Source organism: Neophocaena asiaeorientalis, unplaced genomic scaffold (genome assembly GCF_003031525.2).
Source record: "Neophocaena asiaeorientalis asiaeorientalis breed wild unplaced genomic scaffold, Neophocaena_asiaeorientalis_V1.1 scaffold59, whole genome shotgun sequence".
Classification (NCBI taxonomy): Eukaryota; Metazoa; Chordata; class Mammalia; order Artiodactyla; family Phocoenidae; genus Neophocaena; species Neophocaena asiaeorientalis.
Genome location: NW_020174268.1, coordinates 11,019,170 through 11,163,008, shown reverse-complemented (window position 1 = coordinate 11,163,008; position 143,839 = coordinate 11,019,170). Strand labels below are relative to the sequence as shown.

The 143,839-nt window shown below is 37.0% G+C and overlaps 1 protein-coding gene across 6 annotated transcripts; it reads right to left on the bottom strand.

Annotated features, from left to right (window-relative positions):
* Positions 1-22,467: 22,467 nt before the first annotated feature.
* On the bottom strand, positions 22,468-139,965 carry TRPC4 (transient receptor potential cation channel subfamily C member 4). 6 transcript variants are annotated; one of them, XM_024755470.1, is made up of 11 exons: positions 139,558-139,935; positions 110,992-111,510; positions 75,572-75,908; positions 58,165-58,304; positions 46,689-47,002; positions 39,565-39,760; positions 35,725-35,919; positions 25,129-25,170; positions 24,914-25,003; positions 23,294-23,438; positions 22,638-23,041 (listed from the first exon to the last, which is right to left on the bottom strand). In XM_024755470.1, the coding sequence occupies exons 1-11, from the start codon at positions 139,933-139,935 to the stop codon at positions 22,716-22,718; spliced, it is 2,682 nt and encodes an 893-aa protein (XP_024611238.1). In that variant the 3' UTR covers positions 22,638-22,715. The 6 variants fall into 6 exon arrangements, with proteins under 6 accessions (XP_024611236.1, XP_024611238.1, XP_024611237.1 ...); XM_024755468.1 differs by having other exon boundaries at positions 22,468-23,438; positions 139,558-139,965; XM_024755469.1 differs by having other exon boundaries at positions 22,638-23,438; positions 35,710-35,919.
* Between the last annotated feature and the right edge of the window lie 3,874 nt (positions 139,966-143,839).

The following is a 143,839-nucleotide window of genomic DNA, read 5'->3' as shown; positions in this document are numbered from 1 at the left end:
TATATATATATATTTTTTTTTTTTTTTGAAGAGGCTGCTCCTGGGAGGTTAGATGGCCTCAGTTGAACCCTTGATTATCTAGTCTTCAGTAGTGAGATCATTGGGAAAATTGCTTAACATCTCTGTGCCTCAATTCCCTTAGCTGACTAATCAACTAATAATATCTGCCATTTCAACTCCTCAGAGATGTTTCAGGAGTTATTTTTAATGTAGGAGAGAGTTTTAAAGTAAATATCCAAATAGAGTAATTCCTGTGCCTTTTCGAGGTTGACGGAAGTGAATAATACTCAAAATTGCCAATTCTGTTTTTATGTCGAGCGAGACCTTCAAAAGGCAGTGAGAGATACCTATTTTTCAGTCTTGACAGGCATGGTGATTGACCTCAAGGAACTATCCTGCAGTAGCACCAAAAATATCAGTGAAAATGTCCAGAGTTATTTTTCTTGAAGTGGAGGGTGTGTATTGTACAATTTTTATACTGTACAGCAGGTGAAGGAACATTTAGAGTTAGAGGATTAAGACACTTCTGGGGGGGAAGAAAATACACAGAAGCACCTACTCAGCCTACACAGATAATCAACTCTGGGGAGATACAGGGAGAGAGCGAGAGCCCAGCTATGGAGGAGAAAGGGCAGGTCAAATGGACAAAAGGCAAAGTACTTGCTGAATAAGTTCACTGTTGAGGTTGTAGTTAGGTCATGATGACAGTGAAATGCTAAACTGACAAGTTTTCAAAATGCAATGTATCCAAATTAAAAAAAAAATATGTATACACACACAGGAATATTATTCAATAATGTATCAGGATGATATACAATAACTTTACATATTTGTTTGTAAATAAATGTAAATTGGGTTTTAAAAATCCCTTTTTAGTGTTTTGTCTAAAAGGTTACAAGATATTTTGTTGTTGATGCATGATTTGGTTTTTGATGTTTTATTTTTGGCTGCCAGGAGACATACATAGTTGACATTAACTTAAAAGTAAAGAGTACCTGACAGAGTTTCTATTCTGCTGATGTGCCCTGAAAAAGCAACGATCCTTTGTATCCCTTTTAAACATGTAAAATGCACAGTTGAAAAAGGAGTTTCTGAATATTTTGCATGATGACTTTGAGGGTCAAGGTTTATATAACATTAGGACATTGCCTTCCATTGTAGCTGATGTGTTCCGTTTAAGGTCTTTGCAGGACTTATCTATATTCCACAGTGTCATATCAAGAGAAAGCGAATCCTAGGAGTGTGTCAAGATCACTGTTGCTATTTCTGTTGGGGATCATGTTACCATAGTAATATATTCCCTGTGGCTTATAAAAGACTTATTTTCCTTAAGTGCTATTTTTATTTTATTCAAAATGAAATAGAGATAAAATTATAAAAAATGTTTTTCGTTAGCCTTCAGCCTTAATGGTGATTTCAGATAAAAAGGATAAATGTAATCAATGCATATCTCTTTTTAGCAACTTGCTTTTACTGTGTGTTTGCTCCTCAGGCCAGCAGCATCATTAGAAGGATCGTGTGAATGGAAATTAGGGCCCGTGGATATTTTGTTTTCCTCTTTAATTTGTGGTTTCTTGAGAGGGGGCACTACTCTCGATTCCACTACTCAGATTTTGTCTAGAGGTCCAGATTGATGATTCCACACATGTACAAATAGGGTATAAAGACATTTATTACTTACATAATAGAGCTTTCTCTGGAAAGCAGGGCAGGCTCCCAAGAAGGTTCAAAAGGGATTTGAGAGAGTAGGAAGGGGAAAATGACTTTGACTTTTGTTGGAGTTAGAGTATGGGGCCAGGGTAAATGGTCTCACATTCGGCCCTGGGTTTGCTCTTGAGAGAGAGGGAGAGAGAGTGGGAAAGCCCTTGGGAGTACCTGTGGTCTTTCTCATTGGCTTGTCTAGATGCCAGTTAAGAGGGAAAAGGGAGGGGCAGGCTTGAAAGCTCTGTGCAATCAAACATCAAAAATAGAGTCAGACTATTTATAGTCTTTTTATTGTATCTTTATATCTAAGAAGATAGTAAAGACATGAGATAAAATGATGCAGTGTCTGCAAATGCATATATACACAGGAACACAAATATCAGTAAAAGGCAATGACAATTTGCACTCGTTGAAGATTACGTGTATGATTGGGAATGCTTACTGTGAAAACATCACAGGATACTTTTCTGTACCAACAGCGAAGACAGGTGAAGCGTAGCCTGATTTTAAGCAGTACTCTCCACTTTCCTACTCCTATTTTCCTGCTCCTTTCTTTTTCTTCCTGGAATTGGTGGACTGAAGATAATGATATTCATGAAACATTCTCCGCATAGGGAAGGTTGAGACTCCTCCCTTGTTCTGTTTCATTATTGTTTTCTTTTTTTAAAAAACTCACCACATATGACATTCCTCTTTTTCTTATAGAAACTCAGTTAACTGCTAATATGTGTGTGTAGTAGGAAACATGTACAGTGTTTTGTTTTGTTTTGTGTGTGCACATTATGAATTTACACAAGTAGTATTTTGCTATAGATGTATATATTTTTTAACTCAATACCATGCTTTAAAATCGATCCATGTAGCTATATGTAGATTGAGTTTGTTACTTCTGACAGACACGTAACATTCAATCTTATGCTTATAGGACATCATAGGTATCTATTCTCTTTGTGACAGACATCTAGACATCTCTCCTCTAACCTACACACTTTTTATAATGTCCTAGGCTACCATTCTGCCCCCAAACCCACACTTGAAAGTAACCGTGTTTTCTTCTCCAGGGATCTATCAGTGTGTGTGTGTGTGTGTGTGTGTGCGTGTGTGTGAGACAGAGAGAGATTCTGGCATCTTTCAACCTCTCTCTTGCTTCGGTGGCCTCTGTAAGTTGAGTTCAGGCAAAAGATCCACCAGGCTATGATTGTTTACCACATTTTTCACCTCAAAGAACTTTCAAACACTTGACTTCATTTGATTCTCATAATTCAGTAAGTCAAGTGCTATGATTAACTCCACTTTATTGCTAAGGCAACTAGCTCTTGGTGAAGATAAGTTAGAATAAGACCTAAACGATGGATTCTGGAGTAATACTTAAAGTCTTCTGACTTTTCACACTGCTTTAGATTAGCCAGAATAAGCCACTACCGACCAAATTGTGATAAATGGGCCCCAGGTTGCAGTAAACTTTTTATTAGATCTCTGGTGCTTAGTAATACCCAGAACAAATTCTACAAGGAGATGAAATACTTATAAATTATTACAGAATATAAATTCATCTTAAATTTCCTGAATTTGACTTGATATGAGTGTCATACAACATAGTATGATCTAAGCTTGATTTAATTATACCTATGCGGCATTAGCTTACCACAGGATCACATCAGGTTCTGAGCAACCCCAGTCAGATCTCATATGTTTATACAGGAAGCTCTAAAATATAGCTTTTAATCAGCATTAGGTGTCACTCAGTATAATTCCTGAAGGCTAGTCATGTGGATAGGACTTAAGATGCTGGCTTAGGAATCTGGAAACTTGGATTCCAGAGTTGCTTCCATCTCTAACTTGCCGTGTAACCTTGTGAATATAATTTAACTTCACAAAACCTCAGCTGAAATTAGACTGTTGGAGATGATTTGATAGATTCTCTCCACCTTGAAATTCTACAGCTACAGTACATTGTTAATTTAAGTGAGATAACAATTCTTAAATATTCTTCTGAATAAGGAACTCAAAACAATAATTTATATCTTCATACGTGTTGCTACAAGTCAGAAGCGCCAATGCTTCTCTATGTTTTTGACAAATAATTTTTATAAATGTCAGTGTCTTCATAAAAGCTGCAGGTGGAGAAGTATCATCTGCTCCTTTGTACATGTCTGAGATTCCTTTCACTTGTAGCATCCCCAGATTTAAGCCCTGGGTTCCCATCAGCTACCATGGACAAAAGACAGCAGGAATGAGAAGCTCAAAGTGTGTAGGATGTAAAAGAAAGACGGCTGAGAGTTTGTTTCTAACAGTAGAGGATGGGTGATGCCCTTCTGTAACACTCAAGCAGCTATTACATGGATTCTCCTGGCTGTGTGACATTGGCAACTTTTTAACCTTTTAACCCTCAGTTTCATCATCTTTACATATTTACATATATTATTTGGATATATTTAAAGTGAGCATTTTTAAAAGATCTGCAGCATCTGAATCATATTTTGTTGCTTTTGTTATTATATTTAGTATTAATGTCTCTCATAGGGAATTTCATGGTACTGATAAACAGAGAGAGTGGAAAACTCTTTAAAGACCACTACAGTAAACGTATGCATCGCCTCAGTTTGTTGCCATTGCCAAACTTTTCCCCACTGGGAAGAATTACCTTTGATCATTTCCCCTGAGCTGGGAGCCAGGTTGTGGTTACTCCCTGCCTATGACACAGACACGCACGCGCCAGTGTACAAACTCACACTCAAATACACATTCCAAGGTCAAAATCACTTTGCCTGGACCACTCTCTTTTTGATTGGAGTTCCCAGTTTTCCCTCCCCTACTCACAAGCAAAGCATTTAGGACCTGGACACGTCACATTGTGTCTCTTCTGCAAAAATTCCCTCAGAGATGTCCCCTGCTTCTTGACAGCGAGTGAACGTTTGGAAATAGATAGGTCGCTATTGTAATAACCTGTTGTAATAACCAGTATTAGAAGAGTTACAATTGTGACAATTGCCATTATTTCCTACATGAGTCAGGTTAAGAGAGACTTCTTATACAAGGAAAAAGCCATCATTTATCCTGAAAACTAGCAGCCCAAGAAAGTGAGAGGTTGCAGGATGAGAGCAGAGAGGAATAGACAAAGGGCATCTGTGCCTCTATTTGTTCTCTTCCAACCAGCCAATAACCAATTCTCTTCAATAGCTGAAATCACCCTGCACAGAGTATGACAAGAATACAACAATCATTTGATTTTAGAGTCAGGCAAAGGTTGTGTATCAAAAATTTCATAATAGAAATCTTAAAAATATGGCACTTCAAAAAATGCAAACAAAAGCAGCATTTGTTAACTTTGCTCTCAGATCGAATTTATACAATAACACTTTGTAAGACATCATGTTATGACAATAGACTCTCCTTTGACTCTATGTTGAGACACTTATTTCTCTCTCTCTCTCTTTTATTTCTTGCACACAAAGCTAATCTTGGCTTCTGTAGGTTTTGATTTTTCATCTGCTGCTATTATATGAATCACTTACCCAATAATCAGTCTCTACAATTATTATTGTTGGTGATGACATGAATCCATGAAACAGCATGAAAGCTCAGGAAAGACAGAACAAATGTGAAAAGTTAGAGTAGGCATAGCTCATTAAAACTCCTCTGCCTTCATTAATGGAAAATGCAGTAATTCGTATGCATCCTTAATGAAATATGCACTTAACGTCACACCACATTCCATTATTTTATCACATAGATCACTCCTGGGGCTAATTTCTGGGGGCATTTCTCTGGACTCAAATGGTGACTCTACAAGTCTATGTTCTGTGGAGGCAGAAAGCGAAGGAAAAAAATCTTTCCTTTTGTTTGTGTTTATAGAGTGGTGCTCTGACAGGTTCTCCAGTGTGAGAGAAAACAACTACCATGATGGTAGATGCGTAAGGGACACTAGACATAATTTCCTCAGAGTTTTATTTCTAGTAGAGTATTAATATGTAATGCAAACAACGTCACTGCAGCTAATGGAAGCATGGGGACTTGTGAATAAGAAGGAGCACCTTGTCCTTCATTTACCGTGACTATAAGAACCAGCTCAAATCCAGTTTTCTGAAAATCAGTCTGGGTTCTTGATGAAACTAAATCTCTTCTGCCTTTCTTTTCTCTTACTGTCGAAGATGTTGATTGAATTGGAAGAGCATGGGCTTTGGGATTAAAAATAGCCCAGTTCAATCTCAGCTCCACTACCTTTTAGCTAAGAATCACATGGAAAGATCATAAAAACTGTATGATCATCAATTTTGAATAACATGGGAATGGAATTTATCACATCTAATTCTTGTGAAAATTATGAGATAAAGTGTTTATGCCAGGAAGCATTAATTTTTCTTCTATCTTCTTTCTCCTCCCCTCTCTCCCTCCTCCTCTCCCTCCTTCTCCTGCTTCTCTTCCTTCTTCCTTCTCTTGGAAGTGAGTTGCATATGTTAAAATCCACCTTATTCTCCAAACATGGCATTTGACAAAAGGCAGTGCTAATTTTTTTCAGTTTCTTCTTCCTTCACCTACCAAACTTATTTATTAACAACCTTTATGAGTTACATTAAATGAAATATGTGTGAAAGTCTCCTGGTATAAGTAAGTGTTCGAAAATAGATTTCTTTTCTTTCCTTCATTTCTTTGTTAAAATTTCTGTAAAAACTGTGATTTTAGAAAAACATTGAATTTATATGTATTTTACGATTCCTACTTCTTTGACTTATTGACAGAGGAAATTGGGGTGGTTAGTAAACTTGGAAGTGTGAAGGAACATTTCAAACTTTATTATAAAATATTTGTTAGGCATATCCTAGTATCTCAAACACTGTTCCAGGCACTAGAATTAGGAGTGAACCAGCTGGATAAAGCCCCTGCCTTATGGAGTGATATTTTAGAGAGGAAGAGGCAGACAATAAACAGAGAAGGAACAAATAAACAATTTAATGGCTAGGAAAAAGTTTAGATAGTCTAGTGATTTTTGAAGACTATAATAAAAATTGGGAGCTAGAAAATAACCTCATAAAAATTGCACTGGATTGATTAACATCTTTTGAATAAGCTTGTGTCACTGTCTTAACCAATCTCTTTTTTTTTATTTCCTGGTTTTCAGCAACAATTTTTAAGGTACCAAAAAATGCTGATTTCAGTTAATGCTTTCACTCAGCAAATGAATACATCTACTATTATCTAGGACTCCTGGTTAGACTCTTTAAAAAAATTTTTAATTAAAAGAAGTTTTCAATTAAAGTATAATCTAGTTAATACAGTGTTGTGCTAGTTTCAAGTGTACAGCAAAGTAATTCAATTTTACATATAGACTCTTAATCTCTAATAAAACCTATTACCTGCCTGTGCACCTGGGCTAAGCGTCTCTCAGAAACACAATTAATCAAAGATAAGGCTGATTTTTCCCAGAAGGTATAGTAATGTGAGTAATGTTTCCACTCTCTTCCCATATCCACCAGGAACTTGGAAAATCAATTAGTTGAGGAAATCGTGCAACACACCGGAGCTGCCCTATTTTCTTTTATTTTTTTAACATGTTTATTGGAGTATAATTGCTTTACATTGTTGTGTTAGTTTCTGCTGTATAACAAAGGAATCAGCTATACATGTACCTATACCCCCATATCCCCTCTCTCGTGCATCTCCCTCCCACCCTCCCTATCCTACCCCTCTAGGTGGACACAAAGCACCAAGGTGATCTCCCTGTGCTATGTGACTGCTTCCCACTAGCTATCTATTTTACATTTGGTAATGTATATATGTCTATGCCACTCTCTCACTTCGTCCCAGGTTACCCTTCCCCCTCCCTGTGTCCTCAACTCCATTCTCTACGTCTGCGACTTTATTCCTGTCCTGCCCCTAAGTTTCTCAGAAACTATTTTTTTTTATTCCATATATTTGTGTTAGCATACAGCATTTGTTTTTCTCTTTCTGACTTACTTCACTCTGTATGACAGATTCTAGGTCCATCCACCTCACTACAAATAACTCAATTTTGTTTCCTTTTATGGCTGAGTAATTTTCCATTGTATATATGTGCCACATCTTCTTTATCCATTCATCTGTCGATGAACACTTAGGTTGCTTCCATAACCTGTCTATTGTAAATAGGGCTGCAATGAACATTGTGGTACATGACTCTTTGAAATATGGTTTTCTCAGGGTATATGCCCAGTAGAGGGAATGCTGGGTCATATGGTAGTTCTATTTTTAGTTTTTTAAGGAACACCCACACTGTTCTCCACAGTAGCTGTATCAATTTACATTCCCCCCAACAGTGCAAGAGGGTTCCCTTTTCTCCACACCCTCTCCAGCATTTATTGTTTGTAGATTTTTTTGATGATGGCCATTCTGACTGGTGTGAGGTGACACCTCATTGTAGTTTGATTTGCATTTCCCTAATGATTAGTGATGTTGAGCATCCTTTCATGTGTTTGTTGGTAATCTGTATTTCTTCTTTGGAGAAATGTCTATTTAGGTCTTCTGCCCATTTTTGGATTAGGTTGTTTGTTTTTCTGATATTGAGCTGCATGAGCTGCTTGTATATTTTGTAGATTAATCCTTTGTCAGTTGCTTCACTGGCAAATATTTTCTCCCATTCTGAGGGTTGTCTTTTGGTCTTGATTATGGTTTCCTTTGCTGTGCAAAAGCTTTGAAGTTTCATTAGGTCCCATTTGTTTATTTTTTATTTTATTTCCCTTTCTCTGGAGGTGGGTCAAAAAGGATCTTGGTGTGATTTATGTCATAGAGTGTTCTGCCTACGTTTTCCTCCTAGCGTTTTATAGTGTCTGGCCTTACACTTAGGTCTTTAATCCATTTTGAGTTTATTTTTGTATATGGTGTTAGGAAGTGTACTAATTTATTGTTTTACATATAGCTGTGCAGTTTTCCCAGCACCACTTATTGAAGAGGCTGTCTTTTCTCTATTGTATACTCTTGCCTCCTTTATCAAAGATAAGGTGACCATATGTGTGTGGGTTTACCTCTGGGTTTTCTATCCTGTTCCATTGATCTATATTTCTGTTTTTGTGCCAGTACCATGCTGTCTTGATTATTGTAGCTTTGTAGTATAGTCTGAAGTCCAGGAGCCTGATTCCTCCAGCTCTGTTTCTCTTTCTCAAGATTGCTTTGGCTATTCGGGGTCTTTTGTGTTTCCATACAAATTGTGAATTTTTTTGTTCTAGTTTTGTGAAAAATGCCAGTGGTAGTTTGATAGGGATTGCATTGAATCTGTAGATTGCTTTGGGTAGTATAATCATTTTCACAATGTTGATTCTTCCAATCCAAGAACATGGTATATCTCTCCATCTCTTGGTGTCATCTTTAATTTCTTTCATCAGTGTCTTATAGTTTTCTGCGTACAGGTCTTTTGTCTGCTTAGGTAGGTTTATTCCTAGGTAGTTTATTCTTTTTGTTGCAGTGGTAAATAGGGTGTTTCCTTAATTCCTCTTTCAGATTTTTCATTGTTAGTGTATAGGAATGCAAGAGATTTCTGTGCATTAATTTTGTATCCTGCTACTTTACCAAATTCATTGATTAGCTCTAGTAGTTTTCTGGGAGCATCTTTAGGATTCTCAATCTATACTATCATGTCATCTGCAAACAGTCACAGTTTCACTTCTTTTCTGATTTGGATTCCTTTTATTTCTTTTTCATCTCTGATTGCTGTGGCTAAAACTTCCAGAACTATGTTGAATAATAGTGGTGAGAGTGGGCAGCCTTGTCTTGTTCTGACCTTAATGGAAATGGTTTCAATTATTCACCATTTAGAATGATGTTGGCTGTGGGTTTGTCATACATGGCCTTTATTATGTTGAGGGAAGTTCCCTCTATGCCTACTTTCTGGAGAGTTTTTATCATAAATAGGTGTTGAATTTTGTCAAAAGCTTTTTCTGCATCTATTGAGATGACCATATGGTTTTTCTCCTACAATTTGTTAATATGGTGTATCACATTGATTGATTTGAGAATCCTTGCATTCCTGGGATAAACCCCACTTGATCATGGTGTATGATCCTTTAATGTGCTGCTGGATTCTGTTTGCTACTATTTTGTTGAGGATTTTTGCATCTATGTTCATCAGTGATATTGGCCTGTAGTTTTCTTTTTTTTTTTTGACATCTTTTTCTGGTTTTGGTAACAGGGTGATCATGGCCTTGTAGAATGAGTTTGGGAGTGTTCCTCCCTATGCTATATTTTGGAAGAGTTTGAGAAGGATAGGTGTTAGCTCTTCTCTAAATGTTTGATAGAATTCGCCTGTGAAGCCATCTGGCCCTGGTCTTTTGTTTGTTGGAAGATTTTTAATCACAGTTTCAATTTCAGTGCTTGTGATTGGTCTGATTATATTTTCTATTTCTTCCTGGTTCAGTCTTGGAAGGTTGTGTTTTTCTAGAATTTGTCCATTTCTTCCAGGTTTTCCATTTTATTGGCATACAGTTGCTTTTAGTAATCTCTTATGATCCTTTGTATTTCTGCAGTGTCAGTTGTTACTTCTCCTTTTTCATTTCTTATTCTGTTGATTTGAGTCTTCTCTCTTCTTTTCTTGGTGAGTCTGGCTAATGGTTTATCAATTTTGTTTATCTTCTTAAAGAAACATCTTTTAGATTTATTGATCTTTGCTATCGTTGCCTTCATTTCTTTTTCATTTATTTCTGATCTGGTCTTTATGATTTCTTTCCTTCTGTTAACTTTGGGCTTTTTTTGTTCTTCTTTCTCTAATTGCTTTAGTTGCAAGGTTAGGTTGTTTATTTGAGATGTTTCTTGTTTCCTGAGTTAAGATTGTATTGCTATAAACTTCCCTCTTAGAACTTCTTTTGCTGCATCCCACAGGTTTTGGGTGGTCGTGTGTTCATTGTCATTTGTTTCTAGGTAATTTTTGATTTCCTCTTTGATTTCTTCAGTGATCTCTTGGTTATTTGGTAGTGTACTGTTTAGCCTCCATGTGTTTGTATTATTTACACTTTTTTTCCTGTAATTGATATCTAGTCTCGTAACATTGTCATGGAAGCAACCTAAGTGTCCACTGACAGATGAATGGATGAAGAAGATGTGGCACATACAGACAATGGAATATTACTCAGCCATAAAAGGAAACGAAATTGAGTTATTTGTAGTGAGGTGGATGAGCCTAGAGTCTGTCATACAGAGTGAAGTAAATCAGAAAGAGAAAAACAAATACCGTATGCTAACATGTGTATGGAATCTAAAAAAGAAAGAAAAAAAAAAGGTCATGAAGAACCTAGGGGCAAGACAGGAATAAAGATGCAGACCTACTAGAGAATGGACTTGAGGATACAGGACGGGGGAAGGGTAAGCTGGGACAAAGTGAGAGAGTGCATGGACATATATACATTACCAAATGTAAAATAGATAGCTAGTGGGAAGCAGCCACATAGCACAGGGAGATCACCTCAGTGCTTTGTGATCACCTAGAGGGGTGGGATAGGGAGGGTGGGAGGGAGGGAGATGCAACAGGGAAGAGATATGGGGACATATGTATATGTATAACTGATTCACTTTGTTATAAAGCAGAAACTAACATACACATTGTAAAGCAATTATACTCCAAAAATTGTTAATAAAAGAGGGTAGATATCATGTTAAGTGTTCTTACATGAATAAATAAATTAATAAATCAATTTAAAAAAAGAAGAATCAAGTAAGAGATTTCAAAACTACTATAACATAACAATAATCAAAATGGTGTGGTAACAGTACAAGGATAAACATATATCTCAATGAAATAGAGTTGAGAGTCAAGAAATAAGTCCACACATACATGTGTGGTCAACTGATTTTTGACAAGAGTACCATGACATTTTGATGAGGAAAGAATAGTATTTTCAACAAACTATTCAGAGGTACAGAGGTAACTGGTTAACATCTTACTAACCAGAATAAAGTTGGACCCTTATCTCACCGCATATTTAAAAATTAACCCTAGATGGATCAGTGACCTAAACATGAGAGCTAAAACTATAAAAATTTTACAAGAAAACATTTGGCTAAGTATTCATGGCATTTTCACTAGATTCTTAGATATGACACCAAAAGCATAAGCCACAAAAGAAAAATAGATAAATTGGACTTCATCATAATTAAAATTTTTTGTGCTTCACAAGATACCATCAGTAAAGTGAAAATATAACCCATAGAGAGGTTGAAAATATTTGCAAGTCTTACATATGGTAAGGGATTTGTAGGTACAATATATTAAGAACTCTTAATATTCAATAATAAAAGACAAATAACCCAATTAAGAATGGGCAAAGAATCTGAATTGATATTTCTCCAAGAAGTTATATAAATGGCCAAGAAGCACATGAAGAGATGCTCAACACCATAAGTTATCAGGGAAATGCAAATCAAAACCACATAAGATACCACTTCACACCCACCAGGATGGCTAGAATAAAAAACTTTAGAGAAAGACTGTTGATGAGGAAGTGAAGAAATCAGAATTCTCATACACTGTTGGTGGGAATATGAATGGTGCAGCCATTGTTGAAAACCGTCTTGGCAGTTCATCAAACAATTACATGTAAAGTTACCATATGGCCTAGGAATCCCACTCCTAGATACCTACTTAAAAGAAATGAAAACATATGTCTACACAAACCTGAAATTCAAAAGTTTATAGCAGCATTATTTATAATAGCCAAAAGGTGGAAACAACTCAATGCTCATCAGCAAACAAATGGATAAAAACAAAATGTATATATATAGAATGGAATGTTAGCCATACAAAGAAATGAAGTACTGATGCATTTTACAACATGGATGAGCCTTGGAAACATTATACCAACTGAAAGAAGTCAGTCACTAAACATCGAATATGTAATCAAATTCATATGAAATTCCAGACTAGGAAATCTATAGTGACAGAAAGGAAATTAGTGGTAGTTTAGGGTTGGAGAGGAGTGGGGTGGGAAGATAGGTCGGTGATAGATAAAGGGTACAGAGTTTCTTTTTGAGGTGATGAAAATTTTCTAAAATTGACTGTGGTGAAGATTGCACATATCTGTGAATATACTAAAAAACCATTGAATTTTACACTTTAAATGAATGAATTATATGGTACATGGATTATATCTCAATAAAACTATTAAAAGAGATAATTACTCTTCAGATGATTGAGTAACCTGAAAATTTATTATGATTGAATATAAAGCTTTTTGAAAGATAAAATGTAAAACTAATTAGAATTTCATTGACTTGTTTGGCTTCAGAAAACTTGAGGAAAAATGACCCATTTATCTCCTGCAGATTGGAGGTTAGGCTATTAAAACCATTAAGCGAAATTCTAAAAAAAAAAAAAAAAAAAATCCTCTTTTTCAGAATTGAAAGGACTCACTTCTCTTTAATTCTGTAGTGCAAATGTGATGATTTCTGCATCTCTTTCCATCTCTACTTCAAGAGAATTTTGTCATGACAAACTCCTACATGAAATTCTTTAATGACTTTCAATTGCACCCAGGATAAAAACCAACTTCTTCATAGCTATTACTCATCTTTAGGAACTGACGTAGACAACTCTTGTTCTCTTTTCCCATGCTGGGTTGGGTGCTCCCCCAGGTGCTCCCCAGGGGCATCATCATGCTCATCAGACTGAATTATTTCCAGAAGATTAACGTGTTTTTAGTTCAGTGACTCTTTGGTTTATTTTTTCATGCTCAGCATGTATTGCAATGCCTGTCACAAAACGTGTGCTTAATCAATGTTTGTGAGTGAAGGAATAATTTTTGCAAAAGGCAGTTTACTCGGTGACTGGGTAAAAATACGAAGATGCTATTTGATCAGCTTATCACCAATTAAATAATTTTTCCTAGGCATGAAATTAAAAACTGCATCTTTTCTGTATTTCTTATTACATTTCTACCACAAAGAAAACTAAAATACATACCTCATTTAACAAAATAGTGTCTTTTCACATGGCTTGCTGGATGATGAAGAGAAAGAAATCCAGTCTATAAACCCTGACTGCTAAGCACCAGCTGTCTGGAGAACGATACTGTTTCTAATGTCTTACACTGTGAAACATAAGTGAGATTTTCCAGACTTGACTTTGTGAGCTCCTCTAGAAGGTATACTTCATCTTTTTATCTCGGTTGTCTGCCACCAGGCTGAATCTCTAACTGTGTGGGGGCAATAGGAAATGATAGAAAGTAAAAGCAAAATTAAAGATCTACATCACCTTATGAATTGAGTTACAATTTTCAAATTTGTGCTTTGTAAAGTGGCAACTTTGAATTTTATGGGAAAAGAATTCCAACTGTTTCCATTGCTTAAGCAATTCAGTTACTTGCCATATTTCCCTTAGAGAATCAAAATATTGGGGTATTATATAAATCATAATGATTCAGCTAAAATTCTAGCCCCTATTTTTTATTTTAGTTATTATTTTTCTTTCTAATGCAAGCCTGAGAAATGATTTTACATTAACATGGGAATTTTATGCCACACTGTTTATCAGCTGATCATTATTTTTTTGTGTGCACTAAATTTCTTTGTTTAATGTGTCATATGTATTCTCATGTAGTTTTAATTTCATTATTCTAGTTTTACTAAGTTTATATTAATGAATTACATTACATTTTTTATATCCAAATTATTCATTTGTTGTTGGTGTTCACTGTTAAAGCCAAAAAGAAGCCTTTTAAGCAAATGATTGGTTATTTTAATGGTGCATACATACTAGCTTCAAATTTAGTGATTTAATAGAGGGTTAGATCATATTTCAGTAATCCCAGGCTTTTTCAAACAGCAATTGGATTTCATGAATGGGTGCATTTGAAAATTTTTTGTGTTTCTGGTTTTCAGTCTCATCACAGCAGTTTTTCTCATTCTATATTGCTTTTCCATCTGATTCAGGAAGTTGGGAGAAATGCAATGGAATTGAAATAGTTTGAGGTTTTTTTTCAAACTTCAGAAAAGTCTGGCTATAATTTCTGAGTAACTAAGTCAGTTGTTATGTCATAAAAATGATTTACTAAACTTTCTTTTTGTCACCCCAGTTTCACTACTACCTGCATGTTTACCTGTCCACAATCCTTTTCTTCATTACCTCTCTATGTATGTGATCTCACTCCTCAAGATGACTTTTTTCCATAAATCTGCATAAAGTACTTGGAAAAAATAGAAAAAATAATATTGTTAGATATAAAACATAATATAAAATGTAACATTATAAAGATTTTAGAAAAAAAGAACTGGAGAAGATCTTCATGATCTAGGCCTGGACAAGGGCTTCTTAGAATTGCTATAAAACATAAGGCTGAACATTTGGACTTAATCAACATTTTAAAATTTTGCTCTGCAAAAAACCCCATTAAGAAGATAAAAAGATGAGTTACAGATTGGGAGAAAATATTTGCAGAACACATATGTGACAAAAGAATGGCATCTAGAATATAAAAAGAACTCTCAAAAAACTCAGCATTAAAAAAGCACATAAATAATGTAATTAGAAAATCTACAAAAGACATATACATATATTTCACTATGATGACATACAGATGACAAATAAGCACAAGAAAAGTTGTTCAACACATTGCCATCAGGGGAATGAAAATTAAAACCACAATGAGATATCATTGCACAACTATCAGAACACATAAAATAAAAATTGGTGACAGCACCAAATGCTAGCAAAAATGCAGAGAAGCTGACTCACTCATACATTGCTGGTGAGTGCGTAAAATGGTACAGCCATGCTAGGATACTATGGCTGTTTCTTATAAAACTAAGTATGCAACTACCAAACTACCCAGCAATTACAGTTCTGGTCATGCCAAAGCCTGTTCATGAGTGTTCATTGCAGCTTTATTTGTAATAGACAAAAACTGGAAACAGCCCAGATGTCCTTCAATGGGTGAAATGCTAAACAAATTATGGTACATCCACACCATGGAATAAGACTTAGCAGTGAAAAAGGAACAAACTACTAATAGTGTAACACCTTGGATGAATATTCAGAGAATTATGTTGAGTGAAAACCACTAATCCCCAAAGGTTGCATACCATATGATTCCACATGTATAACAATCTTGAAATGACACAATTATAAAAATGGAGAAAAAGTTAGATTGTCAGGGGTTTGGAATTGAGGTGGGGGGGCGTGGTTAAGAAATGGGTGTGGTTAAACAAAAAGCAATACCAGGTATCCTTGTAGCCATGGAAATGTTCTGTATCTTGCTTATGGCTGTGGATACACAAACCCATACATGTGATAAAATTGTACAGAACTAAATACACACACAAGCCCAGCTGCATAAGTACAAGTAAAACTGCAGAAATATGAATAAGATTGGTAGATTATACCTACATCAATATTAAGCAATATTGTACTATAGATTTGAAAGATGTTTCTGTTGAGGGGAAAATGGGTAAATTGTACGTGAAATTTCTCTGTATTATTTCTTACAACTTCATATGAATCTATAAAGATCTGAAAAAATTTTAAGTTTAATTAAAAATAAAACAGAAGAAATAAGCATTCACTGAATATTTTATGGTGTCTATTTTTCCCTACATTTCCACTTCCCTATTTATTTGGTACTTAGAACTTTAGAAAGATGACTTAGCATTGTTCAGTATTTTAGAGATTGATGGGACATTTTCATCCAGAAATTTCAAATATCAGCAGATGAAATCTGAATGAGTGAACTACCCAATTTGTGGTCGCTCCACAGCAGCTACAAAAACATGCCAGCTTCCTGCCTTCTTCCAGGCCACAGGGCATTTTGCATTGTGAATGCTGAAGCAAGGCAGTGAGTTATTTCCTGAGAGTAAATTAAACCTCTCTTAAGTAGTTGATGGTCTGAAAGGAAGTCAATGCAGATAAACTCTTACTCCCAGAGTGGGGAAGCCTAGATCATTATCTTCAGGCTCAGGAAAAGATAATCTTTAAGGAAAAAGACATTTGGTAAAACAATTAGACCTAAAGGCAACCATAAAAACAATAAATTAGAATTAATTAAAATCCTATATTAAGGAAAATTCTTTAAAGTTATAAATTTTTAGTCCAATTATGATCCAAGCCTGGAAGAACAGTATTTGCAAATGTTGGGGAAAGAGAAATATTGTCTTAAATAGCAAAAAGAAGTCCAGCATGGCTGAAGTTCAGCGTGTACGAAAGAATGATGCTGAAAAATGATGCTGGTACCATCAAGTGGGGCCACTTTACGCAGTCCTGCTGTGGAATCTGCACTTAAACACAAGGGCAATAGAGAGCTCTGCAACAGAGAGAGCTGAACAGAGAGAAAAGTGAGCATATTTGCCTTTCAAAATACCTCATCGTCGTCATTTCTCAAGTACTCCTCAGAATCTCGCATTTGACCCAATAAGTAGCTCTTCCAAAGAGCTTTTAGAATAGCCTACGAATGTGTTTCGAAAGGTAAAATAGCTAGTGAAGGACTTTCTTTGAATGAATTAAAATGTCTCTGCTATATTAAATGGCTCTACAAAAGGCTTCCATGATAACTCTGCTTGATGAAAAACAAGTCGCTAAGTTATACATATAGTATAATCCCATTCTTGATAAAAACAACAAAAAAACATAACCTATATGTATTCATATATTAATATATTTGCAAAGGCAAGGAAAAACACATGAAAAACAGAAACGTATTAGTGGTGATTACATAAGGAAATTGGGAATCAATGAGAGACGACAAATTTTAGTTCAGCCACATCAACGTTTTCTGAGCAGTTGAATATATAAGCTTTACCCATGAAATCCAAATGAAGGAAATACATGAATTGAGTGAAACAAATAGCACCACTGTCCAAGAGAAATGTACTGCAAATTACAAATGCAAGCCACAAAGGTATTTTTAAATCTTGTGGTAGCTCCATTAAAAAGTTAAAAGAAATGTGGAACTAATTTCATTAGTATATTTTAACCCAACGCATCCAAAATGTTCTCATTTCAACATGTAACCAATATAAATATTAATATTTTACATTGTTTTCATACTAAGTCTTTGAAATCTGGTGTGTGCTTTACACTTACAACCACATTTCAAGTGCTTAGTAACCATATGCAGATAGTAGCTATGATGTTGGACAGGGCAGCTCTAATGGAAACTGATGGTTTTGCTACTGGTGAATTTCTCTGGCAATGAAGTGACAGCCACACTGTTTGTCAGCTCAGTGACGGCATGGCCATATGTAGCCCTGGTCCCATGGTCTCAATCTTGGTTCTGCTTCAGATTTTCCAGCTCTATCATGTTTCAGTTAAGAAGGTTTAATATTAGTCAGTACATTTTATTATTACCAGTGTGCACATAGAATTGTCACAAAATCAACAGCTTGAAGTGAAAGTACTGAACAGTGTATTTTTAGAAAACAGTAAGAAACCAGCTTAAAAAAAAAATCTGTGAACACAATTTTGTAGGGGAAAAATGGTAATATGATATTAACTCAAAATTTTAGCCATTGAAAATTTGAACGACTATAAATATTTTCTACTGAAGGAGAGGGCAAAGAAGAAATCATTCCACAAAAATAAGAATTCATTAGCCAAGACTTTTATGACCTGGTATCTTATCAGAATATCTAGATGAAGAGTTTTTTCTTTAAGCTCCCACTCAACCACCGAGTAGCTGGGTAAATTTGAAAATTGCCATAAATGCCCTGAGCCTTAGTTTCTCCAGTTATATATGGAGAACTAACATTTAATACGGTTTTCAAACTTTAAAAAAGTCACGTGATAACACTATATAAACAAAATGCCTTGTAATATATTGTGAAATAATTAGAATAAAATTTTTGAAGTTGAATTTATGGAGACTACCACCTATTTTAAATTTCTAAATTCTACAGTTACTGGACAGTCTGAATTTTGGAGACTATAGGACAAGAAAAAAATACAATAAGGCTAAACTAAAGAAATAATTTTCAAAATGGGGAAATATAGTCATAAACTTGGCTTTTAAAAAATTTGAGTCATTGTAAAACCATCCATGTGTCATACTTACAGAGACACATGGATGGTTTTCGCTAGGCTGATTTTTTGGGTTACTACCTAAACTGTTGAAACTGACAGATGTCTAAACTGTAGAAATTCTGCTGCAAACACAATGTGCAAAATAAATGAGAATGAACAGATTTCAGTGCTTGATGTCTGGTCTTCAACAGATAGTCATGGGACTGGACAATCATTCACTCAATCAAATCACAGAATTATGAAGGGTTATTGAACAGTAGAAGAGTGAATTTTTATGCCACTGGTTATCTATATTCCTTCCACGTTGGCTGAAAAATTGACTGCTTCTTTGAGAATAATATAAGTTTACTATCCTTAACTCTTCATCAAATTTTTCTTTATACTCCAACAGTTACCCAAGAAATTTCATTGTTTGGGTTTGTGTGCTGATGACTGAAGTATGTCAAGTTGCTATCCAGGTCAAGGCAAGAAAGTGAGTATGCTTTCACAGTATTTTAATTGCCAGCCCGTAAATAAAAGATCTAATTTAAGAAATTTTGATATACGAACATCCAACTTATGAAACAGTTACATTTTGAGGAGGATTATCACTTTGAAAAAGAATTCATCGTTTTACAAAATAATTCACCACCATTATTTCTTTTTTTTACAGAGCTAGTTCCCTGCTGAAGTTAATATAGACTTATTTACACAGATATTTTCAGGAATACATTCATCACAAACAGTGGAGTGCATCTTTGTAGCATTCTTTCTTGTAAATGGGTTTTCCAAAACATATCTATGGTTAAGTGAAGTGCTATGAACTGAACCTAATTCTACTAAAGTTATACTGAAATTTCTAGATCCTTTTCCACCCAACCCTGGCAATAAATAAGTAAATAAAGGTGAGCAACAAGAAGGTCAAAAGGGCATGAACACAAGATACATTATTTACACAAACCGAAGCATGATGTCAAATCTCTCTCTGGTGTTTAGGAATTTCTGTTGATAGAAATATGAATAGAAATCAGAAGCAGCCTCAAATTATTCACTTAAAAAACTTAAAGACACATCATCCCTTTACTTTGCAATCCTGCTGTGGTTTTATGTTTTCTTATTCTTTCCCTGCTGTTCCCCTTCATTAACGCTACCTAATATCACTACATATTTAGAATAATATCCAATTCTAGGATATCCAGTACAAGCGATATCCAATATTTTGTTTAAACTCATAAATACCTGTCAGTGACATCCGAGGATTGTTAGAAACCATCATTTCTGGAACACTGAAAAGCAGGGTGTTAACCTGCTCCGAAGAAATCCTTCTACTATCACTGTGTTTACCTGTAGAACATCGTCACCCTAACCTGATATAAATAAGCTACTGGGAAAAAATTTTTTGATTGCTTTTATTGTTGGTGGTGTTATTAGAAGGAACAGAGGAAATTTGGAATTAAATTTCTTGTAAAGTATGTATCATGGTGATATATATGATGTTTACCGTTGGGGGAAAAACATACACACACAACAGAGGCAGCAAAAAAGGAATCATTGGAAAATACCGCACGTACTGAGAGTATGACTGCAATTCCCCTACTACTATATGTCTGACTTAGAACAACTCGAGTATTTAAATCACTGTCTCCCAGGGCTTATTCTGAGTCCTAACATATTTGAGATAAAGGTGTTCCTGAAGCAGTCAGAACATTCATTAAGCTTACTGTGTTTCTCTAAACCTCCCTGGCCCATTCCTAAATCCCTAGGACAAAATCCAGATTTAGGAATGAGCAGCATGTCAGTGCCTCTGGCTTTCCTGAAAACTAAAATCTAATATTTCAAGTTGAATTCTGATATCCCATATCAAATCCATTTAAAAAAATCTACTAACTTCTATAATGTAATTGTCTAAAGAGTCAAATACATTGCCTCTTTAATTTTGCATATTCCTTTTGCTTTACAAGAAGGGACACAAATTTATGGAGTTTACCAAACTCATTCTCTCACACTGTAGCATTTCAGAAGTGGCAACAGTAACGTCTGTTGTACACATTGTTTTGCTTGGGCTGCATTCTGAGAGGCAGTACAATAAAGCAGTCAAGGGCACGGCCTTGAAGGACTCATCATAGCTTCATCACTAGCTGGGCACCTCAGCTTAGTCAGTGCTTGCCTCGATTTCCTCATGCAAAGAAGTGGGGATAAGAATAGTAGCTACTTCAGAGGGTTGTCATGAGCAGTACACGTGTGTTAGTACACGCATAGCACATAAGACAGTGGCTGGCATTGCTATCGCTGTTAGTCCTTGTTCTTGATGTACGGCAATCAGAAACTGGGTTTTGTAATACTACGCAGTTTTTGGTCAGTGCTAAATCATATATGATTTGTCTAGTCCATGGAGGTGATTTTTGACGAAACAAACTCAGCATGTTTCTGTTGATTTGAAATAAATGCTATTGCATGTGGTGAGGAAACTTCTATTTCCATGGTGGCTTAAGTAGATACAAGTTACAGAATTTAAATTTTAAGAAGTTGCCAGCACCTTTTTTGATACTAGATGAAAACACTTCCTTTTCCGTGAATGAGTATAATATAAGGTAAATTACCTTATAAACAATAGAAGAAACAAGCAATGAAGATTTGTCCCCATGGGGAAAACTGTATATCTATACCTACTGTTAAAATTAATAATGATTTTTGGGTGATTTTAATTCTAAAGAAATACCAGTCACTGGGGTAAAGAAGAAGAAACTACTAGGTTTTTGTACTTCTTTTGAATTACAAAAATGCACTGATTGAAAATAGGATTTAACTTTGCTTAGATTTAGATTATTAGAATGAATTCATTTTCATCTGGATGTTATGAACATGCAGTCATCTCGCTTTGTTTAAGGTGCTTAAATTGTTCCAATTTATTGTTATTCTTTTCTAGAAATTTTGCCACATTTTTGAAATTCACTTATTCACAAAGCCTCATATTTATACTGATTGGCAGGTGAATCTGAAAAAGGTCATTAAAAAAAACAACATTAAAATAAAAATTATTTTCTGACAAAATGCCATTAAAAATCATCAGTGGGCTTCTCTGGTGGCGCAGTGGTTGAGAATCTGCCTGCCAGTGCAGGGGACACGGGTTCGAGCCCTGGTCCAGGAAGATCCCACATGCCGCGGAGCAACTGGGCCCGTGAGCCGCAGCTACTGAGCCTGTGCGTCTGGAGCCTGTGCTCCGCAACAAGAGAGGCCGTGATAGTGAGAGGCCCGCGCACCGCGATGAAGAGTGGCCCCCACTTGCCGCAACTAGAGAAAGCCCTTGCACAGAAACGAAGACCCAACACAGCCAAAAAAAAAAAAAATGAATAAATTAATTTAAAAAAATCATCAGTCATCAACATTTATTAAGACGAACATTTCCTTTACTTACTGAAAGGAAAAACTGGGTAACATAAAACTCTAGAAATTATACCGGACTTTCATTTTAAAAGTCTGAGCTTGACTCTGAGAAGGAGGCTTGTTTGCTTAAACTGTGTATGATAATGTTTTACATGTCCTTAAAAAAAAATTGGATAATATTTGTGTTTTAAAGCCAAATTGTAGGGCTGAGTGAAAAGTCCTTGCTGAGTAACGATCTCTAGAGACCCTAAAAAACTGTGAAAAGCTCTAATATTTCAGCTACATTGTTTTTTGCATATAAAAATATCTATTATAGGAGTCAACTAGCAGATATATTGAGTCACATTTGTTTTAATTGAAAAAGAGAGCTAAAAATTTCCTGTAAGTTATTGCAACAGTACAAGAATACAAGGTGCATTTATTTATTAACAAGAATACAAGGTGCATTTATTTATTAACAGCAACAACAACAAGTTGTAAAACAAATTGTGAAAGCAAAAGCGGGCTACAAAACCAGGGTGTTTGATAGCCTTTGCCTTATTTAAACATGGCATGTCAATAGGCCCCAGTTGATAAATGCTATAAAGTGTATGTTAGCATTGGCTCATTCACCTTTAAACATCCCCCACCCAGGGCACTATGGAAAATGTGTGTTATGGATGAGAAATGCTTCCTCTGTCAAGTATCACAATCTTGTGGTCACGTAATCTTCGTGGGTGACCATGTCTGTGAGGTTTGCATCATAGTCTACACTGCAGTCCTCTTCCTTTGCGTGTTTCTCCTTTGGTATGATTGGAACCGTGTCCTCCACCACCACCTTCTCCGACTTGAATGAACACACTCTCTTGCCAACCTGTAAACCCAGGGAATCCGTATTTCTTTCTCTATGATCTACTAATATACACTGTTCGCTGAGACCTGGGATGTTCAAGTCACCCCGGGAAGCTAACCCTCGAGATTCCAGTTGGATGTTTGTCTCTAGTGGTGCTTCAGCTTGTTGACGAGCCACCTCTTCCGAAACGGAGAAGATTTGGTTTGCATTTTGCTCGGCAGCGTGTTGTTTTGATCGTCTATGAAATAACCCGAAGTTTTTGATATCGGTCACAAAATTCACTTTTCTCTGCTTCTCCCTCGGTGGCTCCTGCACCACCAGGGCGGAGCCGTTGCTGATGGTGTGTCTTTCGGAGGCGATCGCTGCTGATCGTGGGTGAATCAGGGTGGTTAAGTCGAAGAGGCTAAAGTTCTTTTTCTTGTCCTTGCTACTACCTTCGTTATCACTCTTTTCATCCGAGTCTGCGGAGTTAGAAGAATCCTTCGTGCCCTGAGCAGATTGGACCGTAGAGAGTTTGCTTCCTCTTAGTAACCCCAGGACTTCAAAGCGGAAGCTAGAAATGTCTTGCTTCAGTTCCTAAGTGAAATGGAAAACGACGGAATTAGTCTGTGACCTAAACAAATAAACGTTAAGAATCGTTATCTGCTCGTTTCATATATGGATCTGACACATCTTCATTCATTTTTGAGAGCTAGGCGTCCACTCTGCCGTGGTTCTGTTTAGAATTGTCAGTTCTCTCAGGGGCACTTGTATCTATTTGTTATCTCCTAATTTCCCTATCGGAGTTCTGTAGTAATAGACTTCCTACGGTTGATGTAAAAAGAAACAGGAAGAGTTTTCTTTCCCACCACTCTGGTGGAGTATGTTGGGTTTCTTTGGAACTACAGTTTCAAATTCTTTCTCTGCAAAATATTAATCTGCTTTCAAGGCATCTTACATTCTCTCAGGGACATTTTGCTGTCCAAGGGGATATCTAAAACAAAATAATTAAAGTGGAGTCTACCCTTCCAAGAGTTGGCAGTTAGTTTCAATTGTTTATTACCTTGGAGTTGATTTTATCCCAACCTCTGGGGATAAAAAAATCAGCCACTAAATCCTGGGAATTGATTCAGAGCACACAGCACTTCCTAGATTCATCCCTTTATCTTTGGGGGCAGCTGAATTCTCAGTCCTAACCTGCTGGTTGCCTTGTGGTGGCCTACTGCCACCAGTCCATCTCCCAAAGCATCAGGAATTGTTTAACTCCAAAATTCAGAGGTGTGGCAGCAAAGAACGTTTTGGATCCTAGCCAACTTTCAATCTGTGCTTTAAGTTTTGCAATTTATCTCTCTTCTTACCTAACTGGCTGCTTATATTTATTCTCTGTTAAGCCTGCTGTTTTTCTTTGTCAAAGGTCTCCTGTAGGGTTTTTTATTTGATTGTTTTTGCCTATGAGATCTTATTGACTTTAGTCAGTCTTCCAAAATCTCTAGCAACTCATGCAGGCTAACAAAGGCATTTTATACACATGATTTGAGCAAATATACTTCGTGTATTCTACCTTTCTTCTGTGATAGAATTGAAAAAAACAAAAACAACTCAGGGAGAAAAACTACTTTTATAAGCTACAGTTAAGCTCAGACCTTAAATTTTCTTTTACCAAAGCCGTGCCGAACACAAAGAAGGTTTTTGCTGTCGTTGTTTTCAGAACGTTGGTTACTAAGTGTTTCAGGTTTAAAAATCAGACCGACATTTCTAAAAGTAAAGCTCACTCAGTAGAGTGTGGCTGGGATCAGCAATCAGAATGCCACAAGGCACTAGGATTTTCTCTGGCTTCAAATAAGTCCCCTCGATCTTTCAGATTGTTTGTTTGAAAGCAATGTATTTTGAAAAGAAATTTTACCACTTTTTTTTTAATATATAAATCAATAGGGCTTGAATTTAAAAATCAGAAGACAGACAGGCTTGCTCAGAACACGTGGTCCAGTTTCCAGCTCTGGTGTTAAACGTGCTGCACCTGGTTCCACGCTCTGCGGAATCTGCCTTTTGGCGACAAAGATGAAAGTGGTTACCTTAAAGTTTTCCTCAGTCAGACCTTCTTCAGTTTTGGCGTCTCTAATCATTGCAGCCACGTATCGCTTTACCAGGTTCCTCATAACTTCCTGAGGCATTTGAACACAAGAGAATTGATATTCAGTGCATAAATGTGATTTTTCTCTTGAGTCAGTTCCAAAGAGGAGATTGTGCTTTATTTTAATGTAAGTGTCAAGATATAAGAATAACTTACTTGATATTGGTGATGTCTTCTTAAATTATCAGCAGCTCGCCTCTGAAAAGGGAAGGGACATTTACTTTTTGGTTATAGTGATATTGTACCATTCTGTAAAATAATGCCTGGTTCTTTTAATCAAGAATATTATTTCCCTCATTTCTGCAAAGTGGGAATTTTACTGGACAACAGACAATAAATAGCTAAAGAGAGTGCTTCACATGAATCAAAAGAATGAAAGAACCAAAACAACAAAGGGCAAGGTTATAATTCCTATGGCATTTAACATAGAATAAGTTAATGGTGATGGCAAGATTGTTCATTTAATATAAGTGATGAAGAATTAAGTAATCATACTTAGTATGTATCCCAAATCATTTTAAATGATCCTAAGAGACGCAGATGGGACATATCAAATACAAAATAAATGCCAAATAAAAATAATGATTTGATGGGTAAAAATCTAGCATTATAACCATGTGAACATCTTCATCAATAGCAACATTAAGAATCTAACCATGATATAAAACATGTAATCAGAAACACTGTTAGACAGTGAACTCCCCAACACTTAATTTCAAGCAGATGTACATTAAGAGGAGATTGCTGTTTTAATTAGATGGTTGAATTTAACAAAATAAAATAAAAGGCTCTGATCAAAGATAGGGTTCATTAGATTAAAAAAAAATAAATGTGACTCTGAGCTATCATTTTGAAGAGATCAGAACGGTTTGGGAGCAAGCTGGTGTTAGCAGAGAGCAATGATTATGGAGTGTAAAATGGAGAAAGATGTTTAAGGACTAGAAAATGTCCATTATAAATTGAGTTAAATAATAAATGACGAATGATATATTTGCAGATTTCACTAGTATTCTAAAGATACTAGAAAAAAAGCTATCATAATCCCAATTTTATGCATGTCGAATAAATATCAGTATTGATTCTTAAGGAAGAAAACTAGCCAAAGTAATGTAAAATAAAAATACTTCTGTTACAAGGGAATGAATTTGGTAAATTGTGAGAAAGCAGAAGAGATAACATATCGGGCTTCCCTGGTGGCGCAGTGGTTGAGAGTCCGCCTGCCGGTGCAGGGGACACGGGTTCGTGCCCCGGGTCCGGGAGGATCCCACATGCCGCGGAGCGGCTGGGCCCGTGAGCCATGGGCGCTGAGCCTGCGCGTCCGGAGCCTGTGCTCCACAACGGGAGAGGCCACAACAGTGAGAGGCCCGTGTACAGCAAAAAAAAAAAAAAAAAAAAAAAGAGATAACATATCTTGGGTTTAATTAAGTCTTTTGATCTTGTTCTTTACTAAATAATCATAGGCTGGTAAAATGGAATTTTGAAAAGGGCTGTGCATACATCACTGTGAAATGATATTAGACAAAAAATCAAACAATTCAAAAGAAACTCTTTTTTTCTCTTTAGGGCAATAGGGGAAATTGGCCTTTTCACTGGCCATGAGAATGGATTTGTGTTTCATGACTATTAGTGACTTTTAGAAACAGATGAGACCATGCTTAACTTTCTAAAGGCCACTAATGATTGGAATACCATTCAATATTACATGAATCTTAAGAAACAAAATTTCAAATGATTATGGTATTAATTAAAAGACTGGGAAATTTGAAACTTCATACAAAACTAGAACATCTTGAAAGAAATAGAGCATGGGAATTTTATGACTGGGCCACAAGATGGAGGTATGTGACTCCTGTTTAGACACAGATCAGCTGAAACCCGAGACAAAAGCACTTCTGGAAGGAAACAAGCCTTCCAGGTCTCCTTCACTTTTTTTTAAGTGAACACAAATACAAAAGCAATCTGTACGCTAACTTCTTTAGCACTCTCAGTGTAAGTATTGTACAGGAGATCGTATTCCATGGTTTAAGTAAATAGAAACTCTGAATTTAATATCGAATTTAGTCGACTCAATTTTTATTATCTTGGGGTTCTATAGCATTTTGCTAGTTTAATCTGTAAAAAGCCAATAAAAACTAGTCAGCAGAGAGCAGTTTGAAATCATGAGTTAACTTTAAATTTCCTTAATGCAAAACTAAAACTAGGGATGACAAAATCAGAAAATTATGAGTAATAAGTGAAAATTATCATGATGCATTTTAGTATTAAAATGAGCACAAACTGTTTTCCCTTCAGTAGAACCTTACTCATACATGAACTTTAAAATTGTAATGCAAATATAAAAAGATCAAAGATCACACTTTAAAAACTAATTCCAAGTTTATTTTTCTAGGAAAAAAAATTTTTTAAGCAAAATAGTCTGGCAGAAAGAAAGAACATAGAAAAAGTTTACTATGATAACAGTAAAAATTTATTCAATATCCATAGCCCAGGTTTAAGGCTAAGTTAATATAGTTAATTGTTTTTGACAACCAATTTGTTTCCACAACTAGATGGTCATACTACAAAACAGTTTTCAGTATTGCGAGATTATATCAGCCAACCGAACTTCGCTATCCTAGGAAGAAAATAAGAATGGATGCAGTTAACCATCTTCTGAGTACTGAAAGCAAAAATGAATGCAGTGAATTCACCAATGCTTGTTGACCATTACTATCAGGGCTAACTGTGGCTATTTTCTTACTTTCAGGGAGGTAATGTGGTGTGATGTTAAGAACACCTGGGATTGAAGGTGACTAAGCCTGAATGAGGAATTTATCTCTGAGACCCTCTCCCTTCCACATTTTTTATTTTGCAAGGTAAAGATAAACTCACTGAATGATTTTGAAGATTAAATGAGATAAGAGATTTAAGGCTTCTATTACTAACTAATGTTAGTTCCTGTCCTTTCTCCATTATTTTCCCTTTGTGATTAATATTATGATTTAACATACCTAAAAAATATGTTTTAAGAAAATATTCTTGAATCACAAAACCTGTGGATAGTTTAACACATATTGGGATTGCCTCTGGAAAAGTAAAAGAATGTACTTAGGGGTAATTATCTTTGAGTGATTTGCATGGCATTTCATGCTTGAGAAGAACATTTTCTTTAGCTAGAGAGTTGGACGCTTTAGCCTAGGCAATAGAGATTTGTAAATAAGAAATTCTTATTTAAGTGATAGGGTGAAGGGATGGTCCTGGTAAATATGGATAGATATAACACAAATTCTGTAGGCAGTTATTTTTGTTTTATTAAGACTTTATTATTTTTTAGAGCAATGCAAGATTCACAGCGAATTGTAGGGGATGGTACAGAAATTTCCCTTAAACCCTGTCGCCACACACTCTTAGCTTCTCCCACTATCCACATCCCCAACCAGAGTGGTGCATTTGTTACAACTGATGAACCTACAATGACACATCACTATCACCCAAAGTCCATAGTTACATTATGTTCACTCTTTGTGTTGTACATTCTATGGGTTCTGAATGGAAAGGAGGGGACAGTAAGAGTCCCAGGGGGACAGGGAATGTTGAGGGGAAACAGAGCTGGAGGCCTGCTGCTGGGGTGGGAGCATGACTAAGATTTCTAGCCTGGCTGCTGAGATGTTGGTGCTATTAGAAAAATAATAAAGAATTCAATTTGGGACATGCTGACAAAGGACATTAAGGTGGAGATGCCACTGTCTATTTTATATTTTGGGGGAAGGTTAGGACTAAAGAAAAAGATTTGAGGATTATATGCATAGGTACAAGAGTGGATACAATCACAAATCCACATTTCTTGGCATTGCTAAAGGGAAACCATCATGAACAATAAAATCTTCGATAAATTGTGAATATATCTATTAGGAATGCATAAAATATTCCTTTCATTTTAAATTAGCTTTCTTAGGCTAATACTAAAATTAATTTAATTATCTAAATTCTCAGAATCTACCAAAGGTCAAGGAACACAAGATCGGGTTTCAAATTTCAATACATGACGACTGACGTGTAGGCATTGAGAACAGACATGTTACTTATTAGAACCGAAGAGCTGGTCCAGTCTCATTGTCTCATTTATAAGCAAGGAAACCAAGGTCCACACAGTTGAGTGAGTAATGAAAATACTACAGTGTTCTAAAGGCAGTGCCAGTCCTAGAATCCCAGGCTAGAATTTACTCTTAACTCCTTGCTTTTTTGATCAAGTAGACACTAAGAGACATATAAGAACATCTGTTCTGCATCCCATGACTTTGCCTCTTTCTCCCAACACATCTTAGTTTGTGGGTCAGCATCCTTTCCAGACTGGATCCTCATTTATTTGAATAAAAATTAACCACAAAATGCATGGCATATGTTGTACTAGTTTCCTAGGGCTACCATGCAAAGTACCACAAAGTGGGTGGCTTAAAACAACAGAAATTTATTATCTCACACTTCTGGAGGCAGAAGTCTCGAATCAAGATGTTGGCAATTCCATGTTCCCTCTGAGACTCACAGTAGAATCCTGCCTTTCCTCTTCCTAGCTTCTAGTGGTATCTGTTAATCTCTGGTGCTCCTTGGCTTATGCCTGCACAATTTCAATATCTACTCCATCACCACATGACGTGCTTCCTGTGTTGCCAGGTCTTCAAATGTTCATGTCCTTATGAGGTCTCTCCTCCAATAGGAGCTCATCTTAACACATCACATCTGCAAAGACCCTGTTTCCAAATAAGATCATATTCTGAGGTGCTGGGGATTTTGAGTTCAAAGTATCTTTATGGGGGAGTAACAATTCAATCCATAATATATGCACTCTTTGCCATAAACATAATGATCATTTTTGGCAACCGGTGACATCGTTAAATATTTATAATAGAGCTGCCACTAACAATACCTCGTACGTTTGCAACCTCTTTGTTGGGTAAAGATCAGCTGCACTTCGAAAGGATTTACTCTCATAAGGGAATGCATTACATCTTATAACTCTCACTGGAAGTGACTAAGAACAGAATGGACCAATGTGTGTTTATAAAAGTAATATAATGAAGGACAGTTCATTAAAAAATACCTAAGTGGGTAAGAGGTATTTAATTTTTTCAAGCCATTCACATGTTAAACTTCGATTGATAAGTGATCTGCAATGACTAGGGGTTCTCTGTTTTTACTAAAAAGTAATGAACGAGGTAGAATTATAGCATGATAGACCTGGGTTAGGAATAAAGAATTTTCTGTGGATGAGTTCATGTTTACAGCGTTACTGAGAACTTTGTAGAATTGCATTTGGCAGCTTTTTCTAAAATAACTTGGGTTGATTTTCTGTTATGTTTAAGAAAAATGAGCCACGTGACTGATCAGGGACCTTCCTTCCCTAACTTGATGTCTAGGAAAAATATTTTGGAGGAAGACGTGCACTTTAAGATGGCAGTTTTCTCCACGAATTATATCGGAAGTCTGGCTCGGTTCTTTGGCAGGGTGGCTTTGAACGCAGGTGCCCTGGGCACACCTGCCCACCACATTAGCAGATCTCTCTCTTTGCAGGTTCCTCCTGCTTTGTTAGGACAAGACAATGGCAGTATTTGGATCACAGAACTAATGATAAAGGAAACGACCAACTAGTGAGAAGCCTTGCTGCCCAGAGGTAACCTCTCATTTCAATAGAAGTGTCAGGTTGCTTTAGAGCAGGAAGGGTTTTGCAGCTATGAAAGAAAGGGCTCTGGGGAATCCATGGTGGCATTTTGTCACTCTTTATTTCTCATTTTCCCGGGTCCAATATGTGGAATGTCAGGCTTACTCCATGTAGCTCGTTCCCTGCAGTCAATTGTCAGTGCCGTTTTCTCTCATTTCCACTCTGGTTTTGGTCTATCACTGATTTTAAGCCCATGAATTATGTCTTTTATTCTCTGCTTTGCTCAGTGAATCCCTGAAAGGGGGCAGCTTGCTGTGCTCTTCTTTTAAAAAAAACAAGTAAAAAGGCAAGGGGCCATTTCAGGATGTGATCCCTCTGTAAAGATTGTAGTTTGGCTCATTTATAGATGAATCTATACATATTGTTCTCTATAAACATACTTTCTAAGCATATAAAAATAAATGATATAAGAAGCTGAAGGTTGCCTTGTCAAAGCAAGTATTCAGGATCTCACTCTGGAAATAGCAAGAAGAAATTTGTTCCTCTAGATTCCCACTTAGGAAAGAAAATTTAATTGAAAGTTCCCATCAGCAAATCTTACAGCAATAAATTAAGGATTGAGAGGTACCCATGGATGGACACAGTCATATCTGTAAGATTTGTTGGTAGGCCTATGAAAAATCATGAAGATTAAGGGATGACACGTTTTGATAATTATAAAACATGAAGTCTGAAAGGCAAGTACTATTAGCATTTTTTCTTTAGTAATGATAGGTGATGTTAATCCATTCACTGCTCCTAATTCTCCTGCAGTGACTTAACTGAATGTATTTCTGTGGCAATGGTCAGGCATGAGTATCCCATCTGTGACCCCAGGGTTGAGTGATGCTCAGGGGCCCTAATAGAGATGGTGTTTCGTGTTCCCCTCGCTGTGTGCTCCAGAGAAAACGAGAAAGCGGAAAACATAAAACTAGAGGTTAAAACCATTCTTTTATGATTTTGTTAAAAGACCTGGTAGTTTTTTGGTTCAGTATATTACCCATTAACTTTAGCATTCTATTTGGAAACCTGGTCTATGGCATTAAAAATGACTGATATTAATTAAACACTGGCAGGATCTTATTGCTTTAAATTATCTAGACCTCTTGGACGACAAGTACAAACATTGGCTCTTACTTTAAAGAGCTGAGCTAGATACCAATGCTTTTTTTTAACAGGAATTTCTAATTAAAGTTACAGGCTGGAAGTGCTTGTTAAAATGGAAATTCCTGATGATTGTAAGACACACTAAAGTTTGAGAACCACTGTTTTAATACTGAGAAGAGTATTTGCTGATAAAATGTGTTTAAATTCTACAAGTAATATAAAAAACCAGAAGGCTATAAAATGTTGCTTATTTTATGATTGTACTTTCAATATGCTGCCTCTTTGGTGGGATTTTCATGATTTCGCAGAAACAAGGCATCTCTCCATCATGGGCTTGCTCCCGCAATAAAAGTGTTGTTTCAATAAAGCATTTCTGCTTCATTTCTGCCTTCTCCCATAAAGCGTTCCAAAGGAAAACTTAATTTACCTGGAATTCCCAGTCACCCATAAAAGGAAGTCCAAAGTTTAAAAAAAAAAAAAAGTTAATGAGTTTTCAGAGCTAGTCGTATCAGTTATTATCCATAAATCACAAGATAAGATCACCAATGTTGGGCTCCCAGACTGTGGCCAATCAGTAACCCTGAGAGCACTGGCTTCAGCTTTGCAGGGAGGGATCAACAGGGTAACATTCAGGCAGGTGCTGGTGACAAGAGTATGTGAAGCACAAGTGGGAAGGTTTAGAGAAAATGCCTCCAAGAAGGTATAAACTCTACCTCCAGGTCAGCTTTAATTTTCTTCTTCACAAATGTGAAGCAAGTTGGAATGAGAGCAGAAGGTAGGCCAGCCTGTTAAACAAGGGCTTTGGGATACAGGAATCTAAGAGGCAGCGGAAAACAGTGGTGGAATCTGCAAAAGCTGTTGAGAAAAATCAACAGGTGGACACACTACATGGAGGGTATCTTTGCAAGGTCATCAGAGTTTTCAGGGAAACAAGAGAGGGCAATGAAACGCACATGGGATGGGGAAACAAAAGACCCAAGTTTTTCCCCAGCTCTGTCACCTAAAACACTGCACAAGGTAAACAAGCTCTTTTTTAAAGGAAATAGTTGAGCTAAATGATTTCTAAGGTCCCTTTGAAGTGTCATGGCATCTTCTAAGCCGTGCCTTCGTTATACAAAGTGACTGCCAGTGGTACTTCAAAGTCACCTTTCAGTTAATGGATGTGTGTCTGTCTCCTTGTCTTCATCTGTCTACACGATGAACTATCAGGTCGATTCACCAAATTGAAATGAATTCACAGCACTCACTTTTGGAATTATTTTCTCATTTAACTCCTCCATTAATATTACAAACTTCTTCTTAATTTACTTTTTATTTACCTTACATTTTTCTTTGCAAATAATACATATTATTTATTTCCATCTAAAACCTAAATGTATAAAACTCAAGTAAGGGTATGCATACCACAATATGTCCTTCTCATTCTGGAAATGCAGTCTAGGTAAAAGGTAAATGTACAGCACTGAGTTTGATTAGGTTGGTGCTTTACCCAAGCCTCCACTGGCAGAGAAGAGGCAGGATTGAGAGTAGGAAGAGAATGGAGAAGAGAGAGGTGACTCACGATATTGATTTAGTTTGTCATAAATTCCCAAAGCATAAAAATATCCATTACCAAAGGTTAGTAAAATTTATATGGCTAGGGAAGAAGGAGTGATTTGAGGTCACAATTAATTGTGAATTACCTTTCTGTGCACCAGCTTGTATCAAAATATTCAAATTTAGAGACAGAGACATTAAAAAGAAACTTGTTTTTCTGACCAGGAATGTATAGAAAAGAAAGCTCTTTAAGTTATACCATTTACCCTTTGAATTACTGTTTTCATAGGAAAGCCCAAGTCAATGTTAAGCTCCTCTTTGCATGTAAGAAATGATGGTAATATACTCCTAAAAATATGTCAACAGTGGGAGGATTCTGGGGGACGGGAGAGAGAGTTGGAAGTCAAATTCTTAGAGTGGTCCTCCATTATTTTAGTGGCAGCACAGATGGCGCTCTTAAAATATTAGAGCAGGGCCCTATATTTTTTTTACAAGTTCCATGGCATCTTAAAACCCAAGATTCCTTCTGCTATTGCCTAAAATTAAAATATTAAAGACAAATTTCTTTTGCGTGTGGCTTTTATCTGGGTGCCCAGAAACTCTTTTTCAATTGAAATACTCCTATGAGAGAAAGCATAATAAGATAGTACTAATAATTAATATCTCTTCAAGGATTGATAAAATAAATTTCTTATGAATTTAAGAATAAGATGAGAGAAAGGACGAGTATATTGTGATATGGAAGGGAGTAAGCCAGAGTTCGGCATCTCTGCAATCTTTTCCCATTTATCTCAAGGAAAACATGAATTAATTCTCACACCGTTCTCATGGCCTCTTGCCTATAACTATACGGTAATGTTAAATATGTCATGTAACATGTATTATAGTAAGATGTTGTCATATCTGTGTCCCCCACGTTAAAAACAATACCCTCAAGGATGGAAACCATGCCTTCGTATATCTCCTCCCACCTCTAATTCCTAGCTCAGCTCCTGGCATGTGGAAAATGTACAGTAATTGCTTATTAAACCCAAATCATTATATTTATTTTATGAACATATTTTTTTAATAAATTGAACTTATTTTTTAAGAGGAAAATAAGACACTTGGAGTACAATAATTTTGCTGTAAGGTCAGTGATAAACTCTGTAAATTAATAGGAGGATTGCAAGGTAAGGCTTCACCATAATCTGACTTCCATTTCTAAGATCAGATAGACACCCAGTTTCCAAGTTCATGGAGTGACGGTTTCTAGGAAAGAATATAACTGCCTCTCCTAACTACACTCTGTTTGCTATACTCCCTTGCCAGTCAATTTCTCTTTAGAATTCGAATTGTTACAGAGATGACGGAACAATCAATGCCACTTTCAGGAGAGAAAGCCCCATCTGATAACAGTGCCTGGTGGGCAATGAAATTAATGAAAAAGAAGAATCACTAAGGGCATAACTAACAGTCATAAACTAAGTTAAATAAAATGAAAAATGAATTAATTTGTAATTAAATAACTGATATTACTTGATTCTAATATAAAGGCATATTAGAATACTTCCAAAGCAATTTCTCTGAGAAGGTCCAAGTGACTAATGAATGTTAGGGTATTAATTTCTAAAACATGAGAACTTTGAAAATTAGGAAATTGAGTGAGAAAGAAATGAAGAATGACAGGTCAGTGGTTTGGCTGGAACAAAGCCTTAAATCCATGCCTTTTCTGTTGGAGTTGCTTGAACTCTTGCTTTGCAATATGAAAGAAATGTCCCAGGGAAGTATAATCTTCCAGTATAACAGGGGCATGGCTCTGAACAGTCCTAATAGTTTTTACAAACACAACTTCTTGGCATTTAGTATAACTGGGAGTTAGAAGCAAAATGTTGAACAATTGAACATATTCTGAAATCACTGCACTTGGATATGGCACAGCATTTTCAAGTTATAATATTTGTTCAATCACTGAATTGAGAGATTTTTATCAAGCATTCTCCGCTCTGTGCAGGGGCCTAGGTTAGGCGCTAAGAATGTGAGGTATCTGAAACAGAACCTTTCCCTTACAATCCAGAGACAGAAACAGACAATGAGTCAGTCATGCCACAGGTTATAATTCTGAATAGAGCTAGAAATTAAGGTTCTAAGAGAGAATGTACTAGTTCTCCAAGCCTTGACTAGTGGGTTTGGAGAGGCCTGTGTACAGTGTGGTTCCTATTAAACTAACAGTGACCGCCCTCAGTGGAGGAAATGGGTTTGTGAAACCATAGTTAACCATGGTTAAGCAGGCGGTTTCTTAGACGCAGTAGCTGTGCAATAAGTGTGCACCGAATGCACCCAGTGAGAACAAAAAGAATAAAATGCCAATGTATTCAATAAGGAATACAAACATACCCAAGCACACATTTAAAAAAACCCAAACAAACAGTAATACCAACATGCTCTGTCCTTACCCCTATTGTTCCAAAACTTTCTGGCTTTCTTCTCATCTTTTTCTTGCACAGGTGTGTCCATATCCATTTGATCAGGTACCAGAGAGACTTGGGGCTTGGGATGACATTGAAGGGAGTAGGCAGGGTACCTCCTTCTTCAAAATAACTCATCCAAAGCTTTGTCCGAGCAAATTTCCATTCTATATCTGCATGGTCCTGAACAGGAAAACACGACAAGTGCTGACAGGTTTCTTAATTAATAAGGTGAGATGAACCTCACAGAGAGCCTGTAACCTGACTCTGAGTGGCTCTTGGAACGTTAATTAAATTGCCTGTAAAAACAACACTGACTCCCAGAGATGGTCACCTAAATTCAGACAGTGGCTTAGCCTGGAAAGGAGTCACAACTCTCTTGTCAGTTTTCATCCTTCCCACTTGCAGGAAACAGACATTTACAATAAATCCATGTTAAAGAGACTGCAGAGATTAGTTATGACTTGAAGATGACTCTTCATTTACTGCACTGTAGGCTTACATTAGCTCAGTTTCATTAGATTCTGGCCACAAGCAGGGCTTTAGGTCTTACCAAAGGCCTTGAAACCCTGCCTAGGTAGGTGCCCATGGCTCATACTTCTGGCGTTTCCAGTAAAAGTCTTACTTGGTATGTTTCCATTCGAATAACCTTGTCCACCTTTAGGCAACAGGCATAAACTCAGAGAGAAGTTCCTCTAAGAAATGTACAGTAGGGTATCTGACACAGCACTGAACCCTCACGTAACCTTGGCCAAATGGTACCAGGTGAGAGTATGGCTAGGGGTTGCCCACAAGCCTGAGGCATTCCCCCTAATTATTTATTAATAATTCTGTGTTGTTTGAATCTCCTGGAAAAACTAAGGAACATTTGTGGCAATTAGATATGGGGCAGCCAGTCTCTTCTTAAATTAGCCACAAATCTTATTTAAGCAGAAAATCTGGGAAGTAGGAGGTGGTAGAAACTAGGCATACATACAAATTCAAAATACTTCATTTTAACCCATTAATATTATAAAAAAACTCGAGTTTTAGAGTAGGAGAAATCAGAGTATACTTCATTCTAATCTTCCTAAATTGCTGTGTGCTGATGAATGCATATGTTGTTTATACATTCTCCTCTGAATAATATGGATTTTAGTCTAGACGCTGGACAGCTCGTGCTTTCAACACAAGTCACTGTATCTAGAAAATGCATGGTCTTCATTTTTGCTTAGCAAACGATCGATAGATGGACGTACAGAAGCTACAGCTTCCCCTTGTCTCTCCTCTCCCATTTCTACTTCCTTCCCTATCTTTCTTCCTAAACAGGCTTATAGATTCTGCATTAATGAAGGAAAGCAGATGTTGTTTGCTGCCGCCACGGAGAATGGGACTGAGTAGAATTAGCTTCAAGTAATAAAAAGGCAGCCCCGCAGGTGAAGTGTTGGCCTGTGCGTAGCTTCTGCTCTTTCTCATTCTCAGGGAGTCACAAGTTGAGGATTATCCTGACCTCAGTATGTTCTCTTACTGCTGTCACAAAGCAGACTCTTCCTTTGGGATTCTGAAAGGGTCTATAACAACATCTACAGTGGTTAGAAAAAATGAAGGTGAAAAGTTCCCGGCTGGGGCTTCCCTGGTGGCGCAGTGGTTGAGAGTCCGCCTGCCGATGCAGGGGACACGGGTTCGTGCCCCGGTCCGGGAAGATCCCACATGCCGCGGAGCGGCTGGGCCCGTGAGCCATGGCCGCTGAGCCTGCGCATCCGGAGCCTGTGCTCCGCAACGGGAGAGGCCACAGCAGTGAGAGGGCCGCGTACTGCAAAAAAAAAAAAGTTCCAGGCTGGTGATAACTATAATCACCTCTGCTACCCATCTTCTAACTCTTAGTTAATGTTTAAAGCTTAGCTTAGGTATTTCCTCTCTTAGGAGCCAGCCCTGACTCTCATCTATCTCAGCTGTCTCCTCTCCCCAGCCCATGTTACAGTCCTCTTTTCTGTGCTTTTATCACATTCTCCGATTCCTTTTCTCAATATTGAAATTATTTATTGAATTTTTGTCCATCCTATATTATTTTTTCTCGAGGGCAGGGACTTCGTTATTCTGGGTATCCCTAAAATCAAGCGTATGTCTGGCATATACTAGGTGCGCAATAAACATTTGATCTATGAACAAAAGAGTGAGAAGAAGGCTTTGAACATGGTCTGCATGATCGCTTTTGCCTTTCAACTGTTACATTTTCTTCTTCTTTCATGCTTTATCCTAGAGCTCTGAATGAAGGGTAGCAGGACAAAAAGAGAGAGACCTCAGGGTAAATTTTGCTATTGTGGCACAGGTGAAAATCAAATACTTGGCATGTTCATGCTCCAAGGAGGCATCACATGCAGGATGTTGGGGGTACACCTGTCTCAGGTGCTCAGTGCCTGCTCTCCTCTCAAGTAGCTTTAGAGTTTGGGCTAAACAAGAATAGAAATTTGAAGATCGTTCTCATTTCTACAAGTCACCTAGAAAGACACACCCCACACAGGAGCAAAAAGAAAATATTACACGGTTCCTGAATAACGTTCTCTTCTTGATGAAATTGATACATTTAATGTTTTATAGGATCCAAATTGTATATACAATTTCTCTGTATATAGCTTGATAATTAGAGGCTTTCTAATATTTTTGGAAGGGTGGTCTGGAAAACAGAATCCACATTTAGCAAATGTGTTGACTACAGGAACACAGGACTTCTGAAACAAATATACATATATATTTATGGACTATCTAAAAAGTTGAAGATTTGTGAGATGCTTAAGTGAAGTTCCACAAACTCAGATATTCACCCGCAACTCCTAGGACCTAAGTATATTTAGTGGGAATACTCTAGTCTTGGAATCAGTAAATAAAAATCATTTCTTCTTATGTTTCATGCAGCTTTTCATCTGTGACAGGTGTCTTGCTTCCATAAAGACAGTATAATTAAAATTAGGAGTGCCGCTTCTCAAAATAACAATAATAATACCCCAGAGGATTAGCAATAGATCCAAAGATGCAATATAATTGCAGTTATTTATGGAGTAAATGGGCAGCCTGTAATGATTCTTATAAAAAGCTACTTGTCTAAAGTATACATAAGAAAGACTTAAGAAATATATTTCATTCCAGTATGGGTTTGCTTTGTCACTATTGCTAATGGCCATAGACACAGATCACTAGTAAGCAAGTTGTAGGGGATAAAGGACTTCGCCGTTCTTGTTCATTGCCATATTTCTAGTTCTTAGGACAGTACCTGGCAACAGAGTAAGCATTTAATAAGAATTTATTGAATGAATGAATGAATAAATAAGCTAAGTTGTTTGGATTCTAGAGTCTCAAATAAACACATATGGTACTGTATATTCTGCTACAGCATTCAGGGTTACTCCTCTCTGACTTTTGTCTGGGCTTTAAGAAACTGAAAATCCTGTCCTTTTTCACTGTGACTCCTCTCTGGGCTAGCTCTTGTATTTTGCCAAGCTAGCATGAGTTTGCTTATATCAAGATTGTAGATTAGATGGTCAGAGACAATGTAAAACCCAAAGGGCACTTCATAGAGATGAGTTGCCTGTTCATAATCCATACCTCACCTACTGTTTGACACAGCCAGTGACTGCCTGGTAGGATAGATTTAGTATAATCATCTGTAATATGAAAAAACTAAAATAGTATGTAGCCAAGTAGGGTAATAGTGCTTAGAAATACCAAATTAACCATTTACATTATAATTCTGGTTCGTCTCATCAATAGCAATTATAGATTGTATTTCCTATGGTAATAGGATGGAGTATAGCTAGGAACGACACATTCTAGGGGGCAAGTTACTCAACTTACAGCAATAAGTTGGTAAGAATTATTCATCATAGCTATTAACATGTTAAGTAGGACAACCAGAGAGATGATGTTGTACGTCCCAAACATGGTGGCACCAACAAACTCGGTGAATTCATGCTGTGCTTTGACATTGGTCACATATAAGTTGATGAGCCCAAATATTGACCAAAACAGGGACTGGAGTGTCTCAAATAACCTAGAATAAAGATAAAATGACATTAATGGCTACATTAATAGAACCATTATACAATAAGATAGAATGATAGAACATGATTACTATGAGGTTATAGTTGATTAATTTAAAAGTAAACTTAATTAAAAAATTAAAGAAAATTGTTTCCTTATACTAGCACAAATGTGTACTTAATTTTCTCAAAAGCTTTGAAAACTATTTAGTTTCCTGGCCAGTGACGACAAATCGGACCCACAGCATGTTTTTGTATAGTCATTGAGTTAAGAATGGTTTTTACTTTTTCAAAGGGTCGGAAAGAAAAAAAGAAGAGTGATATTTTGTGACATGTGAAAATTATATAAATTCATATTTCAACGCACATAAAGTTTTATTGAAATACAACCATGCCAGTTCACTTATACACTGTCTATGGTTTCTTTTGTGTTACAATGGCAGCAGTGAGTAGTTGCAACACAGAACATACGGCCCACAAAGCCTAAAATATTTACTACCTGTCCTTTTCATAACAAGTTTGCAAACCTGTGTCCCAGGGCACCGAGTGACAGTTAATAAATAATAAATCTGCAGGCTTAGTCTTTAAAAAATGTAAGTTCTTTTACCTGATTTTCCTTTTTGATTATAGAAGGATTAAAAATAATGTTATCATTATGGATTTCCACATTTACAATTAAAATTGCAGAGTGAATCCTGTATGATGACAAAATGTCTCAGAATGCTCAGATAATAAGATTTGCTATTTTTTATATATCAGGGAACATTTTCTTCATTACTTAACTTACTCCAAAAATGGAATAAGATGAAGAGTGTCTGAACCCAAATGAAGAATTGTTTCAGTAGGACCATTATAACACCTTAATGTAATAAAAAGACAATGGAACTCTTATATTCTTTGAGAAATGGTTTAAAAAATACTATATTTAAATTATGTTGTGAAAACAAAAGCACAAAGTATCTTATACGTGGCATGACGACTAAGGAGGTGGGATTTCAGTGGTCAAGTGCCCCAAGGAGAGCAAATTCATATGAGGCCAGTGGACAGTGGTATGACCTGATGTGAAAAGATGAGCTTAGACTATCAGATTTCCTCTCTGTGAAAGTTTACCTTAGAGAACGAGGTAGTTGTTAAAAAGTACTGAAATGACAGGAGTTATGATGTAGAATTAGGATCACTGGAATTATGAGAAGCCAAAGGTTTGAGACAGCACAAGCTAAGAAACGGAGAATTGAGAATAAATAAGCCAGATAATAAGTAAACCTTGAAGAGAATACACATGGAGTAGCTAAGTCATATTGATATCGGTTCTCAGAGGAAAAAAGTCCCATGGTCCAGCTCTACATCAACTGCTGCTCTTCTCGAAGCCAGGTCTTGCTCTAGGCTCTGTCCTTGCTAAGATCAACCCTTGCTCAGAGAATCAAAGGGCTGGATTCTTATACCAAACTCCTGTTACTTAAAACAATCCATGAATTTCTGATCAGTATGACAAGGAGAATCTAACTAAGGATGCCTTAATTGGTGTTCAGGATTTCTTTTCTTAAATTAATTGGTTTTTTTTTAAGTAAGCCATTTCATATTTTTAATTGTATAATAAAATTTTAGTTATAGAATATGAAATGTAATGGTTTCTTTACTGAATTATTTTGCTAGGGCTGTTCAACTCTCAATGGGGCAAATTATCATAAAGGTTTCAATGTGATCAACCTCAATCAGACCTTGACTTGCCGGCAGGGATGTACTTTGTGAAGAGTTCACCTGCTGTCCTTTCTCCACTGTACATCCCTGCCTCCTTTATCAAAGATAATCACCATATATTCTTAAAGGACAACCAGATGTCAGATTCTAACAATATCAGGGAAAGTTTAATATAATTCATTGGCCTCAGACAAAGGTCACTAGAAGGTATTCTTTGAAAACTTTCTCAGAAAAAAAGTAAATTTGACCCAAGGCCATGAGTTCTTTATTTTCAGTAGCTTTAGGGAGAATTTCTAAGATTAATGACAGTGTCATTGGATTCAATGTGAAATGATTTTGTTCTTCCTTTCTAAATAGTGTATATTCTCACTGTGAATATACAAATATAATTCAACTGGTTTTTCCCTGACCTCAATAGCAGTTCAGAGAGAGAGGAGAAGTTACATGAGTGATATAATAAATTATATAAAATGTTGCCACATAAATCCCATAACAGTTACTTTTCTAAATGTTCAAATAAAAAAGTGATGTAGAGTAAATGGATTGTTATGGTTGAATAATTCTGATTTTCTTCTACCTAAATAAGAAATACCTATCATTAGGATATTAGCAGACCCTTTGGCAAAACATTTATTTGCATATTTAATTAAAATTTGAAAATAAGAAAATTCAAAACAAGATGACATTTTATGATTAACTCTGAATTTCATTCTTATTTTTATTTTCTTTTCATTTTTTCAGCTGAATGAATCAGAAGTAAGATTTTCAGAATAGTTCCACTTAACCAAAATATATTTACTTTTAGATGAATCAAGACCCTGTTATCAAGACACTGGTGTTTCTTTTCTTAGCTAATTATTCTTTTATTACATGGCTTAAAAAATCAATATGTTAATATTTCAAAGCCATTGTTTCTAAAACTGTTTTCATAATTATTGATAACAACATTGCCCACAGATTGAAGGGCTGTTAGCATTAGCTGTATCACATTTTAGATTAACGTTATGTGGCAACTATTTCCCTAATTCTATGGAAAGATAAGGACAGAGAGCTTTCCAGGATAATGGCACCCTTAATTAAATCACACTTTGCATAGAATCTTGGTTAGAGACTAAGACCTGCAACTTCTACAGCGTTGCCATCCTAAAGATGTCTCTTGTTTCTTGAGGCTATTTTTCAATTTCTACTTTTAAAAATGAGCTTATTCCCCAGTTAAATACTTACAACTACAGAAAGAGAACAGGTAAAAAGGTCATGTATTTCACAGTTGTGTTTTCCTCTATCCTTTGAGATGAAATCGATGAGGAAACATAAGTTAATACAAGAGATCTGACTGTTTTATTCTGAGTTTATAAGGAATTAAGAATAGTAAAACAAAGTACGACTTCAGCTGGCCAGTTTCAATTATCAGAAATACAGCTCCAATCAACATAAAAGGCATTTTCTTAATGAGAAAATATCTATCACAAGGTCCATGCCTCTGTATTCATAAGACAGCCCCTTACCCAGAGACTATTGGTTTAAAATTCTATGCAGAATAATTTCAGTGATTAAATATTTGGTTTCTTTTAGTAACATGTAGTTCTTCCCATGTCAAAGAGAAAACAACCTGGAAGCATTAAAGGGGCAGGAAGAAGTGTCCACTTGCTGGTGGGAAAATGCACAGAGAGCCATAGAAGACAGATCACAGTCTGTTCCCACTGGGAGCTCACAGTCAGGAAGGGATCAGGAAGGCATCTTGGAAAAGGTACATCTGAGATAAGTTTTGGGACACAAAATCGAACTTTTCCAAGTGAGAGGGCAGAACAAGAGCATTCTGGGATGAGAGAAGAATAAGACATATTTAGGGATTGATAACCTATTAGAAAATGCTGAAGAATAAAGTGTTATTGGGGAATGGAGAAAGATGAAGCTAAAAAAGCAAGCAAGGGGCAGATCATTGAAGGACCTGGTATGTCAAGCTAAGAAATTTGACTGTATCCAATAAGGAACGAGAAACCATTTAGGTATTTTAAATAGAGGAGTGTCAAGATTTTGGCTTAGAAAGATCATTCAGGCAACAGGATGCAAGACGTATCAAGGAAGGCAGGGACCAGGGGTAGAGGGCCTTAGATTTAGGCAGGGTCAGCGAGCAAGGGAGGATGGCCCCGAGACAATAAAGAGCCGTAGTAGACATTTATTGACTGACTGCACGTGGAGGGGGTGCGGGGAAAGAGGGATCTCGTATAAAACACAAGTTTTTGATTTAAGTATCTGAATGGGTTGTGGCAGCATTGACTAAGAAAGGGATTGGAGGAGGAGGAATTTAAAAAGTTGTGAAAGAGACTCTGATGAGTTTTCTCTGATTGGGTTTAAATGTTTAGGAGATTTGCATGGAGAGGCATTCAAAAGACAGTTGGACTTACAGATCTTGGGGAGAGAGGCCGATGCTAGTGATATAAATTGAATATAGGAGTCATCTCTTAGACATCTTGGATAGGGCCAAATCCATCAGATGAGTTTTCACAGAGATATTGGAACAGGGCCAGAGGATAGTTACTAAGGCAGATCTCTATTTAAAAGCAATCACTGAAATATAATTATTAGAGAACCAGGAGAAAGATTAGAAAAGTAAGAGATAAAGTATTAAAACATAGTAATATTAAAAGTAAAGGAGGGCAAGATTTTAAAAATGAAGGTGTTAAACAGGGTCAAATTATACAGTTTAAATAGGATACAAAGAGATAAACGTCCATTGATAGTAGTGATATGGAGCCTCCAGCTATTTTCTAGAGCAACAACAAGGTATCTTGTTTAGGCTTCTTTTCAGGGTTGCTTGGATGAGAGGAAGGAGAGAGACAGGAGTAGCAGCCAATGAGAAACAGAGCTCAGAGTTTCAGCAGACATTTGTGCCCAGGCTGGAAGGAGTTATAGGGAGGAGCCATGTGAAGACAGGTAAGGAAACACTAGATACTACTACTAATAAAAAGAAGTGCAGTGGATAACATCTTTTATCACATTATATGACAAGCACTGTATTAGGTACTTTACATTAATTTTTTTTTAATTTTCATAGGGAAGACATGAGATGGGGTAATAAAAAGAAAAGGTTGAAATTTGTGCAAGTTACAGAGTTATAAAAAGAAGAAGATATAACTGCAAGCAACAAGTCGTACTAGCAGTTACTCTTTGTGAGTAACTTTGAACAAAAACAATTTGTTGCTTGCAGGTTTACATTCCATTATCTGGAAGAGAATTCAAGTAGAACACCTGGTTTATTTGCACTGAATGATTTGGACCCATAATATTGGAGTGATATGCAGTTATCTGTTGCTTTTCATGGTAATAGAGAAAACCATTGGTAAGGATACACTAAAAGAATACATAATCCAAGCAATTCAACGTGTTTGCTTTTAGAATAAAATTTATATTAAATATTTTGCATCAGATTCTCTAGCCATATTCTTTTGAGACAGATGTTAAAATTAGCTCACAATATGTCAGCATTTACCACAAAACCAGTAACAGGACAAGGGGATTCCTGAGAATCTCACGCATCATAAATTAGGATGGGGTTAGATAGAACCTTGTTAACGACAGATGAATCATATGTCTGAGAAGGGGTTGGGGCTTGGAACCTGAGCTGTTCCCTGAATTAAAGAAGACCTGAGGAGGGAACTCAGTTCTAGGGGCCCTGTGGAAGTTCTCTGGAAGACAAAGCATGATCAGAAGGGTGTGACCACAAATGTCAACAGGGCGGTCTTGGCAAGTAGTTGCACCAGGGCACATAGTACAAAGTAACGAGGGGGTTGTGAAAGATGGAGCATGCCACATGGCTGTCCATCAGAAATCCAGGAGGCCAGTCAGCAGACAGGCACCATCCAGGAACTTTGTTAGAGGCAGAATTTGAGTCTAAGAAGGGGGAGGTTGGTGGGATCTACTACTGTGCATCCCTAGTCCCCGTTGCCAGGAGCAAATTGCCAAGTCAAGGATCACGAGCGAGTGGAGAAAGGCAAGTTCTGATATCAAAACTGAGACACAATCCAAGGCTATTCCTCACCAGGCTATTGCTGCAAGGGATTTCACTGAATCCCTCCTGAACTGGGTGAGAAAAGAGCATGAGGAAGATGACAAGGCTGGGTGAACTGGTCGGGCTGGAGAACTGCTCAAGTCCAGGAGAATAAAGGGGCTGGAGCAAGGGATAGAGTGACAAGGAGAAGCTGAGATGACTTTTTGTTTTCTTTATGATTCATGGTTTGTATCAAATCGATTTCTGAATGGATTTGAGGCAGCTAAGATTCTGATGAAAACTTACGTGCAAATAATCAGATGTTAATGAAGTTAAATGGGTTTTAAATACTGGGATCAAAGGGAAAACAGATACAGAATTGAGTTAACAAGATTATTTTAACCAAAAGTGATTTAGTTTACAGGGCGTTATTGATTTCCTCCCTCTGGAGGAACTACTGTACTCTCTCAGATTTCATAAAGTTCTAGAAGGGCTGATGAACGGCCAGCCGACTTTCAGAGTCATCTACACAATCACTATGTGTTCACACACGTGGTTACTGTGGAGAGGAAAATCACCTCGCTTCTTAATTCAGCTGCCAATTCACTGTTTATCATAGTGGGAAGGAAATGGACACAGGCAAGTAGAGGGGTTTTCTATCAGAACTGTGTGAGCACGAAACACCGTGGCCATGAACCTGGGCTGTCGGCATGCCCGACTGTGAGAATTACCAGAGCTTGACACCGAACAAGACCTGATACTCCTCAGCTGTAAGGGCACAGAGGGTTATATGTACATCATAATCATGGCTTAGGTTAGCCTGAGGTCTCTATTTTGGACTATTTCTCCATGCTCAGATTTTTGCGTAGGGAACCCGAGAATAAAAGAGACATGTGAGGGAACTTTAGTATCTGGAAAACACCTAAGGAAAGATTGAAAAGCATTTGGATTTTCTTCCATGATTGGTTTTCCATATATTCTATCTCTTACTGTGCTTGTAAGCTATCACTAGGCACAAGTTTCTTTCTATTCCACATTTTGAAACAGTATACATAAACTGTCTTTTATAGGAGGTCATTTAAAAAGAAAAGACCATTTTACTAAAACTTAAAATAAATGTACTGGATATTTCTGTTTTCCACACTAAGCACAACTTTTCTTTGCAACCACTTGTCACGGTTCAAATTCGAAATGTAATACCCTCTATATTCTGCCCAACGTTCCCAATAGAAAAAAAAGTCTGCGAGACTTACGTTGAAAATGCATTATTCTGCTTTTCACATCGTATGCCTTTGCAGCTTAACCCTTTCGTTTCTTCGTAATAGAAGTACAATTGATTTAGGCCATTGGCAAATGCTAGCAACACAAGGCAGTAGATGAATAGAAACTTCAAAATGTCCAGGAGCATTCTTCCCAGAGATATTTGCAGAGGCCCCAGGTGAGAATTTGCAGTAAACAGTGAGATCAGTCGCAGGGAACTGAATATATTTGCAATAGCAAATAGAGCTTCAGCCACTAGCGTGGGATGCCACATGTCCCAAGACTCTCGTGGATTGAGAGCACTGTACTGGAGAGAAGAGAGACAAAGGGGAATAAAATGTGAAACAAACACATACATAGAAATATGTCAGTCTCGGGACAGGATGATTTTTCAGACAGCTTCGGCACCACGGCAGCCTACTGGCAGGAAGCTGATGTTCTCCATGATGGTGGCAGCAATTCTAATCTACAGAAAAATAAGAATTTCCTAAAGGAATTTATAATTGTTGAGCTTCAGTCAAAGTGACCTCCCGGATCTGTCCTTGTCATTTGTAGTATTTGCTAATCTGTGAATTACATCTGTCCTTGATCTTTCCAATGGGACTTTTAAAAAAGAAAAGGAAAATGTTACATAGGAAAAGATAGACTGTTTTATCTTGGGAAGAAATGGCAATTTCATAATTATAACAAAGAAAACTACATTTTAAAGGAAAACTGCTACATTTTGAACAAAATCAATGGCTTTGCTTACTATGTTTGACACACTTGCCTATTCTAGAGGAATGCATGCTGGATACAAATTACATATAAATGAATGGAAGTAGTGGTCTGTTGCCTTGGATATAGTAATGACTAACGTGGGTATGACGATTCATATTTTGTATCTGTTATATCCTAACTGTACATAAAACCTAAACTGGAAATCATCCTAGCAGTCAATGAATTGCTAATTTTTAATATTTCATGTGTAGAAAGTGTGATATTTGTCTGAACATTCCCTAATTAGATAAAATATGTGATTTGAGAAAAATATTTGCTACATTAAACTTTGACCAGCAATTATTTTAAAAGTATGATTTAATTAAAATGTCAGCTTTGAACTATCTTGATACTGGGCTATATAAAGAGCACAGTGAAATTTATCCCTTGTAGTCTTGAGGTAAATCTGTACCCCTACAAGAAAAAAGGTCAAATACACTCTTTGAAATATTACATTGTGAACATCTATTATTACACCTGTATAAGAACTGAACAAGTTAAATTCTCTTCTTCATATATATCACTAAAAATACATCTAGACAATTGCACTTTTTTCCTAATGATCATGTAAGGAAAAGAAATTTACTTCTGTATGAGTCTCTCAGAATATTTCCATTCTTTTTATATTGCATTTTATACCAAAGACCTTTACAAATGTTAATTAATTCTCTTGAAGCTAATAGATGGTATTTTTAAAATCTCCTTGGGGAGAAAATACATCACAAGCTCTTGATTTTGTTCAACACTCAGACTCCTGCTTGAGTGACAATTTAAAACAATCAAGTTTGAACTAGAAGGAAATTATTTTCTATTTTTGAATCCTCATAACCGTTCTTGAACATTCCCATGCATAGCTTCAGCATAAAATAGCTAATGATTGAAGATACAGAAAAAATTTTTAATTTAAGATTTTTATTCATTATAATGAGTATCGGAGTGACAGGTTGTGGTATCAAACACCACCTAAATCTCTCCACTCCCCTCCCCCGGTATATTATGCCACCTTTTCCTTCAAAGATTACGATAACATTCACCTTCCTTTTTTCACTTCTCTTGAAAGACACACATATTTTAGTAGAGAGTATTTACCCTTCTGTTGATGGCTAATTACATATTTCTCCTCTCTGTCTGTCTCTTTCTCTCTTTCTTACTTAATATGGCTTAGGACCATATCTCAAAATGTACAAAACACTAAACAGTAAGCATTCTTAAGGATGTAATTGTTTTCTTGGAATTTCTCCCCACATTTAACACAATGTCCTGCATGTAACAGGTGCTCAAGAGACATTTTATCCCATCAAGTATTCATGCATAGTCCAGTGAGGATGACAGGGACAGCTAATTATAATAAAAATGCTCTAAGAGATTAACACAAATTGCTGTGGGAATAGAGAAGAGAAAGTGATACAGTCTGTCTGGGGCTGCTGGGGCTGGCAATGCATAGAGATTACATGTTGCTCAAGCTCTAAGGGTCCCTCTATGTTATTGAATCTGGTGGAGATGCTGTTCCTTGTTCTACTTCTCACAGCCAGTTTGCGGCAGTTGGATGTAGAATCCATCGTCACGTGGTCACTGACCCCAGCTCTACTTTTGGCTTACTAAACTTTAGAACCCTTCTTAGCAACTGCTTTCAGCTGGAACTTGCAAAATCATAAGAGGAACATTTCCCATTTTACAAATCAGAGATGCTAGTTTCTGCCCCAGTATAATTACCCAAGGCCGTTTCAGAGTCCAGCACTTCTGGTAATTGTTGGGAAACAATGCTATGTAAATATGTTCACATCTATGCGTGGCCGGGGCTTGCTGAGAAATATATTGTATTGGGGTTAAAGGATGTTTGAATGGCAAATGAGTCTTGGAAATTAAAGACAGAGACCTCCTGAGAGATTTAGAAATATCTCCCCTGGAGCCATCTGCTTACAGTCTAAGGATAATGATAATTCTAAGGGACCTTTGCCTCCCCAGAGAGAATTTGTTTTCTTTAGAAAGTTAAGGTCTTTCTCTTTTCTTCTCCAGGGGGAAGATGGGCAGCGGGCACAGCTGCACTATATAAGCTCTGAGATGCATCATTTCCCAGTTCCTCTCCTGTGGTACAAACTCATGGATGTGAAGGGCACATCTGGCTCTCATCGGTCGCCCTCTGGAGGCTTAGAGCACAGAGATCCAATGCCAAGATTCTCATGTAAGTAAATAATTTGTCTGTTCTCTGACCCAGAAACCTTGTTTCCTGTTAATCAATGGAGATATGAACCTTTAGAAATTATCTCTTGATTATACTCTTTTAACCTTACTTTTTAATTTTTCTTCTACCATTCACATCTATGTATATTTAGCTTAGGTTTTTAAATATAGGCATTATTTTACAAAAGGAATTCTAAAAATTCTTACATACCATACTGTTCTGTGAATTTGTAGAGAAAAATGGTAATTCTTCAGTGATTAAATGTATTTCCCACATAGAAAGGACAGCCTCTTCAATAAATGGTGCTGGGAAAACTGGACAGGTACATGTAAAAGTATGAGATTAGATCACTCCCTAACACCATACACAAAAATAAGCTCAAAATGGATTAAAGACCTAAATGTAAAGCCAGAAACTATCAAACTCTTAGAAGAAAACATAGGAAGAACACTCTATGACATAAATCACAGCAAGATCCTTTCTGACCCACCTCCTAGAGGAATGGAAATAAAAACAAAAATAAACAAATGGGCCCTAATGAAACTTCAAAGCTTTTGCACAGCAAAGGAAACCATAACCAAGACCAAAAGACAACCCTCAGAATGGGAGAAAACATTTGCAAATGAAGCAACTGACAAAGGATTAATCTCCAAAATTTACAAGCAGCTCATGCAGCTCAATAACAAAAAAACAAACAACCCCATCCAAAAATGGGCAGAAGACCTAAATAGACATTTCTCCAAAGAAGATATACAGAATGCCAACAAACACATGAAAGAATGCTCAACATCATTAATCATTAGAGAAATGCAAATCAAAACTACAATGAGATATCATCTCACACCAGTCAGAATGGCCATCATCAAAAAATCTAGAAACAATAAATGCTGGAGAGGGTGTGGAGAAAAGGGGACACTCTTGCACTGCTGGTGGGAATGTGAATTGGTTCAGCCACTGTGGAGAACAGTATGGAGGTTCCTTAAAAAACTACAAATAGAATTACCATATGACCCAGCAATCCCACTACTTGGCATATACCCTGAGAAAACCAAAATTCAAAAAGAGTCATGTACCAAAATGTTCATTGCAGCTCTATTTACAATAGCCAGGACATGGAAACAACCTAAGCGCCCATCATCGGATGAATGGATAAAGAAGATGTGGCACATATACACAATGGAATATTACTCAGCCTTAAAAAGAAATGAAATTGAGCTATTTGTAATGAGATGGATAGACCTAGAGTCTGTCATACAGAGTGAAGTAAGTCAGAAAGAAAAAGACAAATACCGTATGCTAACACATATATATGGAATTTAAGGGAAAAAAATGTCATGAAGAACCTAGGGGTAAGATAGGAATAAAGACGCAGACCTACTGGAGAACGGACTTGAGGATATGGGGAGGGGGAAGGGTGAGTTTTGACAGGGCGAGAGAGAGTCATGGACATATACACACTAACAAACGTAGTAAGGTAGATAGCTAGGGGGAAGCAGCCGCAAGGCACAGGGATATTAGCTCGGTGCTTTGTGACAGCCTGGAAGGGTGGGATGGGGAGAGTGGGAGGGAGGGAGACGCAAGAGGGAAGACATATGGGAACATATGTATATGTATAGCTGATTCACTTTGTTATAAAGCAGAAACTAACACCCCATTGTAAAGCAATTATACCCCAATAAAGATGTTTAAAAAAATAAAATAAAATACAAAAAAAAAAAATGTATTTCCCACAGCTATCGTTAGAACTGAAAAGATTAACTCTAATTTTAAAGTTTTCTTTGGCTCTATTTTCTAAAAACTATTCGCAAAATCTATATTCATGTTTCATCTTTACATGTTTGCCTCAAGCCATAGTGGTGGTTCTTCTCAGTATCCTTTGCAGGCCCTTCTTCCTCACTTTCCCCTTAAACGTTGACTTTGCTTTTCAAACTCCTCTTCTCATTCTGTCTATTCTCCCTGGATGTTGCCTGTGATTTCAACTGTCATTTACATGCTGGTGACTCCCGATTCCACATCTCCTGCCCAGAAATTGCACCTTTACAATCATAGTTTATATTCTCCTGCCTCTTGACTTCTCCTCTTAGAAATCTCACAGGTGTCTCCAACTCACAGGCCAGAATCGAAACGCATCACGTTTTCATCCTCAAGCTCCTTCTCGGTTTATGCTTTCTCGTCTCAGTGAACGGCAGCCAATCACCCAAGGCAGCATTTGATTTGATCTGATAGTCTTCCAAACTTGCAGCCTCTAAAACTGAAATCTTAGATGTGCTGCTCACTGCTCTACATTGGTATTCTCATTGTTAAAAAAGTTCCTCTATTTCCCACAGAAATTATTATAATAGCCTCCCAACTCTTCTCCCTGCCTTGAACCTTGTCCCTACTTTCCTCTAGAATCATCTTTTAAAAGGGTCAATCAGATCATCTCACATCTTGCTTAATGTTCTCCAATGACTGCAATGTCCTTGGGATGAAATTCCGATTTCCCGACCTGTCACATGAAGCCTCGGGAATCTAGGTCTTGACTTTCTCTTGAGACTGACCTGCCACTTATACCCAATTAGGTACTTACTACTCTGGCTCAAACCTTTAGTGTTGGCAATTCCCCAAATTACCCTCACATTCTCATCAAAATGCCTTTCTATGAATACTGGACCCTTTGTTTAGAATGGATTTAAATTTGAATCATTTTGATTCTTTGGCTATTATTCAGTTATGAAATATGTGTTGAGTGCCTACTCTGTGTCAGGAGCTAACTTCAGGGTTCACAGTGGTAGTCAAACAAGACATCATTCATGCCATGCAGGCTTACAATATAGTGAAGAAGACAGACATTAAATAAGTAATGCCACTCTTTCCCTTGAGAAGTACTCTCAGACCACAGATGTGTAGACACCAGGATCCTGCTGACCAAAGCTGGTAGTTCCATGTTAGACAGAGGTCAAGAGCTATGTACACACCTATAGCCCTTCGAGGACCAGCAGTTCCTGCCCTCTTATTTCTCTCAAAGATCTGCTTTCTAGTATAAACCTACCATAGTTTGGCTTTGTCCTAAGCCTTCATTTCTATTTAGATTCTTTTTAAGAGACTTGGTCCTGTGCAGACCTATGAAATAGAATATTTACCATTGAATCACTTGTCAGATTTCCATGCAGGGAGCTTCGTCTAAAGCATTTTTGGTACTGGACATCTAGTATAGTGTTTTATATATGATAGAAGCTCAAAAAGCATTCTAGGGTGAAGAATCATAGCCACATTCCAAAGCATGGTTGTTAGAAAAGATGGATGATTTGCGGAAATGTGAGTATCTTAATATAGTTGGAATACGGAGGGTTTGGGAATAGTGATAACTCTTAAAGAAAGATGAAACCAGGTCACGAACCCCTTAGCAGGAGTGTTAGGAGAGGAAAATGGATTGCAGCGTAATATTGGATCATAAGCTCCTTGAATATAGGAAAAGTTCATCTTTATATTCTCTGTAGTCCAGTGCATACTTATAAAATCAAGTAATCATCAAAATGGTAATAATTAATTTAATGCGAAATGAAAATATTTGTCATGCAGAATTAAATAGAAAATGTGTGCTGGTTTTAATGTCTGATTTATAAGGTGAAAACCTTTCCCTTTCTATAAGTTGGTTAGATAATTAAGTAGTGAAAGACAATAGGAAGGCATATGATTTTCTCCTGTGGTGGATGACACTAGATTAAATAACTTGGATTTAAATATCTACAGCTGTCTGTCATAAAACTAAAGAATGTTTAGAAAAGTTAAAAAAAAAAAAGAAAAGTTCATAATTTGGAGAGTTCACTACAGTTATAGCATCTGTGAAACGGAAACATTTGCCTTCTTTCTAACTGATAAGAAGAGGGGTCAGTGAGATAAATACTCAGCACTATTTAGACGAATGGTGCTATGAAAAACTCCAGCAAGACTTGAAATAAACGACCTTATTCCTAATCATTGTGATTTTTGAAAATATTATTTATATTACACAGTGGTCGAGGCATAGGAATTTAATCATTTCTGCCAAATGGCTGAAGATAAGTATGAAACAAGTTGTACGTAGGGACAGGGACTGGGTAAATTTAGGAGAAAGCCAGTCCTAATGAAGCTAGAGTAACATTTTCTAAGTGTGCCCAGGCATCAAAAAGCTCTGAATTAACTAACATTTTATACATGGTGAGAAGAGGAAATGATTGACAAACCTTCTCCTTCAAATAAGTCAGAGCAAATTAAAAAAAAAAAAAAGCTACAATCTCTGAGCTGTGAAATGCTAACAAATTGAGGCATTTAAGGCAGCGCCACAAAGCCTTGCACAGAAGGAGGGCAGTACTGAAATCTCATGAACTTCTGTGCTGTCCTTGTACAATATAATGCTGTTGCATTTTAATAAAAATTAAAAACTGAGTGCTTATATTAAACTGTATTCTATGTGTTTATTAATGTAATCTTCACAAACATTCTCTGGGACTTGATTATTCCTGTCATTTTACAGGTAAGGAAGTTGAGGCATTGATTAAGTAACTTACCCCACATCACACTGGTAGGAAGTGGTATAGGCAGCAGTCATATGGATCATAGCCCAGACCATGGTTTTGGCTAGAACGACCCTTTTGTATGTTAAAAAAAAAAAAAAAATCTCCTCCAGGTGGATGAATTGCAAAAGGATAAACCAAATAAGGAAGAATTGCCCTTCTGCCAGACCTATTCTAAGAGTTTTTCCCCCTGAAGACCAATTATGGAAGGGTTTCCCTCTTTGTGGGCTGACAGTTCTTTTGGTCTGGATCCATGGCTTGGCCAAAATCACCGAGGGTTAGATTTTTGCTACCATTTATGCACCTGCAGGCAGAAGATAGAACCTGGGCAATTTCAGTCGAGATCCCAGTTATAACTCCTTGGTCATCTTGCCTGATCCATGAGAAGTGAGCTGTTTGCCGGGGAGAAGCATCGAGATGATTCCATCTACCTCATCCTTCATAATAACAAATCAACTACCTTGTGGATCTTACCTCCTAATTAAAATCTAAAGCTTCTCCTATGTCCACTGCTCTGCTTCAGACATTCATCATCATTTGACTCATCCTCTGCTTTTTAAACCTCATTAATGGTTCCTCTTTATTTCTAGGGTCCAAATTCTGTAGCACGATTTGAAAAGTCCTTCCCATGCTCTTCCCGCCCCCATTTCCCTGGATCATCCCTCTGAGATCTGACCTCCTTTACCCTCTCAGACTTTTGCACGTTTTGTCTCTTCTCCCTAGAATGCTCATGGACACGATAGGTGCCTACTCACTCTGTCCTCTGAATAGTTTCAGGACACTGCCAGCAAAATTTAGTTCCTTCCTTGATGCCAGCGTGGCCCCTGTTGTAGACTTTATCACACTGTAAGGTCTTCATGTGCATTTCTCTTTCCTTACTGAACTGCTTGGAGGCAGGGGCTATATCTCAGGCATCTCTGCATTCTCAGCAAACAGATGGAAAGCTGATTTCTTAGTGTGACCCCATAAATTCTTATTGCTTGATTCACATAATGACTGTTTGCCTTGTTTATAGCAGTCTATTTTTGTACACAAGTAAAGCACCTTTTCCTGAAATAGCAAGTTGTAAGTTATTAAAAATTAGCATAAAAATTGAATGATAAAACAAAAGCAGATGAAGACAGGTGAATCGGCAAATCAGCATATCACAGACTCCCAAAGTAGGTGCTCTTTTGACTATTATCATCATTTAACAGATGATACAGTTGAGGCCCACATTAAATAACTTGCCCCAAATCAGACAGATTGCAAGTGGTAAAGGCAGTCCTAATCCAGAGCTCAGACTCCTTTTCAACTAAAAAAAAAAGCAAATGAAAAGACACAATAAAGACATTACAAAAGGCAAGTCCAGTGGACCAATAATATATGAAGAAGGAGGAAACAGCAGTAGAAGGGAAAGGAGAAAAACTAATCATGCACGCTTACTCTGTAACCAGCACTTTAAATGTATGCACTCATTTACTTCTCATACTAACCACATAAGGCAGACATTGTTATTCTCCTTATTTTATAGGTGAGGCACAGAGAGTTGAAGAAACAGACCCAAGTTCACATAACTAGTAAGTAATAAAAGAAAACTGAGCCCAGGAAACCCAAGTCTAAAGTGCAGCCATTCAGGACTTCCTTGGTGACTCAGTGGTTACGAATCCGCCTGCCAATGCAGGGGACACGGGTTCAAGCCCTGGTCCGGGAAGATCCCACATGCCCCAGAGCAGCTAAGCCCGTGTGCCACAACTACTGAGCCTGTGCTCTAGAGCCTGCGAGCCACAACTACTGAAGTCCATGTGCCTAGAGCCTGTGCTCCGCAACAAGAGAGGCCACCACAACTAGAGAAAGCCCACACACTGCAAGGAAGACCCAACACAGCCAAAAATAATAAATAAATACATAAATAAATAACTTTATGTAAAAAAAAAGTACAGCCATTCAGACACTACCCACGCAACTCAAGTTTTGGTCACACAAACTAATCGTTCAGAAAGAACATTTCATCATCTATATTTACAATCCTAACTGAACTCCTATGGCCAAAGCACATAAACAAACTATGTATTTCCCGAAGAGTCCATGGTATTTACATACTGTCATCAGAGGTAATTTCTGTCTACTTTTCTATCTCCCTTTTTCCCCCCCTCTTTCTTTCCTTCTTCATCACTTGGGGTGGGTGAGTTGAATTTTTAACATAAATTTTCCCTTTGTGTAGTATAAAGAAAAATACAGGTGAAAAACTTACAACATTTTAAGAAAATTCAGTATCTAAAACCATTAGGCCAAAAATCCACAAGTATCCATTAATTCATGTAACTGTACCGAGTATATACCAGAGGTTTTATATATATATATATATATATATATATATATATACACACATATATATATAAAATATATGTTTTATAAGTAAACACCATATAAATAAGACCTGTAAAAATATTATGTTTCTTAGTATAAATATTGTATGAGAGAGGATCCTTTTGGCATCAATCCCATGCTTCTCTGAGCTGCTGAATAGAATTTTACAGTCCAGGGCTATTCAAAGTCTCTTCCTTAGACCAGTTACATCAATATCACCTGATGAATTTGCAAGAAATGCAAATTTAGGCCCCTCCTTAATACTCCTGATTCCTGGGAATGGAGAAAAGGAATCTGTTTTAGCAAGCTTTCCAAGTGATTCTTAGCACCTGAAAGTTTGAGAAGAACTGCTATAGTCATGTAGTATTAGAATTTTATAAGTGCACAGGACCATAAAAAACAGATGTATTACTTTTTAGTAGAGAGATGTCCAAACCAACTTTATAGATATACTTAAAGATCATTACAGAAGAAAGAAGAATTGGAAGGATATGCATTTCAAAACATGCCCATCTCCTACACAGATGCAAAACCTCCTTGGTTAACACAAAACCTTCTGTCATCTTCAGAAGGTCTCAAGGACATTCACCTTAATGCAGATAGGAAAAATTATCAAATCATGTTTCCATTCTTAAAACACAGCTTGCTTTCCATGAAAGTGATAGAAAATGCTTTTTCTTAATGTTTATATGAGCGCTGGAGACATTTTAGTTGAACAATTCAGGAAACAACTTTGGGCAACTTTGACCCTGTTATAGCTGAAAATTGCAGGAGTCGACTTAGGACAAGACTACATGAATAAGAATTCACTTACATGTTAGCATTTCCTAGCTCAGCTCATTAGATGGCATGAATTATTCATGTACAATTCAATTAAACACTGTTTATTTTTTACTAATTCACTCATCATTTTGACACAAATTTTTTTAAAAAGGAAGAGAAAAGGAAAGAAGGGAAAAGAAAGGCAGGAAGGAGGAGGCAATAATATAATACTTTGGTTTGAAAAACATCCCCCAAAGTACAAAATAATCCCAATTGTCATTGCAGAACAAAAACATTTTATGTAAATTATGTGGTTTGGGATAAGATTGATGTTGTAAGAAATGCGGGGGAGTATGGGTGTGTGAGATTTCAGCACTGTCATATTGAATGGGGTGAGAAGAAAAAAATTATATTCTGCTCTAATTATATCAAACTATATTAGTTTAAACTGAAATAATAATTTCAATGCTTCGAAAGAGTAATATTTTGATCTGTCTATGTAATTTTATCGGTTAGTTGTAACTGATAAAAATAGATTTTGGTTGCCGAAATTTGAACAGTGTTTGAGGTGGAATTTCATTAGAAATGGAAAGGATTAGAAACGAGAGCAGCTATTGTGAATCATTTTGAGGCATCATTCAATTTAGATGCAAGAAAATTGGGTGACAACTTCTATTTGGAAATCTATTAAAATTTCTTTTATGACTATAAACTGTGTATTATCTATGTCTTTTATTCCTATCTCTCAATAAAGTCATGAGATGATGAATTTCACATACAGATAATGCTCTAGGTAACATTATTAATAAAAATAATAGCAGTGAAAGGTATATCGATACTTATCAGAACTTATGCTTTCCCAATAACATAAACAATAGTTACCTTTACAAATGCAACGATTTTCAAGGAGATTGTTGCTAGATATAACGAGTTCATCACAAAATCCATTAGATTCCACCAATCGTGGATGTAATCTTGAAGTCCACCATCCCACATTTGTTTAATTTCTCCCCATATAAAACCTGCAATTATAGAAAGATTCACATAAGTGTGATTTTTCAGTCAAATCACTAAAAACAGAGATCTATAATTAGGAATTAGAGAATCCTGGAGCTTCCAGAGACTACATAGTTACTCTAAATGCAACACCTATTTTTATAGGTAGTAATAATTGAGTCCCAGTCAGATTTTAAAACTTTCAGGACATTTAGCTAGTTTGTAGAGAATTCTCTTGGGGCAGCTTCACTTTCTTTTATCCATTTGATAAATTAATAAGGTTGTGCAGTTTTGAATCAAACTATAATTCCTCTATACCTATATATCTTTCTCTGGAAAATATCATAATGTTTATTTGTAAACAGATACTTGAAGATATTTTTCCTCCCAAATCAAAATGACTCAAAGATTTATGAAAGAACAGTGTATCTAGTGAACATAACTGGCTTAATGCCTTTAAGCAGGGTACTTTGTGGTGTTTTTGTAAGCACTTAACACCTTCAGAGATCTGATTTCAGTTCTGGACAGAAGACGATTATAACATTCATACTTCAATAAAAGACCTTATATCTAGCAGTAGCTTTAAAGCAATATCCAGAGAAAATAAAAATCACTTTCCTTTATTATGGTCATGTTTTTAATAGGAAAGATTTTATTTTCAAATATTAGAAAGCACTTAAAAATATCACTGTATATCATTATTCTATTTCCATAATCGTATTAAATTTTTATAAATCTATTTTTACAGCCTAATGATGAGAAAGATATCAAAATATCTAGAATCAGGAAATATTAAAAGGATAAATATGATTTTAAAGCTATATTAAAGCAAGAAAACAACAAGACTTTTAACGTAATGATAGTTTGAAACATCGAATGTGGGTAGCACAGAGTTTCATATCTGTCCTGCACTAAAAGCAAGAAAAAGTCATATAACTATAGAATTATGACTTTTCATGAATCCATCAGAGAGATGAGAAACCAAGGAGCCTATACTTCAAAGAAAAACAGGTTCCTGTAAAGAGAGTGACGAGGTGAGCATTAGCTCCCCTGTGGCAGAGTGCAGGGTAAGAAACACTGGCATCAGGCTTCCCTGGTGGCGCAGTGGTTGAGAGTCTACCTGCCGATGCAGGGGACACTGGTTCATGCCCCAGTCTGGGAAGATCCCACATGCCGCGGAGCGGCTGGGCCCATGAGCCATGGCCACTGAGCCTGCACGTCCAGAGCCTGTGCTCCGCAACGGGAGAGGCCACAACAGTGAGAGACCCGCGTACCGCAAAAAAAAAAAAAAAAGAAACACTGGCATCATACAAGAGAGAAGGACAATTGCAGAAAACCTTCTTAAACAAACTTCTAAAGGCTAAGTGTGAGCTAGTGTGAGAGGACAGAACCCCTGGGACACAGACACGGGGGCGTCCACTCACTAGTAAGCTCATCTCCATAGACCTCAGCACTGCTTAAGAGGCTGGTTCTGGGGGGAAGGCACAAAGCCCTACCCAAGCTCTTCTCCCCTATGAAGCAGAACATGTTAGCCCTGTGGGAGAAGCAGAAAACAGTCCAGGGCCTAGAGTTTATACTAATATCCTTAGAGGCTTCCTACCACGGGAGGAAGGGCAGGAAACTCTCTTGGGCACATGACCTGCACAGTTTTACTGCCTTGAGAAGGAAGATTTGGATCACTGAGAAGCTCCACCCCTGATGCCCAGGTGTAGTTTTACCTAAGTCTGACCCTAGACCTGGACAACAGACAAGCTTCCTGCCTCACATCACCAGGCTGACAAACACCGAGTAAGAAGCAGAAGCTGACAACCACTGGAGGAGTGGCAAACATATGGATAGAAAGTCCCTCAGAGGCAGAGGTGCTCAAGGAAGGCCAAAAGCTGTGGGTGGAGCAGGAATTCTGATAATAATCCTCTTCCCCACTTGTCTTAGTCTGTTTAGGCTGCTATAACAAAGCATCATAGATGAGTTGTTTTATAAACAACAGAAATTTACTTTTCATAGATCCGGAGGCTGCAAGTCTAAGATCAGGGTATCAGGGTCAGGCTCTGGTGAGGGCCCTCTTTCATGTTGCAGACTGCGGACCTCTCTGTGGATCCTCACTTGGCAGAAAGAAAGCGAGCTAGCTCTCTGGTCTGTTCTTATAAGGGCGCTAATCCCATTCTTGAGGGCTCCACACTCATGACCCAATTGCCTCCCAAAGGCTCCACCTCCAAAAACCATCACATTGTGAGTCAGGATTTCAGTGTGTGACTTTTGGTGTGGGGGAGAAAGACTTGTAGCCCATAACACCACTCTAAGCAGAAGTGTATAGTAGGCTGAAACTGATTGTAGCAACAATGAAAACCCAAACCCAGCTCAGCTCCTGATTATATTGTGTCAAATTCCTGCACTAATGTTCTAGCAGAAGAGGTATGTCCATTTTCAAGCATAAATGCTATACACTTCTGTCTAGCCTTCTGCATAGGCAGAATAAATACCCTCACAAAATACACACATATGAGCACATGAACACCACGTTACATCATACTCAAACTGTTCAAAAAAAGATAAAGAAAAATTATTGAAGACATCACAGGGAGGGGGTGGGTGGAAATAAAAGACGTGTTGCATACAAAGGAAGAAATATAGGACTGATATCAAACTGATTATCTGAAACCACGCAGGACAGACTGACATCATTAAAGTGCTGAAAAGAAAAAGAAGTCAATCCAGAATTCTATACACAGCACAAATATCTCTAATAAATGAAGGGTAGTGAAAAACTTTTTTCAGACAATCAAAAATTCAGACAGAGACCCATGCTACAAGAAATGCTAAAGGGATATTTTTTAGGCAGAACATATATGATATTAAACAGAAATTTAGGTTTATAAAAAGAAATAAAAATCTCTATTCAGGAGCTGTTAAAATGAATATAAAATAGTTTTTCTTATTTCAAATTGCTCTGAAAGATCATTGACTGCATAAAGCAAAAACAGCATATAGCAAAAATGTATTGTGGTTTATAACATGTATAACATATGTAAAGGTAAAACATATGACAACATTAGCACAGAAGATGAGGAAGAGGAATTAGAAACATACTATCATAAGGTTCTTATACTACATGTAAAGCAAAATATTATTTGAAGTTTGACTGTGATAAATTAAATTTTACGTTGTAAATCCTAGGGCTTTCTCTCAAAATATTTTTAAATGCATAAATATCCACAAATATAAATAAACATGGAGTTATAATAAATGATCCAAGAACAGGCAGAAAAAAAAGGGAAAAATACAGCAATAGATGGGGCAAATAGGAAAAACAATAGGGTAGATTTTAATTCTGTCAATATCGAAAACTACGTTGAATGAAAGGTAGGGTCTAAACACACTACTTAAAAGACAGAGATGTTCACATAGAATAAAGATGCAAAACATAACTATATGACAATTCGATAGGTTAAACATAAATGAATAACAACGTTACCATGAAATACTAATTCAAAAAAACTTAGACGGTTGTATTAATGTAAGGCTAGATATATTTCAGAAGAAGTGTTACTGGGTATGTACAGGGATATAACATAGGATAAAAAGGTCAAATCACTCTGAAGACAGAACAGTCCTAAATATGAATGCAGCTAACAAAATAACCTGATAATGCAAGATGCCATAGAATTTAAATACAAATAGAGAAAGGTACAATTATAGTCTTTACTTTTCCTCTCTATAAGTAAATGAATCAGTAGGCAGAAGTTTAGTAAGAATATAGAAGTTCTGAACAACACTATCAACAGTCTGAAAATAGCAGGAGATAACACATATATATGGAATCTAAGAACAAAAAAAAAGGTCATGAAGAACCTAGGGGTAAGATGGGAATAAAGGTACAGACCTACTAGAGAATGGACTTGAGGATGTGGGGAGGGGGTAGGGTAAGCTGGGACGAAGTGAGAGAGTGGCATGGGCATATATACACTACCAAACGTAAAATAGATAGCTAGTGGGAAGCAGCTGCATAGCACAGGGATATCAGCTCAGTGCTTAGTGACCACCTAGAGGGGTGGGATAGGGAGGGTGGGAGGGAGGGAGACGCAAGAGGGAAGAGATATGGGGATATATGTGTGACTGATTCACTTTGTTATAAAGCAGAAACTAACACACCATTGTAAAGCAATTATACTCCAATAAAGGTGTTAAAAAAAAAAAAAAGAAAATAGCAGAAGACATTTTTTTCAAGTGCACATGGAACATTCACTAAGATAGACTATATAACTTCAACATATTTATACATGTTGAAATGTTTACCATGACAACATAGCAAACAAAAAATCAATTATAAAATGTACCTCAAAATCCCCAAATATTTTGCAATTAAATAATATGCTTCTGATAACTTTTGGTTAAAGAGAAATTAACAGAATAATTAGATAATATTTTGAAATGATTACAAATGAAAATACAACTGAAAGTTCTGTGATGCAGTTAACACAGTAGAGTAGAATGCTTAATTAGAAAACAATAAAGGTCTCAAATCAGTGATCTCAGCTTCAACGGTGACACTGGAAAGAAGAGCAAATTAAACCCAACACAAACAGAAGAAAGAAAATTTTAAAGCAGAAATCAATAAATTTTAAAATATAAAACTTGAGAAAAGTCAATGAAAACAGAATCTAATTCTCTGAAATGGTCACTAAAATTGATAAAACTCTAGCTAGAATGGTCAAGAAAACAAAAAGAAGATATAAATGATCCATATCAGAAATGAAAGAAGGGACATAAATACAGATCTTACAGACTTCATAAGGATAAGTGATAAAATGAACTTGATACTCATAACTTTCACAACTTAAATGAATTGGACATTTTCCCTGAAAGACATAACCTTCCTAACTCACATAAGAGGACATAGAATAACCTGAACTGTCCTATATTCATTAAAGAAAATGAATTCATAGTTAAAAACTTTCCAGCAAAGAAAAATTCAGGTCCAGTTCCTTCATGGTGATTCTACCAAACATTTAAGGAAAAAATAATGCCAGTGCTAATCAAGCACTTACAAAATTACAAGAAAAAATGTTTAAAAAGTATATTATTCTGATAAAAAGTCATACAAAAATAATACAAAGAAAACTACACGCTAATAACCCTTTGAATATGCATAAAATCCTCAACAAATATTAGTAAATTAAATATAGTAATATATAAACTTAATAATAAGTCATGACCAAATGCTGTTTTTCCCAGAAATGCAAGATTGTTTGAAAGTTTAAGAATCAATCAATGTAATTTGTCACATCAACAGATATTTTGGGAAAAAAATCTTTTCATTAAATGCAATAAATCTTTTCAATAGATACAATAAATTCATTTGACCAAATTCAACATCCATTCATGACAACAACTTTCAGCAAAGTAAGACTAGAAGGAAAATGTCTTGATTTTATAAAGGACATCTATAAAAATCTAAACTACCATCATACTTATTTTGTAAAGGGCCAGAAAATAAATAATTTAGGCTTTGCAATTAATGAATGAGTGTGGCTTTGTTATAATGAAACTATTTATAAAAACTGTCAAAGGTCCAGATTTGGCCTACTGGGCCACAGTTTGTCCTATATCTTGATTGTGGTGGTGCTATATGATTGTATGTGTTTGTCAACATTTTATATACCTGTGCCCTAGAAAAAAAAATTTTAAAGTAGTGGCAGCAGAAATTTAAAATAGTAAAAAATTAAAAATATGTAAAAGTAATGGCAGCAAAAATTATGAGAGATTGATGCTGGACAATGGAAATACGGTTAGATTAAAAATAAAGAAATATAATAAAGTATCAATTGTGATATATTGCTGATAGATGTGTTTGGAAATTTGCACAATAAAACTTTGGAAGAAATAAAAATATATTAGTCCATAATTATTTAGTGAAAACTAGCAATAGTTATTTAATATTATTAATGAAGTTTTATTTTTAAATTTTGTCACATTTAAATTAAGAACCCAGATGAGGACTGATTTCAGTTGAATTAAATATAGAGTGCATTTTAAAGTCTGCTGTAGACCACAGCTTTATTCTAGATTTGTTGTTTATATCCAGCTTCCCCTTTGAAGTTTCTTTCATAAATAAATCTCTCTTGAGAACTCAGATAAAATTGGGCATATTTGAGGAGGTGATAATGATCACTGACTCCTTATTCAAGAAAGGAATATATAAGATCTGAATAAGATTTGATACACGCACTGATTTTATAGCTTGTGGGAAACTTACAATTTATATTATCCAATGAGGAAAAATGCTCAGTACTCATGGAAATACTCTCCTCTCGCACAGTCGTGGTGCTTTTTCCTACTGAGCCTGGGTACAGTCTCAGAATCCAGCACGCAGCCACGACCTACATAAGAAATCTAAGGCCCCAAAAGGCCGTGTGACTAAAGCCAGTTAGTGGAGAAACCAGAACAGGGTACCAGTCTTCTTAGGCAGTGCTCTTAGACAATATTTTCTTACTCCTGAGATTTCACAATGGAGCTTATTTGTTTTGTTTTGCTTGAAACTTTGCCAATTCCCAGAGATGAGGCGATGTGAGCATTGCAATCGTTGATTGAACAAATGCATTCAAGTTCACTTTCATCAGAAGGCATAGTGATAATGTCAGGTGAGTAAAGTGCCAGGCTCAGCTCAACTAGTAATCAGCTTTGTAATCTTAGCCAGTAGTCTCGTCCTTCTAGGTTTCAGTTATCTCACTTCAAAAAAAGAAAGGTTTGGATTATCACAGAATTCTATAGATAGAATCATACAAGAAGTATAATGCTACCTTAATGGTATAAATAAGCCAGGAACTGATTCTTCCTGTTTGAATTATCAATATTCTATGAAAATCAGTCATCACAATAGCTGACATGAGAGATTAAAAACTTTTCTGTACCAGAGGGCACACACCAGCTTTGGTCTGCCCCAGAAAGCAGAAATTGGATCTATGATATGAAAGTTACAGAATGGAACCTTCTTGCCCAATGTAAGGGGGATTCTCTGGCAGAGTTGTCCCCAAACTGGAATGGATCACCGTTTGGGGTTACGATTCCAATGCAGAGCCTGGAATGTCTTTGATCAGTCATACTCCAGAGAAATTCTAGCAATGAGTGGAGACTTGTTCCACTGGACCTCTAAAGGTCATTCCAACTTTATGAATTTGTGATTCTGGTGTTTTCAAATTTTGTATGTATTTTTAAATGAAATATATTTTAAAATACCTACTAACCAACAAGAGGGTTTATATTTTATTTCCCTTTATAGATAAATTGTATCTCTTTTTTTGCTTCTACCCAACTGGAAAGTCAAATGGGATTATTAACAGTCACCAAAATACGGAGCTTCAAATATTTTGTGGGTAATTATGTAAAAGAGTAAAGACACCAAAACTAACTGCTTTAGAGGGGAAGGAGGTATGAAGAAGCAGTTAGGAGCTCAGTAGAAAGCAGCATTTTAACCTGGAGCCCCTTAATATCTGAGCAGACTCTGTTCCTATTAGACAGGTTCAAGGACATGACACTTCAATAGATGACCTCTAAGGTTTCTGAAGAAGAGTCAAAACAAAAACTCACAATTTGGATATATTACAGTTCCTTTGGAGTTCAAAGAATAGACATAAAATCTAACTTTCTGAATTATACAAAAATTATATTACTTCTGACTTTGGAAAGGCACAACTGTATGGAAAAAACAGAGATCCTGATGAAATTGGGGACTTAGCCCACTGTTTTTTCAACCTGAACTGTAAATGAGACTGTCAGTCAGTGCTGGTTGGCTAATGGGGTTTGGGATCTTTTGTTTTCGAAGCACCAGATTGTAGGATCACTTCCTACAGCTGTTTGGATCACTTCCTGTATCACCACATCCTTGTTTGATGACATTGATTTCTATTTGTTATGAGCACGTTAGTGAAATGCCAAGTTTCCTCTCTTCTGGCAATATTCACCGAAATTTTAGAAGAAACAAGCCTTTAGAAAAACTAGAAGGTGCTATTAACTGGCTGAAAAATGCATCCAGATAGTAAACTATTCATGGTAACTAAAAAACGACTAAAGCAAACAAAGCTTGAGGGAGCTTCTGTCAGAAAATGTTTGTGCTGGTCCCACAATGGGAACATTTCAAAGTTATTCTCTGCTGTTTATAAACAGGTGACATGATATCTCAGCGTGGTGGTGGAAGTCTAATTACAAGCATTGATGTAAGACTGCAGGGACCAGCCACGGAAAGATCGCAGTGCCAGTGAGTCAGAGAACTTCCTTTAAAAAATATTTGTGGATGCCTGGAAGTTTGGGCTGTTTTTTTCTACCTTTCCCATAACAGTTTTCACCAGGGCTATCTGAGTATTCTGTTATATCCCATCACGTGAAGCTGGCTGTGGGGAGCGGATGGAGCAGGCAGACCTCCGATGCTGCATTTAGCAGCCTCGATTTCACGTGAGAAATGTGTAGTTCTGCACACAGACCTCTTGCCTCTCCTTTCTTGCTGTCAGTGTTTACACGAAGAGTAAATAACCCCAAGCAAAGAGCAAGTCAGCTTTTCACCTGCGACACCTCGGAAGGCTTTTTACAGCAGCCCCAGAGCTAGTCGAGGGATCTGGCCTTGGAAGTCCCTTGACAGAACACTGAAATCCATGCTGTGGCACCAAATCAATGAAGATAAAGGCAACAAAAAAGAATTCTTCTTCGCTGGAGGGTTTTATTCCCTCCCCAAGTCAGGAAACAAAAAGGTAGTTTCTTGTCAAAATTCTGCTTTTGTTCAAAAAGAAATCTAAATGCAGTTATTTTACTCAGTAGAGACTCACGTTATGCCAGACCCATAAGAGGCACTACGTTAAGGGGCGGCTGCTGCGGTCTCAGCGTTATTCTTAAAACCCAAACAAAGATAAAGAGCCTCAAGTATCCAGTTTCTGAAGAGAGCGTCCAGAAGACTGTAGCCCTTCCCGCTGGGGATTCCTAAGAGGGGTGAGGACCATATCTGCTACCAGCCTCCTGCCACACTCTAACCCATGGGTTATACAGAGAGAACGCTGGGAAGAGGGGCCCAGAGAGCTGTGAGCTCAGGGCACTACAGTTCAGGTGCTAGCGGCCTCACCAGCACCGCCACCTCCCTAGGTCAAGTGTAGGAGACTCCACGAAAATGCCTCATAATGGTGGGGGGTTTCTGCAAGGAGAAGCTGGCTCTTATCGCCTGCTGGGGCATCTTCCCAAGCACTTGGGCTGCTCTTCTCTCACTTGGCTTGCACTTCAGGGAAAACAGACAAACAGTGGGTCTTGGCAGCTGGGGAGCTGGCAGCAGCCTGGCCCCTTGCCATCTGAGGTAGTAAGGTTTTGTGATCTCTTGGGGGAGCTAGTGCGTATCACAGGAAGAAGCCGGGCTTTAGCCATCTTGTTCTCCTGCCCTTGCTAGGGTCACAGGACCCACAAAGGGGCCAACTGCTGGTTATGAGTTCCCAGACTGGAAGATGTCAGGCAGAGCTGAAACTCGGATTCAGAGAACTATGTACTGTGCAGGTACACAGGACCCTCTGAAGAACACTCATGGACCCATCAGGAGAGTCAGAGGGTCAAGACCTGTCACATAGGCCACTCAGTATAAGCCAGAGATGCAGACAACCAACAAGGGAAGAGCTGTGACCAGGGTACCAAGGAGGTAAAGAAGACTTCTAACTTTTCCTGACATCCTTCTTGTCTGCAGAAACCAAGCAATGGGGAGAACAGAAAAAGTCTATGTCCCTCCTTCCGTTCCAGTGTTGGGGTTGAAGGATGAGCAAAAAATGAATATTTCCGGGTCCTTTGATACACGTGTCAGGCCTTTGTGGGGAAGAGGAGAGCTTTAAACTGATGGTAAGCTTCCTGTTTTAAACTGAACTGGGACTACTTTTTAATAACTCAAAATTTCAGGAAATTGATGATATCTACTAGACAGATAGTGAAGGGAAGGGATATTTGGTGCAGGGTGGTTGGGAAGAGTGGTTGGAAAAGGTTAAACCATTTCATGTTTAGATTCTAATGAGTCTCAATTCCTCAATAAAGCTGGAATCGGAACTAAATACGAAACCTGCATAAAATTTGGTTTCTAGAATTGTTTCTTAATCTTTAGTGTTTAAAGACCTCTGAAATTTCTGAATCAGTCAACCAAGGGGAGAATTCAAAATCTAAATTTTTCATAAAAAATTCACAGTGACTATGATTATAGTCAGCACACCACGTTTCAAGAAACACTGACTTAAAGGGACAGTGAATAGTCAAATATGCTTAGTTTGAAGACATCTAAAAACCCTTAAATTACTACAGTTTTGATAGCATCAATTTAACATTTAGAGGAAAAAAATTGGGAATATACAATTAAGGAAGTACACGTTCTGAAACTGTGCCAAGGAACGATACGATGCTAGTTTTCGATTAAGATGTAAAAAATGTAGAACTTTAGAATTCTAGCTCATCTGATTGCTTACGACATAAATGTAGTAACTTAAAAATCAAGTAAAATGTTTCTGTCAATGAAGTATTAGACTTTTTATAGGATTTCTGTTTAATTTAAAATTTTCCATGAGAACTAAGGCATTATATATTTATGTAGGTGGAAAAACAATGAATAAATATTCCTCAAGTCTTTTCTCAAGTCACCTTTTCAATGAGTGGCAGTAGTTGCTTAATAAATATTTTTGAATGAGTGATTATTAATTTTTCACTATGCAGATGACCACTTTCCACCTACTATAAGCTTCTATTTTTGAAACAATTATGCGCAAAAGAAATATAATTACCTCTTTACATCTCCTGAAGACCCGCTACACACACACATACATATACACACCAATGAAAGATTAAAAAATTAATGATATCCCTGGAAGCAAGGAAATTTAGCTTTAGGTCTTAGCAAGCGAACATGGAAACTAAAAGGGAAGCATCTCAAGGTCATGGCAAAGGACTTTACTCTTTCTTTCTTAGAATAGAAATTGCTTCTGTCAGTATTAGGGAACCACTTATAATGCATGTGTTTTAGAACAGAGACCGGTGGTGGAGATGAAGCTGGAGGGTCCTGCTGATGTGATGCTGATGGCAACGGTAAGTTCGCTATATTAACAAGCATCACCTTTAATAGGAAATTATATCAAGTGTGTATCTCAAAGAGCGTTGCATCTTTAATAAATTAGAAATGTGGTCCACTCAAATTTGACCTTTGTAAAGACTTAAGTTGGTAAACAGAGGCAGAGAAAACAGGAAAGAAGTCTGTGGATGGAAACTTGAGTTCTTGGGCTGTTTTTGCCCCTTTAAATTCCATTTCTCACACTCCAAGGGCAGTATTTATGGAGGATAAAGGCTCTAGCTCTGGAGTTAGACTAACTGGAGTTTGCATCTAGTATCTACCATTTGTTAGCTCCTTGAACCTAGGAAAGTGATCTCACTTTTCTAAGCCTATTTCCTCTCTATTAAATGAGATACTAACATCATTTATTATAAGTAAAGTGGAGTTGACTATGAAGTTCAAATAAAAACACACGTTTGAATCACTTAGCACAGTGCCAAATTTCTTAGTTTCTATTGTTATTACCACCATCACTACTATTACCATTATTGTTATTCTGAACTAACAGAAACCACTTCCAGCTTACCTCCAATCTTTTACTCTGACCCTCCCTCATTTCCTATGTACTCCTCTTTTCCTATCTTTTCTCCTCTTCCCTTGAACCATCAGAACCACGGTCGTCAAACATTGTCCCAAGGCCTGTAGATTTCACTTGTTGGTGCACCAAATTTGTATTGCATGTATGACCTAAAAGACTTAATTTTCTCTCCACTAAAGATGTCAATACTCTGTAATGGCTTATATGGGAAAAGAATCTAAAAAAGAGTGGGTATATATGTATACGTATAACTGATTCACTTTTCTGTACACCTGAAACTAACACAACATTGTACATCAACTGTACACCAATAAAAAGTATTAAAAAATAGAAAAGGAAGTCATTTGGTCAGCAATAGTATGTGCACACTGAACAATCTACAACTATATGAATATTTTGTTGTTTGAGATTTTACTGTGTTAGTCTTGATAAATCTTGGTAAAGATGACTTTAAAATTTCTTCCTCACAAATAAACAGGAAAATGAGAATTCTATGTCATGCTGCAATGATTATCTGGTTTTCTGGAAAATTAAAATATCCCTTTAAATTAATAAACGGATGTTCTGCAGCTATGTTTGAGTTGTCTATATGTGTCTGCAGCTAGTTTGCTGAGGTGGTTAGAATACCTAGCCAAGGCAGAGAGTGGGGAAATCTATAGACTTGTTTCTTATAATTCTTAATTTGGGGGAAGATGGATATAATTGAAGGGTGAGGCTGAAAGTACAAGTACCTGAAGCCATGTGATCTTAATGCCTTTTAGACAAAAGATGAAGAAATGGTCATAGGAAAGGAAGAATATATATAGGATTGTTTGTCCCTGAGTCTTTATCTAGATGTGAACGTGATCACCATTTTTCATTTTCCATTTGGCAGGCCTTGTTGAAATTTTCAGATTTGCTAATATCAACCCTTTAAAAGATAAAAATATAAAATAAATTATGAAAATGAGAGGCCAATTTTGTTGCAGAAAAATTGTTAAATAAGTATGTATTATAGGCAAGACATAGAATCTGGATCTTATGAGCAATTCTTAATTTATGCCTAGAAATTCACTAGAAGCTTTTTTTTTTTTTTTTTCTTGCGGTACGCGGGCCTCTCACTGTTGTGGCCTCTCCCATCGAGGAGCACAGGCTCCGGACGCGCAGGCTCAGCGGCCACGGCTCACGGGCCCAGCCGCTCCGGGGCACGAACCCGCGTCCCCTGCATTGGCAGGTGGATTCCCAACCACTGCGCCACCAGGGAAGCCCTAGAAGCTATTTTTAACAGACCTCATATCTCTTCCTCTGATATATCTTTTCCTCAGTTCACCATTCTCAGCATGCACAGGTTTATATGCTATATAATGATGGCATATTCTTAAGCACACATAATATCAAGTCACTTCAGCAGCCATTCGGCAGGATGCTCATTGGGAACAAGGTATTTCCTGCTTTATTAATATGATAGCTTTCATTAACATTCTACTTCTTTTGTGGAAAATGTTATCAATTTCATATTCTTTTTGCTAAGTGATAACGTAAGTCTGCATCTGGATGTTTCATATATATGCACACTTTTTTTTTGCAGGAGAATAAGCTATGACACAAATTTAATTGTTACAGTTGAGTTATATTAATAGATTCTGTGGAAAAATCCAATCTAGTTTTGGGAAGGCTTTAAAAATTAGCATTCAAAAAAGTTTTTTTTTTTTTCACATTTTACTCCACATTATCTCCAGAAACAAATGACATCTACTGGAGTTAAAACTTCTGCTATAATTTAGATGAATTCTCATAATACGCATTCTACATATAACATGCTATATTTAGTTTGCATTTAAATTCTCTATAAAAATGAGTTTCGCATATGAATATTATATTCATTTCATATCCTTAGTATTATATTGTTAAAATCAAACCTTTAATAAATTAAGAGCCTTGGGGTCATGACACAACAGAATACAGAAGTAGCCATGTCTCTGATCTGACCCCAGGCTTCTTTTAATCCATCACAGTCTTCCCGGTGATACTTTCTCTCTAAACAACTGAAAAGCATAGCTCTGTTATCAGGCCATATGCATGCAGGATGAAACTGTTGTTTTACTTTTTACTCTAGTTCAAATGGGTAGTTTGACAATCTGAGAAATATACTGGTGTCTATCTGTCTAGAATCTACCTTTCTACTGACAGAGTTCTAACGGAATTATCTGTGATTAGTTTTCTCTGTTGCTTAAAACTGTATCTCTCAAGATGACCAGAATCATAATTTTTATCCCTTTATCAGGCTTTTAAATTCCTTTGCTTATATGCTAAATTCATCCTGACAGCAAACTTAGGTAAGACTATCTCTAGAGGTTATTTGATGGGAGAAAAGAAGGGTTGATAACCTTCAATCTGAAGGAAAAATAATTCGAAAAGCTTTGCAAGAGATGAGCTACAATTTATCAATGACACCACAGCGAAAGGACCACTGTAGATTCTCTTCTAAAGATATCAAACTCAATAGACTTCAATTTATATAGTCAAAAAGATGTTGAACTTCAACAGAAAAGACAGTGAAAATAACACAGAAACATTATTCTCCACTGTACTAAATCACAAGGTATCTGGATCTGTAATGTTGTATAATCTTATTGCTGAAACACAGCAAAGTATATAACATGGAAATTCCCAAGCAAAAACCATACTTCTTCAGATAAAGGGATTGATTTGAGAGGATAAGCTTTAAAGTTAGAAAACTTTTCTATTCAAAAAAGTTGAAAATTTATGATATAAATATATAAAACAAGTAAAGCAAAAGTCTTTTTGCCAGGATAAACAAAATGAGAGGTATCAAAGTAATCATTTCCCTTAAACTACAGTATCATAGGTCTGGGAAAAATCTGAAAATGGAAGGAAAGGAAGTTTAGTAAAATGAAAAAATATTTCTTTACAGAACAAGCAGCTCACAGAGGTGACATGAGTTGAAAACCTAAGTCGGTTCAAGGAGACTTGAGAAAAACCCATGCGCAGAACTTCATTCAGTCACTGGGAACATTAACATGATGAGGGAAACACAAGCCACACACTTCTCCGTAAGTCGTGAAGTCTTGTTATTATAAACCTAGAGCCTTACAATGCAGGGACCATGAAATGTACAGTCACTCACTTTACCAAACAGCAGGGCTGAGTGAGGCAATATAGAAGGTTCATTGATATAGTCATCAAATGAGACCATGCTTTTTTTGCGTCTATCACACTTCTGGTAAAAGGTTAAAGGATTCCTACCCTGTTGTCTTTAGCCCTCTTCCCTCCACCCACCCCCTCTCCCCACCAACGAAAAGATCAATTTTCTCTGCGCCGATAATGATAGGTCCCCAGGACAGGATAACAGGACACAGTGGGACTGAAGAAGTTATCACTCTGAATCTTTCATCTTATTGATGAAAACACAGAAAATCCTGAGAGATTGTGTCCACCCATAATTTAATAGTCTCTCAGTGGTAGAACTTGGACATGTATTCACATCCATTTTTCTTCTACAGCCAAATAACATGGAGAATACCCGTTATAATCCTGACTCTAGCAAAGCACTTAGAACTTAGCCTTAGATACGAGGCACTCAGAATTCACCAGCCTTGATGAATAATCTGTTTTGACAGATCTATTTGATACAGAAACATTCTTTTTCTCATGCTCTGTTATTTAAGCAAGATGATCATTCATGGGTATTTTTTAAGTTCTAGAACATCTCTTTTCATCCTAAAAATTCCCATATAAATGAACTCCCTCTGCAGGATATCTTCAGAAAAGGTTGCCTTTAGCAGCTACTTCTTTTGGCTGGAACTATAGTTCTCATAATTAACTTTATACCTTATTTAACCATTCAGCTGAAATTTGGACATGGTTTCTTCTAGCCAATTTTCATGGAAAATTATGTTACAAGTTTTGCATGTAGGAGGCAGCCAATGACTGTTTTACTTCTATGAATTATTCAAAGTTTGGAGCTTCTAATTTTCATATTATTTACCACTTCTGATATTATATCACATATCTCATTGTTTGTTTATTATCCATTTCTTGCAGTAAAATTTAACCTTCATAAGGAGATCTTTTCTTTTTCTTTCTTTCCTTCCTTTCTTCCTTCCTTCCTTCCTTTCTTTTCCTTTCTTTCTTTCTCTTTCTTTCTTTTTCTTTCATTTTCTTTCTTCATTCTTTCTTTCTTCTTTTCTTAATTTTTGTTTCACTATTGCCCTGTACTGCCCTTAATCCATAGAAAGTACCCTGCATATTTTCACTGACTGTATAAAGAAAAGACTAGAAGTATTATATCTACTTATGCTGCATTATATCTATACCATTTTTCAAAGTGAAATGTTCTGTGTTTCACTTGGGCCACCAGGATTTTTAGACGTTCAATATAAGTTACACACAATGGGAAATTTGACTTCCAAAAGCTTCCTTATGAATTGTTCCCAAGAAATTTTCTATGAAGAAAACTCAATAAAGAACAGGTTCCTACGGGGAGATATTTAATTTAAATGGATACAGGTAGGATAATTTTATATTTAATATCAATTGCTATGTCATAATTGTTTTATTCAAAAAGACATTTACAGACTATATAAACCATCCCAAGATCACACTTTACTTCAGACTGAGAACGTATTTTATTTTAACGTTCACTTGAGAAGGGTTTTTTTTTATTATTAGAAATATTTGTAAGACATCAAATCTTGTTCCTAAGCACTTTTCGTACTGTCAGTACTTACAGTATTTGTAATCTTTAAGAAGTGTATCTATCTCAGATTCAGATACTGTTTTTTGTTTTTCCTGCCTTTTCCTCATTTTACAGTCTCTCCAGCTGTTTTGACAGTTAATCCAAACTGATCTTCTTAGATTGTGAATCATTAAATTTGTCACATATTTTTTAATTAGTAAGTGCTGAGATGGGTATAATATCAGAGAGGTTTAAAATGATGAGCTAAATTGAGAAAATGTGATTTCTCAGCAAACCACAGTAGGATAGAAGGAAGAATACTTAAAATCTAAATTTTAACTATGACTTCAATAACAAGAGGAAAGGAAAACAGGTTTTTACCAGCTACTTTGAGGTTTTCTACCTTACCATGATTTGCTGAAGATCTAAAACAAAATTTTTTTCTATGAAAAGAACAGAGAGAGATGGAGGATGTCCTCCTGTTTAATTTCCTATTATTTTGCTTTACTATATAGTTTCAAAGATAAACTTAAATGAATTGATTTTTTAAAATGGTTATTTTATGTACAGAATCACTAATTCTGCAGCGTAATTTGTACTTTTAGAAGGTGTATCTGTTAAGAAAATTTTAAAGATTATTTACATATGGCTAATGAGACATGTTGAAAGGCTTCAGAAGACAAATATACTAAAAAAAAACCCCCAAAACCCAGAGAATCATTCACGGGACCTGAAGTCATGAAAGTCTGGAATTCTAAAACCTAAAGTTACATTTTGTAGGCTGCATTTGGGGGCAGGTCCACCGCAGTCTGTGAAGTATTTATTTAGCTTTGAGGATTAAGACTTGGAGCTACAATGGTCAGAACCTGTTTTAAACATTCCTATGTCCCCAACTTTAATGAATATTCTTTTCTGAGCAACAAAATTCCATGGCAGCAACACGTTTGGATTATATTTTCTATAGTATCACATTTACCCAGGACCCATGGTAATATCATCCACTCGACGATGGTTGGTGGTGGACCTTGCCTGTTCAAGTCTGACCTGTCGATGTGCTGAGAGGCAAGCAGCAGCAGGAACAAAAAAGTCAAATAGGATGCTGTGTGGCAGATGAACTTGATAAATGGCTTTCGGATGAACAGTCCAAGGGGGCTTTTGGGAGCTATAAGGTAGCACACAGAGAAGACGGGAAAAAGAAGTCCTATTATGAAACACGTCACCATCTTCACGGCCCAGTGTCTTCTCCTCCAGCCGGGAAACTCATCGTACCAGCGAGATGCCAGCAGCTGTTGACAGTTGGGCTGAGCAACAAACTACAGGGAAAGGAAAGGAAAAGTGAGAGTCAGGGTTACACGCAGGGGCTCCCGCTCATCAACAGGAAAACAGTGTTATCGTTCAAGTCACAAGTTCTGTTCAAACATAAAATAATTTTATGTTTACACCATCATAAAGTGCTTTAAGCCATTCTGTGAACAAAGCTCATTTGTTGAACATTTTATACCCACGGCAAAGTGCTGAGTGCTTAGCCAGACACAACAGGGGTCAAAATACTATGGCTGTACCTTAGGAAGCAAAGATAGAGCTGAGGACTAAGAATATCCATAGGATATATTGATAACTGAACAGAGCTGTGTACAAAGATATACACATATATGTGCATATATAAGAATTGTGATATATATATAGGTATATGACATGAAGTAAAAAATGGTACTAGTGGTTATTTCTTGGTTTAGTGGTTATTTTCTGGTTAGGACATTTAATATTTCCTATAATAATCACATCAGAAAAAGTAAATATATTTTAATAGGGTTGAGGCAATAAGAAAATCATAACTGAAAGCATATTACATTACCAGGATGTAAACCATCATAGCTGAATTTGGTGGAAATAAAGCAAATACCTTACCTAAGTATAATCAATTACCACATACAAAACATTTCACAAACATGACAACATTTTTATCCTGCCAACATGTTTGAGATGTAGCATAGATCTTACTCTATTTTAAGGATGATGATGGGGGGCCTATATGAGGGCTATAAATTTATTCAAGAAGATTACATATCTAGTAAATGATGAAATGTATGGCTATCTGGTCCAAGATTCTTTTTTTTCTGTACATGATCATTCTCATTGACACTGACAGCTAAGCATTATATAAATTCAGAGGGAGTTTTCTCTTCCAAATGGAATGGTCCAAAAATGCTTCCCAGTGGGTCTACACTCTGAAAGTGGAGATTTGTATAAGCAGAGAAGAGAGGGGAAGGCACGGCATGCAGGTGAGAAAGTGTAGAGTGTGTTTAAGGGATGCCCTATGGACACTTTGGACTGTAGTAGAAGCTTTAGTCCCTTGTTAAGGGACTCAAGAAAGTTCTGTTGGCATCAAAAGTAGACCCACCCTAGAAGCAAACTGAACACCTGGACCTTTCATGGGACTCTCCCTGCCCCAATATTTCCTATTTTTCTTCTTCAGTCTTAGACTCTATGGATCTCCTTTAGGAGACCCTTACTTGACCCTTACTCTTTTCTGATGGGCACACAGAAAGTGGCTTGATGATCATAAACAAAAAGCTGTTTGAAAGTGAAAGGAGAGACAGGTGATTGATTAAAAGAGCAGTTCAATAGTTGAGGTGTGCAATCATATGGGCTGGATGTCAAATGAGTTCTCATGCAACTGTTTCTCTTCATTTTGTCTTAGATATTGTGTTCATCAAAAGATATAGTGGGCAAAGCCACATGTATAAATGGAATTAAATGTATAATAATAGGTTCAGCAAGTACAGCTAAAACAAGACAAAACTGCATTTCTTCAAGACTGGGATGATGGGGCTCTCCTATTTTGTAAGTAATTTATGAAAGTAAGCTTCAAGCTCCATAGTTAGTAAAGTTAAATTTTATAATCCAAAGAAGAGGTTTTCTTGACACGTTCCTTGCCTATTATTTTGGTCAGAGTCAAGTGTTTGAAAGTCACAATAGAGCTTTTGCTGATATATCTGTAGAGAACTGGGAAAGAGTGATACAGGTCATTAACAAGTTCTGTTCTCTTAGTTAGTTTCCCTCACGCCCGCCCAACACACACACATAATCCTTCACGTCAGCATTTTATACACAAAGCATAGTCTACCATCTTTTTGCTATTTTCTCATATAAAATATGTTCTACAGTTTTCTTCATTAGAATTTAGCACAAAGACCATAATAGAAGGGAATTAATGAAACCTATGAAAAATGCAAGATATAATGAACCGTTACTATAATCTCAGTAATTCTCACAGATTGAAGACACACTATAAGGAACTAAGCGTGAACAATACATCTGACACATGCAGAAAAAAGTAAAAGAAAGGTGTGTACTTTGTTCAACACGGTCTGGGTGAATTCTAGGACTAAACGTACTCTGCCCTTAGCCCAAATCTCATTAGAGCATGAGACGCCCCAGGGCAATTGAGCAAATAACTTTATTGGGAGCACTTAAGGTTTGCTTGGGAAAATATTTCCGTTGCCTAATACACAAATATAGACCGTGTTAAATTACCTAGAAGAAGCAAATCATTTAATCCTCATAGAACACCTGCCATTGCCAAGCACTTGGTTAGCCTTAATTTTTACTAATTTTACTTTTTCTTAAAAGATCTTTTTCTTTAATTATTGGAACGTGTATATCTGTGCTTAGTAAACGAACAGCGCGCACAATTTTTTACCAAACACAGACACGGTGAGGTTTACGTAGAGGAAAGAACAGAGGCAGAGTACTATAAGAGCAGGAGTGGGGGACTGCGTGTGTTTAATACACAAGTTTCCCCAAATGTAGGTATTATTTGGCTACAAATTTGTCCTAATCTTAGGATTGAAACAACCGCAAACGTATTCCTAAGAATCACTACAGATCTAAATATTCTCACAATGGTTTTACATCCTTCTTCTTCTACACCTGTTTGCTGCATGTCTGCATCAGCATTCTCCAAATTGTAGCCCATTCATTAATAAATATTTCCATGAAAAAAACAGTTACCAAGTTAAAGATTAAAAAAATTAAAATTTTATATTACAAAAATTTTCACGGTGTTTAACTGTCAAAGTAGATTAAAACACTTCATTTCTCTCATGTGTCCCTTCCTTCCTTCCTCCTGTTCTTTGCTTCCTTCCTAGATGCTTCCTTCTTTGTACTTTGTTTTTTCTTTGTCCCTCCTCTTCCTGTCTTTCTTTCCTTCTCCCTGCCTCCTCGTCTCTTGGTTTCCTTGGATTATTTATAGAGACTACTCAGCTGTATGCCAACCTCCTTTGAAGGACCCCCTCAGAGGGGGCCACCCTATCTCTGTGACACTTGCCATTGGTCCATTCCAGCAAAGCCCTCTTCAGGTGGGCCCTCACATTGCCTGCTGGGAGCCTAGAGGTCGCGCCTCCTCTGACCCATCTTTCTACTGCACAGGGAGTCACGGGACCCACCATCTTCTATACCATCCCAGGACTGCGGGAGGTGGGGTTTCTTTGAAACACACCATGTTACAGCCCCTTCTCTCTCTGCAGTTGTTGGCCGATTCCTAAACAATTCCTGACATCACATTAAAATTCATATTAAAACATTATAAACATTCAAATTCACATTTGTGCCATGAAACTAGAAAGGACACTCTAAAAAAAGAAAGATTTCCTCTTTCAATAACCTTTAAAACATTTTTAAAAACCTAATCTCATGATTATTTATGAAACTGTTAGTCATGGAATTTTAAATACTGAAGAAACTGTGAAGATTACTGAATCTAATCTCATTTTTACAAATAAAGTGAATTCCAGTACCAATGATTTAAAAACAACTACTCAAAGTACTAAAACACCCCAAACCTAAAGAAAACAAAAAATGATGGAGAGAAAGGAGATAAAGCTGAAAAGTGAAAACAAACAAACAAAAAACAAACCCAAACAACCAAGAAACCTCACTGCTACGTGGTGAGGAATTAAAATATTAATTGGATATGGACAAAATAAGATGAAGAGAATTCAAAAATTAATGGAGCTCTGATAATTAACATAACTATGGATTAGATTTCCTATTTGATTTTTCTTCATCTTTTTAGTTTTTCAATATATTTTTCTAGCTTAAAATTTTGTATCCAAGGTTCAGACTGTGGCCATATTCTCTAAGCGAGCACAGTCTAGATTCTGGAAACAACCACCCTGGCACCTTAGTGCATCTTGACTAAGTCAGGTAGTTACATGGGAGTTTCTATTGGCTGTTGGACGATGATAAAGAGAGTTGAAACTTTTGGGTTGAACGAATTAAAGTGATCTAGGTGAGGGCTTAAAAAGGACTGCAGGTTCATATACATGCCAGCTTCCCCTGGCTCTTACTATTTACTCCTTAGAATTTCAAAAATAATCTATTTCCTTTGGGGTTTTATTTCCTCTGCCCAAGAATGTTTTTTGACAACTCATTTTGTAATGTGGATAACGAGGCTTAAGAATGATTTGTAGGCAGAAGAGCTTCAGGGAATTACTTTGTCCATAACTGAAAACCCTGTTTTCTTCTACTTCTACCCTTAAATCCCTCCATAGCTGCCAATGGCCTTTAACTGCCTGGGCCTTTCTCTGTTTCCTAGAGATAGCTCTAGTTGTGTTCCTAATTAAAACAATTCTCCAGTCTCCTTGAGCATGGCCATACCGCATAACTAATCACTCACCTACTTCATTATTCAAGGCATCATTTTCATCCGGGGCTCCTTAGTTTGATTAAGACAATAGAATCGTGCACCATCTGTGAGTGGGGCATTGGCTAGATAAGCGGGGAGAGGACCGAGATCTGTAAGAACCAGATATATCCGTCTTCTAGGATCTCAAAATCTGTGGCAGACTGATAATGTGACTGGGTAAATTAAATACAGAGCATTACGTGACTTGTTAGAAAAGAGATAGAATGTGTAGGAGAAATTATGCCCAATATGAAATAATTAGGGAAGATTGAAGAAAGGAAGCAGAATTTTCTAGTTAAGCCTAAGATAACAAGTAGAATTTTGACAGGCACAGCTTGGTAGGTGGATGTGTTTTAATTCAGATTTAGAGAATATCATGTTAAAAACTTGAGGATGGAGATAAGCAAGTTCAGACGAGCAATCCCTTGTTCTAGAACGTTACATTCAATGGTGAATATGCTAGAGATGCAGTATAAAGGGATACTGCGGCCATATATCAGGATACAGATCAAAATGTTTATTGAGGCAATTTCTCAAGTCTAAGTCCTTGCTGCTCAGTGGAGGCCGAGGCTGGCAATACCGAGAGACAACTGTACAACCACTTATCGTCTTATACACAAATATATAATATTGATTCACTTTCATTGAATTACAGAGTACTGCACTTATGCCAACTTTAATATATTTACATATTTTATAACCTAATTTTAATGAATATAATGTCACAAGATGGGAGATTAGTTTAAAAAGATTTCTATAAGAAACTTACACTGAGAAGATAATAATAATTTAGGCATAGGGAATCCAATAAAATAGCTAGTTGACTAATTGAGTTTTTATCAGTGTCATTAAAAAGTTAATGAAGATTTAATCATATCTGAGATGACGTTGGCTGAGAAGCCTGAGATCAGTCAAGAAGACTGATTGATAAACTTTAGGTTCTTTCCTCCACAAGATATTGGCCTACAATTCCCCTGCCTCTGTCAAGTCAAAGAATCTCCTATCCAGTCATCAGATCACATGATTATTTTCCTTGGACAGGCATGTGAAATTCCGATTTGCAGATTGGAACTCAAGGAATAACTCAAAGCATATTACTAGGGCACCACTTCTGATGTCTACATATCCAGAAGGGAAGATGACAGCTAAACTCCATTTGACGTGCTGGTGAGGCGGGGGCAGGATTAAACTTCTTAAATCATTTCTGGGCCTAAATTCAAAATTGGTTTGGCAACTGAGCTGGGATGATGAGTGGGCAATAACGGGAAGCAGAAAATGCAGAGACAAAGGAAATATGGTGGGAGGTGAAAAACCCAACATTGAATACATTAAACTATTGAACTTGGCAAACACACAAAATGAGATTTTGGTAGTGGGAAGGCAGAGTCAATAGATACTGTTAGTTCCTTGAAAATCACGAAGGCCAGCAGTTGGTAGAAATTCCACGTCTCTTCACCAATAACCCTCTTCAGGGTGTGCATGAAGAATTGTTTTAAACTATCATGGAAAAGAGATGAAAAACTGCCAGTCATTCTGCCAGTCATTTCTAAGTGGCTACCTAGATGCTTTCTTAAAAATGAAGAGAGGTGTGGAGGCAGACAATTATACAGTGTTTTTTTTTTAACATCTTTATTGGAGTATAATTGCTTTACATTGTTGTGTTAGTTTCTGCTTTATAACAAAGGGAATCAGCCATATATATACATACATCCCCATATCCCCTCCCTCTTGCATCCGCCCTCCCTATCCCACCCCTCTAGGTGGTCACAAAGCACCGAGCTGATCTCCCTGTGCTATGTGGCTGCTTCCCACCAGCTATCTATTTTACATTTGGTAGTGTATATATGCCAGTGCTACTCTCTCACTTCGTCCCTGCTTACCCTTCCCCTCCCTGTGTCCTCAAGTCCATTCTCTTTTGAAGGAACCACCATTTGACTGTGGAATCATGTAGGTGAGTAATAGGTGAGAATGGTAGATGGAAAACAGAGGACAGCCTGTTCCTTGTCCTGGCCAGCCCTCAATGGGCTGGTTTTCCAGTCTCTGACGACAGTTACTGCAAGAAGAGTGGCAGTTCAGAAAGCGTGATCCCCTCTTAGTCTCCTGGAGGGAAGCCTACTGAGGACCAAACTCTGCTCTATTATCTGCCATTAGGACAAGTACCCAAGAGAAACAAGAGGCACTACAGGAATGAATACCAGCTGCTCTTTTGAGATGAAAGGATACAGTCACTCTTCTTTCCCCTTTTCTATCCCTTTTCACATAATTTCAAGACCAACTATTTCTGAGAAAATTTTAAAAATAGACTAACCATGATATGTGTGGATAAGAATTTGGAGAAAATGGAACTGTCATACATCAGCCATCAAAATGTAAATGGTTGGACTTCCCTGGTGGCGCAGTGGTTAAGAATCCGCCTGCCAATGCAGGGGACATGGGTTCGAGCCCTGGTCGGGGAAGATCCCTCCTGCTGTGGAGCCACGAAGCCCGTGAGCCACAACTACTGAGCTGGCGTGCCACAACTCCTGAAGCCCGCGAGCCTAGAGCCTGCGCTCTGCAACAAGAGAAGCCACCGCAATGAGAAGCCCACGCGCCATAAAGAAGAGTAGCCCCCGCTCACCACAACTAGAGGAAAGCCTGCGCGCAGCAACGAAGACCCAACGCAGCCAAAAATAAATAAACAACCAAGCAAATAAATAAATAATTTAAAAAATGTAAATTGTCAACAACTTTGGAAAACAGTTTGCAGGATTAAAAAAAAAAACTTACACTTACCATATGATGGGCTTATTCCAATTCCAGGCATTTCTCCAAAAGAAAAGAAGGCATATTGCCATACAAATAGTCGCATGCAAGTGTCAGAGTAGCTTTGTTTTTAATAGCTAAAAACAAGAATAATTCAAATTTCCATCCACCAGTGAATGGATAAACAGAATGTGGTATATCCAGGAGGTAACGTACAGCATGATAAATATAATTCACATGGCTGCACGTTATATGTGAACATTGTTAAGAGAGTAAATCCTAAGTTCTCATCACAAAAATCTTTCTTCTGTCTCTTTGATTTGGTATTAATAGGAGATGATGGATGCTTGCTAAACGTATTGTGATCATCACTTCGTGATGTACGTAAGTCAAATTATTATGCTGTTCACCTTAAGTGTGTACAGTGCTGTATGCCAATTATATCTCAATAAAACCGGAAGATACAAACATGGTATATCCATGCTATGGAGGATTATTCAGCAATAGAAGGAAGGAGCTATTGATGTTCACACATGGTTGAATCTCAGAATAATTATGCTGAATGAAAGAAGCTGGAGGCCCAAAGAGAATATGCTGTATGATTCCAGTGACAGAGGCAGATCAGCAATTTCCTGAGAAGGGGTGAGCGGGTGGGCAGAGAAAGATCACAGCAGGGCAAAAGGAAACTTACGGGGGTGACGGACATGTTTACTATTTTAATTGCGGTGTTTTCACAGCTGTACACATATTATAAAAAACTTGACACAGTATTCACTTTAAATACGTGCAACTTATTGTGTGTCAATGTTACCTCAATAAAGTGGTTCAAACATGGCTGCCCCTATTTTGCTGGTGCCAGAAAGCACATTCAGAATGATCTACCTCCAGTCTGTTACCAATCTTCCCAAGTTGGCTTCTTTCTCTTGGATTCGTCTCATTTTAATTTCAATTCCGCTACCATGAGATATCATCATAACATCAGATATCATTATTTCAGGCTTAAACTAGGAGGAAAAAAAAGGTCTACTTTCTGCCAAAGCCTATTAGCCTCTGAGTTCTTTCTCTAACTAACCTATGTACCATACCGCTGAGATGAAGGGCCTTGCAAAATGCGAATTTAACTGTGTCTCTTTCTCAACTAAAAGTCTGTACTGTCATCTCGTAGTCTCCAGGAAAAAGTCCCCAGTTATGTAAGGCATACCAGGCCCTGAGCTCCTTTACCATAAGACTCCTTTCCTCCACCCTTGCATATTTATACTACAGGCACACAAACCCTTCAGAGTGCTCTGACCGTGTCTGGACCTTTCTTACTGTTGTAGGGCTGCATGTGTGGATGCTTTTGCCTGGAATCATCCGTCTCCTATTTTCTCAGAGTAAATTCCTGAGTCTTCCAACTCAGCTTCTATTCATCTGATCACTCTTATAGTCAACTGTTCTTTTTCTCGGTACTGATATTGTCCCTTGAACGTACACCTACAATTGCACTTCTTCCTCCTATCTCCTGCATTTTAATCATGGGTTGGAGTGAGCTATTCGAGAAGGGTCTGGCATTTTTCATCACTTGATCCTTCGCACCAGTGCCTGGCCCTGAGATGTCAATGGATGTTTACTCAATTGGATTAATTGCTGAACATAGCTCAGGGCTTATGAATCTATTTAATTAGGCACTAACCACTCCTGTAAGTTCCACGGAAAAGCCTGGTTGACATTATTACCCTCAACAATAAGAAGGGCACTTTATATTCTTGTGCTTATTTCCAGAAAATACAACATTAGCTGCCTCTCTTTCTTCTGAATATAATGTTAATTAGTCCAGGCAGCTTCCTAGGAAATCCATGGTGTTGCTTGAGTATAGGATGAGAAGGCTGCCTCAGTCTAGGTTAGAGGTCAGTTCTTAGAAAATCTATTGAAAATCAAGTTGTTCTTGGAAAGTACATCTTTACAAGGAGTCCAGAGGCAGAGTATTTCAAGAAGTTTCCAAGGAAATATATTTCAGAGAAATGTAGTTCAATTCCACGAGAATCAGTGAAAGAGGGACGAGAACTTGAAGTGGCGAACATGGTCTTCAGGACTCTGTGATCCTCTTAACAGTGTCTTAAAAAAGATAATAATGGGATTCTTTTCTCTACCCTGCTGTTTTGTGCAATCAGAGGCATGCACGTCTGATGTGTCTGATGAAAAATGTAAGAAAAAAAAGATAAACCAACCTCAAGGAACTCATTTCCTTGACTACAAAACCATTGGTGATGTCCAAACATTGGGAAGAAGTAGCAATGCTGGACTTCTATGCAAAAAAAACCACTGATGTTAAAAATGCATACGGGGGCTTCCCTGGTGGCGCAGTGGTTGAGAGTCCGCCTGCCGATGCAGGGGACACGGGTTCGTGCCCCGGTCCGGGAAGATCCCACATGCCGTGGAGCGGCTGGGCCCGTGAGCCGTGGCCGCTGAGCCTGCGCGTCTGGAGCCTGTGCTCCGCAACGGGAGAGGTCAAAACAGTGAGAGGCCAGCGTACCGCAAAAAAAAAAAAAAAAAATGCATAGTACAAACTACAAATTTTTAAAAATCATTTTTAGTCTCTATATGGAGGATATTAACTGTTCACTACTCACAGAGAATTGAAACACTTTAAAAGTAGATTTAAAGTTTTATTCTCCTATGTTCTGAACATATATCAGACAACATCTATGGATAGGTTAAAGCAAATTGTGTATTTTGACTTGGAATTCTCCATACCCACTATCATTCTGTTCCACAAGGTAATTATATCCCCAAACTTCGTTTCATCAAGTTGTTAAGCTTCTGTAATACAATCTGTTTGTAAATTAGGGATTGCCTCTAAAAGATTTTCAGTAGTTATCTTTAAATATGACAAGATGTGAACATTTCCTACGCCTGCACCAGTATCCATTCCAACCTTCCCCCACTGCCCCATCCCACCACCCATGCTACCACAATGCGATTCAAGCGGGCCTACGATGGTCATCCAATAACTCTTGTCCCCCTGCTAACCTGGGATGCCCAAAATTGCATACCTCCTTTCCTAGCAGCAGAACCAAGACTGTCCCTCTAGTTCTATTTTTATTTATATATTCATAGCTATACTTAACTAGAAAGGGCCTGATTATGAGATGAAAAGAATTCATACAAATTGACAGCGAATTGCATTCACCTTAATCTTTCATTTGCATTTAAGAAATAATAAAATATAGTGAATGACAGAAATTTAGGTCCCAGAACTGAAGGAACCTTGCCTTTCTGGCCTGGGCTTTTCCCACCACGTGTCTTTAGTCTGAGTCTTCTGATCTAACTGACCCTGGAGAGGAAGGGCAAGCAGTCAGCATGTCTTCAACCTTCAATGCTGGCGCCCTCTCTATCCTACAGTAGGGATTAGATTTCTTGGTTCAAACAAAGGAGAAGCTTCCAAACTTGTTAGTAAATAGAGTTACAATCTCAGCAAAAATAAAGATAATGATAATTACACAGAATGCCTCTCGTTGGTTTTTTTTTTTTTTTTTTTTTTTTTGGTACCTAGTCTTTCAGTCAAAAGAAATGAAAGCTATGAGGAGGTTTACAAATGCTCAAGAATTTCTTGCTAAATTCTTCCCTAGAGGTAGAAAGTCCATTTGATGGCAAGCAGAACCTATCTGCTTCATGTCATCTAGACATATTATTGCCAACTTTGAGTAACTATTTAACCACCTCCAAACATTTATGATGCAATTTCTGGTGCATCATGCATATGAAGAAGGTAGTCAAAATGTTTACTTACATTTCTGTCAGAATAATTTTACTTTACCTAAAACATTGTTAAAAGCTGAAGACGGTTTGAATTCTTTTTCCTTTTACTGAAGACCACGATACATATTCTGGACATTTCTGTAGGCACCTCATTCCCTAATCCCAAAAGAATTCAAAATCACAACAGGAATTCAAGAAGGGAATATTTTCATACCTATTCCCAGAATTTAAGAACAGTGAGTAAGGGTCTACAAAACATAATATTTAAATAAGAAGACCTAATTTTCAGTACATCATTTATTTAGTTAGTTGAAAGTTAAAGTCCCCAAAAGTAACAAAGAAACTTCATTTTTCTCTCTCCATATAAATAAATGGCATCCAAGTAATCTCGGCCTTCTCAGTACACTGAAGATAGGTTTCTTATTTAGCAAAGCGCTAGAAAAACTTTTACGACCTACTTTCTTGGGATCGACATAGTCTCACTCTTTCATCTTCAGCATGATAATCTTCTGTTGTGTCTGTACAATTTACGAGTCTGCCCAGAGAAGGAAATGTCCTCCTCCAACTGGAGCGAAGTCCAAGGCAAAATTTTCCACCCCAGGACACTGTGGAGGCAGAAAACGCCGGGCAGGGAATGATGGGGAGTCTCTTTTGAGACCGTTTTCCACAGTGTCACTGCAGTCTTGGCCTCAAAAGGTGGCTAGATGTTTGAAGATCGAGAATATTTTTGAGTTGGAGATCTGGAACATTCACTCATTATCTAAGAGGTGATAACATCTTCTGGTACTAAATGTCACTGTCCAGACACTGCCCAATAACCAGATTTGAAAGGAATTCAGAACATCACAAGGATCTCCCAATTATATTAGAGAGATGTCAAATACAAAAAGTAAATAAAGAAATAACCCCCCCAAAAAAACAGATAGGCTTATCCTTGTGAAGAGTATGGAATTAATATTTAACAATAATATTATTGATAATAATCACTGTAGAATTACTATATAAGTGACAAAGGCAAAACTTTGTATGTGAAGCAACTGAAGAGTGAAAAATTACATCCTCTTTCATCATTCACTTTTCCTCCTTTCACATAGATACTCAAGCTCCGGAAATCCTCTGTCCCAAATGCAACCACTTCAACCACTGCAGTCACCACCCTGTCGTCTTCTTCTCTGGCCAGGATTCATTCTGAGAAAGCGGTCCAGGATCACCCTTCACAGTGGTGGGCTTTCTATATATATTTTTATAACAGGGTCAACTATAATACATAATATTATAGTTAACTCCTTACATCCAATAGAAATTGGTATATTTATCTCTGTATACCTCCATACCAACTTGATACTATTTATTTCTGTATCTATAATGCTTTGCAGACTTTCTGGTACCAAGATGATTCTTGAGACATAGTTTTAGAATGAATGAGTAAATATATGAATGGCAACAGCAGAAAGATTGACTTTATCCACTGCTTTCAAAATTGTGTCTAGGTTATTTTATGGCTTTCATGCTGCTATGTAGCATGGAAGGAGAGGCTGAGTCTAAACATATGGCTGAAGGCTAAAGAAAAAAAGGCAAACAATACAACCTTCCTTCTAAAGGAAGTCAAAGGTCTATAGCACAGTATGTAACTGGCTTTTCTACTCTGTCCTAAGAATTAGGAAGAAAATTATTTTCTCAGTAAATAAACATGATCATGATATATGGAAAAGGAACTACTTACTTTAATTCTGTTACAAACTAATTACCGATTTCTAACTCTTGCTGGATTATGAGATTTCTACTCTCCTGGTTTATGTAAACATTGAGATAAGACACTGATCCCTGGCTCATGCATAAGACTTGTGCCTAAGTGTTGATTGTGACTGTATTTTAATAGGCAGTGCTTGAAGAATAAAGTTAATCAAAAAATGCACAAAACTTCTCTTTTTTGGCTACTGGTTTGAGTTTTAGAAGGAGCTTCTTATTTATGTTTTTCAGATTTTGAGAAGATAAGTACTACCCCTACCACCAAGAAAAAAGTAGTTTATAAAATTTTCTCCTCTGGGCTTCCCTGGTGGTGCAGTGGTTGCGAGTCCGCCTGCCGATGCAGGGGACACGGGTTCGTGCCTCAGTCCGGGAAGATCCCACATGCCGCGGAGCGGCTGGGCCCATGAGCCATGGCTGCTGAGCCTGCGCGTCCGGAGCCTGTGCTCCGCAACAGGAGAGGCCACAACAGTGAGAGGCCCACATACTGCAAAAAAAAAAAAATTTTTTTCTCCTTATTTTTCAACTATAGTAGAATTAATTTGATAGCTTTGGTGTGAAAATTATTTGTTTTCGCATCAAAGAGAAGGATACGCTTAGAAATAGAAATACCAGATGAGTATTTCCTAGCAAAATATACCATTCGATGTATACGTGCTGCTTATCAGTCATGTTATTTGTCCCTTCTCCTGTTAGAAAAATCTTCAGCTGATGGGTAGCCTTCTTTATAGGGCTCGAAATCTGGGATGTATTTGACACTTGGATCCTACTTCAGTTTGGACAAACTACATTTCAAGTGCTTAACTGCCTCATGTAGCTAGTGGCTACGTACTGACAACAGAGGTCTAGTTTTTTCAAATTATAGACTAACAGATAGCTTTTGAAATTAAAAAAAAAAAAACTCTAAGAGGATCACTGAGTACTGAATGCAGAGAGCAGTAATTTTGTTGTTTCAGCAGCTCTTACTAAAAAGTCTATTCTAGAAGAGAGTGACTGTACCTATTTCCCTGGCAGACCTTCTCTCCAAAGGGCGACAAGCAGGTAGTCAACTGTATTTAATGATTTCTGCACATCTTCTCCCCCATCCCCCAGTGCTATGTGGTGCAGGGGATTTGCACTCCTCTCTCCTCTGCATAGTGTCTGCTCCTTGCAGTGCTAAAAAGAGATTGAATAATGCGGCTCAGTAAGGTTTCAGAGTAGAGCACCCAGTCACAGACCTCTGTTCTGAGGATCTACTTTGGAGGCAGACAACCCTGCCTAGGCAACGAGATGGCCTGACGGCTCCCACTCATTTCTCATGGGCACCCGATCAATAAGCAATCCACTGGTGTTAGTTGTTCCTATCTGAACACGTAAATAACACTGGGGTAGTCCAGCCTATCAGTCCGTGCCATCTTTGAAATGTCACATTTTTTATCAGGAAATCAGATTACTTTCCTCCTTGCTAAGATTATCTTTACGAGCATGGGTGGGCTGCTCAGTTTTGATTTGGGAGCACTTCCTCACTGGGTCGGCCTGGGAGAGGTCCTGCCAAAGGGACATTTGGAGACCCTAAGGGCCCTGGAGGAGGTAAGTCTAGAGATGGGTGACAGGCCAAAATGGATGAGATGGGGACAAATTAACAGACATCTCAAATGTCCGGGATCTTATAACTGTAAATGCCTGGCTTATTATTTATCTGCTTTTATTTCTCAAAGGAGAAAGAAATATGTGAGGTTTGTTTTGTAACATTTATGAGGCACAAGATTGAAAAGTTGGATAAAAAGCAAATACACCGGTTCACATACACACACTCTGTGTCAGACATACCAAGATTTGTCTTTCTTAGAAAGTTAAGTGGAAGGTACTTCAGAAATCATCAAGCCTCACCTCTTGGCTTTACAACCAGGAAACTGAGGTCCAGGGCGGTCAGATGAATTTTCCAGAGCCACGAAACTAGTTAACGGCAGAGGCAAAGGTAGTTCCTTATCAGGTGTGGTGCTGACTGGAATGCAGGGTGAGGGGCAGTAGCTCAGGATTCAAGTCAACCCCCGAATGAAGTCAAAGTTGCAGATCTATAATCCCAGCTCAGTAGTTATAGACTTTGGATAGCGGCAGTGAGATGGTAGCGATCTACCATCACCTTCTTCCATTTTGCATTCTTTTATGTAGACAATGAAAGATATCAAGTCAATAATACTGGTTTAAGCAAGTTCTAAAAATTGAATGAAATAAAACTAAGCGTTCGGTTCCAAAGTACCGGCTTTGCGGTCAAGAGGGCTTTTCATTTCTTTTTCTTAATCTTCTGAGTCCCTGGGATTGTTGCAGATGCCGTTTCTCATGCTCTAGATAACGAATAACCTTGAAAGAAAAAGAATAATCCCTCCAAAGAGAAATGAGTATTTCCACTGCCTAGCCTCTTAAATCTTACTTGATGTTTTCTAAATGGAACTAAAAGAATTTCTCAAAGTTAAAGGATTGAGGGAGAAGAGTCATTTTATGTGGGATGAGATATAGTAGTTTGGATGTATATAATCAGGGGGAATAAAAGAAGAGAAGCCAGACAGAAGAAAAAAAAATCCTTGGGTGCTTTGTTTTGTAGTTTAGCTTTTCTCAGACTTTCCAGACAGGGCAGAAATTCTAGAAGGTCAAGGAGAGGAATCACTTATTGATCCTGAGGGTAAAAGGGGTAATTTTCTCTGCTAAATGAGAGATGTGCTCAGGAAGATGAGAAGATGAATGCAGTAACCAAGAAGTGACCACATTTAATAAGAATCTGTGCATCCCTCACTTCAATTTCAACACTTATATAGGAAGCGTCTGGGTTCATCCCTATGCATCCTTTTCCCTAGCTCCAAGGATTCAAGCAATCACTGAGAAGTACGATTGTTTTCCCTACGTGTCTATTTCTCACTCTCTCCTCTTACCACTTAGCCCAAGCTACCATCATGTCTTATCTGAAACACTTCAGTTATTTTCCCCACTCTATTCTAAACACGGCACCTAAAGAGATCTTTTCAAATCACACATTTAATCATGCCACTTCCCTGCTTAAAGCCTTTTAAAAACTTCTTGCCACTTTTAAGATGAAAACACGTCCTTAACGAGGATATGGCTGTTCAGGTTGCTGCCCCACCACTCCACAGGGCTTTGCAAACTGCTCGCCCTATGGTTGTCTGTGCTCCGGTCCCTCTGGTGTCTCCATCCCCACAGAATTGTCCCAGATGATGCTTGCTTGGTCTGCAATGCTATCCATACCCCCAACCCCTGCCCACCCCACACCTGTACCTCTTTATCTCCCATTTCTCATTCAGTCTGTCTGGAACATCTAGACTAGTTCAGACTGCCTGCTGGTGTGGTTATATACCCGCCAATATGCTCCTTCATTATACTTTTCAAAGACTGCCCTCATACACTTATTTGGGTAATTCTTTTTCATATTATTCTCTTCCACTAGACTACTGGGTATATAAGGGCCAGAACTATACTTGTCATACTCACCTCTGCATTTCCGATGCCTAACAATGCCTGGCCTGTGTAGGTGCACCAATAATGTTTGTTTAGTGGATGATAAATACCTACATGTATACATGCATAAATACATGAATGAAAGCAATGTGATTCTTATCTCTCCTCCCCTAAAATAGTTCTCAGTGTCCTAATGAATTTACAGGAGTCTCACAGCCTGAACGTGGAAGCTCTTGTCTATGCTTAACTTTCAGATTTGTCCACCATCTTCCTGGGACCTACACCTGAATATGGCTGGATGGTATAGTGTGAGCCACCTGACGTCAAAGCCGAGAGAGACATGCCATTTGCAGGCTAGACATGCATATCACCGGTGCCAATATACAGACCTATAAGGAAACCAACAAGGTAAATCCTTTTAGCTAGGGTTGAATAAGGAGCAAATGAATACAGAAATCTTTCGTTTCATAGATAATAATAATGTGGTACTATATTAAGTGTGTAGGCTCCAGAACCAGAAAGACCTGTCTTTAAAATGAAGATTATACAAATAGCGGCCATGTTTTTTGAAGAATAAAATGAAACAGAGTCTAAGAAGTGCTTATCATAGTACCAGGTGCAAAAATATGATTACTTCTTTCCTTTCTCTTGTCTTCCCTTACCTATGCACATGTGTGCATTGAGGTTACACAGCTCAAAGCAATTTGCAAGTATTTCTGTATTCACTTGCAACTCTGCAAAGAGAGAAGTGGGTTTACTAAATTGGATCATGTGTTACTTACTCCAGGCATTGCATTTGACCTTATAATAAATTATTATTCACTGGATCATAACATCATAGGCAGTTTTGACACAAAAAACTCCTGAGAAATCTGCTGATTGAAATGTGATCTTGGTAATTATTCAGAATTGGCAAATATGAGAAACTGTCTATCTTTCTTCTCCTATAACTGTATATGGAGGTTTGACAGTGGCCGGAATTGAATTGTTGACTAGGAACTATCCTTGCCAACCTATGAACGACACAGCAAATGACTCAGAGGAACTGTGGGAATGTGCCTCGGCGTCCCGATCCTTCTCAGGGGCCAAGGTCAAGCCCTAGGCTTCCTATTAATTTTTTACATATAGGCTTATGGCGTGTTCTTAAGAACTTCTAGACTTGATAAACCTTTGCTGGAATTAAACATATTGTTTTTATATGTTTGTGTGTATTTTTAAGATTAAGAAGAACATGAAAACATTTTTTCTCTTTTAGCTGCAAATCAAAAGCAGAGAACAAATACTATGAAAAACAAATTTTAATTTTTTTTTCCAAGAGAAAGTACCTTCTGTGTTTGCTGTGACTTCTTGTATAGTCTCCTAGATGAAGCAATTGCTTGGGCTATCACTTTACCCTAAAGGTCTACGGAGATTTTACATATTAAAAAAATATAAGAATTACAAATAGGAAGATGAACAAGTTCATTAAAGAGTGGGTACTTCCTGATATGGGAGAAAAAGAACTGGAAAGAAGTTAAATTGGTGAATGTATCTGATTATGTTAGTAGTTTTCCTAAGGAGTGTAGACATACATTTCTATGTTACTACTAAAAATTCCTAGCAAAGCCTCTAAGTCACTCAATTTAAACTAAATTTTCAATTAAACTTTGAATCCTAAAATTACAAATCCATTCTCTTCAAGCTATTCATTTAAATGTATACTTCTACTTCATACCAGCATTCTTCAAGCAAGGATCTCTTTACCATACACTTGCCAACAAGGAATGGTTCGTGAACCATGCTAACAGTTCACTGGCTTTGAGTTTCTAGCCAAGTTTTATATAAGAAAACTTCAAAACTGATTTATTCTTTTTCAAAATAAAGTTGAACCCTGAACCTATATAGCGTATTTAAAAAGTGATTGATATGAACTCTGAATCTATCTAGCATATCCAGGAAGTAGTTAATACTCTGTGTATGTGGTGGGACGTGTGTGTGGGGTTTACCCTGAGGACTTTAAAGACATTACTGGTGAAATATAAACTTTGATTCTTAAATATTTTTGACATGAAAAGTCAGATAAACAGATCTTACAAAAACACAGTCTCTCTACTTAAGAGCTATTTTTAATTGTTACACATCTCAACAAGCATGCTATTTTTAAACTAGGAAGCTGGAAAAAAATTATTTTTAAATTGTCCTCTGTGAGTTTATTTTCCTCATAGCTGTTTCTCTAGGGTACATCTAAGTTTTGTGGGGTTTTTTAAAAATTATTTTTAGGTTCATATCGAAGACTACAGTAAGAGAGAATGGTAAAGTATAGACTCAATAGACAGAATATATGTTTATACACAGATGTACACTTTAACTCTGACATGGTGATGTATGGTAATGGTAAAATAATACATATAGGTGGGAAAAAATCAGAACTAGGCTGCTCAGTAGATAAAAGCTTATTTCTATGACAATATTTCATATTCACCATGTTTTTCAGGGAGCTATAAGAGAGAGACATAGGTTCCGGAACAATTTTCAAAATTGTTAATAGAATTTCGTCCTCATCAGTGAATCACCATAATTTAAAGATTTAAGACAGTTTATACTGGAGTCTTTCACAAAAAATGAACAGCTAATAGATGAAAGTGTCAGAAAATAGTTTTAGAACAGAGTACTACTTCTGTTTTACAAAGTATTTAAATATTTATTTTAAATACTATTGGTTCATTGCTATTATGTTAAAAGATGGTAAAATAGTTCAGATTTAAGATGTTTCCCATCATAATGAAATATAAAGCAGTGTCACTAATATAAAGACTCACAAAGGCTTAAAGAAAGGGTTTCTATACATATGATCAGTTGTCTTAAAAAATATGGTTAACACCTTGTATTTTGTTGGTATTCTTTTTTTCTGAGTTATTGTTTTCCAATAACATCATTGCAATAAGAGAAAGAATAATGGGAAAGCAAATAATACATTCATTCAGATTAATTCAACAAATATGTTTAGCCATCTATCAGAATCTAGGTTGTATTCTAAAGTCTAAGATTTTGCAATGAACACAAATGAAAAACTGTCTTGGTGTAGTTTCCTTTCTGTCAGAGGAAATAGGCAACAAAACAAACAAACAAAAATGACACATAATACAGAAGTATGTGATACAGTTAATAAAATAGTAAGAACTTGGTTTTCAAACTCAGAGAGCACTGTAAAGATTTTGGCTATATTCAGAGTGCAATTTGAGAGCCACTGGAAAGTTTTAGATAGAGAACAGTGAGCAATGAAATTCCATGTCTGATGCTTCGGTTCAGAGGCAGGGACAGATCCGAGAGATATTATGAAGAAAAATTCAACAAAAGTTGGTTACTGGACATGAGGCATAATGGAGAGAAAACACTCATGTTTGTTATACTGATATTTATGAGTTAGTGTAGGTTGCATTTAGGTAGCAATAAAGACTTAATTTTAGAAATTAACATTATAGTTGACATTGTCGATGTTGTGAGTATGTTGGAACAGGGGTGGAAAATATATTTTATCTCGCATGCCAACACAAGGTTATTAGTAATGGGGGCCTGAGCAGGAGTCTGAGACTAAATTAGAATTCAGAGGAAACACGTATCTTGTCCAGTATCCCTAATAGCCATGGGTGAGTTTAAGTTCGGTATGGCTGAAGATTTTCCTTATATACTGTCGTGAGCTAACCTGTGTTCAAGATGCTTCAGATTCGTATGTTAAAATCCTAAACTGCAGTAACTCAAAATATGACTGTTTGGAGATAGTGTTTTCAAAGAAGTAATAAAGTTAAATGAGGTAAGAGGGGAGACCATGTGAAGACAGAGAGAGAAGACAGTCATCTACAAGCCAAGGAGAGAGGTCTCAAAAACACCCCAGCTTTGTTGACAGTTTGATCTCAGACTTCTAGCCTCCAGAGTTTGTGAGAAAATTAAGTTGTTTTTACCATCTGTAGTACATTGTTATGGCAGCCCTAGCAGACTAATACATAGACCAACCCTCTTGAAAATGAACTATAACTTTTATAAAATACCATGAAAAACTAGCCTACAGTTCTGAAAAATGAAAAAAAAAATACAGACAGATTCTGGAAGAGTCAAAACTTGGAAGAAAGGACCAGGAAAGTGAAGTGGGTCTATCTGTCTATCATCTATCTATCTATCATATATTTATCACCACTGTGGTATAATATGGAGTGGCAAAGACTTTGAACAAATCTGAATTATTCTAGCCTGAAGAAATAGATGACAGTGTCTAGGGCAACCAGAGCTGATGGAAATTGAAGAGCAAATTTCAGAAAGGAGAGAACCAGGGATTAGGATTCCTAAATTCTGTGTAGAACCCTGAACTATGCATGTGTAGGGCAGACTGCAGACTGCCTCACTAAAGTGGCTGGATGTAGAACTGACATAAGATTTAAGGAAATTGGTTTCTAAATTAAAAAAAAAAAAAACAGTTAAATGATCATAACAGAATCTAGAGTCTTCACAATACAACTTTCACAATATCCAGGATACAGTGCAAGATTTCTCCATATAAAAAGAACCAAGGAAATGTGACCCATTCTCAAGAGAAAAGACAATCAGTGAAGGCTGACCCCTGGATAATTCACATGGCAAACTAGCAGACAAGGACTTTAGAGCACCTATTGTTAATCTGCTCCAGAAGGCAAAGAAATATATGGTCAAAATGAATAAAAACATAAATCTCAGCAGAGAAAGAGAAACTATATAAAAGCCGAGTGGAAAGCCTAGAGCTGAAAAATAAAATAGCTAAAATTTAAAAATATTACTGAATGGACATTACAGTAAAATGGAGATGACAGAGGAAAGAGTAAGTCAGTGTGATGAAAGATCAAGAGAAATTATCCCATCTGAAGAAAAAAGAAGAAAAATGAAAGGAATGAATACAACCTCAAGAATCTGTGGAGCAATATCAAAAGGTATCATTGAAGCCTCAGAAGAATAAGAGAAAGAGGATGAGTCAGCAAAAGGATATTTGAAGATAACAGCCTACATTTTCCCCACGTTGGTAAAGGAAATCAATTTACAGATTTAAGAAGCTCAGAAAACCTCAAACAGGATAAAAATGGAGAAAACCATGCTAGGGTGCGTAATATTCAAATTTCTAAAAAGTAAAAAATAATAAGTCAATCTTAAAAGTTGCCTGAAAAAGAGGCACATTACATAGAGGGAAACAGCAATTAAAGTTATTGCTGCCTTTTCATCAGAAATTGTGGAGGCCGATAAAAAGCCTGAAAGAGAAAGGCAAAAACTGTCAATGCAGAAGTCTATAATCGGCAAAAACCTTCTTCAAGGATGAAGGAGAAACAAAGACATTTTCACATAAAAGAAAACCAGGAATATCAGTTGGTAAATATGCTAAAGAGAATTCTTCTGGTTGAAAGGAAATGATTCCACAGGAAAACTCAGATCATCAGGAAGGAATGAAAAACATAAAAGGCAAATAGATAAAAAAACAATTTTTTTTCTGATGATTTAAACAATGTACATGCCAATATTTAAGGCAAAAATTAAAACACTGTCTTGTGAGGTTTGTAATGTATGGAATGTTTATGTAACTAGAGCATAAAGGTCAGTTGTATGGGGTAAATGAGCCTGTTCTGGGGCAAAGCTTCTACATTTTACATGAAATTATACAATATGAACTCTAAATAGATGGTGAAAAATTAAAGGCATTGTAGTAGACGTAAGAATGGCCCCCCAAAGATGCCCACATCCTAAGTCCCAGAACTTGTAAATATGTTATGTTCCACGGCAAGGACGATGGTTATTAAGATCGCTAATCAGCTAACCTTAAAACTGGGAAATTATCCGGGATTATCCAGGGGGGCCCAGTGTAGTCAGAGGGTCTTTAACAGATGAAAAATGGAGGTAGAAGAGGAGGCCAGAGTGATGCTCATGGGGAGGACTACACCTTTTGCTATTGCTGACCTTAGAGATAGAAAAAGACGGTCGTGAGCCACGGAATGTGGAAAGCCTCTGGAAGCTGGAAACGGCAAGGAAACTGAGTCTCAACTGGAGCTTCCAGAATGAATGAGGCTTGCCAATACTCAGTATTAGCCCATGAGACCTGTATCAGATTTGACATATAGAACTGTACATAAGACATCTGTGGTGTTTTGAGCTACTATACAAGCAGCAAGAGAACACTAATAAAGGTATATATTGCAATTCTTAAAGCAGCCACTAAAACACAATGCAAGTATCTACCACGGATCTTAGGAGGAAAGAGGATTCCAGATACGAGCCATTCCCGATAGAAAGCTGATTCTGTTCTTGGCTTTGGGCTTGACAAGCTGAGCAATAAGGCTGTTATTTTCTTCTTCTCAAAGAAGTTGAATAATGTCACAGTATTAAGGCATTCAATCTGACGCATCATATTTATGGAGGCGTCCTCAAGCCCTGAGACGGTTATGACTATGTTTTCCAACACTTCTTTCTACCTGGAGTGGTTATTGGGTTGCTTAGTATGAAATTGATTAAAATAAATAAATATAAAAAGGCAGCTGAATCAGCACTCTCCAGAACTGATAGCTGGAAGTCTGATCCTGAGGAGAGAGACTGCAAAACTATGTAAAGGGCAGATTTCTGCTATACTTTTATATAGGCCTAAATAGCTATTCATATCAGCATTTAAAAAAATCCTAAACTTACAACTAGATCATAAGAGTACAGTAACTGAGCTTCATTCCAAAGCTCTGAATTATAAAGAAAAGTTTATGTTCTGTGAATTTTGTTTAAAAAAGAGATAATACATAACACTACATTTTCAGCCAATGATTCTCATATGAACTGATGATATTTTAAACAAAAAAAAATGTTGCCACTTAAAATTCAACTATATGGAATGTTATTAGCATTATTTTTATATCTCTCCATTCTCCAGGATGCTTGGATAACAGACTTTCTTGCGTATTCACTCATTGCCCTTTCCGAAATGGGTTGCCAAGATTTTCAGACACCCAAGACACACAGTCACCACACAGAAGCTAGATTACTGGCCTTATCTCAAAGCCAAGGCTGCTTATGTGTCCTGGGATATTGATTATTTTTCCTTAACAGAAAAAACCTGCAAAACTCAAAACTCTGCCTCTGGAGCCAAAGACCCAGCCAGAGTTGTTTTAGCAACTGGTGGTCCATGAAGAAATGATAAAACAGTAAACAAAAACAGAATGGAAAAACATGAGAAGGTACACAGGAAAGACAAAAAATAAAAAGGTTCAATACAACAATATCTCAGTTATATGTTAATAGCTGTTACAGCTTCCTGGCACCTAAACTGCAATCACACGGTCAATGCTGTGTGTGTAATATTTTCAACAATGCTTGTTTGAACAGATAAAAGTCAATCTGTATAAGGAATAAAGATGGAAATTTATCGATATTATTAAAAGCATTTTATTTTATTAAAAATTCATTCTTTACTTAAAATAATTCAAAGCAAACTCATACAAAACAATTGTATTTTTGGTATGTTTGCCTAAATATTATTTAAGTAGTATCTCCCCTTCCCCACTCCCAAGGGAGCTGTCTACTGGTTTTGTCTCTCCTTGTAGAATTTACCAGTGTCATTAACATAGGGAGGCAATCAACAGAAATTACACACAAAGCTTTGTTACTTTTTTCTCACCAATGACCAAGTTATTGTGCCACACAAAATCCTTTAGAAGGACTACTAACAAGGTATTATAAAAATGCATCGACTGGCAGAAAAACACATTTGTTGAGCTCATATACCACATGCCGGTGCCATCACAGATGCTGACTATAGCAAAAAAAAAAAGCACAGTTCTTGGCTTCAGGAGCTCACAGTCTTATGAAGGGGAAAGAAATGTAAAAAGGAAATTATAAAGTGGTAAATGTGCATGCTCCAGACATAGAAGAGGGATTGCAAACCCAGCCTGAGAGAGCAAATGTGGGACCTTTCTGAAGCCGAGGCTTAACATCTTGAACAGGGGGTAGGATCTAGCCAGAGGTAATGGTTGTATTTCAAGGTAATAAAATAACAAGAAAGTTTACAGAGGTAACGTTCACAGATCACAGCACTGGAGAGGAAATAATAGCAATCTGGAATGGCTGAGCATACAGCAAAAGTCAGGAAGGGGTGAGAGATGAGTCTGGGCAGGAAGTCAGCGCCCAGATATCATCTATCCTGTTGGGGAGACTGGGTTTTACTTTATGGGATCTACAAAGTAAAGATAGGAAACCAGGTTATAGTTTTAAAATAACATAATAGAGCAGCATTATTCACAGTAGCCAAGAGGTGGAAACTGCCCAAATGTCCATCAATAGATTAATAGATAAACAGAATGTGGTATATACATACAGTGAAATATTATTCATACAATGTATATACAGCGTATACATACAGTGAAATACATGCAGGGATGAAACTTTGATACATGCACAACATGGGTAAACGTGAAGATACCATGCAAGTGAAATAAGCCAGACACAAAAGGACAGAGAGTATATGATTCCACTTATATAAGGAATCTAGATGAGTCAAACTCATAGAGACAGAAAGCAGGATGGTTGTTGCCAGGTGCAGGGGAGAGGGGTGAATGTGGACTTACTGTTTAATGGGTAAAGTGTTTCAGTTTGGGAAGGTGAAAAAGTTTTGGAGATGGATGATGGTGATGGTTATACCACAATATGAATATACTTAAAAAATTAAAAATTTTACTGTGGGGAATGTTTACATATTAAACATTCTGAAGTGTGGTGTGATTTTGGATGGAATGAGATTGGAGCCACGGATGCAGGGAAACTGGGTGAGACACACTAGTCTAAGACTTCATTAAAGAGGGCAGGAGGAGTAAGTCTGGAAGGGAGGAAATAATTTGGGAAATAGTAGGGAATATAATGGGCAATAAGATGGGCAGGCTCTGGTGGTTTACAAGAACCTCAATGATCTACGCTCTAAAACTTACTGGTTCAAAACAACAATGTATATTCAATATTTCACAATTTTGTGCATGCCTTAGTCAGTTCAGGCTGTTCTAACAAAGTACTATAGACTGGTGGCTTAAACAAGAAACATTTACTTCTCACAGTTCTGGAGGCCAGAAAGTCTAAGATCAAGATGCTACAGATTTGGTGTCTGGTGAGGGCCTGTCTTCTTGCTGTGTCCTCACATGGTAGTAAGAGGATTAGAGATGTCTCTGGGGTCTCTTGTATAAGGGCACTGATCCTTTTCATGAGGGCTCCATCCTCTTGACCTAATCACCTGCCAAACGCCCCACTTCCAAATATCATCATATTGGGGGTTAGGTGTCAACAGATGAATTTTAGGGGGACACAACATTCAGTCCATAACAGTGGAACAGGAATCTGGGCAGGACTCAGCTGGTTGATTTTTCTGTTTCACATGGCATCAATAGAAGTTACTCAGCAGTATCCAGCTAGAGGATGGCCTGGTGTGGGAGTGTAAAGAAGGTCCAAGTTCACTTCTCTTGTAAGTCTTGTCACTGGAGTGAAGGGTTGGAAGGCTGGGCTCAGGTGCGACGATCAGCAAGAGTGTGTACCCACGGCCTCTCCGGTGTGATGGCCTTTTTAGGACAGTCAGACTTCTCACACGGCACCTCAGCACTGCCAGACAGCATAAGTGGAAGCTGCAAGACTTCTTACAACCAAGCCTTGGATGTTACAGAAAGTCACTTCTCTTGCATTCTATTGGTTCAGGCAGGTAGCCAAGGCAGGCTCTGATCGAGGAGAAGGGTAATTAGATGGCATCTCTCAACTGAAGCCATCTTTAATCTACCACATCAAACTTTGGGAGGTGATGCATATAAAATAATCAAGGATGAGTCTCAGATTTCTAGCATAAGTAACTGGGAAGGCCTTATACTGGAACAGAGACGACAGAAGAAAGCCAGGCTTAAAGGGGAAGATAATGAGTTCATCTCTGGGAAACAGCAGTTTGAGAAAATAATAAAGATTATATGGATTTATGTATTTAAACCATGATTAAATTTCACAGATTTTAGGAAAGCCATGAGCCTTAGGATTGCTGATCCCTTTACAACCTATTCTTTGTCATTTTCTCTAATCTCAGCTCCTGCCACTCCTCTAATTTTTGATCAGTTATTTAGCACTCCTATGTCCTAAGCACTATTCCAAGCACTAGACTTTCACTGATAATGAAGTCAGACAAGATAACAGATACAGGTGAAGAAAGACAGATAAAAACAATTAAACACACAAATAAACAATCTTTTCGGGCTGTGATAAAGGCCATTGTAACAACATTGTGATGTAAAGGGAATGCCTGGGAATAAAGGGTGAAGGAAGAGGACAGTGATTAGGTGGGTAATTTGGATGTTTGCTGGGAAGGTGATAATATGAACTGAGACCTGATACAGAAGCCACCCATGAGTGCCAGGCAGAGTGAAAGGCCAAAGCAGGGGCCACAGGGTGGGAATGAGGGCAGAAAGAATGAAGGGATTCTTTACAACTCCTAGAGGAAAACATAGGCAGAACACTCTTTGCCATAAATCACAGCAATATTTTTTTGGATGCATCTCCTAGAGTAATGGAAATAAAAGCAAAAATAAACAAATGGGATCTCATTAAACTTAAAAGCTTTTGTACAGCAAAGGAAACCATAAACAAAACAAAAAGACAATCTACAGAATGGGAGAAAATATTTCCAAACAATGTGACCGACAAGGGCTTATTTCCAAAATATACAAACAGCTCATAACAGGTCAATATCAAAAAAAAACAAACAAAAAAACAACCCAATCAAAAACGGGCAGAAGACCTAAACAGATATTTCTCCAAAGAAGACATACAGATGACCAAGAGGCACATGAAAAGAGGCTCAACATCACTAATTATTGGAGAAACGCAAATCAAAACTATAGTGAGGTATCACCTCACACCAGTCAGAATGGCCATCATTAAAAAGTTTACAAACAATAAATGCTGGAGAGGGTGTGGAAATAAGGGAACCCTCTTGCACTGTTGGTGGGAATGCAAACTGGTGCAGCCACTATGGGGAACAGTACGGAGATTCCTCAAAAAACTAAAAATAGAGCTACCATATGATTCAGCAGTCACACTCCTGGGCATATATCAGACAAAACTATAGTTTGAAAAGACACATGCACCCCAATGTGCACAGCAGCACTATTTACAATAGCCAGGACATGGAAGCAACCTAAATGTCCATCGACAGAGGAATGGATAAGAAGATGTGGTACATATATACAATGGAATACTACTCAGCCATAAAAAAGGATGAACTCATGCCATTTGCAGCAACATGGATGGACCTAGCGATGATCATACTGACTGAAGTGAGTCAGACCGAGAAAGACAAATATCACGTGATATCACTTAGTGTGGAACCAAAAAACGTGACACAAATGAACTTATTTACAAAAGAGAAACAGACCCACAGACATAAAAATCAAATTTATGGTTACTAAAGGGGAAGAGGGAAGGTATAAATCAGGACTCTGGGATTAGCAGAGTCCCACTACTATATATAAAATAAACAATGAGAACCTACCGTATAGCACAGGAAACTATATTTAATATCCTGTAATAACCTATAATGGAAAAGAATCTGAAAAAGCATATATAAAGAATACATATAGGGCTTCCCTGGTGGCGCAGTGGTTGGGAGTCCTCCTGCCAATGCGGGGGACGTGGGTTCGGGCCCTGGTCCGGGAGGATCCCGCATGCTGCGGAGCGACTGGGCCCGTGAGCCACAACTGCTGAGGGTGCGCTCCGGAGCCCACGAGCCACAACTACTGAGCCCGTATGCCGCAGCTACTGAGACCCATGCGCCTGGAGCCCGTGCTCCGCAGCAAGAGGGGCCACTGCAGTGGGAGGCCCGCGCACCGCAATGAAGAGTAGCCCCTGCTTACAGCAGCTAGAGAGAGCCTGCGTGCGGCGATGAAGACCCAATGCAGCCAAAAATAATAAAATAAAATTAAAAAAAAAAAAAAGAATACATATATAAAAGAATATATATGTATAACAGAATCACTTTGCTGTACCCCTGAAACTAACACAACATTATAAATCAACTATACTCCAATTTTTAAAAATGAATCCGATGGACCTTAATTTAAAAAAATAATAATGAAGGGATTCTCCATCCTCCATCCTCTTTTTTGCCTCCCTGCGTCTGCACATGGTGTTTCTTCCCGTAATGACTTTTTGTAACTTCTCTGCCTGGATGACTCTTGGTTTTCCATGGAAACTCAATTAAGCCACTTTTTCTTCAGGAAGTCTCCCCTAAAACCTTCAGACCAAATTAGGAGGCATTTTCCTGGGCTCCAGGAAGGCAGCTCTGCCACAGCCTCTGTAACCCGCACTATGACATTTGTGTTGACTTTTCTTCCATCCCTAATAATCTGGTAGTTGTTTGAGGGTAAGGCATTTGTCTTTGATTTCAGCATCACCAGCAAGTAGCAAATAGTAAAGCCTCTTTTTTTTTTTTTTTTTTTTTTGCGGTACGCGGGCCTCTCACTGCTGTGGCCTCTCCCGTTGCGGAGCACAGGCTCCGGACACGCAGGCTCAGCGGCCATGGCTCACGGGCCCAGCCACTCCGCGGCATGTGGGATCTTCCCGGACCAGGGCACGAACCCGTGTCCCCTGCATCGGCAGGCAGACTCTCAACCACTGCACCACCAGGGAAGCCCTAAAGGCTCTCTTAAATAAGTGAGTGAAGGGGCTAATAAGGAAGGAGGACAGGAAGGGAAGGAGGAAAGAAAATGAGGAAAATATCGTAAATGAGGAAGGTAGCATGTAAAACGTTAGTGCAATCTAGCTACAAAGGAATTTTTAGCTTATAGTCAGCATTTTCTGCTTGATTAAGTACTGCAGTACGCACACACACACGCACACACACGAACTTCATTGTATTACCTAAGCAAGAATAAAATTCTAGACTCTAGGACACTTCTGGAAGAAATCCAAACCTGGCCTAGGGCTTGCTGATTTCTCATTTTTCTGTCCTCTGTCTCTGGCGTAGAATGGACACCCTGCAAGCACATGTGGACTTGCACTTGGAGAGACAAAGAGCAGCTCTTGCCCAGAGCTCCCTAAGCCAATCCGCTAGGTTCCTCATATGTTTACTTCATAGCAGCTGCCAACAAGATTTCCAGCCCCCCCCATGCCCTGATATTAGAGGAGAATGTGTTAAAGGATGAAAAGTTGTTCTGGGCTGCATGTTTCAGAGCCACCTGGGGAAAATCACTGAGCCCAGAGAATGCCATGGAGAGAAACAGCAATGGTGCCCCACATTTAAAACTGAAGTCGTGTTTTGGAATGAGGAAAAGCAGGCCTTCTTACAACATGCAGGGAGCTTGCAACGGGGCAGATGAAGGTAAAAACCATAAAGGAAACAGGTCTTAGTATTTTCGTATTTTTCTGTGGCAGCAGAGGGCATGCCACTGAGTACTCCCTAAAGCTGAAGGGGAAAAGGGAACGGAGTGTGACCCAAAGAATAAAAATATGACCTTATGGGATAGCTTTCCCAGTTCTATATTACCTAGAAGCAATCTGTAAACACGCAGCTTTTGAATTCAGCTTCAGAATCACGAATCACCAAATTACAGCACAGGCATCATACATCCTAGAGGGTTTTACTGTATGTTTCTGTTTCCAAGAATTGAGACAAAAAACAACTAACCTTTATTGAGAAAAAATGTGAATATGCCTCATATGGTCGAAGAACAATGAGGGTAAGAGAAGTTTAAAAGCTCCCTCTTCTTCCCATGATTTATAAGGGATCTTGAGCAATACTTTATATTGTACCTCAAACCATTAGGTTTTGTTGAGAACAATTATGTTTCTGTTCCATAAAGTCCTAAAAGACAACCTATTGGGTTTTTGTATTTTCCAGGAAATATGTGGGTTGGGATAAGCTGTTAAATCCATAATTTCAAAAAGTGGTGACGCTGAATTTTGTTTCATGATGAGTGACAGAGAAGATATGAAACATTAAATAATGACCTAAATGAAAATAACCCTCAAATTTAAATGTTAATTTGGGGAAATCCCCTGGAGGTCCAGTGGTTAGGACTCCGCAGGGGGCACGGGTTCGATCCCTGGTCTTGGAACTAAGATCCTGCAAGATGCATGGCCCCCCAAAATGTGAATTTTTTGCAAAAGGAGCAAAAGAAATTGTTCTTCATCACTGACAAATGAAATGATCAGATCTGAATAATGAAAAAGAGCTGATATTGCTACCCTTGTTTGTCAATCATCATGGAGTCAGAAGCACCAGTTTTATACAAAAAAATAATTCACTGGAGGACCAAGAGAAGGTTTCTAATTCACCATGAAATTTTTTCAAAGATACTATCATTAACCTAATGTTTTTTAAAATTTTTATATTACATTGGACTATAGTTGGTTTACAATGTTGTGCTAGTTTCAGGTGTATAGCAAAGTGATTCAGTTATACATATACATACATCTATTCTTTTCAAATTCTTTTCCCATTTAGGTTATTACAGAGTATTGAGCGGAGTTCCCTTTGCTATACAGTAGGTCCTTGTTGGCTATCTATTTTAAATATAGTAGTGTATACATGTCAATCCCAAACTAACCTAGTGGTTTTAGTTTATGTCTGCGGCAAATGAAGGCTACATTGGAAAGAGTTGTTTATCCTCTGATGCAACGCATTTTTATTAGGTGAACAGAAGAATATACCTCTTTAAAAATAAATTCCTGAATTGTTTCCTTTTTGTATTTATTAAAGCAGTATCAAATACAAGCTATGTTTTATATCTAACTTAAAGTTAAAAATTGCTATTTTATGTTTTGGAAGATATACATTTATCACACTCTAATCAGTGCAGTTTAAAAGGCTGAAGTTATACCATGTTGTGGACATATACAATTTCATATTTAATTGTGGAAGAAACAGAAACAATCATTTTCAGATATAAATTAGGAAAAGTGGTTGCATGTCATTAATTAGCTGTAAAGAAACTCATGGGGATTGAATTCCAAGCTCTAAAATCCTAGTGTTAAATTAAATGCCTAATGACCTGTCATAGTTCCGTCAGCCAGGCTGACAAGTCCTGAACAGGCATTTGCTTCATCCATTATCCAGTGGCAGGTGCTGAAATGTTTGGTCCCCAGGAGGGGCCTGGGCTGAGGCCTTGGGGAGCCTTGATCATCTTTTGCCTTTACCTAGCAACAGCCGGTGTGGGCACTTGCTTGGAGGACAGAGGCAGGGCCCAGAAACTGGTCAATGAGTGTGCTCCGGAGAACAGAGGAAGAGGAAAGTAAGCTAAAGAAATGCTGTTTTTTATCCCTTTTACAAGTCTCTTAATTATTTACGTCACTCAGTGTAGCCTCATGTATCAAAACCCTACCATATGTCTGGCATTTTTGATGAGCTCTGCTATGATAACAGTTCCTGATTCTGAGGTGTAGCATGTAGCAGTCAGGTTCAAAGGGCATACATAATCAACCACCTAAAATATATTTTAAAAATGCAAGGCAGGGCTTCCCTGGTGGCGCAGTGGTTGAGAGTCCGCCTGCCAATGCAGGGGACACGGGTTCGTGCCCCGGCCGGTCCGAGAAGATCCCACATGCCGCGGAGCGGCTGGGCCCGTGAGCCATGGGCGCTGAGCCTGCGCGTCCGGAGCCTGTGCTCCGCAACGGGAGAGGCCACAGCAGTGAGAGGCCCGCGTACCGCAAAAAAAAAAAAAAAAAAGCAAGGCAGAAGAACAAATTAAAATCAAGTGTGTAGTATATAATCTAAGTTACTTTTTAAAGCTGATAATGGAAGAATTAGAGCATGGACAACCCTAGGGTCTGAGATAAAGTTTATGCACTTTTGATGAGAATGTCTTTTTAACAGTTTAGCATAATGATTATAACAATAGACTGTAAGAGGATAAACTTAAAAATTTTCCTATTAATTAATTAATTTATTTTTAGCAGTGTGTATGTGTCATACCAAACTACCAATTCAAAAGTGCAATTCGACCCACGAGGCCTAGATAAATATTCAGTACAAATATTAAAACATTTAATAATGAAGCTGCATTTGCTTCATAGCAAATGCACTTAGCTTTTTATACTGAGGGTCCATGAGGGGATAAGCAAAAACAATGATAGTATCAGTCATTACTAAATATAATAGATAGCTCCTCTTCTGGACAAATATGCCAGGAAGTATGCCTAGATCTGGACTTGTATTGTCCTGCTTCATCTTAACTACTGACCTATGAAGTAGGCAGTATTTTCCTATTTTAAAGGTGAGAAAACAAAAACTTAAAGGATAATTGGTCTAACATCACATACCTGATTAGGAGCAGAAAAGAGGATTATATCCACTGCACAGGCTTCATGTGTTTCATAGGATATTTTATTTCAATGATACAAAGATGAGTTACTGGATACCAACAAAAAGACATCTTTCCAATAGTTCTTAGATGGCCAGAAATTTACCTGAAAGAAGGTGTGGCTACAGTATGCACACTTAGATGGAAAGTTTTTATGAGTTCTAATGCATGCAATGACTTGTAAGTTTCTTCCTTTTTTTTTTCTTTGTGTATGATCCTTTTAACGTGTTGTTGGATTCTCTTTGCTAGTATTTTGTTGAGGATTTTTGCATCTATATTCATCAGTGATATTGGTCTGTAATTTTCTTTTTTTGTAGTATCTTTGTCTGGTTTTGGTATCAGGGTGATGGCGGCCTCATAGAATGAGTTTGGGAGTGTTCCTTCCTCCGCAATTTTTTGGAAGAATTTGAGAAGCATGGGTGTTAGCTCATCTCTAAATGTTTGATGGAATTCAACAAATTCCATCAAACATTTAGAAGCCATCTGGTCCTGGGCTTTTGTTTGTTGGAAGATTTTTAATCACAGTTTCAATTTCATTACCTGTGATTGGTCTGTTCATATTTTCTATTTCTTCCTGATTCAGTCTTGGCAGGTTGTGCATTTCTAAGAATTTGTCCATTTCTTCCAGGTTGTCCGTTTTATTGGCATAGAGTTGCTTGTAGTAATCTCTCATGATCCTTTGTATTTCTGCAGTGTCCGTTGTTACTTCTCCTTTTTCATTTCTAATTCTATTGATTCCTGTCTTCTCCCTTTTTTTCTTGATGAGTCTGGCTAATGGTTTATCAATTTTGTTTATCTTCTCAAAGGACCAGCTTTTAGTTTTATTGATCTTTGCTATTGTTTTCTTTGTTTTTATTTCACTTATTTCTTCTCTGATCTTTATGATTTCTTTCCTTCTGCTAACTTTGGGTTTTGTCTGTTCTTCTTTCTCTAGTTCCTTCAGGTGTAAGGTTAGATTGTTTATTTGAAATTTTTCTCGTTTCTTGAGGTAGGCTTGTATAGCTATAAACTTCCCTCTTAAAACTGCTTTTGCTGCATTCCGTAGGTTTTGGATTGTCGTGTTTTCATTGTCATTTGTCTCTCGGTATTCTTTGATTTCCTCTTTGATTTCTTCAGTGATCTCTTGGTTATTTAGTAACATATTGTTTAGCCTCCATATGTTTGTGTGTTTTACATTTTTTCCCCTGTAATTCATTTCTAATCTCATAGCATTGTGGTCAGAAAAGATGCTTGATATGATTTCAATTTTCTTAAATTTACTGAGGCTTGATTTGTGACCCAAGATGTGATCTATCCTGGAGAATGTTCCATGTGCACTTGAGAAGAAAGTGTAATCTGCTGTTTTTTGGATGGAATGTCCTATAAATATCAATTAAATCTATCTGGTGTATTTGTAAGTTTCATATTTAGTATTTTACAATCTTTAATCATGTGAAATTTTTCATCAATTTCTTCTAGTTGCATATTAAAATTATTCTAGTCCCTTAAAAAGAAAAAGAGCCCTGAGTCTTAAACACAATACCCTAAAAAAAAAGAGTTGATACTAGTACATGTGATTTTAGAATCAGTGGGAATGCACAGGAATGAAGCTGTTTCCTTTGTTGTTCAGGGAAAAGATTGTTAATTACTTTTAGGCTCCCATGACAACTGGCCAAAGAACTACAGGAAAAACTCAAAGAAGCAAATTCAGGTATCTTCAATCTTAAGTATTTAGTAAGTAGCAATAGATAAAGCAGCCAGTGCTAATGTAGAATATTTAGGGCCAAGTTAAAAAAAAAAATGAATACATTTTTTTCAGAAGTTTCTTTTTCTCTTTCTTTTTCATCTTATATTACATGCATAGTTTTTTCCAACTTTTGTTCTAGAACAATTACTATAATTCACCAATGAAAAGAACACCAATATTTTCTGGAGGTAGAAGTAAATAGATTTTTGCGAACTTACTCAAAATCAGTGATGGGAACAACAATTACACTAGGTGATAAGTGTAATAGATCTGAATTTTCCTTATTTAATGTTCAAATCCATGGAAATCTAATGAAAAATTTATTACTCTTCTGCAATTTGCAATTGACTTCTTAACTTCTCATTCCCGACAAATCAAGAAACTAAGCCAGACATGAAGGAAGTTTTAGTATTTTCATCTGCTGTTGGACTAAAGGCTTTCCTTTATTAATAACTTCTAATAATGTATTTTATTAGGATCATACCTTATAATTTACTAAGAGCCTTCACACACATCCACTCATTTTACACTTCCTACAAATCTGTGAGTAAAATATTTTATACGTATAAAGAAATATATATATATAAAATCAAATATAAAGTCCCTTAAGCAGATGAGAAAACCGAAACTCAAAGAGATCTGTGTGACCCTCTAAAGTAGCAAAACTTATAAATGGCAGAACCAGAAATCTTAGTGCAGAGATTCTAAAATTCATTAGTTTTACCATCACACACCATTAACTGTGTACATTTAAACACAGATGTCAAAAACCATCACTAATTATTAACCTACTTACCACCCCTCTTCAATGTGTTTCATCATCCGTAATCTGGCAAACAAGAAATATCATGCACTTACAGCTAAACAGAAAATGCTTTAAACCCCCAACCTAATTTTGGAGTACCAGTTTCCCTCACTGCCATTTAAATTCTGTGGCATCTTGATGGATAAAGTCTGGCAAAACTCACCTCTTTCTGACGGTACTTAATGGCCAATTTGAGTCTCGCGAGGTCATTTCCACTTTGTTCTTCTAGGAGACTGTTGTCATCGCGGTAATTAAGAATGATTTCCAGCTCGCGGGAACTTCTTGTCTGATCCAGTAGGTCCTTAGCAAATTGTTTGCACTGTCGTGACAGCTCCTCATACTCTGACTTGAATTCATTTTCCACCTTACTCAGTTCCTGGAGCTCCCAACTTAACTGAAAGGCTGTGAGAAAAGGGTCTTCACTGGACAGGGCGATGAGAGAGGGGCTGGCCAGGGCCTTGTAGATGTTGAGTCTGGAGCGGGAGTGGCGAAGACTGTCCACATCCGAGCTGGACACGCATTCGACGCAGTTGCAGCGGACCTCGTGGGGTCTGGGCACCGAGACGCCTTTCTGAACCAAAAGTTTTATTATCTCGTAATTATTTGTATGGGCTGCCAAAATGATGGGTGTAATGTCTGGAGTGAATTCAGAGAACTGCTTATCAAGGAGTATGGGAGGCACCTAGAAAAAAGAAAGCAGAGGTCGTGAGTAGTAACGCATTTGCTCAAGCCTGTGAATTTAAACAACGCGCTATAGCAATGTTGAACAAGATTCATAAGTCTTTTGTCAGGTTTTTGGTTTTTTTGCAGGAGAGTTAGGGCTTTTTTCCCCTCAAAAGACAATAGAAAATTAAACAAAAACTAGCTCTGCAATAGAATGACACATTATTCTTTGTTCAATCCGAATCATGATCTTAAACTCAGTGCCTATGGAAACTCTTTGATAAAAGACTTTCTTGCTCCCAACTTATTTTCTGGCTGACAATCTTTGCTTTTCTTCCCCAGTGATATGGGCTCCATAAGTAATAAGAAAGACGCTACAAAATAGTTGATGATTTGTTTTAAACCCAAGATCTTCCTCTGCAATAGAAGGTTTTAAATTCTTCAGTCAGGTTTTTGCTTGTTTGTTTGTGTTTTATCTTCTGCAGTCCTAAGATCCACCCTGCGATTACAGGTGGCAGTGGAACGCAAGAGTGCTAGCCCCTCTGCTTTGTGTTTTCATCCATTCCTTTATGGTATATTTTCCAGATGACAAGAGGTACCCCATTCTAACATCGCTGTTATTAGAAATAAATGCTTCCTGTGGAAGAACCTTAAAAACATTATGCTAAGTGAAAGAAGCCAGTCACAAAAGATCACATATTGTATGATTCCATTTTTATAAAATATGCGAAACAGGCAAATCTGTATACGGAGAAAGTAGTGATTGCCTAGGCTTGGGGGTAATGGAAGGGATGGGAGGTAACTGCTAAAGGACACAAAGTTTCTTTTGAGGGTGATAAAAACTTTCTAATATTGTAGTTATGGTTGCACAACCCTGTGAATATACTAAAAATCACCGAATAGTATACTTTAAGTGGGTGAATGTTATGGTATGTGAATTATATCGCAATAAAGCTATTAAAAAAGAAAAAAGTAAGAAAGAAATGCTTCCCAATGAATCAGGTCACCAATGCGCTTATGAACAATTTCCTTTGGGTTATATTCTAGGAATGGTAATGACAAAAGTAATTTAATAGGCACTATGTAGTAGGCCTAAAGCACATCCACCCTCACTATTCATTATTCACATTTTATAGACATGGTCTCTCGCTGAGTAAGTGGGAATCCTGCTATTTGAACCTAGGTCCGTCTGTCTGACACCCAGGCCTGTACGTACTGCACTACACCCTGCTGCTTTACAATTTTTGGTTTAGTATTTCTTCCTGCTGGTGCAAAGTCACAGAGGCCTCTATGAAAATAAATGCTACATAAGGACAAGTTAAACAGGCATGGCAGAAAAAGTGATGACACGCCACATTAAAATATGCTGCTGGTCAAATATGATTAAAACCACAGAAGGATCAAAAGAAACAACTATGTAGAGAAAAACGAAAGTCATAGGAAACTTCAGTAGCACTACTTTTAAGTAGAAGTGTTATCTTTATATGAGAATAATTAAACTCAACTGCTTTTAATTCATCTGGCCATTTTGAATATCCATTTATTTCATAAGACACACACACTATATATACATATTTTTAAGATATTCAGTATTTTATTTAATTTTTTAGAAGACAATTTATGTATTTCCCCCACCCCTTCCTTTAAGTTAGTGTGACAATTTTCCATAATAAACGACTTAAAGGAAGCTTTGGTCAAGAATGGAATGAAATAGCAAAACAAAACTCAAAAAAACCCCAAATCACTACTGCTTTTTAAAAAACCCCATCACTTTCACCAGTTATATTCAAACAAAACACATAAACTATATATACTTAACAGACAGCAGTCTGCTGGGAGTCTGACAGGTCAGCCTAGCAGGCACATGTGATTGTTTATCCAGGTCCCAGAGGGTAAGTAAGCATTGCATTGAAAAATAACAATAAAACAAAAACACTTAAACAACTGCCCGTTATTGAGTGCTAATTACACACCTGAATCAAGTATTACATGGAGTCTGAAAATTGGGGGTTTTCTTGTTCTTCCATCACTTCTAAGTTTAGTAATTGGCATTCTTCTGTATGTACAACTTTGCTCTCTTCTCCTCTTAATTATTGAGTATTACTGATGAATCCATGGATTCTTCCTTTATTTTATTCAATATATTTTGATTCATTGCAATAATTATTCATTTTGAACTTGTTATTGAGGTATAGCATACATACATACAGTAAAATGCACAGAGATCAGTGTACATCTTGAAACCTTTTTTAAAACGTGAACACACCTGTGTGACAAGACACAGACAAAAATCTAGATGAGGACTTCCCTGGTAGCGCAGTGGTTGAGAATCCGCATGCCAATGCAGGGGACACGGGTTTGAGCCCTGGTCCGGGAAGATCCCACATGCCCCAGAGCAACTAAGCCCATGCACCACAACTACTGAGCCCACATGCCACAACAACTGAAGCCTGCGTGCCTAGAGCCGGTGGTCCACAACAAGAGAAGCCATCGCAAAGAGAAGAAGCCCACGCACCGCAACAAAGGGTAGCCCCCACTTGCTGCAACTAGAGGAAGCCCACGCGCAGCAACGTAGACCCAATGCAGCCAAAAATAAAATAAATAAATTTATAAAAAATAAATCTAGAAGAGTGCCTGCACCCCAGGGACCTCCCTCTTGTCACCTCCCAGTCATTCCAATTTGTAATCACAAATCGAACTGCTGTCACCACAGATTACTTTCACATACTTTTTAACTTTATATAAACAAATTAAAGTATGTACTTTTTATGTCTAGCTCTCTCCATTCCACATTAGCTCTTTGAAATATATTCATATTGTTAGTAGCAATCGTTTTTGTTACTTCAATTCTGCATAATATTCTGGTTTATGAATATAGCACAATTTGTTTACCATTCTATTTTTGATGATATTTCTGTGGCTTCCAGTCTGTGGCTATTCAGAATATTGCTCCTATGCACATTTTTGTCCATGTCTGTTGGTCTTGTATCTAGCAATGGAATTTCCGGGTCAAACAATTTTCTGAAGCAGTGATACCAATTTTCATGCCCACCACAAATTATACTTGGTATTCCCAGTTATTTATCTATCAATCTATCTATCCATCTATTTATTTACACCACTCAACTTGTGAAGCAATCATTTTGAGTTGGATTATTCATTATTTATTATCAGGGTTGGGTATTGAGTTTGTCTAAGGCCTTTTATACTTCTCTGAGGATAATCATAATTATTCTCCTTAGTCCTAAAAATATGGCACGTGTGCCCACGAGCCCACACACCTGCATACACACACACACAGTATAATACTATGCAGATGGCTTTAGCATAAAAAATTAGTAAATTCCATAAGGAGAGTATGAATAAAGGAAAAGGGAAATGAATTTAGAGAAGACATTATTTTTACTTGGTAGAATTAGAAAAGGACTTTAGGAGGAATTTAAACTTAAGATTGGTTGGAACTAACAATGTAGAAAAGTTACAGGAAAAATGACAACAAGAAGAAAATAAGAAAGATGGATTCATAGCAAATACTTTCTTTAGAGTATGGGATAAATCATATAGAGATAAATAATCATAAAACGCCTCAGTGTAGATCAGGGCAAGATGAGGGAAGGTTTTGAATCGCATTATTTTGTAGACATTGGTGGAATCATACAAGAATTGAACCAGGAGAGTGATGGAGTAATTCCGAAGTATTAACATCACGCTAGCATATTTTGCTTGTTGAATTAAGAGGCAGATGGGTAGAGGCAGATAATGGAGCCTGGTAACGAGTGCAGTCTGAACTAGGGTTGTAGCAATGGAAAAGGAGCGGCTGTGCGTATGACCCATCAAGCGGTGCTGGGGGTGTGAGAGAGAACAAGCATGGGATAGAACAATTTGAAGCAACGATATCAGAAAATAAGAGAGGTCTAGTCCAGATGCCCGGAGATACCTTCCAGTTCAGATTTCACTTTCTTTAATGTCTACTTTTCTGGGAGGGAAAGCTGGTCAACAGAACTAAACAATTCAGAGTTCCATTACAGAATGGCCACGTGCTAATGGCACATTTGCAAAATCTTGCCCTGAAAGGGGACTTTCAGAGAAGTCCTGAATCAAATAAGGGCCAATGAGCTTTCCCCTCTCTTCGGTCTGTTAGCTGGTTATGAATAACAATTGATAGAAGGCCACTTCTTACTGACTTCATTGGAAAGATGAGAGTGCCACCCACACGACCTCTTGCCTTGGAAGATGGTGACATTGAAGACAGGAAGAGGGCAGCAAGCTGAGAGACTGCTGTTTGCTGAGCTCCCACAGCTGAGAAATTTATCTGTTGAGTAGCCACTCTGCTATCTACTAAATACTCAGAAATTTAAAGAAGTCTAAAATATAAGGCATTTGATCTCAGAAACATTTAGAAAATGCAGAAAATGGGCTTGCTCCCTCTTTTTCATGCTTCATTCACCAGTCTGTTTTCTGTCTCCATCCTGTGCTTCGCTTTATTCAATATCTTCAACATGCAACTCTCCATCTTTCCTTCTGTGGTGCCAACGTTACAAGTGAAAAGCATATTTTTCTAGCATTAAAATAAATAAATAGGTCACTAGAAGTGCTTGGTAGCTATTACCTAAAAATGGTTTTGATAGAAATATTGTATTTTTCCAAATTTTTCAAATTTGCCATTTGGCATATTTAAGGATAGATATAAAGATCATGAGGATAACCCTGTAGATAAAAATCACACTATGCTTGACTTATTTTAGCTGAAGTAAACTCTACAGACATAAAAACACTACTCCCAGGCAAACATACATGCATGAAAATGTATACTCACATTACTCGTAAACAAACAACACACTCCACCGTTTAACAAATTCCAACTGATTGAATTATACAGTTGACCCAGTAATCTACAACTAAGTAGAAGAGGCAGTTAAAAGAGGATCTGGAAACCAAATTCATGTCCCTGTTTCTTATGTTGCGTAGCTGGAAGTTTGCTCTGGCTTTTCTTCTGTCTAAGATTTATGAATGAGTATTTGTTCAACGTCTTTTTCTCAGCCTTATCATAACATTACTTACATTATTAACTGAATCATTTTCATGTCACACAGCATTCACAATGACTGACCTACACATAAGCTAATTAACACCCATTAATCAGTTTAAGTGATTAACTATTAACCCATAGACTGCTAGCTTTTCTCAAATTCAACCAAATGCTTTACCTTGAAATCACTCGGCACCAGTCTGAGGTATATGTGACATCTTACCCAAATATAGAAATGTCTCTTTGTGACTAACATATACATTTTTGAACTATTAATCCTGAAGTATACATTTCTAGAAGAGAAATTCATCCTGGAGTGACATTCAACCAATTTAAAAGAATTCATTCCCTTGCATTCAGCATTTATTAAACTGGGTTGTATAAACTGAGTAAAAGAAATTTACTTATGTAATATTATTTGATGTATCCTAAATTATTAAGACTAAACAGATCCATATTCTAATCTGGCTGTTCTCAATTAGCTATATTATCTTGTGAAAGTCCCTTAATATTTCTGTTATATGAAAGAGGTTATCCCCTGTAACATGAAATTTCTATGACTCAAAAACTATTTTTATACTCCAGTTGATAGCACAGTAAGTGAAAATTTATGAGAATTTTTTTTCAAGTACTTCAATAAAAATTTGTTAATATCTTCAGTTTCATCTTGCTTTTTAACTTTGTTTTTATATAATGTATTGAAACCTACATTTTTTGAAACTCAGGATTATTAATATCAAATTTACCTCTCTCAATCACCCAGACTACCTTTTAATTCAAACCAACATAAGGGAGTTTCAACTTAGAGTTATATTTAAAAATTAATTTAACATCAGTTATTTAGAACTTGAAATCTTCATAATTATGCACATACACACATACCTATATACTCATACATGAACTTGCACAAAAATCCAAAACATGGGGAAAATACAATATTATGTTCTGAATACGAAGACCTAATATCTTAATTATGTCAATTGTCTCAAAATAAATATGTGCATTTTATTCAGAATCTTTTTTACTTATGTTGTTTTGCTTATAACTTGATAAAACTATTTTATTAGTTAATATGGAGGAATATATAACCAAGTGTTTCAAAAATTATGATATGAAGGCTATGATCCAAGAAAATATAGCAAGAAATATAGGATCAGTTGAATAGAATTTTGACCAGAATTACTCCTTCTTTTTTTAAAAAAAAATTTTATTTATTTATTTATTTTTGGCTGCTTTGGGTCTTCGTTACTGCACATGGGCTTTCTCTAGTTACGGCGGGCGGGGACTACTCTTCGTTTTGGTGCGCGGGCTTCTCATTGCGGTGGCTTCTCTTGTTGTGGAGCACAGGCTCAGTATTTGTGGTGCACAGGCTTAGTTGCTCTGCGGCATGTGGGATCTTCCCCGATCAGGGCTCGAACCCATGTCCCCTATATTGGCAGGCAGATTCTTAACCACTGTGCCACCAGGGAAGTCCCCAGAATTACTTCTTATTTTATATGGGAACTTGATATGTGAAAAAGTAAAATTTCTATTCAATTGGAAATAGTGGTTCATTTATTGAAACAATTTTCTATCCCAAACAAACAAAATTAGTGCATATCTCATTTCATAACAATAAATTTGAGATGGAGTAAATATTTAAATGTAAAAACAAAAAGCAACACAAGTTTAGAAAAAGAATTTTAAAAAATAGTTGTATAGCCCAAGGGTTGGGAAGAACTCTTAAAGCAAGATTGGAAACACAGAATATGGAAAACTACATATTTGGTTTTACAGTTCTCAAGTAGAATGACCCAAGATTTTCACAGAAGAAAATCAAAACAAAACGAATGAACAAATATAACAAAACAGAAACAGAGTCACAGATACCAAAAGTATGAACAAGTGGTTGCCAGAGGCAAGAGGGTCAGGGGTAAGTGAAATTGGTGAGGGAAATTGAGAGGAACAAATATAATATACGTTACGAAATAAATGAATCACGGGGATGAAATGTACAGCATGGGGAATACAGTCAATAATAATGTAATAGCTTTGTATGGTGACAGATGGTAACTAGACTTATCATGGTCATCATTTTATAATGTTAGAAACATCCGTCACTATGTTGTGAACCAAGAACTAACATAAGGTTGTAGGTCAATTATACTTAAAAACAAACAAACAGAAACCAACAACAAACCTATGGAAAAAGAGATCAGATTTCTTGTTACCAGAAGTAGGGGTTAGGGGGAGGGGGAAATAGATTAAGGCAGTCAAAAGGTACAACCTTCCAGTTACAAGATAAATAAGTACTAGCGATGTAATGTACAACATGATAAATATAATTGTCACTGTTGCATGTTATATATGAAAGTTGTTAAGAGAGCAAATCCTAAGAACTGTCATCGCAAGGAAGAATATTTTCTTCTTTTATTTTGTGTCAATATGAGATGATGGATTGTGATCATCATTTCACCATTATGTAAGTCAAATAATTATGCTAAATGTTATCATAAACCTATATGGTGCTGTATGTCAATTTTATCTCAATAAAACTGGAAGGAAAAAAAAGGTCAGAAACGTGAATGATCTTTCTCATTAATAGACAGGGAAAGGAAATATAAAATAATAATGAGCTACCATTATTTTGCCAAATTTAAGGAGCTGATGCATCCACATTCATCAAAAGCAAGAGGAATGCAAATTCTAACAGCCTTGCTGGAAAGTTTCTGGCACTTACATAAATTCTAAGCACCATAGTCTTAGTTAGGGAACCCTCCCTACAGAAAATCAGGCACCTTGAGACTATGTATTTATATCATCATCGTTTGTCATGATAGAAACTTGGGTATCACCTGAATGTTTTTCGAAAGAGAAAGGTTGAACAAATTGTGGAATATCTCTACGTGAAATATTATGATGCTATTGAATATTTGAACTTGAATGCATGCTGTATGTATCAATTTGGAGGGTTGCCCCTGAGGTCTCATTTTGCCCTGTTGGAGAGTTGTAGCATAGCTATTTACATAAAGGCTCCTTATTTTAGGTTCTTTAAACATTAGTTAACTTTATATCAGAGACTGTGTTTGGTATTACCTAATTATACCTTAACTACTTTATTTGATACACAAAGACCTCTATAATCATGTCCCACCCTGTGTATTCAAATCTAAATTGTACTCCACCCTGACAGGCATCCCATGGCCCAATCATTCCAGTGCCAAACTTTCCATTCATAGTTTTCTTGTTGACTTCTGCCTATTCCCTCCCACTTATCAAATTCTACCAAACCTTCAAGACCCAACTCAAACCTTATGATTTCTATGATGCCCTTTAGTAAAACTGAACTGTTATTAACCTGGCATTTTTTTCTTTAAATGGAGGCAGGCGAAAGGGAAGGTGCTGTTATTAGCTTTTTACAAGAAGAGATAAATATCAATTTTTTAAAAGAGGAGTTTGTAGAAAAACTAAAATAAAATAAAAACGAGTTTGTGGGAAAAGTGAAGAATGAGAGTGCAGGTTATACAATTGACGATTCTCTTATCTCCTTTAAGTGCGCTCATACAAACTGTTTATAATAACTTTACTCAAGCTTTGGTCAGTGATACATCCAGTATATAAATATAAATAATGTAACATTAGTAACTATTTCTACTTTCTTAAAGTTAATATTCATTTTAAATTGCATTGATTATATATTTTTATGGTAAGCCTATTTCAAGTCTACTTTGAATTAAAAATACCAGCAAATAGATATAGTTTGTATTGATTTAAATAGGTGTAGGACGGACATAGTGAATGTACTTCTACAATAACTTGGATAACAGATTTATCTTAGAACTATGAAGCACACTTGAACCAAATGAACAAGGATCTGGCAAAAATCATTTCAACTCAGTGATACTGTTAATACAAATATGCTTGGAGCCTGACTACAGTGACACAAGTAACAACTAAGATGTATGAAGCACTTATCACGTGCCATGCCCCGTGCTAGGAGCTTTTCATGCCACATCTTAGTTAATCTTCAAAATCATTTTTGGAAATAGGTGTTACTGTAATCCTCTTTTGACAAATAGAATAGGCCTTAGAGAAGTGCAATAGTTTGCCCATGGTCACACAGAAACCCATGCAGCTTGACTCCTGGGTCAATAAACTATATGTCTTGTAAGTAAGGCAGCTGTGAGGTCCTGGAAATAGCTCAGGCATCAAGAGTGAGCATTCCATCCTGCCTCAACCATTTTCAGTTGTGTGAGAATGACAAAGCCAGTTAACTTCTCCACATTTCCAGTTTCCCATTTTGAAATCTGGACATTCATTCAAGATATTTCTCCTTGTGGAATAAGAACTGGAGAAATATATATCAAAGGCTTCTCAAAGTTAATACACACAGGGCTGCAGTGAAGATTTCATGTTGCAGGGTGACACGAAAGCATGTGGTATCTACAAATCACTAAATAACAGGAAGGGACTAGTGTTATGTGACAAGCCAGAGATTGTTAGGAGAAGGCATAAAACAGTCTTGTTCAGTTTTGCCAGATTGATTTGTTTCTCCTCACATAAACACAACCCCAATTATAGTGCTTGATTCATCTGAAAAGTAGGACAATTATTTCCTGGTGGGCCAGTTTCGTCAGTGTAGATGTCAAAGCTTGGAACGTGTACTTTTCGTGACTGAAAATTTAAACTGTGTATCTCCTAAAATGGCATAGACTCTGTTGTTTACTGCTATAGATATACCATAAATAATAGTTATTAAATATCATTTGCATCTTGGATAAAGAACTGGAGAAATCTATTTCGACTCCTAGGGTGACATCAAACAAATAGCAACTTTAAATCACCACCAGCTTTGGCTAGGTTTGATCACTAAAATAATGAGAGGATTGCTATCACTGACTCCCAGATTGTTTAGTTCACAGACATCACTTTCATTTTTAAAACTCTCTCTCTCTTTATAGCTGTTACATTGAAGGAAAATCTATTAAATGATATCCAAGTGAAATCTTTTATTGGTAGAGAACGTAGCTCAATGGGCCAAGTGTATACTTAATTGTATAAGAATTACACAAATTCTGATCAGAGATTCTAATCTTAGTTTCACTTGACAGTGTTTATAACGGTCCCTTGTTTTTGAAAGTCCCCAGTCCTTTGACTTCCATAACTGGGTAGTGTATTGACTCAAATCCTGGCTGTCCCACTAATGGTTTGTAGCTTTGGAAACATTATTTAACCCCCTAAACTTCAATTTTCTCATCTATAAAGTGGAGCTTATTATAGTTTTACCTCATAGGGTTTTTTTAAGGATTCAAAAAGAAATGCAGAGTAATAATGAATATGAAAGTGTTTTGTATCAGTACATAATGTTTGATGAAACAAAATCTAGTGTAATTACTATAATTATCTTCACCAGTATCATCATCATTTTCTCTGGTTGCTTTTTCTCAGTCTCACTCACTGGGGACCCTTCTCCTATTCATCCCTTGAACACTGTCTCTTTAGGGATCAAAGTTAAGCCCAGTGTTCTTCTCATTCGGCATATATGTACTCCCTGAAGGTTGGCTGTTTTCGTGTTAATGATAGTCTATATGTGTCAATATTTATTCTTCCAGCCTCCAGCTATTCAGTAATACTTTGGGGCACCCATTTTATTCCAGTCACTCTTCAAAGTTTGGGGAATACAGCAGTGAACAGAACAGACAAAATCCTCCCCTTTATTCTAATTGCATTCTAGAAAGAGAGGGGAGGGAAAGACACAACATGAATGAACAAGTGGATGCATAAATCAATGAATGAAGAAATCTCAAACAGTAAAGGCCATGGAGAAAAGTACAGTGGAGTAAGAGGAAATGAAGAGTGTCAGAGGCAAGGAGAGGCTGCTGCCCTATGTAGGGTGACAGGGAAGTCTTACCGCTATGATGACATTCGAATAGAAGGCTGAGGAAATTTAGAGAGCAAGCTAAGCTTACATGTAAGGGCAGAGCATTCCTGGAAGAGAGAGCAGCAAGTGCGAAGATCCTGAAGCATGAGTATAATTAAAGTATTTGGCCAATTCAATGGAAGGACAGTTTTCTAGATTAGCGGTTCATGCCATGACTTGCATAAACTTTCTAATTATTTATAATACTATGTAGATTACATTTTGGTTTTATGTAGACAAATTAGCTGAGTATGTTTTTTATTTCTTCTAGTCTTTATATCTTTTATTTTTACTTCTTTTTTGGTTATTCAAAATAGAACCTCCAGTAGAGTGTTGTATGGAAGATCAGTATTGAGAATCTTTATTTTGTTATTGATAGTAACATGAATGTTTTTAATATTTCACTATTCAGAATAATATAAGATGTCGGTTTTGGGTAGACTTAATCAAGTTAAGGAAGGTTTTTTGTCTATTTCATTCTTGGTTTGTATCCTAGTGTATCCTAATGGAAAAACATGCTGATCCCAAAGGCCATGAATGAGGAGATGCAAACTGAAAATATGCAGCCAGCAGTTGAGGCTAAGAAGATATTAGAGGCTTCAAGTTAGCAAGGCTGTGCTGGGTAGTATTCTGAATGTCTGGCTGTTATGAAGTGGGTGTGAGGTTGGATCGGTTACCTTGAAAGGAGCAGAGGAGATAAAGCTGAGTTGTCAGGTGACCTGGGCTCATCCACTGACTCTCAGTGTGGCCTCCAGCACATCATTCACCAGCTTCACTTTTAGCGGTAACAGCGTTGCCTGTTTACCCGCAGAATCAAGCTACCTTAATATGATGAAAGAATTTTGACAGAGTTGGAGTGATTCATAAACGTAAGGAGGAAAAAGTACCCTTTACTTTTATATTAAAAATGAAAACAGACAATTATTACAATTGTGGCTTTTTTTCCTATTAATAATGGGAAATCAAATTTCAGAATACTGAATAAAATTTTAGATTTCATTTATGAACCCTAAAAGAATGGGCCTGTTGAATGGGTATAAGATTCCTAAATTTTATATCCCTTTCATTAATTACTATAATGGTAACAACTCTGTATTTATGCCTAACCTGCCCATATATTTAACAACTTCTTTCTCGTTCACTGCCTTTTCCTGTTGTGATGTGCAGGTGCATTTATTTATTTATTTTTTTGGCGGTACGCGGGCCTCTCATTGTTGTGGCCTCTCCCGTTGTGGAGCACAGACTCCGGACGCGCAGGCTTAGCGGCCATGGCTCACGGGCCCAGCCACTCTGCGGCATGTGGGATCTTCCCAGACCGGGGCACCGAACCCGTGTCCCCTGCATCAGCAGGCGGACTCTCAACCACTGCGCCACCAGGGAAGCCCCACATTACGATCTTTAAGACAAGCATTTTTCCTATCCCTGACTATTTCCTTTTCCTGACTTTTTCCTATTACAAAAGCTATATACCCTTATTGCCTAAAGATTTTTAAAATATCAAAAGTACAAAAGGAAAAGCAGAATTCCCTCTAAATCCCACTACCCAGAGATATACATTGTCTTTCTCTCACCCAGATATACATGCTTTCTCTTTCTCTCTCTCTCTCAATATCTACAAAATTGGTAGCGTGCTTTATATTTTTTGACCAGTTGCAGGCTTTTATGGAAATACTGCATTTACTTCAAGGAAGTCTGCATGCTCCACGTGGAACTTTAACTTTTTAAGATGACGTGAGGCTTCTCAGAACGCAATACTTCACTTACAATCATAACACAGCATCGTGGTGAAATAGAGGCCCAACTTCAAAAACCATGTATTCCCAGAACAGTTTATAATGGAGGTATTAATAATTTTGTTTTCATTCTGAGTATGATCTAAATCAGAAGTGCTACCTTCACTAGTGCTTATAAGCTCCTTGACGTTTGATTTTATCTTTCCAGATTGTTCCTTGCCTGCTTTATTTTCATGAGTGATGATGGGGATTTTTAATCTGTCATGTTCATCCATCTATTCAGCAAACTGTTACTTAACACCTAGAATGTGTGTAGTATTATGTAGCCAGGAGAAGAAAAGAGGACTAAAATTTTATTTGGTGTGAAGAGTAAAATCTGCCTAAGGAATAGGCTGGTATTCATAAGTTTGAGAAGAAAATGGACTACAAAGACCATCACAGTATAACAGGGTGAGAAAGATTTTGTTTCTTAAAGACCCAAAATACAACAACCACGGCTAATTAAAGTTTTTACATTTATATATTAGTAATCACATGAGGGAAAAATTAAAGGTAAAAAGGCTTCATTAAGAAGAATGAAATAATGCCATTTGCAGCAGCATGGATGGACTTGGCGATTATCATATTAAGTGAAGTAAGTCAGACAGAGAAAGACAAATATCATATGATACCGCTTATATGCAGAATCTTAAAAAAATGATACAAATGAACTCATTTACAAAACAGAAACAGACTCACAGACTTAGAGAACTTACTTAATGAATACCGGGGGGTGGGGGGAAGGAGGGGGGAGGGATAGATTGGGAGTTTGGGATTGACTTGTACACACTGCTATATTTAAAATAGATAACCAACAAGGACGTACTGTGTAGCACAGGGACCTCTACTCAATATTCTGTAATAACCTAAATGGGAAAAGAATTTGAAAAAGAATAGATTTGTATAACTGAATCACTTTGCTATACACCTGAAACTAACACAACAGTGTTAATCAACTATACTCCAATATAAAATAAAAATTTTTAAAAAAGAAGAAAAAGAAGAATTAGGAAGTTAATGCAAATGAGGATAATAGTATGATCCATCACTGTAACACAATGTGTTATGTTGGTAAGTATCAAAGAAAGGCAAGGACACAAAAACAGTCTTTCAGGATAAAAACGTAGCTCTGAAACTAAGGAGGGCTACAGAAATAACTTGTTTCACAAAACTTCTCTTCTGAGATTGCATAAAAATAACTGAACTAATGCTTGGAAAAATTCGAGGATATGACAGTGTGAAACTAACAAAAAAAGACAGGTGCTAAGTCATGTCAGCCCCATAGCTGGACTTTCTCGGCAAAAGTAAAGTGATAGGCACTTAGTCCTCTGAATGGGATGATGGCTTTCCTCCGTCCACAGATAAGGAAAATATTACCTAGATTTTTGACTGGGGGCCGAGAAATACACATGTGAAGGGAAAGAATCATGTTTCTTTTTTCTTTCCTCCATTGAGTTTCTTTAGCTGTGAACTTGAATCTTGAGCTACAACAATGAAAGACTTCAGCAATTTACAAGTTCTGTAGCAACCAGCTAAGAGACTTCTCAACCTCCACTTTAGTGTGTCAAAAATATTTACCAGGATAGGTGGAGTGGCAACATGCTACTAGAAGAAGAAAACTTTGGGGATTAATTCCTTATCTCTCATGCCTCAGATAAAATATTCAGAAAAAGCTAAGTCCCAGGGAAAATCAAAACAGACTCTGACTACAGCACTAGTTATAGAATGAAAAATGACTTTCCGTGCCTCTTAACTTTTTGGATCAGATTTGTAAAGAATGGAATGTATCAGCATTATAGTGATCCCAAGATATTATTTTTGTCATTTTGCTATAGAATTAAGTAAAGAAGAAATCCAAAGAAGTATATCATGGTGGTTCATAAATTTTTGTTTACTTTTTCTTGGTAATATTTCATCTGAATTAGGTGACCTGTAAAAGATGCATTTGTACCAGGTAAAAATGGATAAATTTCATGGAAACTCGTGATGTTTATGGTGCCTTACAAAACCTCTGCTAATATGGTGGTGTGCGAAACTGTAATCTAATGAAATTAAAGGAAAATAATATAAAGTGGATGACTTATTATTTCTGAGTTCATGCCAGATGTTTAAACTAATACTAATGTATTTTAAAAGGCCTCAAATATTCACCAGGTGGCAGTCTTTTCCTTAAGTGTGGTTAAAACAAATGATCTGCTTTACCTCATCTTTATTAAAAGAAATGTGACTTAGGGCAGGAGATGTTTTGCTTTCTTTCTCATAATGTTGCATTGAAATGACCTGTTTCTTCTGAACACATACTCCCTAAATTATCCTTCAGGGAACCTGTTTATTCTTCCTTGAGATCATCTCTGATCATCCTCTTTTATCATGATTTTTCTTTTTCTTTCTCTGTATTCAGAATGAAACTACATTGTATCAGATGATTAGCAACATGTTTAGATTATACGTATTTAGACTTCACTGTAGTCTTAGAAGCCTGGTCAATTTCCACTCTCCTAACTTCTCCACATGTCTGAGGTCACAGACAAGCTTCCTGGCTCCATCCAACCACTCATCGATTCACAATCCTCCTGACCATTATGCAGATATTTGGGATGCCTTGCCTTTGCGATTTCATCACCAGAATTCAGCAGGTTTGCCTCCTGTGACCTGCATCAGTGTATTTGAAATCTAATCACGACAACCTAGAGTCGTGATGCAAATGTCAATCTTTAGACATTGATCAAATTAGCATAGTTGGTTCTGAAATGGATGAATGATGATAATGATAATAATAACAACACAAAATCAAATGTAAATACACTAGGCGTTCACTTTACATGAAGTATTTCAAATTTCTAATTCTCATCAGAACTGAGAAATAGCCATTACCGTTTTCCGTTTTGAGTTAAATAATCACCACTGGGTCATGCAGATAGTAAGGGGTGGAGCTAAGACTTGGATTCCTATCTGTCTGATTCCAAACCTAATCTTTTTCCACCAGGAAACATTTCCTGTTACCCAAAACTAAACCTTGAAACATTTATTTATATCTGTATTCTTTCCTTGTGCTACAAAATGTTTAAGGCTGGAATTAAAGTAATGTTTATGGTAAATATTTCTATTTGATTCTAGGCAAAAAAAAGTGAATTTTAATCTTGGCTCAAGAATGAATAATCTCAGTAATCTTTGGCAAGTTTCCTGAACTTCTCTAAATTTCACTTTCTTCATATCTCTAAGGTAATGGTTCCAGGAGTCTGTGTGTGTGTGTGTGTGTGTGTGTGGTAGCGAAGCAGGAGGAGGGGGGAAGGCGGAGAGGGATGTAGGGTCAGTATGATATCAAACTGCTCTCTGATTTCACAAAGTTAAACTTGAGGTTTTGCTTTTAAGTTGAGAGAACCAGGCAGTGTAGACTTGGGTTAAGGAGAACATGGTATAGTAACGTAAAAGTCATCCAAAATAGGTGCTAGAACATATGATTTAATGAACACCACCTGCAAGTCAAACATTAAGTTTAGGCTGAAAAGCACTAAATAGAATATACTTGAAATGTCTTTCCTAAAGCTGGTGATTTAAGGCTCGACCAAAATAATCAAAGGCCCCTCAGATGTTAAAAAAGATGAATGGGCTCTGATACTCTAGGATAAAGTATGCAAGAGAAGTATGTTTAGCAACATTTAATATATATTTAATTTACCAAATAAATTTTTTTTACTTTTAAGCATTTCATTGCTAAAGCTAATAGTTATATGTGTGCAAAGCGAATATATTTCATACTGATTCCATTTAGGGTGAAGCGTATGCTTTATATATATTATTCTGTACAAAAATTCTTCTCGTAGGTCAACATATTACACTTTCCCAAATCTACTGAATACTTTTTATACACTTCTACCATTTCACAGAAATATGATGGCACTGGTCTCTTTCTTTTATTGATGTTAAGTTTCTTGAATTTTTGTGTCTTGTATAATCTAATATGGGTAATTCTTAGACATTAAGCACTAGTCCCCTATTCCCACAAAAATATTAATGTAAATACAAATGGAAAATCAATATAGTATAAAAAGCAAAATGGATGAGTATACATTTTCTATATTGTTACTTTTATTTATCTTGAAGTTACAATTGATTGCTAGATTAGATTCCTTGAGGTCAAGTCTACTATGTGATCATATTTGAACACTATCTTGGTCACAGTAGGCAACCAAGGAAATGTTAAAGATAGTAGAATAAAGAGAAGAAATGAGAAAACACATGATTCCTTTACTGACGATTTGTTCACCCAAACCATTCTCTAGGAGACTTCTGTCTCTTCATCTTGCGTTGTTCTCCTTGCTGCTCTGCTCCAGTGGACTTGAAGGAGCAGAAGCCAGTGATTCTATACTAAGAATAACATAGTGATTCTAAATTTGCTGGGTCTGTCAGTGTGGATGATGACATAAATAACCAGTTTCTCCAAGATAAATGCGCCTGTCCCTAAATATACATAAAGATATGTATATAGATAGAGACACGTATTCTTCTCTGATTTAAAAATAATATATGTTCATTGTAGAGATTTTAGGAAGGACAGAAAAGCACAAGAAAGAAAAGCACGCACTTTATCCCGATACCCAGATCACTAATGGTGACATTTTACCATGCATTTGTGACAGGCCTCCAATGGCGTCTAATGACCTTCACCTCCTGGTATTCATGCCCTCCGTACTGAATCAGGCTGATGGGTGTAAGCATGAAAATCATTTGAAAGTGAAAAAAAAGAGAATAATATAGTGATTCGATATTGCCTGTGCTTGGCACAGATAGTAAACACTGTGTGTGTGTTTGTCCCAGATTACCTTTAGAATCTCTTCCAAACCTAAGAAACTACCGATGATTTTAAGAAAAGCAGTTCCATTTTCCATTATTTTTATTATGAAGGGGGGTGTGTGCTTGCACAAGCCTGTGTGCGTGCATACGTGTGTGTGTAGACATATTTGTGTGTATCTGTGTGTGTATATGCGTATGTGTGTCCCTCGGTATCTGTAGGGGATTGGTTCCAGGACCCCTGCCCTGGATTCCAAAATCCGAGGATGCTCAAGTCCGTTATATAAAATGGCATAGTATTTGCATATAACCTATGCACATCCTCCTATATACTTTAAATCATCTCTAGATGACTTTTAATACCTAATATAATGTAAATGCTATGTAAATAGTTGTAAATACAATGTAAATTCTATGTAAATAGTTGCCAGTGCAAGGCCAAATTAAGTTTTGCTTTTGGGAACTTTCTGGAATTTGTGGGGGGGAATATTTTCCATCTGCCATTGGATAAATCCAAGGATGATGCAGAACCCACAGATACGGAGGGTGTGTACACACACACACACACACACACACACACACACACACACACGTTGGTATTGTGAGGTTGACAAAGTAGAGGAAAGTGATACATATTTACATACTTTCAACATAATATTCTAAGAGGTGTGAAGAGGTGTACAGGATATGATGGTCGCAAAGAGAGATGTTTAATTCGATCAGGGCTTCATAATTGATCTCACACATAAATAGGAAAAGGATTTGTGTTGTCTGCAAAATAGTCTCCTCCAGTCTGGGAGGGTGGGTCTATCTCTGCAGAGTCTCAGCCGTCAGGTCCTCTCTGAGTTCCTCAACCTCTGTGTCAGACCCAACCACAGGACAATATTGAAATGCACATGGCTTGACCTGTAATCACCTCCCTCTTCCTGTATTTTCTCAATGTGCCACCAGCGTGTCCTTATCGCTGCCAATTGTTTCCTACAAGAATCTAGGAGAAATCGAGGGAATCAGATAACCAGTTTTGTTAAATGAGTCAGACTAGCATTGGCATATATACACTACCAAATGTAAAATAGCTAGCTAGTGGGAAGCAGCCGCATAGCACAGGGAGATCAGCTCCGTGCTTTGTGACCACCTAGAGGGGTGGGATAGGGAGGGTGGGAGAGAGGGAGACGCAAGAGGGAAGAGATATGGGAACATACGTGTATGTATAACTGATTCACTTTGTTATACAGAGAAACTAACACAACATTGTAAAGCAATTATACTCCAATAAAGATGTTAAATAAAATAAATAAAATAAATAAAAATAAAGTTTTACATATCTGAAAAAAAAAAAAGTACTAAAAGATTTGGTCAGTAGCCTCTGGCTGAAGGAATTTCAGGATGATCCCCAGGAGTAAAGGACCTGGAGAGATCTTTCTGTGCTGCTCTAGGACCAAGTTTTACTCCTGGGAGGCGGCATGTTCTGAAGGGCTGAGAGTGCCAGATATCTCATGGCCAAAGTAACCAGGCAGTTTGACAAAGGAAGAGTAAAGTCCATGAAAACAGAGAAGCCTACACTCAAATCTCCCTTGGGCAAGATATTCAATTTTTCTGAGCTTCAATTTTCTTACCTATAACGGTTCAGTGTAACTGGGAGGAATCCATTAAATAAATGTGAAAATACGTACCAGGCAGTCAAAAAAAACCAAGTTTGTTGTATTCCCTACTCATACACTCATGCATTACTCCTCATTTAAACCCTATTATTTAATAACGACTGCTTCAACAATTGTTGAAGATTCTAAAGCTGATTTTAAAGTCAGCAAGTATGCAGTCTGCAATTGTTTGTAGAGTCCACATTGGTTGCTGGAGGGGAGAAAACAGTTTAATTCCTTAGTTAGTGATGGTGGCTTTGGGTAAGTTAACTTTTTATTTTTTTAATGGCTATAATAAAGAACTTATTACAAAAATTATTATGAGGTTTAAATGAGATAACAATGTAGAATGGTCTTAAGAGAATGCCTGGCACACTATAATGCTCAATTATTATAAACAATTTTTATTACTATCCCTTGACCTACCACCACCATGGTAACATCTAATAGAAATTTACAATGCACCTCAACCTATTTACTTTTTCAAATTATGTATTGTTTTTGAGGAAAATTACAATATACTACTAGTTGAGGATTCTCTGATATTTTGGACAGTGGGAAATACACATAGTATAAGGTCTGAATAAATGCATAATTATTTCTAATTTATACTTTATTCATCAAGATATTATTGTACTAAAAATTCACATTTTTACCTGATGGTACCAGTAGTGCTTAAAAATTAAGCCTGTATCTCCAAATCAAACAAATCTATATACTTTTCCCTGGAAGAGTCCAGAAACTGAAAAGAAGTGTTGCAATTAGGTTACACATGTGACGGGGATGAAGGTTGTTCAGACTTAAACCCACCCTACTCATCCATCATCATCTCATTTAAGGGAAGAGAGGTTATGCATCCATTTGGTAAATTTGTAATTATGAATTTCTCTTACCCTCCCAAAACTACCCACTCTTTCTGGGTGGGTTTGAGCATTCTCTGAGAAGGCTAGATTCTATAAATCAGCTCTTACATGCTCAAAACTCACAGTTTAGAATTACTGTCAAGTGTTTCTAATACCTGATTTAAACATTAGAGACTTGGAATACTGATATATCTAGACATTACTTGAACCAGAAAATTATTGCATAAAGAATGAATTGTGGTAATAAAAATGACAATATTCTTTCTTTCTAAATGCTTGAAAATTGGTTCTTGAAAAGACCATTTAAAATTCTACATTGCTTCAATCCTCACTTTCTTGTGTTTCGGATATTAAAGCAATAAAAACTTTACTCACTTTATATCTAATCAGAGCAGAAATAAATATAATAGGTTGAAAGGACATTTTAAAAACAGTTTTGAGACATTCTAATCATAATATGTATTTTTTTAATTCCTAGTTATATTAACACCTTATCTATTCAATGAATTACAATTGTTGAATGACATCATTTTTCCTCAATGATTAATTTTTAAATTATTACAATTAATGAAGTTCAATTGATATACTGCTTACTAAGACATCAAGTTATTATTTTTAGATTTAATCACAACATTTATAATGGATTGGAGGGTATTTAATAAAAATGACCCCTGAAAATCTTTTCACCAAAGCTCACATTTGAAAGGCTAGTTTCTGTCTCTCTTATTCTAACATAAACTCACTCTTCACACCAGCAGTAACACTTCACAATGCATTTGCTTTGAGGAATTTTTAGCCTCTTCAATGCACATATGTATTTTTAATTAAATTGAATTGAATGCGTGTAAAATACTCAAATGACGTCAAGGTGGAGGGATTTGCATTTACTGAGGTCTTTTGATGTCATTCACATTAGTGTGTTAACTATCCAATCTTTAAAACAACCTGGCAAGCAGGGACTCTCATCCGTCTCTTATTTATGAGAAAGTTGAGGCTCAAAAGGCTCAAATAATTTGCCTGAGATTATAAAATAGGAGTCATAGCCACATCTTTCTCTCTCGACTCTGTTCACTATATCTCACTCCTTCCCTGTCCACAAACAGAGAATAACGGCCCTGTCTTGTATTTTCTTATTGTAGCATGGAAATGCCTCAATGCGTGGAGCTCTCATGCTTGAGATTGTTTTTTGTACTTTTTTTCACTTGAGTTTCAAAAGGAGCTAAAAGCTTTTTGCTCTTGTCGGTTCCAAACATATTTAATGATGATGATGATGATTACTTTTACTTTCATAATAAGTGTGATATGCTGAGAGGAAAGAACATGGTTCAGGAGAATTACTTGTCTATAATTTGCTGGTCTTCAAGAAGAAGAAAATGTCAGTGTGTATTATTTTATGAGTCAGAATGACCTGTTATCTTAATCCACTTCATCATATTAACAGTGTAACATAGTCTGTCTTTTAAAAATTCTTCCATTTAGGGCGGAATTATTCAGACCTCTCATGATTGCCAATTGCCAATTGACTAAAGGCAATCTAGACTCTATGTTGTAATAGCATTTAAATTCCCTGCTGTGGAATACTAAGACTCAATTTAACTTTTAGACTTTCAAAGTACATTTTAATAAAAATTACTTTATACTGATTTCTACTTTACATTATAGAGATCATATTTGGGGATAATTTTCAGCTTTTTCATAGTAATGGTGGATTTAGACAATATTATAAACATCTTTCCTATTGATATTTTACATCCAGATATAAAGAAAGTATAATTGATGATTTATCTAGCTATGTCTCACAATAGGATAAGTATTTTAGGGGGAGAACATTTTTAATACTTTACTATAATTCTCTCTTGCTCTTGCTTTTACTCTCATACTCTCTGAATTTTGATAGTAACCAAGATTATGGTTATTATACATTTATTTAGTTTCACTTACTGTCAATATCCAGGATGTAACAAAAGCAAATAGAAAGGGGTAACCTCAAGTGTTTAACTACTGAGGAAGCTGAAATGTTTTCATTCTGCAAGGGGCAGCTCCAAAGACCAGAACAGATAGGCTGTCTTAGCAGATACGACATTTAATAGGGACCATTTGAAGTTCATGGGACTGCAGAAGGTAAATTACTTGTTCTGAAGTCCAGTGAGGAAAATCAGATGAATGTAAGAGATAAAAGTAAACTTCATCTCTGCCCACTAGCCAGGGATATATTTATTAGCACCCATATCAAGTAAAAACTGCCCTTTATTTTTAGTCAGCAAGGTATATATATATGTTTTGTTTGTTTGTTTGTTTGTTTTTTTGCGGTACGTGGGCCTCTCACTGTTGTGGCCTCTCCCGTTGCGGAGCACAGGCTCCGGACGCGCAAGCTCAGCGGCCATGGCTCACGGGCCCAGCCGCTCCACGGCATGTGGGATCCTCCCGGACCGGGGCACAAACCTGTGTCCCGTGCATCGGCAGGCGGACTCTCAACCACTGCGCCACCAGGGAAGCCCAGCAGGGTATATTTTGATTTGGATATACATTTGCATTAACCTGCTAAAGCCGATCTCCTATTTCACCCTTTGATTTCCTGATCACATAATAGGTACTGTTTCTAAAGTCACAAATTGCATTAGAACATCTACAGAAATTAGTTTTTAAATCCCCTATGTGCACTGAGATGGAAAGAAAAAGGGTAAACAGTTAAATTCTACTTTGCTCTCCCTGAACAGGGTTTCTATTTCCAGTGAGTGCATTTTTCAAATGAAAATGAAGTCATACCTCAAAAGGGTCAATTGCCAGGCTGGACTTCTTTCCAGTGTTTATTGTATTATTCATATATTTGTTTGTCAATAGGAAGGCAGAGAATATGGCATAAAACAGTAATAACAGTATATTAAGTTATTACATGTCACCTTATAAAACACTTTTACAGAATTTTAACACTACCAGACATTAAGAAGCAAGTAAATTAATTAAATGATTCCAATTAATAGCCAAGAAAACCAAGGCTCAGAATGATTTTCAGAGGCTTGTCCTGTTAGCAAGTGTGGAACAGGGCTAGAAGTCAGCATTTCTGTTACTCAGCTCTGCTCTTCCCTGGCATTTCATAGCTTCTAATGACTTAGTATCTATTGAGCCACTAAACTATAAATGGCATCATACTGTTCAAGACAGAGACACAGCCTGAATATGTACCTCTAGAGGCTCTTTTAAATTTATATAACCCATATCTTAAATTAGCATTATTAACTAATCAGCTAGAGCCAGACAGTGTGGTGGTTATCTTCTGACTCTTGAGTTCCAGCACTGGTATTTCCTGGTTTTGTGATCTGGGACGTGTCACTTACACCTTTTTGTACCTTCATTTCCTCATCTATAAATGGGGAGAACAAAAGCACCAACCTTCACAGGATAATGTGAAGATTAAATGAGATAATGCAAAAAAAAATTCTTATCACAATTATTGGCATGGTGACAAGCTCAATGAACGTTCATCATTCAGACTATCTCCAGGTTGGTTGCTAGCTATTAATTTATAGATTCTTTTGGTTAGGTTAAACCCTAAAGGCCACTGGGTCCATGGTTCCTTGCCCTCTTTTGTAAAATGAAGTGACTGGATTAGATGGTCTCCAAGATTTCCAAGATCCCTCAAAATTTTTAAATCTGGTACTCTTTTTAGCAGAATTTTCAAACCAAAAATTTCTTCAACTGAAATACTCTAGGATCTTAACTGTTGAACTGATAAGTAATGTTTAGCAAAGTATTTTTCCCAAAGAAGGGAAAATGTAATAAATATATTAGTGAAGTTGGGAAATTCTCCTACATTAAATATCACTTACTCATTCATATTTAAGCTAATTATTTGAAATCTCCTTAAAGTAAGGTTAGCATGGTAGAGTCCAGCACACCTAACACAAGGTAGACAACTATAGGTATTCTGTAACTGTCAACATCTTCTAAGTCACTGGTTCTTAAAGTGTTGTCTCTAGACCGGAAGCATTAGTATTGAATATCACCTGGGTACTTGTCAGAAACACAAGTTCCAGTGACCCATTGCAGACCCGCTGTATCAAGAGACTCTTGGGGTGGGATCCAGCAAACTATGTTTTAACAAGTCCTCCCAGAAATTTTGATGATACTGAAGACTTAGTACTACGGTCTGAGTGAAGAGTGAAAAAGAAAGTTCTTTTTCTGCTAAACATTTACCGAAGCAGCTAAAACTGAAATTGAATCTGGCCTTAGAAGATATCAAAGAGAAAGGTCTGCTAGAAATAATTACAAGTCAAGTAACCAATCAACTGACTGAGAAAAGGGGCGAAGAAGCCACTGTCGGTTATTCCCTGTAGAGAAATAAGGTACTAAGAAGGTTAAAGAAAAGTTTAATAAATCATCAGAGAGTATCAGAGTAATGATTCTAGCAAGAGAGCAGCCCCAGTAAAAATACATAATGTTCCATGTTCCTGCCTAGTGTGGAGAACTATAGGTTCTCCATGCTGTCTACTACATGAAAGAGATAAAGTATTACTCTTTCTATTTTTTACAGTAAAAATGAAAATAAAACACTAAGAACTGAAAACCCTGGTTTATGAAGAAGTACATTAAATAGGGAAGGAAATACTTAATGATCTATGCCCATCTATTTATCTGACAAAACCTAAATATTTTCATTAGATCCTGCACTGAGAAAAGTATTTGACATACTAGCAATCATAATCATTTAAACAAGATATGATGGAAAGGATAGACAATCAATGTCAGGGTGATAGGAAGACAGGTGATTTTATGTGTTTCAATGTCTTCCCTATCATCTGTATATCAATCCCAGACCCCTTTCTTAAGTCCAGAATTTCTAATTATCTCCTAGATGTTAATGTCAATAAACCGAAAACTGAGTATATCCAAGCAGGTCTCATAAACCCTACTTATAATCTCTATCTCAGTTAATGGAATTAACTTTCCCCAGTTATAAACCTTAAAACATAATATTTTGTATTTACCAAGTCCGGTCAATTTAATTTCATAATTACCCAAGGATTTATTTCTCTTTTATCTTTTCCATTGTGACCATCTTTATTCATATTCCCATGATATTCTTCCTGTTTCTCTTCACAACTAGACTCTAGAAAACAGGAATAATGTCTTCTCCCCAGTGCTGGGGCTAGGGCCTGACACAGTAAGCATATGCAAATTGTAAATTGTTCCCTGGTGAATGTACTGGAAGAGTAAACAGATTAATCTGAACTCCCAAGCCCCCATGATTTCAGGAGGCCATCACACATTGCATCTTTCTTCAGGAGAAAGAAATCAATTTGTGACAAATTTGTAAAAGAATACTGTATTTCCTGATCCACATCGGTCACATTTTAAGTTCTAAGTAAGTGTTCTAATCCTCAGATTTGTATGTTTTTTTTATATTAGATCCTCTTCCTTGACTCATCTTAAGACAAGTTATGTTTATCTTGTCCTCTTGGATATTAGTGTTCTCAGGTTTTAACACTCGGCTTCAGTGACCTCAACAAAATTAATGGTAATGTGTTCCAGGGTCTTTGGGAGAAGCCTTTGAGACTGGAAATTAGGCAAAAATAGTAAACACAAAATGGCTTTCAATGATCACAAGAATCATCTAAGGAATTACAATTTATGAGAGAAAAAATTCCTGTCAAGAATTTATTTGTTACCTACCAGACACTGGCTTATGGAAACTGTTATTCCAAACAAGGTTGGCCATACTTAGGAGACGCATTATCTATGTAGATCACAGATAAACAGCCAGGCTCTCATGGGGCTTGTCTGCCTTTCCTCCCCCCAACAAGCCCTGCGGACTTCTTTTATGTGCTATACTGTATACATTTCATGACGTCACGACCTCACTTTTATTGTACAAGATACCAGGCACTCTGAGGTAGACTGGAGTTGCTCTTTCCAAATTAGAAAGTTCAAACCAAAAGATGCAATATTTTGTTGATTCTCAGTGCCTTCGCTGAAGAGGAATTCTAGAATGTGCAAATAGAAAAGGAAAATTCTTGGCTTACAAACTGATACAAGAGAAATCTTCCAGAAACACATGGCCTGGGATATTTCAGACTCCTGGCAGATTGCAAACCTTTACTGCCTTTTATTAACAATCAGTGTTCAGATCAAGTGCCTCTAAGAAAACAGGACCCACTTGTCAGACTAGACTTTAGCTCAGAAGTTGAACATCTTCCAACAAACAATCTCATAATAGCAGATATCTTCTCCAGATACCATATTACTTTGGCCAGCACAAATGTCATTTACTAAAGAGACACTGAAATGTTTGGTCACTCTTCCCTAGACAATAGAATTAAGAAGGTTATACAGTAATAAACAGGGAAAACACAATTGCAATTTTGTTCTATTGACTTGTTGCAACCTCAAATGATCTAGGCCCACAGTCCAAACATCTGTCTTATGGTTGCCCTTATAGATATGAAACAACAGCGTGTACGATATAAGATCATTGTTATTAGGAAATGCAAATACTTTAGGGGTATGATTGTGGAAGGAGTTTCAAAATCACGAGGGGCCTGGGAATGTAGAGCCTGAACTTACACAGATAAAAACACACTCTTACTCATTCCTGTCTACGTGTCCTGTGTTCCTCTAGTGGTGGAAAACTGCGATATAACATAACATATGCCTTCAGATATTACCATTACCTATCCACCTCTGTCAAGGTTAGTACAAGTTTGAAAGGATACATGAAAGAAGCAAATCCTTCTATCAGGAAAGTTTTACCAATATGATGGGAAGGTATCCCAAACAACTGGATATGAGAACAAAAAGCTAGTAAAGCAACAAGCAAAGAACTATTGTCATCGTGGAGTGTTGTTTTATCAAAGTTTGGGCTCAGGTAAGGGAAAGGGGTGCATGGTGGTGAGACATAAGAATGGGCCATAGAACACAAACTTCTGGGGAGATTTTTTTCAGGAGACACCCAGCCATGAAGTTCTTCTCCTAATCATGGTGGGGATTCTGATCAAAGTCCTCCAGTAAAGCAAAGATAATAGTAGCTACAGCAGAGCTTGCTTTAAAGGAATGTAACATCTCTAAGAGTCCATCATTTGCAGAAATTGTTTGCGCCTTATCAAATAGAACAGAAATTGCTAGAGCTGTAATAACACACGTTTTTATAAGATTTTACTTTAAAGGACAGATTTGAGCCAATGAAGTACAAGCAATGTCTCTGCAATTAGTCAGTGAGACATGATGCAGGGAAGTGAAGAGTTCAGTGTGAAAGGATAAAGGATCAGAGAGACGATCCAGATACAGGGCAGTAACAAAGGGAAGGCTCTAGATGGACAAATGGGAAAAACAGAAAATAAGGAAAAAATTGATTCCTTATTCGTTTATGTCAACGATTTCTCCACTTCCTTAGTGGTAAAAAAAAAAATAGGGAGATAGGAATAAAACCACATTGTATTTATAATTGTGTGCCATTTTGGTTTATTTTGTACCCGTGATGTTAAGATACAGCTACATTTTGCCATTAGTAAATTTGATATAGTTAAGCCTACAGTCAGAGTTCAGTTACTTTTTAGTAATCTTTTTTTTTCCTGCTTTTAAAAAATTTAAGTCTCAATTTAAAAGAATCTACTGGAGTTTGCTAAAGAACAATATCAGAATTATATGTGCAACTCACTTCTGCAATAACATGCAGAATTCCAGAACAGGCAAGCAGGTTAAAAAGGAAACTAGCAAAAGAATTCAGCCTGTCACTGTAGAACGTCAGAAAATGACGCACGAGAGGAGAAACACCTAAATGTACAGAGTAGCCCCCCCGAAAACATTATTGACCATTAGATAGAAATGTTTCCAGTGTATGGGAAGCCACCACAGGCTACTTTGTTTTGCTTTGGTTCTCACTAAAGTCTGATTAGCCAGGGTAGGGGGTGCAGGGGGCGGTGACTTTTGGAGAGTATAAAATGTGTACTTAGCAGTGGTTTTGTGTCATAATAGTTCTGATTTCAAGGCTAACATTTCTTAATATTTGGGGAGAATATGACCATCCATAGAAACCTTCTGCATGTAAAATAAACTAAAGCTAGTATTTTTGCACGTACCTGTTTTTCTCCACTGGGCTTCTTGTGGTTCAGTAACAGCTCTACAGCTCCGACAACTTCTTTCCTGATGGCGTGTAATAGAGCATCTCCAACATAGACGTTACAGCTTAAGAGTAGTTCTATGAGCTCCAAGTTCTCATTTTCGATTGCAATGAGGAGAGCAGTTCTTCCAAGTGGATCGACGCAATTAATATTGATTTTAAAATAAATTTCAGCTTCCTCTAGGGATTTCTTGACACTTGCATAATCTCCCTTTTCCACAGCGTTCAAGTAGGCTTTCTCGGAGGGTGAGAGCTCTGATTCTGCTCGGACTATCCTGAGAGGGATGCGGTCTCTGTAAGGGGCATTAACATTTCTTTTGTAATAGAACTGAGCCATGTTTCATGCCATGCTATTTCTTGGTCTCTGAAAGTGCAAACAAAAACCAACACACACAAGGATTAGTATTAGCACACTTTTGAATGATTATGCTTTGCATTTAACAACTCACAATGAGGCCAATAACAACGATGAAACCGCAATTATTAAGTGAGAAGTTATGTTCCCTTTAAACAATGGAAATAGGCAATAATTATTCAGTTATCTAGAAACACAGGCTTCAAAGTTCTTACTTAAGAAGAAAGAGAGGCCAGTATTTGGCAAGTTACTTAAAAAGTGACGTCTGTCAGAGGTTGCACCTGTAATTTTTTAAAATTATTTACAAAATTTATCATAAATATATATTATTTTTAATGGAGAACCTTGAAAGTCAAAGGCTGTATCTCTGGGGTCCCCAAACGGGACCAGGGATTTTCAAGAATGTCAGTCACTGTCGGTTTCGCTCATCATGGAGATGCTGTTGAGATTACGGAGTATCAATATCTGGGCAAAATGTTTTTCACTTTCATTTCTAGTTTTTTTTTTTTTTTTTTTTTTCATTTCTAGTTTTAATGTTTGTAAGAACTGACATTAAAGTTACTGTGAGTTACTGATATTCATGTCAATAAAATATCACACTGAGCCCGCTGAGCTTAATTTTATTTTTTTCCTCTTGTAAGTAAGTTCATTGAGGAAGAAAGAATGTGTACCAATGGTATTAATTAGCAAGATGAGTCTAGGCAATTTAATTTCCAACAGAAGCATTTAGAAAAGGATTAAATATATGGTTTATTATGAAAATGCTATTTTCTTAATTCTCTTACCTCTGTATCATGAAACAATAAACCACAAGGCAGGAATACATTTATTGTAAAATGTAATATTATTTTGAAGTTACAGTAAATATACAGTTGAAAGGAAATTATTTCAAATAAATAAGAGATTATCATCTTAAAGTAGATTAATAAAAAAGTCTGATGTCGCTAAAAGTTATACTGATTTGGTAATCATCTTAGAGGTACAAACTTACTGAAAAATGTATTCTGTTTTGAATATAATTTCTTTACTGCTGTTAGGTCCTGATTCCATACTTATGGTCTGAACTGTTTTATTATTCTATGTCATTTACATTCAACCCACGTTTATTTACATACATACACTACATCAAATTAAAATGAATGGGGTATTCTAAGTACCTGAACATGCGTATTCATCTTAATTGATCTTTTTAGACCTAATCATTTTATAAGTAACTTAACCAGATTTGAATAATGCTTTAACTGTAGCTTGAACATGCATTGCATTAACAAATGTGATTATATTTAATGTCATGTTCTCAATTTGGGAAAGTATGCATTGTTTGTATGCTACCTCAATTTAACAGTAATTTCAGTGATCAAATAGTTAAGTTTTATTTTTTGATGTCCAGATTATGCATCATGATTTCTCAAATATCTAGGTTCAGGATCCAATACACAAAACTGTAATTCTATAATTTCTTCCTTTCTGGCATATTTGATTCAGCACTTTATTAAGGCCTCTTCATAGACTAAGCAAAAAGTGGTAATCCAATAATCCAGAATATTTTTCTCAAATATTTCACATTTTTTTAGTCTTGGTGTTTTAAATGTATAATGACCAACTATACAGCATGATCTAAATTTATTTTTACAATTGCAGACAAAGTGTGTTGTGAGTTCTTTAAATAGCAATATTATCTTTTCAGAGGAACATAAAAATTAATACTGGTGTTCAGATATATTAATTTTAGACATGCAAATTGCTTACTTGAAGCTTGATTATAATTTCAGTATTTAGACAATGCATTAACTGACTAGAATAACGGGAACAAAATTATATTATCAGACAACAAAGACAATTTAATAGTCCTCCAGTATAACCAAAACTTCAAAAGTCAACATCATTATTACGTTACATATCTCTTTTTAATTTTCTGATCCCAAATGCCCCATATATGCATCAGTGGTAACATTAAAATATTTGCCTTAGGAAGGCAACTGTCACCCACTTCCCCAGCACAACTTTTCTATCCATGTCAGCATCCGTGAAAGTGTGCGGGATCAAAGTGTGGTTTTCACATGGCAGTTTTATCCAGACTATAGTGTAAATCTTCATAATGATAATAACCGCCATTTATATTCTATCGCAGCAGTATACATTCTCTGTTGCCTCACTTTGTCCTTACCCATGGCTCTTGGAAAAATACATTAATTTTCATTTTCTAGAGTTGAATCCAAGGTTTCCCACCAATATTTTTGCTTAAGACTAGTGTTCCATTGCAGCTTACCCAAAATACAGGTTAAAATGAAAGTATGAACATACATACACATCCACAGTATCAGAAATTCACGTGAATTATGGCTCAGTCAGGATTAGGAATCAGCTTAGAGGATGGAAAAACTGTATTTCATTTTATTTCATTTACTTTGTTTTATTAATGATGGTATCATATAAAATGTTAGACAGCAAACAGCATTTGACTTCTCATTTTCAGAGTACAAGATGTTGGTGACAACGAAGGGATTGGAGGACAACATAGCAGATACTGGAGAATTTGTGCGAGAGGAGGGGACAGATAATGAGAAGTTAGACTTACTAAAATCTATTTCATTTAATCCAGATAACTACCATAAATGTAAACTACGTAAGTTTCAAAAAGAGTAATATGACATTGAGAGAAAGATATATTCTATTCAACATTGTGTTTAAGATGTGAATTGGGCATGAGACTTTCCATTAGATAACCTGTCTCTCCATCTATAAAGTGAGGAGAAACAACAACGATGAAGGAATGGGTGAGGAGAATCAAAGAGTTAGTGCTGAGAAAGACCTTTTATCTGCTGTCCTCTTCTAACATCTTGAATTTGATAAAAAAAAAAACAAAAAAACAACAACAACACAAGAATTCATGTTTGGAAGGCTACGTGGATTTGAAATATACTTAAAATGTAAATGCATAAAGTAAATAAAATTTACTTTATGTATTTATTTACTTTATGTACTTATTTACTTTATGTAAATACATAAAGTAAATAAAATTTAAATATTTACAGTGGAATAGTAAAACATAAAGAAAGAGAGAGACGGGAAGAGAAAGAAGGTGGAGCAACTCTGATTGATGGCTAAAAACTTAAGAAAGTCAGGAAGAGTATATAATTTTTCAGTACATCCACTTGTCCTTCTGGATTACCTGGTGCAGTGATACTAACAGAAGGACAAAAATCAAGTTTAACAATTGAAAACTGTGATACACGAATGTAATTGCAAGGAGAAGCTGCCGATAAGGCCGACGGCTCCTGAGCTGACACTCTTATCAGCAACAATGGAGTTGCTACTGGACAGAACGTCTGCAAAAAAAACAGGGGTCTCATTGAAGCAAATATCTTGACCTCAAATGTGGAAATAAAAGCCTGTTTCTGACCCTGCACTTTCAGAATAAACTTTCTGGAGGAAAAAGATATTTTTTTCCCCATAAATTACAGAGGTGAACAGATCCTTTGATTTCAATGCCCCCTTTATGGCACATAAGCCAGAAGTAATATGGCTGCTTCATCAAGTTATGTTTCAAAGACTTGGAAGAGCTATGGGATGTGATGAAGAAAAACTCCAATCCCGCAACGTGAATTCTCAATTAACCCAACATTTATTTTCCCTAAATATGTTTGGGACTTAAGAAACAAAACTGCAGGAGAGCTTCACCTTGACATCAATCCCAAGAGAAATTTTTTAAAAACTGTCCCTAGATATGAAAACCACCATCATCTAAACAACATGAAGATATGCGGGAAAACAAAAGTTCCAGATATTTATAGGGTCTGAAGGCACATTCCCTAAAGGATAAATTTAGCTGTGTGGTGCAAAGAACAGTGAACTTGAATTCCGAAGAACACAAAGGAAAGAAAAT

Bases quoted from the DNA above. Each gene is read 5' to 3' on its own strand.
- TRPC4 (XM_024755469.1), bottom strand. From the start codon at position 139,935: ATGGCTCAGTTCTATTACAAAAGAAATGTTAATGCCCCTTACAGAGAC. The intron at 39,761-46,688 runs GTAAGTCTCGCA...TCTTTATTCTAG, and splicing joins CAGAATAATGCATTTTCAAC to GTTATTTGAGACACTCCAGT. The intron at 23,439-24,913 runs GTAACCACTTTC...CATTTCACTTAG, and splicing joins TGACTGAGGAAAACTTTAAG to GAACTGAAGCAAGACATTTC.